This window comes from Periplaneta americana, chromosome 2 (assembly GCF_040183065.1).
Source record: "Periplaneta americana isolate PAMFEO1 chromosome 2, P.americana_PAMFEO1_priV1, whole genome shotgun sequence".
Classification (NCBI taxonomy): domain Eukaryota; kingdom Metazoa; phylum Arthropoda; class Insecta; order Blattodea; family Blattidae; genus Periplaneta; species Periplaneta americana.
The window spans coordinates 201,682,777-201,826,955 of NC_091118.1; the positions used below are offsets into that span (position 1 = coordinate 201,682,777).

General features: G+C 34.0%; 1 protein-coding gene across 3 annotated transcripts; it reads right to left on the minus strand.

The window, feature by feature from the left end:
* Positions 1 to 4,082: 4,082 nt before the first annotated feature.
* On the minus strand, positions 4,083 to 111,800 carry LOC138695047 (angiotensin-converting enzyme-like). Of its 3 annotated transcripts, none has more exons than XM_069819382.1 (13): positions 111,555 to 111,800; positions 45,744 to 45,905; positions 40,039 to 40,147; positions 31,568 to 31,711; positions 29,960 to 30,148; positions 25,726 to 25,823; positions 19,170 to 19,345; positions 17,944 to 18,068; positions 14,715 to 14,854; positions 12,793 to 12,896; positions 12,457 to 12,555; positions 9,733 to 9,873; positions 4,083 to 4,543 (listed from the first exon to the last, which is right to left on the minus strand). In XM_069819382.1, the coding sequence occupies exons 1-13, from the start codon at positions 111,762 to 111,764 to the stop codon at positions 4,228 to 4,230; spliced, it is 2,013 nt and encodes a 670-aa protein (XP_069675483.1). In that variant the 5' UTR covers positions 111,765 to 111,800; the 3' UTR covers positions 4,083 to 4,227. The 3 variants fall into 3 exon arrangements, with proteins under 3 accessions (XP_069675483.1, XP_069675481.1, XP_069675480.1); XM_069819380.1 differs by lacking the exon at positions 111,555 to 111,800 and adding an exon at positions 104,290 to 104,524; XM_069819379.1 differs by lacking the exon at positions 111,555 to 111,800 and adding an exon at positions 92,346 to 92,591.
* Between the last annotated feature and the right edge of the window lie 32,379 nt (positions 111,801 to 144,179).

Below are 144,179 nucleotides of genomic sequence, written 5' to 3' on the forward strand. Positions count from 1 at the left end.
GTTCACTGAAAAAAAAAACTCATTTAAATTATGTCGGACGTTCACTTTGAATGTTCAAGAATATCTTGAATTAAATTATGCAGCACGAGGTTCCAAAAGACCCAATTTCTTCCGTCTGTTTATTAAAATGAACAAGCACAGAATTCTGTATAGAAAACTTGTACATATAATACATCGTGCATGGCTGGTGGAATGGAATGAAGTTTCAGAAACTATTAACAAACAACTAAAATTAAAAATAATTTTATTATAATAATATGCACATTTGGTACGTTCTTAATATTATTTCGTATTGCTGTAATGAACATTCAACCTGTAAGAATGTGTAAAAATAAATAACTATCGATAGTCGACACTGATACTCAAAATTAAAGCATCGATCATGAAAATTTTACACTATTTAAAATGTTGTCACTATGAAAACAAATAAAACCCTTAATACAATATAGAAACATGCTCTAGTGCGGGTTCGATTCTCGCTAACGTTTAGAACGTTTCAGAATGAATAATAGATATCGTTTCAGTTCATTCTATGTCATGGATTTGCATATTTATCATCATTTATCTTTACATTAAAATAATTATGTTTATTGTGTAATTTTTAAATAATCATCATTCAAGTTATAGCCTATATTTCATGTCTGGACCTTTAATGTGAGTATCAGTGGTCTACATGTGAATAACAATCATAAAATTATGCATTCGTTTAAACCCATTTTTCAGCAAAATTGTCGACATTTTAGTAATACGCTTTTTTAAAGCAGGAAGAAGTTTTGTTTCCTACTAATTATTGTACACTATCTAGACCTACATATATCACAAAAGCCTTCATTTGTTTAGAAAACAATATTACTGAACTATTCATGATAATTTGTTCATTTTACCACTTGGAGCGCTTCTGATACTCTGTGTTCAATTTTAAATGGGAACTACCGTCACTTGTTTCTATATATCTATGAGGTCATCATCAAGGAGCAAATTTTACCCTCGAAGCATAGATAAACAATGTAGGCCATGTCATTGAATATTTTTCTTTTGTTTTTTGTCAACAAATGAATGCAGCCGTCTATAAAAACAAGAAATAAAATATGTTATCCATGTTATTATTACAAACAAACTTCATTTATTTTTTAAAATATTTCTTAAAAATGAAGTCGTTACAACAGAACATTGCAGATTTTTTCTTGAAACTTACTTCCGCACAGGAATTTTAGTTCAAGAGGAGTTTCGTTGTGATGTTAATCACGATATTAATTCATTTCTGATCAATTGACCACAATTCCAGCAATTTCCTCGATGGAAACTTTTCAGAATTATTAACAGCTAAATTCAATATTTTTCTCGTAAATAATACCTGTTTTAAAAACGGATACAACTAAAATAAACTCATACGTTCGAAAGTATCACAAATTATTAAATAAATAAAATCATCTGTCTTTGGCTAGGCTCGACAAGTAAACAAATGACGTAGTGTACGTAAAAACAAGTGCAGGAAACTCCCACTCGAAACTAGTAGCGCCAAACGGGAATTGTATCAATTACTGAGGCGAATATTGTTTTCGAAACAATAAATTTGTTACATTTTCGCCCTCATGTTATATAGGTCTAGATTTTTACATAATTATATTTAAAATACGTAAGCTAGAAAATGTTACAGCTTGACTGCATATTTACAACAGGTTTATCACAAAAAGAATGAACATATAATAAAAACGTTTCCAACTAGATTGAACTCAAACCGTACTTCCGCAGAAAGAAAAATGTTGCAACATAGCAACTTTCAATTTACAAAATGACGGAAAATGACGCCACAACTTGTTCTCCCACAGTATAAAATTACATTAAATTTATTCTCACTTAATAATTAATACTTTTAATGAGGATATAATCTTGATGAAATGTGAAAAAGCAGAGGGTACACGTCACAGGGTTGCCGAATTGTCGCAATTGTTAAGCCATTCAGTTCAATTTCCTTTACACTGTACAAGGAAACTAACAAAATGTGTCAGTTGATTCAGAGGATCTTTCTATGTTCTCAGTTGGCTGTTATTGTGATATTATGATTTTTTAATGAATTTGTTCTTTTATAAGGACTGTGAATATGATTGAAAGTGAAAAAAAAAATAACGTATTTCTTATATTAGAGTATTAATGATTATTTTCCCTTTATTTCTTAATTGAACATAAGCTTACAGCATGTACAACTAGCCTATTTACAATTGAATTACTGTGCTAAAGTCCGTGTCACCGTTTTTGGCGTGTGAAATAAGTAATGGGAACGTTACGCGCGAGTGTTTTACAATTGCCGCAGTCATTCTGACAACTGTGTTTGGCAAATGGCTAATGTGACGTGTATAGGGAGCGGTACCATTCTTAGCTGCACTAGCAACATGCTCACAAACTGGGCACTATATATCTAGGACACACGCCAAAAACGCTGGCGCCAGCTGTACATCTGAATTATTAGTTGCTAAGCAAGTGACGTCAGTGTTGTATAACTAACTCCTTGCCGTTGTTAAGCAACTCAAATCAGATGTTCAAATTTTCATAACAATTCGACGCTTTTACTCTCGAACAAAAACGTTTTATGTTAAAAAAGGCGCTATAGCTTCCCTAACGATAAACACATCGGAAGAAGACAATGAGAAAGAAGTGAGACATGAAATTAAGAAAACTGATGACGAGAAGATAAAGATAACCATTACGTAGGAGATAAAAAGGATAAAGAAATGCAGATGAGAAAAATGAAGATTTGCGAGAAGATGATGCGATATAATGAGGAGACGATGAAGTCGATACAACATGAGGAGGACAGAGATGGGGAGAATGTAGCCACAGAAGATGAAGATGAGAACTAAGACGAAGTGTTAGTATCAGTAGTAGTAGTAGTAGTAGTAGTAGCAGCAATAGCAACTGTAGTAGCAGTAGTAGTAGTAACAGTAGCAGCTGTAGTAGTAGTAGTAGTAGCAGTGGTAGTAGTAGTAGCAGCAGTGGTATTAATAGTAGCAGTAATAGTAGCAGTAGTAGTAGTAGCAGTGGTAGTAGTAGTAGCAGCAGTGGTATTAATAGTAGCAGTAATATTAGCAGTAGTAGTAGTAGTAGTAGTAGTAGCAGCAGTGGTATTAATAGTAGCAGTAATATTAGCAGCAGTAGTAGTAGTAGTAGTAGTAGTAGTAGTAGCAGCAATAGCAACTGTAGTAGCAGTAGTAGTAGTAACAGTAGCAGCTGTAATAGTAGTAGTAGTAGTAGTAGTAGCAGTGGTAGTAGTAATAGTAGCAGCAGTGGTACTAATAGTAGCAGTAATAGTAGCAGTAGTAGTAGTAGTAGCAGTAGTAGTAGCAGCAGTGGTATTAATAGTAGCAGTAGTAGTAGTAGTAGCAGCAGTGGTATTAATAGTAGTAGTAGTAGCAGTAGTAGTAGTAGTAGCAGTGGTAGTAGTAGCAGCAGTGGTATTAATAGTAGTAGTAGTAGCAGTAGTAGTAGTAGCAGTGGTAGTAGTAGTAGCAGCAGTGGTATTAATAGTAGCAGTAATATTAGCAGTAGTAGTAGTAGTAGTAGTAGTAGCAGTGGTAGTAGTAGTAGCATCAGTGGTATTAATAGTAGCAGTAATATTAGCAGTAGTAGCAGTAGTAGTAGTAGCAGTGGTAGTAGTAGTAGCAGCAGTGGTATTAATAGTAGCAGTAATATTAGCAGTAGTAGTAGTAGTAGTAGTAGTAGTAGCAGTGGTAGTAGTAGTAGCACCAGTGGTATTAATACTAGCAGTAATAGTAGTAGCAGTAGTAGTAGTAGCAGTGGTAGTAGTAGCAGCAGTGGTATTAATAGTAGCAGTAATAGTAGCAGCAGTAGTAGTAGTAGTAGATGTAGTAGTATCAGTGGTAGTAGTAGTAGCACCAGTGGTATTAATAGTAGCAGTAATAGTAGCAGCAGTAGTAGTAGCAGTAGTAGTAGCAGTAGTAGTAGTAGTAGCAGTAGTAGTAGTAGTAGATTTTATTTAATGTCACTTGTAATAAAATTACATAGTTTATTCAGCGTTCCATTTTAACGCGGCTGATCCTAACAGAGTGTACCTACCCTAATTCACACGTTTTGGTTTGAGTCCCTGCTAGTCGGAAACCTCTGTAAGAGATGATCTACACAGACTACAGTAGAAGAACGTTGTAGTCGAGACCTACCTCCCGAGGTCGCTGGCTCAGGGGGTGAGTCTCGATAACAAGTGGGGGTTGTGTTTTAGGTGGCCGCGTTCCTCTTCATGGCACGCCTCCTGAAGACGAGGTAGCCCACGATGACGACGACCACGATGGCCAGCACCACGCCTCCCACCACGATGGGCACGGTCTGGTCCTGCACTTCCGCGCTGCCGTCGTTCGTCACGGCGCTGCCGTCGCTACGTGGCGCGGCAGCGTTCTGACTGTTCTCGGCCTGGAGGAACTCGTACAGGGGCTGGAAGTACTCCAGCAGCGCCGACCCGTTCATCTCGCGCTCGCCCGTCATTATGTACAGCGTTTCACTCCAGTGCCGGGACCCTCCCAGTTTTAATCCGTCACTGCAATATAAATTTTATTACATATCAAATTAAATAAAACATATAGAAAATTATATACATTTTTTTTCTGATGTAGTTCGGAAATTCAGCAATGAAACATTTCCATAGAGGTGGATCGGAACGGATTGATATTAACCATGGCCACCACGGTCTCCGGACATCTCTCCTCTGGACTTTTCATTTACGGGGTTGTCAAGTAATGGCGTAGTGCAGACCCTACGGTTTACCTATTAACGACATTAATCATTAAAAAGAGCCAATCAGAGGAGGTATACCGATTGGAAGATAGAAAAGATCGAGAAATAATATAAACTACAATAAATCATGAACAATATTAGCTTTAGGGGCGAGGTACACGTCTGGCTAGTAGAATTTGGTATAGGATATTTCAACATTTTTTTCCTCTAAATCTTTATGTAGTTTGGAAATTAAAATTCGTAATATACGTTATCTGTGTATCACAAACCAGTTGTAACATTTTTGAAAACATAATAGTTATACTAATAGTAATACTCATAGAAATGTATATATAATTTTTTTCTGATGTAGATCGGAAATTCAACAATGAAACATTTCGATAGAGGTGGGTCGGAAGTGATTGATGGAAACCATGGCCGCTACGGTCTCCGGACATCATTCATCTGAGATTTTATTTACAGGGTTATATCAAGTAATGGTATAGGCCCTCAGTTTACCCATTAACGATATTAACCATTTTAAAGAGCCAATCAGAGAAGCTATTACAGAGGATAGAAGAGAGAAAAGATCAGAAAAAAATATAAACTACCGTAAATCATGACACAAAATATATTATTTACATGTATTAGCTTAATGGGGAACTACACTTCTCGCTAGTATAACTTCACTATATTTCAACATTTTTTGCTCTGAATCTTTAGGTCTTTCGTAAATTAAAATGGGCAATTCATCACTAAACAAATTTAATGTTCTTGAAAACCTAATAGTTTTACTAATAATAATACTTATAGAAATTTATATACAATTTTTTTCCGTGTAGTTTAGAAATTCAACACTGAAACATTTCCACATTTCCAGCTTTTATTTACGGGGTTATGTCAAGTAATGATATAGACCCTACAGTTTACTCATTAACGACATTAACCATTTGAAAGCGCCAATCAGAGAAACAATTATACCAGATGAAAGAGAGGAAAGCTGAAGAAATAATTATAAATCGCAGTAAATCATTACAGAATATTAGCTTAAGGGGGACGGTACACCTTCCGCTAATATATAATTTTACTGTATTTCAACATTTTTTTTTTCTCTTCTGAATCTTTATATCCTTTGGAAATTAAAATTGGCAATATACAGTATCTGCGTTTCACTAACCAATTTTAACGTTTTTAAAAACCTAGTAGTTTTTCTTTAATTACTAATAATTGTGGAGTATTTTATTCAGACGGATAGCGTTTACCTGGTAACTCGAAAACCACTTAAGATGTTTTAATTAAAAATTCCATGCTTATATGGACCTCCCATATGAACAATATACTCTAAAATCCTTTACATAGGATATAAAATAATAATAATAATAATAATAATAATAATAATAATAATAATAACAACAATCCGTGGCGCTACAACCCTTTAAGGTCCACACCGACCAGCCGTCTGCTGGCCTCACGTCCATATGCCGAAGAAGAGGTGGACGATCATCCAACCAGAATGGAGATATCGTGTGGCAAGCACGATAATATCCCTTCAGCCGTTATATCTGGCTTTCGTAATCGGATTTCGCTAATTATCGTAGCTTCTCAAGAGAATCACGTTGATGGGTGAGCACCGGTGCCATACACTGGCCGAAATTTCATGAGAAAATTTCTTCCCCCATGAGGACTCGAACCAGCGCACATGCCGAAACGCGAGTCATAACTAGGATGCCTTAGACCACTACGCCAAGGAGCAGGACTATAGAATATGTAGTTTATTAAAAAAATAATACTGATCAAATTATTTATGAAAAATTTATTGGGCTGTGTATTTAAAAAAACATTTTTGAACTGACACGTTATAGTAATATGCGTTACAAGAGCGGTATGTTGAAGTTTTCATCTCCGAGGAAAAGATTGAAAAAGCGACACGTAGTTGAGCTTTTTTAATTTCCGAGAACATGAAAACAAACATACCGCTCGTGTTTCGTACATTATTTTGTGCGAAGATCGTTTATTACATACCTGAAAGACGAATTTTGTAATTAGTTGCAATGAAATCTCCATCTTGGTTTCTGTTTAATGACGGCAACTTCGGAACACCAAAATATCTTTCTTCAACATTGTTGCTATAAAATGTTTTCTGTGTTTACTATACTCCAGCAGGCCGTGATATACGTCTGTCTTTTTTTTCCCCCCAGTCTATAAATGCGAACTTAAAACAAACGGTAAGATTATGTAATGATTTATTTTCCATTTTAATATTTTAACAATATTATTTATATAACATATTGCAGTAATAACATCGACATCTGGAATCTTGTTGATTTTTTCACGGCTTCCTTAATGTTACTTGTATCAGGAATGCAATAAGTTTCGTGGAGTAGTAGACTTTACTTAATGTTTGCAAATATTTAAAAACAATAATTAACATTGCAATTTAGGTGAAATTGCAGTGGTAAGTTTCCAATTTATAATTATTACTATGTTAAACGTCTCTAAAAATAATATGTTAAAAGCCTAAAGCAGTAAAATGAATGTCGCGCTTAAGCGGTAAGAAGAGGGAAATTGTTATGTGTGTTACGTTGGGAATACTGAATGTGGTATTTCACACTTACCGCGTATTGGTTCTGTGCGGAAAACATGCAAATACGCACGATCTCGCACAAAAGATTTTATGTATGTTTCAGATATGTTTATTAAAAATTGCTCAAAATTAGAATTACATCACAATTCAATTCTTTTTTCAACTAATGGCAAGTACTTGACTTACGTCATTCAACCATATGAAGCTAATTTTGTAGACCAATTTACCGATAGAATCGTTTCCTAGGGTGCGCCATTTGAGGCTGGTCTACGGTACACCCACGATGGGGCCATGATAATGGAGATTTTTTGGGATGGGATGCCACAGGGGAACCGGAACTCCCGGAGAGAACCCTTATGTTACCTGGACCACGGACTTGCTGAACACAAGTTATAAATGGGAGAGTACACCGGGAATCGAACCCGAGTCTACAGGATAATGAGTCTAGCGGTGTACCCATTGTGGCGGCCTACAATTCAAATATTTGAGTAATGTTTAATGTAAATGCTACCCAGTTGAATAAAATACTGCACAAATTTTCATAACTAAAAAAATAACAATTAGGTTTTAAAGAAAAACATTAAAACTGCTTACAAGTGAGATACAGATAGTGTATAGTAAGCATGCCAACTTTTATTTTCAAAAGACCTATAGATTCTGAACAAAAAAGTTGTTGTTGTTTTCTAATGCCAGGTGTTTGACAATAAAGTCATTTGACCTCTTGCACTCCAATATTTTTCAATGATATTATCATGGTCAGCCACTGAAGCACAGATTTTGAGGTGTTCCGAATCCATTTCTTGGTTTGAGTTGCACAATGGGCAGTTAGGGGACTGATATATTCCAATTCTATGCAGGTGTTTGGCCAAACAATCATGGCCTGTTGCCAATCTAAATGCAGCTACAGACGATTTTCGTGGTAAATCGGGAATCAACTGTGGATTATGATGCAGAGAGTTCCTTACATTTTTTCCCTTGAGATTGTGTTATCAAATTTTGTTTGTTGAAGTCTAAGTATGTAGATTTAATAAATCTCTTCACAGAGTAATACGTAGATTTAGTAACAGGTCTGTAAGTAGCAGTGCTGCCCTTCTTTGCTAAAGCATCCGCATTCTCGTTTCCCAGGAATCCAGAATGGGATGGTATCCATTGGAATACAATTCTTTTATTGAGTGATATTAATTGAGAGAACATTTTAGTTATTTCTGCTGTTTGAGATGAAGGTGTGTGTTTAGAGACTATTGATAGAATAGCTGCTTTGGAGTCTGACAATATAACTGCATTCTTAAATTTATTGATGTGGCATAGAAGATTCCTGAGACTTTCACTTATTGCAATGATTTCTCCGAAAAAAAAAAGTTGAAATATAATAAAGTTATGCAGGGACATCATTTTATTTTTACTTGCATTTTTATTGTACCTGCATTTCTGAATGTACTTCACTCTCACCCCTTCACTAATGTCCTTGCTCCCGTCAGACACACAAACTTACGGCCGCTGTTGCATTCGAAGTCTTCAAGCAGTGAAGTAAACACTGCAGTGTATAGTGTGTTTCATAAATATGATTGCGTTTTATATAGAAGAAAGAACCTATATTAATAATATCGTACTAAAAATTATATTCAAGAAACGATAAATTCAATTTCAGAGAATATGCTTCAAAATGTTTTTAATAATATGCGTACTGAATTGAAGCCTGCATTGTAATGAACGGCAACCATTTTCAGCAACTTGTTTAAAAATTCAGATTAGCTTTTTTGAATTGAGGTGGCTAGAAGCAAAGGAATGCTAGTGATATTTGTGAGTTAAGTGCATCCAGTGTAAGCAAAAGTATCTAAAATTTTAGTGGCAAAGTGATATTTTAATCGCATCACACATTAAAATTTAAATAAAAAATTTCACCGATTTTACGAAAGCTTAGATATTTAAATCCCTTTTTCTCAAAAGAAACTTAAGTGCACTTACAGCCCTTTACTTATGACCCCCTCAATTTAACTGCACTCTCTATATTGTATGATAACATCAATAATTAATATGCTAAATAAAGTAGACATTACATAACGAACATAGCCGCCTGAAAAGTTGAGTTTTTGAAAAAAAATGTTGCTACTCTATTGTATTTTGATAAATTCCGTAAAAGTGATGATCAAACTGAAAATCGTAATATCGTATTTCCCTACAACATAAATGGATACACTACTTTTCTCTCCTCCTATACCTAGTAAAATGATTTGTTTACATATTGCACTAGTAACATCAAACTCCTGTAATGGAAGGGGGCAACAGTGTTTCCGAGTATAGCCAGGTTAATGTTAAAAATGCTGGTAAAAATAAAGTGATGTCCCTGTACTATCGGAAGTTGTACCTCCCAGCTTCAAAGACTGACTATTGACTAGAAATATCTCCGTATGTACTTCCTTGCATCTCACCTTAGAAGAGTTCCAGCTTTTTCAGATTTGAAGATGTCGCACTTGTGCAAAGGCCGGTTGGGGTCGTTGGGATCGTACTGGTCAGCGGCGACGCACAAAGCCTTCTGGAACTGGAACTGCAGGATATGCGCCACGAAGTATCTGCAAGACCACGTCATTTCCTATTAGCTATCAATTTAAACTACAGTGGATAATTTCAGTCACATAGCACAATGCTTTTCGTAGATTTCTTTCCAAAAACTACCAGTTATATCTTTTAAAATATATTGAAATATAAAAACTTACAATAAAAATTACAGTCCGTAAAATATTCCGCTACTCTGTAAGAGTTTCAATTTTCAACAACTCATGCAAGAGGATAAGAAATTAGTGATCCTCGAAAGGATTATAATTTAATACTTTCCGGGCACGACAGGTCCTTGCATATATCTTATGGCACCGTCCTGTAGGGGACTTTCGTACATATGTTATGATAAGAAAAAAATGTAAGCATAGTAAAACAGTTTCAAATACAGTCCGCAGAGGTTATCTACAATTGAAAAGAAGACTACAAAACATCGTCCGAGTTATCACAGAGGAATGGTATTATAGACGATTTCACGTTAAGAAATAGTAATATGCGGTACAAGAGCGGTATGTTGAAGTTTTCATGTTCGAGGAAAAGTTTGAAAAAGCGAAATGTAGTTGAGCTTTTTTAATTTCCGAGAATTGAAAGAAAACATACCGCTCGTGTATCGTACATTATTTTGTTCGAAGATCTAATTAGTTGCAATGAAATCTCCATCTTGGTTTCTGTTCAATGACGGCAAATTTGCAAAACAAAAATATCTATCTTCTACATTGTTGCTTTAAAATGTTTTCTGTATTTACTATACTCCAGCAGGCCGTGATATACGTTTGTCTTTTTTTTCCCCCAGTCTATGATGAGTTTGGAATCTTGTTGATTTTTTCACGGCTTCCTTAATGTTACTTGCATCACGAATGCAGTAACTTTAGTGGAGTTGTAGAGTTTACTTAATTTTTGCAAATATTTAAAAACAATAATTAAGAGTGCAATTTAGGTGAAATTGCAGTGGTAAGTTTCCAATTTATAACTAATACTATATTGAACGTCTCTAAAAATAATATGTTAAAAGCCTAAAGCAGTAAGATCAATATGTCACTTAAGCGGTAAGAAGAGGGGAAATTGTTATGTGTGTTAGGTTGGGAATACTGAATGTGGAATTTTATACTTACTGCGGATTGGTTTTGTGCGGAAACCAAGCAAATACGCACGATCTCGCACAAAATATATTGAAATATAAGAACTTAAAATAAAAATTACAGTCCGTAAAATATTCCGCTATTCTGAGAATAGTTTTAACTTTCAACGAATCAAGCACAAAGGATAATAAATTAGTGATCCTCGAAAGGATTATAATTTAATACTTTCCGGGCACGATAGGTCCTTCCGTATATCTTATGGCCCCGTCCTGTAGGGGACTTACGTACATATGATAAGAAAAATGTAGGCATAATAAAATAATTTCAAATACAGTTCGCAGAGATTATCTGCAATTGAAAACAAGACTACAAAACATCATCCAATCTATCACAGAGGAATGGTATTAAGAACCATTCAACGAGAATCGTGGTGGGATGGCTGAACAGTGTTGAAACAAGGGTTAGCATAGATAATTTATAATATTTTATTTAAAGCCTTTTTTTGCTAAAGAGATTGTTCAGGAACAAGAGAAGTGACGTGAGATTCATGGAATATCTATAATTACGTGAGAATTTTATGCTGTTCACGATTTTTTCTTATATTATTTTACAACGCTTTATCAACATCTTAGGTTATTTTGCGTCTGAATGAGATGAAGGTGATAATGCCAGTGAAATGAGTCCGGGGTCCACTCACCGAAAGTTACCCTGCATTTGCTCATATTGGGTTGAGGGAAAACCCCGGAAAAAACCTCAACCTCTGGTCCACGAAACCAGATGGCCTCGGTTCGATTCCCGGTCGGGGCAAGTTACCTGGTTGAGGTTTTTTCCGGGGTTTTCCCTCAACCCAAGATGAGCAAATGCTGGGTAACTCTAGGTGCTGGACCCCGGACTCATTTCACCGGCATTATCACCTTCATCTCATTCAGACCCTAAATAATTTAAGATGTTAATAAAGCGTCGTAAAATAACCTACTTAAAAGAATATAAACAAATAAATACTTTATACAGAATATGATATTTAAATTAGCTCTATGTGTTTTCCGTTTTTTGTTTTCGATCTAAAATTTTAGCGTTCAATCTTTTCTTCAGAGTTCTTACCCCAAAAATTGAACGTATATTCTCCTCTTTAATGTCTTAAATAAAATTGTTCAGGGTATTTTTTTTTTTTTTTTTTTTTACAATCTGTACCGTCAAAAAATTGACGGTGAAGACTGGTATAATCTCAATGCCATAATATTGCAGATATATTAATAATTTTGATAGAGTGAGTTTTAGTATCTATTAGCAGTAAGTGTGTAACATTTTAATTCAATGTGTATACACACATTACTAAAAATGAAATAGCTTTGACTACTTGAAGACAGGCTATTTTTACCATTATTTTGCATGCGATAAGTAGCAACTTCCCTTAATGAATATAAAATCCGGATAACTGTCCAGGAATAATATGAAAATGCGTTATATTTTTGGTAAGACAGAATAACATTTAAACGAATAATACAAGCTTTTCGTACTCACGAGATGTACTGGGAGTCGGCGGGCACGTGGTACTTCGCGCCGGGGTCGAAGTCCTGCTCCGACCTAGGTACTGGGGCCTTTACCTTCTGGATGCTCTCCCTGCAACAATTCACAGCTAAACTGAGCAAGTACCTTCGAAATATATCACTATATGAGAGACAGTTCAAGTGGTGAATTTATAAACATTAATTACTGCATGATAAACATCCCAAAAGGCGGATTGTGAAAGCTTGAAGTGTGGTGGGTGAAAGAACATCGTAAGGTACCAGAAATAAAAGTTAAGTTCCGGATCTTCGAAGTCTTGATCATCTGTATTGTTTTGTTCCGAGTACTGACCTGAGTTCCCACCAGTGTGCATTCCACTGGGACTCCGGGGTCTTCCCGCTGAACACGTCCCAACGCCACATGTCGATGAGCAGCCCGAATGGAAGGAATGCCACCTGCGTAAATAATATGTACAATCAACAAATGCTAGGGAGGCGATGAAAACAAATGCTAGGGAGGCGATAAAAACAAGTTCTATGGAGGTGATAAAAACAAATGCTAGGGAGGCGATAAAAACAAGTTCTATGGAGGTGATAAAAACAAATGCTAGGGAGGCGATAAAAACAAGTTCTATGGAGGTGATAAAAAACAAATGCTAGGGAGGCGATAAAAACAAGTTCTATGGAGGTGATAAAAAACAAATGCTAGAGAGGCGATAAAAACAAGTTCTATGGAGGTGATAAAAAATGCTAGGGAGGCGATAAAAACAAGTTCTATGGAGGTGATAAAAAACAAATGCTAGGGAGGCGATAAAACAAGTTCTATGGAGGTGATAAAAAACAAATGCTAGGGAGGCGATGAAAACAAATGCTAGGGAGCAATAAAAACAAGTTCTATGGAGGTAATAAAAAACAAATGCTAGGGAGGCGATAAAAACAAATGCTAGGGAGGCGATAAAAACAAGTCCTATGGAGGTGATAAAAACAAATGCTAGGGAGGCGATAAAAACAAGTTATATGGAGGTGATAAAAACAAATGCTAGGGAGGCGATAAAAAACAAATGCTAGAGAGATGATAAAAACTAATGCTAGCGAGGTGATAAAAAACAAAAGCTAGGGAGGGGATAAAAAACAAATGCTAGATAAGTGATAAAAACAAATTCTAGGGAGGTGATAAAACAAATGCCAGGGAGGTCAAAAAAGAACTGCTAGGGAGGTATAAAAACAAATGTTAGGGAGGTGATAAAAACAAATGCTAAGGAGGTGATAAAAACAAATGCTAGGGAGGCGATAAAAACAAATGCTAGGAGGTGATAAAAACAAATGCTAGGGAGGCGATAAAAACAAATTCTAGGGAGGTGATAAAAACAAATGCTAGGAGGTGATAAAACAAATGCTAGGGAGGTGATAAAAAACGAATGCTAGGAAGGCGATAAAAACAAATGCTAGAGAGATGATAAAAACAAATGTTACGGAGGCGATAAAAGCAAATGCTAGAGAGATGATAAAAACAAATGCTAGGGAGGCGATTAGAAGCAAATGCTAGAGAGGTGATAAAAACAACTGCTAGGGAGGTGATAAAACAAATGCTAGATAGATGATAAAAACAAATGCTAGGGAGGCGATAAAAAGCCAATGCTAGGGAGATGATAAAAACAAATGCCAGGGAGGAGATAAAAAACATGTGCTAGGGAGGTGAAAAAACAAATGCTAGGGAGGTGATAAAATAAATGCTAGTGAGGCGATAAAAACAAACGCTAGGAAGGCGATAAAAACAAATGCTTGTGAGGTGATAAAACAAATGCTAGGGAGGGGATAAAGAAACAAATGCTAGAAAGGTGATAAAAACAAATGCTAGGCAGGCGATAAAAAACCAATGCTAGGGAGATGATAAAAACAAAGCCAGGCGGTGATAAAAACAAATGCTAGGGAGGTGAAAAAATATTAGGGAGGTGATAAACAGAAATGCTAGGGAGACGATAAAAACAAATGCTACAGAGGTGATAAAAATGCTAGGGAGTTGATAAAAACAAATGCTAGGGAGGTGATAAAAACAAATGCTAGGGAGGTGATAAAACAAATTCTAGGGAGGTGATAAAAACAAGTGCTAGGTAGGTGATAAAAACAAATGCTAGGGAGGGGATAAAAATTATAGGATATGCAGCCGCGATTGATTGAAACACGATGTTCCGTGCCGTTTTATTGGTCAAAAATAATATGACGTAGTAAAAGTGTAATTGTCTAAGAAAATATCAAGTGAAGAACCTCCTTTACCTTCTGCAACGCAATCTGCATGAGAGAGTTGATGCTGTCGTTGTAGGTGTCCGTGTAGTTCTGGAGCAGCCCCACCTTCTCCAGGTGCTGCGGCGTGGACACGGACAGCGCTATCGTGTCACCCACCGCCTCGTGGAAACCTTCAACCCAAACGAAAACTCCATTACTAACTACACTCAGCGATGTGTCACTAGAATACGTCTCACGGGTCGGTAATTCTGTGTCTGCCATCCTCTGCCAGACCCGTGGAAATATTATTTTATGTATGATAAGGAGTAACGAAATAATAGTTAACGGTAGGAAGGAAACGAGTGGAAATACCAAAAAAAAATATACCTCAATTTATTTTCTGAAATCACGAATTCCAATTAGGTTTATACTACGTTGGAATCGAACCCTGCTCCCAGTATGGAGGACTACTCTCTACCCATACAGATACAGGAGTGACGGTAAATAAAGTTTGAATTCAGTTGAGCTACAATTTCTTCCCCTTAATAGTCAAAATAGTTAGTGAATCACTCCCTTAGGCAAGTGCTGGGACCCAGCTGCCCTTGGGAATTGCGCGCCTCCCGTCGCAACATATATTATTCAAGAAGCCGTGCAATAAAGTGACAAGAGTTTACAGCAGCGCTGGGAACAGCGGCGGTCTAGTGCAGTCAACACAATAATCTATCATCTCAACCACAGTCGGTACAATGCTCAGGAAAACTACATCCAGGTATACACGTATGCATGTTTATGGACGATCGCGTTTTTTTTTTATTTATAGCTAATGTTGTTATGCCTTGAAAGTTGAATTACAACACGGAAATTTGTTGCTAGGGAAACCTTTCTTCATAACATAAAACTATACTGAAACAGACCCATTACAGTGCACTTATTGTTACTTAGTTACCATTACAGTGCAGTTTTGCGAAGGCTTTGGAATAAGATTGCTTTAAATTTTCAATATGAAATATATTGTATTTGCAATTTTAAAAATACGATCATGCAAAAAATGGTGTACAAAACACGTTTGTGAAGTGCACTACAAAATCTCGAAAATTGAAAAACTCGCTCCCAACCTTGTATCGTAATATATTAAAGTATGTTGTGTGTGCGTGCATTATAAAATTGTCAAAAATATACCTTTGCAAATTTCTATGCGCCTTGCTACGGCAGCCATTTCACTGACATACTCGTTTCGCTGGTTGTCGCATCCTAAGGCGTTATATAATTTGTGTGATGCAGGAATGTTTAACTCTTTTGATGCAAGCTGTAATATCATCATGGACAATTGTTAGCTATGTTTTAAAGGGAATTGTGAGAAATACTGGTTATAAGTGTTGCCAATCTGACAATTTAAATATATATTATAAATACACATTAATTACACAATTTGCCAGTTCATAACATTGCTATTATTTTTATTGAGGTATAAAATCGTCTTTTTGTAAGCTTATAGCGGATTTACAATTTTAGTAGTAGGCAATGTAACTGTGTAAGTCACTTTTGCTCAGCTAGTCAGTGATTAGATGTTGGCGATTCTGTTATGTTTTAATAAACAGAAGTCATTGTTGTAAACAGATCGGGTAGGAGAAGGATTGTGTTGTCAATAATTTCGAGTTTAATATTCAACCATTATATATATATATATATATATATATATATATATATATATTAGTGGCTTGTGCAGCAAATGCTGCAAACTAAGTTCATTAGACGTTCAAATAAACATTTTTCAGATTTATTTTCAATGAAGAATACCAGACATTCTGAAAGTTATTTGCTTCCATAATAATGAAAGATACTCTCTCTCGAGCCAATACTGAAGAGAACCCCGCATATAAATATCTACACCACACCGCCATTAAATATATGAAAAAGACCCAACCCCACTTGATTAATAACTGTAAAAATATTTTATTTTTAATAATATTATTATCTTAGGTAAGTTTTATAGCTTTCAGTAATATATACTATATATACTATATAGCCGCCACTCAGTAAAATATAGAAATCAAAATCTAATTTAAGTTATTCTCTACATCTACTTATATAACCCCAAAACGTTTCACTTTCATATCATCAATGTAGCATTAATATGTATAATTAATGAAAAATAGTCACATCACGGCATTAACTACAATAATATTTCATTTCTAATGGTAATAATGTCATCAAACCACCTCAAGTTTTGTAGTTTTTAATATCCAATTCACAGCTGTACCCAGAAAATTACACACCACAGAATCGAACCTGTAAATTATTTTTAGTAAGTTAAGTTTTTAATAACCAATTTAATTTGAGCTCTAAATATGTCAGCATTCTTGCAGATCATGGCCTTCGTGTAATATTGTTTACTGTAGTATGTGTTTTATTTTATTCCGAAATGCAACACGGCCGACTTGATGCTCGCTTCGCTTCTCCTTTACAAAAAAGCGAAGGGAATATCAAGTCGGCCGTGAATGATATTAGCTCGTTCTCAAAACTGACGACAGATGGATTTTGGAAAATAGGGAAATTATGTTTAAAAATTGACATTTTACTGAAAACTATTATTTTTCCGAAAAACTTTGAGTTCCAAGCTTCAAAATGAGGGGTCATTCATTAAAATCCGTTCAGCCGTTTTCCCGTAATTTCCATTACCAGTTCAAATTATATATATATATATATATATGTTAAATCAAAAACACATATGGTATGCATATCGTGGTTAAATTTTTCATTTAAACAGGTGAATCATTTCGCTCTCCTTTGGGAAGTAGCTATTATGGAAAAGAAGTACTGATCATAATGATGATATAATAGATACCTGTAATACCGATCGAGGTGTGTAACATGAGATATAGTTCCGATTTCTTTCACCAGTGGTAATAACATTCGCTTAGAATTTCAATAGTTTCTCGATCGTATACATTGAGTTGGAGGTTTCCTAGTATATTTGTCTATGTATTTACGTTCCTGAGAGACCATTATTTCGACTAGTATATTATGTCGATTGAAATCATATCAGACATGGAAGATTTATAAAAATTTCTGGCTTTCCTTCTCTGAACTCAATGTTACACTCATGTGAAGTGATGGAAAAATTTAGAACAACTGAAATTTATATTAAAAATTAATATAAAATTCCAAAGCTGATTGTTTCTTTTAATATTTCTCATGTATCAAGTTCATGACTAAAGAAACTTTACTTTTTGATTTCAGTCAAGTACAAATGCCGTGAAATCCTGCAGTCTCAGAGTACCTGGGTTGGCTCCAGACCGCAGCGCGTAGGGCTGGTTCTTGTACTGGATGTAATACTGGATGTGGCCCATCTCATGGTGAATCGTCACGAAGTCCTCCATGTTTACTTTGGTGCACATTTTGATCCTGTGAAATAAGCACATAATCCTAATTAGAATCATTTATCCCTTTGCAAATTAAATAAGATCATCACGTATCGTTGTTCCTGCCATTTTGAAGTCTGGAAACTCTTCTATACTGACTAACGGACGGAATGTTACTAGCCAGACCTGAGTTTGTGTGTGCATTCGTAGGATATCAGATAATGCGCTGTTGCCAAACTATCTAGATTGTCAGTCTAATTTACTAATTAACTATTACTTAATTGCAAAACGCCAAATAAATTTATTTTTATTAATTTTATGCTCGACCATGCTGAAATGTAGTAATTATACACATGGTAGCAGTCCTTTAATGCATGTCATTAAAGTACACCTATTCATTAAAGTTCAGGTTTTCGATTATTCTTGGATATGCAATCGAAAGACAAGTATCGAAACGTCACGGAGGCTGGAAATCCAATACTGTCGCAGAAGGTTATGTTCTGTTACTATAATAATTAGCGTTAATTGTAAATAATATTCAAATAAATTCAATTTGTCATCTCGTTTTTCAATGTCGAATTCAATTTCAAGGTTATATCAAGACTAATGCTTATCTTACTCTCTAGATTATATCAAGGTCGTCGACATTCGTTTCCCGGAAAAAATCAATACTTTCGCGTCTGCGCAGATCTCACAATTTATGATGTAGGCTATTGCACTCACATAACAATAACATAAATACTTATGAATAATTTCAAATTAGAAATATGATCGAGCATAAAAAGTCGTATGAAACTTGCCTATAATGGTAATTAAGACGCTCGTATGAAAATGATGAAACTCGCTTGCGCTCGTTTCATAAACATACTCGCGTCTTAATTACTACCATTATAGGCTCGTTGCATAGTGTACTATTAATATATTCTATTGTTGCATCAATCTGAACAAACATATCACTTCCACCCTGTATAAGAAACAAAGGACACCAGGGAGTACAATTAGAAGAAGGATAAGGACGAGGGAAAGAAAAGGAGGAGGAAAAGAAAGAGGAGGTAATAGATGACAAAAAGACGATGAGAAAAAATACGAGTATAAGAAAGATGAGGATGATAAGTGGAAAAAGAAGGAGGAAGTGGCCGCTGACCTGAAGTCCTTCCTGTCGCAGAAGTCCCAGGCGGAGGCGTGGCACACCACGACGCGCCCGTCCGTGGGCTTCTCTATCATGGCCTCGCTGCGGTTGTACGACATGCTGTTCTCCGGCAGGCCCAGCGACTGGTAGAACGCGTCCGACGTCTCGAACATCCTCAGCGGGTCGTAGCCCTGCACAAACACGGCATTTCATGTTCACAGACTGGCCTAAAAAATAGTATCTGTCATAAAATAATACTACAACTATTATAAACATCGGTAAAAAATGTACAATTAGAATAATTATGGATGTCAGACAAGAATGTAGTATACCAACCATTCTTCTTGACATATTCGTAGATGATATTGTCAGAAAAATAAATAAATAAAATAGATATAAATACATAAAAATTAGCAGACAACAATAAATAAATAAATAAAATATGACTCAATAAATTAAAATAAGCAGAAGATAAATAATAAATAAACAAATAAATAAATAAATAAAATAGGTATAAATACATAAAAATTAGCAGACAACAATAAATAAATATATAAGATATGACTCAATAAATAAAAATTAGCAGATAACAATAAATAAATAAAATATGACTAAATAAATAAAAATAAGCAGAAAATAAATAAATAAATAGGCTACATAAAAATTAGCAGACAACAATAAATAAAATGCGAATAATAAATAAAAATAAGCAGAAAATAAATGATAAATAAATACATAAATAGGCTACATAAAAATTAGCAGACAACAATAAATAAATAAAATACGACTAATAAATAAAAATAAGCAGAAAATAAATAATAAATAAATAGGCTACATAAAATTAGCAGACAACAATAAATAAATAAATAAATAGGCTACATAAAATTAGCAGACAACAATAAATAAATAAATAAATAAATGAATGAATAAATAAATAAATAAATAAATAAATAAATAAATAAATAAATAAATAGGCTACATAAAAATTAGCAGACAACAATAAATAAATAACATACGACTAATAAATAAGCAGAAAATAAATAATAAATAAATAAATAAATAGGCTACATAAAAATTAGCAGCCAACAATAAATAAATAAAATACGACTAATAAATAAAAATAAGCAGAAAATAAATAATAAATAAATAAAATAGGTATAAATACATAAAAAAATTAGCAGACAACAATAAATAAATAAAAATAAGCAGAAAATAAATAATAAATAAATAAAATAAATGAAGATAAGCACAAAAAGTAATAAATAAATAATACAATAAATAATCCTAAATAAATAAAATAAGCAGAGAAGAAATAAATAAATAAAATAAGTGTAAATAAATAAAAAAGCACAAAATAAATAAATAAAATAAATAAAGATAAACAGAAAACAAATAATAAATAAGTAACTAAATAAAATGAATAAGTAGAAAACAAATAATAAACAAATAAATAGTTAAATAAAAAATACATAGGGCTATATAAATAAAAGTATGCAGTAAATAAACAATAAATAAATAGTAACATAAATAAGCCTAAACAAATAAAAATCAGCAATAAATAAATATGTAAATAACTGAAATGAATAAAGATAAGCAGAATTCAAATAATAAATAAATAAACAAAATAGAGACCTATACATATAAAGTAAGCAGAAAACAAATAATAAATAAATAAACAAAATAGAGACCTATACAAATAAAGTAAGCAGAAAACAAATAGTAAAGAAATAAAATAAAGATAAGCAGAAAACAAATAATAAATAAATAAAATAAAGATAAGCAGAAAACAAATAATAAATAAATAAAATAAAGATAAGCAGAAAACAAATAATAAATAAATAAACAAAATAGAGACCTATACAAATAAAGTAAGCAGAAAACAAATAGTAAAGAAATAAAATAAAGATAAGCAGAAAACAAATAATAAATAAATAAAATAAAGATAAGCAGAAAACAAATAATAAATAAATAAACAAAATAGAGATCTATATAAATAAAGTAAGCAGAAAACAAATAATAAATAAATAAACAAAATAGAGACCTATACAAATAAAGTAAGCAGAAAACAAATAATAAATAAATAAACAAAATAGAGACCTATACAAATAAAGTAAGCAGAAAACAAATAATAAATAAATAAACAAAATAGAGACCTATACAAATAAAGTAAGCAGAAAACAAATAATAAATAAATAAACAAAATAGAGACCTATACAAATAAAGTAAGCAGAAAACAAATAATAAATAAATAAACAAAATAGAGACCTATACAAATAAAGTAAGCAGAAAACAAATAATAAATAAATAAACAAAATAGAGACCTATACAAATAAAGTAAGCAGAAAACAAATAATAAATAAATAAACAAAATAGAGACCTATACAAATAAAGTAAAAAGAAAACAAATAATAAATAAATAAACAAAATAGAGACCTATACAAATAAAGTAAGCAGAAAACAAATAATAAATAAATAAACAAAATAGAGATCTATATAAATAAAGTAAGCAGAAAACAAATAATAAATAAATAAATACAAAAAAAGGTAAGTAGAAAACAAATAATAAATAAGCAGAAAACAAATAATAAATAAATAAACAAAATAGAGACCTATACAAATAAATAAGCAGAAAACAAATAATAAATAAATAAACAAAATAGAGATCTATACAAATAAAGTAAGCAGAAAACAAATAATAAATAAATAAACAAAATAGAGATCTATATAAATAAAGTAAGCAGAAAACAAATAATAAATAAATAAACAAAATAGAGACCTATACAAATAAATAAGCAGAAAACAAATAATAAATAAATAAACAAAATAGAGACCTATACAAATAAAGTAAGCAGAAAACAAATAATAAATAAATAAACAAAATAGAGATCTATATAAATAAAGTAAGCAGAAAACAAATAATAAATAAATAAATACAAAAAAAGGTAAGTAGAAAACAAATAATAAATAAGCAGAAAACAAATAATAAATAAATAAACAAAATAGAGACCTATACAAATAAATAAGCAGAAAACAAATAATAAATAAATAAACAAAATAGAGACCTATACAAATAAAGTAAGCAGAAAACAAATAATAAATAAATAAACAAAATAGAGATCTATATAAATAAAGTAAGCAGAAAACAAATAATAAATAAATAAATACAAAAAAGGTAAGTAGAAAACAAATAATAAATAAGCAGAAAACAAATAATAAATAAATAAACAAAATAGAGACCTATACAAATAAATAAGCAGAAAACAAATAATAAATAAATAAACAAAATAGAGACCTATACAAATAAATAAGCAGAAAACAAATAATAAATAAATAAACAAAATAGAGACCTATACAAATAAAGTAAGCAGAAAACAAATAATAAATAAATAAACAAAATAGAGACCTATACAAATAAAGTAAGCAGAAAACAAATAATAAATAAATAAACAAAATAGAGACCTATACAAATAAAGTAAGCAGAAAACAAATAGTAAAGAAATAAAATAAAGATAAGCAGAAAACAAATAATAAATAAATAAAATAAAGATAAGCAGAAAACAAATAATAAATAAATAAACAAAATAGAGACCTATACAAATAAAGTAAGCAGAAAACAAATAATAAATAAATAAACAAAATAGAGATCTATATAAATAAAGTAAGCAGAAAACAAATAATAAATAAATAAATACAAAAAAAGGTAAGTAGAAAACAAATAATAAATAAGCAGAAAACAAATAATAAATAAATAAACAAAATAGAGACCTATACAAATAAATAAGCAGAAAACAAATAATAAATAAATAAACAAAATAGAGACCTATACAAATAAAGTAAGCAGAAAACAAATAATAAATAAATAAACAAAATAGAGACCTATACAAATAAATAAGCAGAAAACAAATAATAAATAAATAAACAAAATAGAGACCTATACAAATAAATAAGCAGAAAACAAATAATAAATAAATAAACAAAATAGAGACCTATACAAATAAAGTAAGCAGAAAACAAATAATAAATAAATAAACAAAATAGAGACCTATACAAATAAATAAGCAGAAAACAAATAATAAATAAATAAACAAAATAGAGACCTATACAAATAAATAAGCAGAAAACAAATAATAAATAAATAAACAAAATAGAGACCTATACAAATAAATAAGCAGAAAACAAATAATAAATAAATAAACAAAATAGAGACCTATACAAATAAATAAGCAGAAAACAAATAATAAATAAATAAACAAAATAGAGACCTATACAAATAAAGTAAGCAGAAAACAAATAATAAATAAATAAACAAAATAGAGACCTATACAAATAAAGTAAGCAGAAAACAAATAATAAATAAATAAACAAAATAGAGACCTATACAAATAAAGTAAGCAGAAAACAAATAATAAATAAATAAACAAAATAGAGACCTATACAAATAAATAAGCAGAAAACAAATAATAAATAAATAAACAAAATAGAGACCTATACAAATAAAGTAAGCAGAAAACAAATAATAAATAAATAAACAAAATAGAGACCTATACAAATAAATAAGCAGAAAACAAATAATAAATAAATAAACAAAATAGAGACCTATACAAATAAATAAGCAGAAAACAAATAATAAATAAATAAACAAAATAGAGACCTATACAAATAAAGTAAGCAGAAAACAAATAATAAATAAATAAACAAAATAGAGACCTATACAAATAAAGTAAGCAGAAAACAAATAATAAATAAATAAACAAAATAGAGACCTATACAAATAAATAAGCAGAAAACAAATAATAAATAAATAAACAAAATAGAGATCTATATAAATAAAGTAAGCAGAAAACAAATAATAAATAAATAAACAAAATAGAGACCTATACAAATAAAGTAAGCAGAAAACAAATAATAAATAAATAAACAAAATAGAGACCTATACAAATAAATAAGCAGAAAACAAATAATAAATAAATAAACAAAATAGAGACCTATACAAATAAAGTAAGCAGAAAACAAATAATAAATAAATAAACAAAATAGAGACCTATACAAATAAATAAGCAGAAAACAAATAATAAATAAATAAACAAAATAGAGACCTATACAAATAAATAAGCAGAAAACAAATAATAAATAAATAAACAAAATAGAGACCTATACAAATAAAGTAAGCAGAAAACAAATAATAAATAAATAAACAAAATAGAGACCTATACAAATAAATAAGCAGAAAACAAATAATAAATAAATAAACAAAATAGAGATCTATATAAATAAAGTAAGCAGAAAACAAATAATAAATAAATAAACAAAATAGAGACCTATACAAATAAAGTAAGCAGAAAACAAATAATAAATAAATAAACAAAATAGAGACCTATACAAATAAATAAGCAGAAAACAAATAATAAATAAATAAACAAAATAGAGACCTATACAAATAAATAAGCAGAAAACAAATAATAAATAAATAAACAAAATAGAGACCTATACAAATAAAGTAAGCAGAAAACAAATAATAAATAAATAAACAAAATAGAGACCTATACAAATAAAGTAAGCAGAAAACAAATAATAAATAAATAAACAAAATAGAGATCTATATAAATAAAGTAAGCAGAAAACAAATAATAAATAAATAAACAAAATAGAGACCTATACAAATAAAGTAAGCAGAAAACAAATAATAAATAAATAAACAAAATAGAGACCTATACAAATAAATAAGCAGAAAACAAATAATAAATAAATAAACAAAATAGAGACCTATACAAATAAATAAGCAGAAAACAAATAATAAATAAATAAACAAAATAGAGACCTATACAAATAAATAAGCAGAAAACAAATAATAAATAAATAAACAAAATAGAGACCTATACAAATAAATAAGCAGAAAACAAATAATAAATAAATAAACAAAATAGAGACCTATACAAATAAATAAGCAGAAAACAAATAATAAATAAATAAACAAAATAGAGACCTATACAAATAAATAAGCAGAAAACAAATAATAAATAAATAAACAAAATAGAGATCTATATAAATAAAGTAAGCAGAAAACAAATAATAAATAAATAAATACAAAAAAAGGTAAGTAGAAAACAAATAATAAATAAGCAGAAAACAAATAATAAATAAGCAGAAAACAAATAATAAGTAAATAAATACAATAAAGATAAGTAGAAAACAAATAATAAATAAGCAGAAAACAAATAATAAGTAAATAAATACAATAAAGATAAGTAGAAAACAAATAATAAATAAGTAAATAATTAATGACAATATAACTAATTAAATAAGTTGGTAAATACATAAATATGATTAAATATATGTAAATATTTACAATTATATAAATAAATAATAAATAAATATATGGAAAGTGAATAAACAAAATCGCCTAGGAGGTTATCGATGTCTGCATGTTACCAATAAGACATTCTATTTCGTCTTACGTTGAGGTCTAGCATCGTGCCCAGCTGACGGTGGATTTCACCTCGGGCTGCCTCCAGCACGTTCACAGACCCTCGCGCGTTTAGAGAAGTGTTACCGGTACGTGGAAGCATCTCACCTGTTCGATGAGCGATGAAGTGACGTTGACCAAGGCGGCGTCTGGGTAGGGCTTCACGATGTCGTAAATATTCTCCCAACTCTGGGCCCACATGTTGCCTGCGCACAATAATAATAATAATAATAATAATAATAATAATAATAATAATAATAATAATAATAATAATAACAATCATCATCATCATCATCGTCATCGTCAGCGTCATTATCATAAGCAGTAGCATTACGATTCTCAGTCATTTTTAACTATATCTTGCATTCATTATCAATACCATTATCAACAGTCATTGTTACGATTGTCAGTCACTTTTAACTGTATATTGCCTTCATTGTCAATACTGTCATTGTCACGATTGTCAGTTATTTTTAACTATATCTTGCATTCATTATCAATACCATTATCAACAGTCATTGTTACGATTGTCAGTCACTTTTAACTGTATATTGCCTTCATTGTCAATACTGTCATTGTCACGATTGTCAATTATTTTTAACTATATCTTGCATTCATTATCAATACCATTATCAACAGTCATTGTTACGATTGTCAGTCACTTTTAACTGTATATTGCCTTCATTGTCAATACTGTCATTGTCACGATTGTCAATTATTTTTAACTATATCTTGCATTCATTATCAATACCATTATCAACAGTCATTGTTACGATTGTCAGTCACTTTTAACTGTATATTGCCTTCATTATCAATACTGTCATTGTCACGATTGTCAATTATTTTTAACTATATCTTGCATTCATTATCAATACCATTATCAACAGTCATTGTTACGATTGTCAGTCACTTTTAACTGTATATTGCCTTCATTGTCAATACTGTCATTGTCACGATTGTCAGTTATTTTAACTATATCTTGCATTCATTATCAATACCATTATCAACAGTCATTGTCACTATTGTCAGTCACTTTTAACTGTATATTGCCTTCATTATCAATACTGTCATTGTCACGATTGTCAATTATTTTTAACTATATCTTGCTTTCATTATCAATACCATTATCAACAGTCATTGTCACGATTGTCAGTCATTTTTAACTGTATATTGCCTTCATTATCAATACTGTCATTGTCACGATTGTCAATTATTTTTAACTATATCTTGCTTTCATTATCAATACCATTATCAACAGTCATTGTTACGATTGTCAGTCATTTTTAACTGTATATTGCCTTCATTATCAATACTGTCATTGTCACGATTGTGAGTTATTTTTAACTATATCCTGCTTTTATTATCAATACCATTATCAACAGTCATTGTTACGATTGTCAGTCATTTTTAACTGTATATTGCCTTCATTATCAATACTGTCATTGTCACGATTGTCAGTTATTTTTAACTATATCTTGTTTTATTATCAATACCATTATCAACAGTCATTGTTGCGATTGTCAGTCATTTTTAACTGTATATTGCCTTCATTATCAATACTGTCATTGTCACGATTGTCAGTTATTTTTAACTATATCTTACTTTTATTATCAATACCATTATCAACAGTCATTGTTACGATTGTCAGTCATTTTTAACTGTATATTGCCTTCATTATCAATACTGTCATTGTCACGATTGTCAATTATTTTTAACTATATCTTGCTTTCATTATCAATACCATTATCAACAGTCATTGTTACGATTGTCAGTCATTTTTAACTGTATATTGCCTTCATTATCAATACTGTCATTGTCACGATTGTCAATTATTTTTAACTATATCTTGCTTTCATTATCAATACCATTATCAACAGTCATTGTCACGATTGTCAGTCATTTTTAACTGTATATTGCCTTCATTATCAATACTGTCATTGTCACGATTGTCAATTATTTTTAACTATATCTTGCTTTCATTATCAATACCATTATCAACAGTCATTGTCACGATTGTCAGTCATTTTTAACTGTATATTGCCTTCATTATCAATACTGTCATTGTCACGATTGTCAATTATTTTTAACTATATCTTGCTTTCATTATCAATACCATTATCAACAGTCATTGTCACGATTGTCAGTCATTTTTAACTGTATATTGCCTTCATTATCAATACTGTCATTGTCACGATTGTCAGTTATTTTTAACTATATCTTGCTTTTATTATCAATACCATTATCAACAGTCATTGTTACGATTGTCAGTCATTTTTAACTGTATATTGCCTTCATTATCAATACTGTCATTGTCACGATTGTCAGTTATTTTTAACTATATCTTACTTTTATTATCAATACCATTATCAACAGTCATTGTTACGATTGTCAGTCATTTTTAACTGTATATTGCCTTCATTATCAATACTGTCATTGTCACGATTGTGAGTTATTTTTAACTATATCTTGCTTTTATTATCAATACCATTATCAACAGTCATTGTTACGATTGTCAGTCATTTTTAACTGTATATTGCCTTCATTATCAATACTGTCATTGTCACGATTGTCAATTATTTTTAACTATATCTTGCTTTCATTATCAATACCATTATCAACAGTCATTGTCACGATTGTCAGTCATTTTTAACTGTATATTGCCTTCATTATCAATACTGTCATTGTCACGATTGTCAATTATTTTTAACTATATCTTGCTTTCATTATCAATACCATTATCAACAGTCATTGTCACGATTGTCAGTCATTTTTAACTGTATATTGCCTTCATTGTCAATACTGTCATTGTCACGATTGTCAGTTATTTTTAACTATATCTTGCTTTTATTATCAATACCATTATCAACAGTCGTTGTTACGATTGTCAGTCATTTTTAACTGTATATTGCTTTCATTATCAATACTGTCATTGTCACGATTGTCAGTTATTTTTAACTATATCTTGTTTTATTATCAATACCATTATCAACAGTCATTGTTACGATTGTCAGTCATTTTTAACTGTATATTGCCTTCATTATCAATACTGTCATTGTCACGATTGTCAGTTATTTTTAACTATATCTTACTTTTATTATCAATACCATTATCAACAGTCATTGTTACGATTGTCAGTCATTTTTAACTGTATATTGCATTCATTATCAATACTGTCATTGTCACGATTGTGAGTTATTTTTAACTATATCTTGCTTTTATTATCAATACCATTATCAACAGTCATTGTTACGATTGTCAGTCATTTTTAACTGTATATTGCCTTCATTATCAATACTGTCATTGTCACGATTGTCAATTATTTTTAACTATATCTTGCTTTCATTATCAATACCATTATCAACAGTCATTGTCACGATTGTCAGTCATTTTTAACTGTATATTGCCTTCATTATCAATACTGTCATTGTCACGATTGTCAATTATTTTTAACTATATCTTGCTTTCATTATCAATACCATTATCAACAGTCATTGTCACGATTGTCAGTCATTTTTAACTGTATATTGCCTTCATTGTCAATACTGTCATTGTCACGATTGTCAGTTATTTTTAACTATATCTTGCTTTTATTATCAATACCATTATCAACAGTCGTTGTTACGATTGTCAGTCATTTTTAACTGTATATTGCTTTCATTATCAATACTGTCATTGTCACGATTGTCAGTTATTTTTAACTATATCTTGCTTTTATTATCAATACCATTATCAACAGTCATTGTTACGATTGTCAGTCATTTTTAACTGTATATTGCCTTCATTATCAATACTGTCATTGTCACGATTGTCAGTTATTTTTAACTATATCTTGCTTTTATTATCAATACCATTATCAACAGTCGTTGTTACGATTGTCAGTCATTTTTAACTGTATATTGCGTTCATTATCAATACTGTCATTGTCACGATTGTCAGTTATTTTTAACTATATCTTACTTTTATTATCAATACCATTATCAGCAGTCATTGTTACGATTGTCAGTCATTTTTAACTGTATATTGCCTTCATTATCAATACTGTCATTGTCACGATTGTCAGTTATTTTTAACTATATCTTGCTTTCATTATCAATACCATTATCAACAGTCATTGTCACGATTGTCAGTCATTTTAACTATATCTTGCCTTCATTATCAACACCATTATCTTCACTGTCATTGTTATGAATCTCGTCGGTGTCATCATCATTATAATTACTGTCATCATTAATCTTAGTCGCCACCACCATTATCACGTCACACTCATCGCTGTTTCCAGTATTATAATGATCAGTATGATAATATCTACAATATATTACTCCTCCCTGCCTGGTGGACGTACCTAGCACATGGGCCGGGATGAGGTCGTCGTCGCCCAGCAGGTCCCCGTAGACGCCCCGCAGCCGGCGTTTCACGAAGGTGTGCAGCTCTAGGTAGAGCGGCTCCACCTGCTGCCACAGCTTCATCATGTCGTCCACGAAGTTGTCCGTCTCGAACTCGTTGCGCCACATCTCGCCGTTGTCGCTGAACCCTGCAACAACCCCGTTAATAATCAAACGATATAGATCGCAATAATAATCCATGAATTCATAAACGAATAGAAGAATGGATTGATTAATTACTTTATACATGAAAAAAAAAAATGAACAAATTTATTAATTAGAACTAATAGACGCTCAATAAACAAAGAATTTATTAATTAATGGTGCTGTTAATGAGAAACGAATAAGACCTGTTGTACAATCGCGAAACAAATAGCTTAACTAGAGTACCGTGTTGTATGACGTTCTTTTATTACAAGGTTATCTATTCCATACTTCCATAATTGATAAATAAGTGAATGAATTGATGAATAAATGGATAAACTGATGAATAAATGGACGAATTGATGAATAATTGAATGAATTGATGAACAAATGGTTGAATTGATGAGCAAGTGGATGAATTAATTGAATAAATGGACAAATTTATGAATAAATGGATGATTTGATTAATAAATGGATGAACTGATGGATAAATGGATAAATTGATGAATAAGTGGATCATTTGATGAATAAATGAATGAACTGATGAATAAATGGATGAACTGATGGATAAATGGATAAATTGATGAATAAGTGGATCATTTGATGAATAAATGAATGAACTGATGAATAAATGGATGAACTGATGGATAAATGGATAAATTGATGAATAAGTGGATCATTTGATGAATAAATGAATGAACTGATGAATAAATGGATGAACTGATGAATACATTCATGAACTGATGAGCAAGTGGATGAATTAATTAATAAATTGAAAAATTGATGAATAAATGTATGATTTGTCTAATAAATAGATGAACTCATGGATAAATGGATAAACTGATGAATAAATAGATGAATTGATGAATAAATGAGTAATTTTATGAATAAATGGATAATTTGATGAATAAATGGATAATCTCATGAATAAATGAATGAACTGATGAATAAATGGATAAATTGACGAATAAATGGATGAAATGATGAATAAATGGATAAATTGAGGAATAAATGGATGAAATGATAAATAAATGAATAAATTCATGAATAAATGGATGAACTGATGAATAAATGGATAAATTGACGAATAAATGGACGAAATGATGAATAAATGGATAAATTGAGGAATAAATGGATGAAATGATAAATAAATGAATAAATTCATGAATAAATGGATGAACTGATGAATAAATCGATAAATTGATGAATAAATTGATAAATTGATGAATAAATGGATGAATTGATGAATAAGTGAATGAATTGATGAATAAATGGCTGAAGAATGAATGGATGAATGAATGTTTGAATGGGTGAACGGATGAATGAATGTTTGAATGGGTGAACGGATGAATGAATGAATTAATGATCGGATGAATGGCTGAATGAATGATTGTATGAATGAATGAATGAATGAATAAACTGACCGTTGATCTGGGCGGCCAGGTTGCTGAGCTCCACGTAAACCTTGTAGTCGTCCCTCATCTTGGCGCCAGACACATCCCGCCAAGCCTTCCACACATACGTCAGCTCATCGTAGTCCCGTGAGCTGGAGATCACCTTCTCCATGCCTGTACACAACAAGATAATGCACTATCAGTTTTAACTTTTCATCTATGGGGGGAAAAAAGAAATTAAATTAGGAATAAAGAACCAGAAATGGAGTTGGGTGGGACATATATTGAAGAAAGCCAGAGAATTTATCCGAAAGATGACCTCAATGGAATAAACTATAGAGGAAGTGAAAGGCAAAAACTAACATAGGACGAAGGGAAAACATGGAAGAAGAGTGTGCAGAATAGGATCCAATGGAGACACTTTGAGGATGCCTTATCCTCCTGCCAGAAAATAAAAAAGAAGAAGAAGAAGAAGAAAATGATGATGGTGATGGTGATGATGATGATGATGATGATGATTGTATGGTGATGATTCTTTCAACTTGCATAAGTTATTCAGCAACGAAATTCGACGCAGGCGACTAATGACCCACAAATTGTGCCTGGAACCCTCTATCAGGTGATACAGGTTTATTTCAAGTGCTGTAAATTTATGAAACTCACTACTCAAGCTTCCCAGCTTTACTTTTCTCCCAGAGGAATCTATTCTCAGGATGTTATCACCCTTTAAAATCCATTACCCTCGGTCAGGTTTGAACCAGTGAACGGCCAGCGTGGTAACCGCAAGGTCGCCGAGGAAGACGATATCTTCTTCTCAGAAGTAAAATGAATATACTATCAGACTGTGTACACGAGATGAAGGGGGAGGAAGAAGAAGAAGAAACCTCTATATGCGATGCGTTCCTTTCATAAAACAACCTAAAAGACCATTATGGTCTTTACCTAACTTGGGAGTCGTAATTGTTACACGTAGCGAGTAAAGTACTCATTCTCTAGATGGAGGCCCGTCGTGAGAACAGATAACCATTACAGGAAACGTTAGAGCACAGCAGATTGCCTTAATCAACGGCAAGTTGCTAACTTCTTATTACTTGCAGTATGAAGACCTACCAAACTTCTGGGCTTAATATTTGATTTTTACATATAGTTGAGTCGTTAAAAAAACTCTCTGGTCCCTCATTTTCTGCATGATGCAATACAGTAATTACTCTGGTGTACTTCGAAGAAATTTTTGATGTCTTAATAATGGTAATAAAATTAGTATAGGGGAGAGTTGGGTAGTATCGGACATCGGGTAATATCGGACAGTGCGTTTCCTTCATCTACTACCTGAATGACGTGGTTACCTAACTATATGCGACATCACAGAAACGTAACCATGTCATTCAGGAACTATCATCTGGTTGTAGATGAAAGAAACTCACTGTCCGATATTACCCGATGTCCGATACTACCCAACTCTCCCCTAATAATAATAATAATAATTTTTTTGTGATTTTATTACTTCATTCGTTGTCTGTAGTTCGATAGGTATAATTTAAAGTTAAAATCATATTCAGGGAGATATTTCCATTGTTACTTACTTACAGGCTTTTAAGGAACCCGGAGGTTCATTGCCGCCCTCACATAAGGCCGCCATTGGTCCCTATCCTGAGCAAGATTAATCCATTCTCTATCATCCTATCCCACCTCCCTCAAATCAATTTTAATATTATCTTCCCATCTACGTCTCGGCCTCCCCAAAGGTCTTTTTCCCTCCGGCCTCCCAATTAACACTCTATATGCATTTCTGGATTCGCCCATACGTGCTACATGCCCTGCCCATCTCAAACGTCTGGATTTAATGTTCCTAATTATGTCAGGTGAAGAATACAATGCGTGCAGTTCTGAGTTGTGTAACTTTCTCCATTCTCCTGTAACTTCATCCCTCTTAGCCCCAAATATTTTCCTAAGCACCTTATTCTCAAACACTCTTAACCTATGTTCCTCTCTCAAAGTGAGAGTCCAAGTTTCACAACCATAAAGAACAACCGGTAATATAACTGTTTTATAAATTCTACATTTCCATTGTTGTGATTTATTTATTTAATTTGGTTATTTGGTGGATCCCGGCCACTTAGTCGCTCATAACGAGTGCACCTCTGCACATGTGTGGACATTGTGCCACTGTCATACATCTATGACGCAGTGCATGAGGGTAGGCCACTAGAGGGAACCCAAGAGGTGGAACTTAAACTGAGAGGATTCGATCCGACATCGGGATGGGAATCCGGTGTGGCTTCGTGGATAGAGCGTGAGCACGTAGAGCTGAAAATCCGCGTTCAAATCCCGGTGCCGGCGAGAATCTTTCTCTGTTCCACTCATCTATCATTATATCTTCAGTACTCATCATATTAATTATTCAGATATTCATTAATAGTGTTCTTCACCGACTCTTTCCAACACAGCTTGTTTGCAGTTTTTCTTGGGAAAGGTAAATGCGGTAGCTTCCCATTGCTTTCCGCACACCGCTGTCTTTCGCATCTTAAAAGATCCCAGGGGGTCCCAGCATGAAGGTGAGTGTATTTGACTAATTAAGCTTTCCGGATTTCACAGAAATTCAGTGAAAGGCTTAATATCAGTTTCTATCAGGGTTTTTGATCCGATCAGAGCCCGGAAAATCCCAATTAGTTTTTGCCCCCCTAAAGATGCCTATCATATACAGGGACATCATTTTATTTTTACTTCAAATTTTATTCTACCTGAGTTTTTGAATGTACTTCACTCCCACCCCTTCTACTAATGCAGTTCAACCGTCCTCCAAACAGATCCAAGACCGCATAAGTATACAGTCATAGTAGCCTTACGGTCATAGTAAACAGTACGTTCCAAAAACATGTTCGCGTTTTCCAGTGACGAAAGAGCTTTCAATATTGCATTATTTTCCATTTGCCTGCGTCGCATCCCGGTTTCCCCCACCTGCTTCTGCTCACCCCTCTGTAAAGGCTAGTGGCTGGGCTGTCTTAACTCTTTTCTGAGAACATTAATTTCTGTTAGGAATTGGACGTCTACGTAATATTATACCCATACAATTGTTTAAAACAACTTAAATAAAAGGACCTCGTTAAGTAATTAACTGTCACGTGATTTCCTCCCTTTCTACGACCCTGCGACCTAAACACTTGGACGGACAGTAGACAGCATGTCTGAGTAATTTTATCTTTTCGGATCGGGCAGAAGAGAAGATTGAATTTACAGTACGTAAGGTACACTTTTATAGAGTAGGTACAGAATTATTTCAACATGAGTTACTAGTACGAAGGACAAAACTGGTAATTGGGATTAGGTACAATAGTCTACAGTGCGATAATATGCACATTAGAACTGAAGCCTGTATCGAAATGAACGGCCACCATTTTCAAAAATATGTTTAAATATCCATATTATGATTACTTTTCAATTTAACTTCATTCTCTATAGTGTACGCTAATGTGCTGTAGACAGTATAATATACACTACATAATGAATTCGTCCACATGGAAAGCTCAGTTCGTGAGTAAAAACACTCATTGTTAATACTGTACTGTATTTTGATTAAATAAAATCCCAATCAAAATTGTCAAACTCAAAATCGCGATATTTCCTAGTTTACGTAAATGGATGAACTACTTTTCTTCCCTCCTATACCTAGTAAAGTGATTTGTTTGTATATTGCGCCAGTATCATCGAACTCAGGTCGTGGAAGGGGGTAGCAAACGGTGTTTCTGGTTCTTAATCGTTGATCCAAAGGTATAGCAGGTTAATATTAGAAATGTCAGTAAAAATAAAATAATGTCCCTGTACAATAGGTCTATAATTAATATCAAATTAAAACGATCCGGGACGGACAATAGTAATTTCTTAACGAGACGGAAAGGAAAGATTCCTGATATTCACGAACCAGAACGCCGTTCCGGTCCATTTGTAGCCCTGCTCTATACCTTAGGTCACGTGGCTTCACTAAAGTAATGTGAGGAAAGGGGGCCTCATCGTCAGAAAAGTTGAGCGACACTTGTGTACGCTACATAAATCGCATTATGCTTGTTGGTACTCGGATATTAGGATAACTGTCTAGGTAATTTGTGTGGAATGATGCGTGCAGAGTTGTAGAGCAATGAAGCGTGTAGAATACGGGACATGTGATTTAAAAAATAGTCTACATATCTGCTTTTTTCTGTCCGAGGTAATGTCAGCATCTCGGGCCCCGACGTGTTGGGTGATCATTGTTTTAACCACGTCACATTCCATAAAAATGTGCCCAGGTCACCGACTCGGCGTAGCTCAGGTGGTAGCGTGTTTGTATGTTGATCCGGAGCTGCTCTTGTGAGTGGGTTCGATACCCGTTTGCACTACCTAGTTTGTATTTTCACAACTGTACGGCAAATGTTATGTAATCACATAGCGAATCCTCGGCCTCATCTCGCCAAACACCATCTCTCTATCACCAATTTCATTGACGCTAAATAACCCAGTAGTTGCTAAAGTCACGTTAAATGACAGAGTAAAAAACCTCATAGAGAAATTAACCGCCTAAATAAATTAATTAATACATACATAAAAAATCAATAAGTACATAAAAATTAATAAACAAATAAATAATTGAACTTATTAATGAATAAATAAATTAATTAATTAATAAATAACTAAAATAAATAAATAATAAATAAATAAATAGATAAGTCAGTAAATAAATAAATCAGTAAATAAACATACAGATAAATTATTAAATAACTAAAATAAATAAAATCAACTAGTAAATAATTAAAATATATAAAAAAATAAACAAACAAATAAATCAACAAGTAAATAAATCAGCAAATAAACATACAGATGAATAAATTATTAAGTAACTAGATTAATTAAAAAACTAATAAATAAGTAAAATAAATAAATAAACATAGAGATAAATAAATTTTTAAATAACTAAAATAAATCAAATAAACTAATAAATAACTAAAATAGATAGATAGATAGATAGATAGATAGATAGATAGATAGATAGATAGATAGATAGATAGATAGATAGATAGATAGATAGATAGATAGATAGACAGACAGACAGACAGACAGACAGACAGACAGACAGACAGACAGACAGACAGACAGACAGACAGACAGACAGACAGACAGATAGATAGATAGATAGATAGATAGATAGATAGATAGATAGATAGATAGATAGATAGATAAATAAATTAATAATAATAATAATAATAATAATAATAATAATAATAATAATAATAATGATTTATTTTAGCTGGCAGATTTAAGGCCGTAAGGCCTTCTCTTCCACTCAATATGCATGAACTTACAAAAAATTCAATGATTTGATTAAGTGAGAGTTACATATATACAAGAGTTATATACGAATTAAACAACAAAATACTATGAACTATTAATTAGACACTGAAATAAACTGTGTAACAGAATTAAGCTAAAATACATAGAATGTTAATATATTTCAAATAATATTAGATAATAGAAAGAGATTATTATGAGACAATTTTGAAAATACAGCACTATCAGGATGATGTCTAAAGAAAGAAGTAACAGTGTAGTCAGTGATAGTTTAAATCAGTAAGATTGGAGTGAAATGCTAATAAGGTTATCTTTTAAGCTGTTTTTAAAGGTGTTTATTGTCTTGCAGCCCCTAATACTTTGTGACAAGGAATTCCATTGACGCGAGGTGGATACTGTAAAAGATGATGAATAACAAGATGTTCTATGAAGAGGTATACTTAGCGTGTCACAGATAAGTGATCTGGTATTTACGTCGTGGTTAGAGTATAGATAGGAGAAACGAGACGAAAAGTAATAAATAAATAAGTCAGTAAATAAATAAATCAGTAAATAGACATACAGATAAATACATTATTAAATAACGATTATAAATAAAATAAACTAAGAAATAACTAAAATGAATAAATAAATAAATAAATTAATTAATAAGTTAATAAATAAATCAGTAAATAAACATACAGATAAATAAATGATTAAACAACTAAAATAAATAAAAATAAACTAATAAATAACTAAAATAGATAAATAAATAAATAAATAAATAAATAAATAAATATGAAATTAATAATAGTCTATGCACACCTGTCACTATCCTTGGATTTTTTTGTAACTAAAGGTCGTAGGTTCATATCCAGCTTTTGCAACTCTGAAGTGTGTCAGTTGTGAACGTGTTTTCTTATCTGAAGGCTGAGTGCACATCACAAAAGTTCCGTCATGCTTTAGCACCGTTCAAAAATTCCACTTAACATCAACATGGATTTGAACCCAGGACTTGTGCGTGAGCGGAAATTCTACCCTGTAGCCTTTGGCCTAACGGTGCGTCTTGTAATTTAAGGCAGGAAGTGTCTTCGTACAAAGCTTGCCAGTCTCTTCTTTTTACCTTTACTCGTGTATTGACATCAAAAGTTTCGGCACAGAGGGGCCATGAATTAATAAAGTGCAGGCAGGCCCTCCCCGTCACGTCTTCAGTTCTTGCTCTACTGTCGGGCGTGTGTTGAATTATTCTAGCCTTCGTCCCTAAAAGGAAGTCACCGGAGCAGCCACTTCCGGTGCATACCGACTACAACATTACCGGCGAAGTACGTGGAAACCACCTGCAGCTCCTACAAGACACTCTCGTAGCTTTTCCTTGCAAACGTCGGGACGATTTACAAGATTGGGATCAGAGTTCGATAGCTTTCACCATTTTCATCTCTCTTTAACGTACAAAATAAGATGTTAAGCTGTAGATTTGCACTATTCTGCTGGCATAAGTAGAGAATCCTCCCATTCCAAACACCTTTGTATCGGCCCTAAAATTCCCGTAACAGAAAAAAAGGCACGACCAACAAATCTTTAAGAAAAAATAATCGGAGAAAGAGAGACATACAGACAGAACAAGAGGAAGAGATAATGAATGAAACACGATAAAAGTAGGAAATAGAAAAGAGTATAACAAGACGGAGGACGAGAAGAAACGAAAAGTGGAAAATGAAGAACGAGGAAAAATAGGAAAGGAAGACGGAGGACAAGTAGAAATGATAAGACGAAGACGAGAATGAGGAGAAAAAAGGAAGACGGGAGATGAAAAGAAAAAGAGAAGAGGAAGAGCGAGGACACGGAAGTGGGAGACGGAGGACGAGCAGAACAGAGAAGAGGAAGGATACGAAGTAGTAAATGGCGATAAATGATAGAATTGAGAGACGAAAAAGACACACTTGAAGGAGATTCAGAAAACAGAAGTAGAGGAATATGGAAAGAAAAGATGCAAATGGGTGTATGAAGAAAGAAAGTAGAAAGTGGACAATTACTTACTTACTTACAAATGACTTTTAAGGAAACCGAAGGTTCATTGGCGCACTTACATAAGCCCGCCTTCGGTACCTATCCTGAGCAAGATTAATCCAATCTCTACCATCATATCCACCTCCCTCAAATCCATTTTAATATTATCCTCCCCTCTACGTCTGGGCCACCCCTAAGGTCTTTTTTCCTCCGGCCTCCCAAATAACACTCTATATGCATTTCTGGATTCATGGCCTACCCATCTCAAACGTCTGGATTTAATGTTCTTAATTATGTCAGGTGAAGAATACAATGCGTGCAGTTCTGCGTTGTGTAACTTTCTCCATTCTCCTGTAACTACATGGCTCTTACGACAAATATTTTCCTAAGCACCTTATCCTCAAACACTCTTAATCTCTGTTCCTCTCTCAAAGTGAGGGTCCAAGTTTCACAACCATAACGAACAACCGGTAATATAACTGTTTTTTAAATTCTAACTTTCACATTTTTGAGAGCAGACTGGATCATAAAAGCTTCTCAACCGAATAATAACACGCATTTCCCATATTTATTCTGCGTTTAATTTCCTCTCGAGTGTCATTTATATTTGCTACTGTAGCTCCAAGATATTTCATTTTTTCCACTTCTTCAAAGGATAAAATCCGAAATCCGTGGCGCTACAGCCCATTAAGAGCCAAGACAGACCAGTCGGCTGCTGGCCTCCCGTCCAGAGGTGGACGATCATCCAGCCAGAATAGAGGTATCGTGTGGTTAGCACGATGATTCCCCCAGCCGTTATAGCTGGTTTGCGAAACCAGATTTTCGCTACCTATCGTAGCTCCCCAAGTGCATCACGATTCTGGATGCGCACCGGTCCCATACACTGGCCGAAATTTCATGGGAAAATTTATTCCCTCACGAGGAATCGAACCAGCGCGCATTCCGTAACGCGAGTCCTAGGCAGGATGCCTTAGACCACGACGCCACGGCGCGGGACAAATGGATGAATTTCCGATTTTTATATTTCTATTTCGTTCTGGTCACGAGACATAATCATATAAAAATTAAGAGGTAGAGGCAGACCGAAAAGAAAAAACATGGAAGTGGAAGAGGAGTTGTAAATGTCGTAGGGCAAAATAGAAGAAGAAAATGCAGTGTAGTAATAAGGCCGAAGCGCAGATTAGGTGAAGGAAACTCACCAGGATCCAGCGACAGGCCGTCTGTGGCGAGGTCGCAGTTCTGGTTGTCGTAGGGGCAGATCTTGGCGGAGCTGTAGATGGTGGTCATGTTGGTCTGGTGGCTGTTGAGCTGCAACAAAGCACACACAAACCTAAGGACTGTCATCATGAGAATCTTGAGACAGGCTAGCCCCAAATCGAGGGAAATAGCATATCTAACGTTAGTGCGACCGTTAATGGAATACGGAACTACGTGTTGGGATCCCTATAGAATATGTCAGATAAATTCCTTAGAAAGAATCCAGTATAGAGCAGCTAAATTTGTTAAAGGTAAAAGAGAAGATGGGAACGATAGGATAAAAGAACTTAAATGGGAAACTTTGGAAAACAGACGTAGGAAAACTAGAATAACATCATTGTATAGAGCACATCTAGGTCAGAAAGCATGGGTAGACATAACGGCTCGGTTAGAAAAGCCAACGTACTATGGTAGGAACGATCATGATTTTAAAATCAAATGTAGGAAACAGAAAACGGATGTAGGTAAATTCTCATTTTTAAACAGAACTATAAATGATTGGAATGACCTACCTGCAGCGGTCTTTGAGGGCTGTCCTTCCTTAAGGAGATTCAAGAATAATTTAAAAAGTTGTGTATAAAGTGCAAATTAAAATTAAGGTGACATTCAACATTTAATTTTTTAAGGTGACATGTATTTATCTAGCCTGACGAGTTTACTTCCTTGGTTTGAATTGTAAATTATTTAAAAATAGCGTGTGAGAGGGCCTTAGACTAGAAATGTTTAGTTTAAATGTAGTTCTGTTCATAAGTATGCATAAGGATGTAATTATTTAACTTATTTGAACTGTTGTATCAGTGAAGCGAGGTGAGTCAGTGAAGTTATGGTTTTACAGTGCAGTGAACAGTTCCGATCAGTGATAATTTATAGCGTCAATGAAATGTGTTCTATAGTGTCAGTGAAATGTGTTACATAGTGTCAGTGAAGTGTGTGCTAAAGTGTCAGTGAAATGCGTCATAGTGCCACTACAGGGAATGAGATGAGAGTAAAGTGAAAGACTATTGAAACTTATGTAGGACCTATACATAATTATGTAGGTTGTGTTGTAAAATTAGGTGTTTTTATTTTATGTTTTATTATTATTGTGTTAAATTGTATTGTGTATTCTTATTGTATTGTGTATAAAATTGTATATGTGTTGTAAATTGTATTATGTATTGTAAATTTTATTGTGTATTGCTTATCATTTTAACTGTGTATTGTTAATATTGTATATACCACTGCCACCGGGTGCTTGCCCACTTGCAGTGTAAATAAATACATACATACATCATTCTTGGTTCCATCTCTGGAAGGCAGATTTGAAAGAAGCAGTTCTTCCTGATCATTTTCAATATCCCTCTCAAACACATTTTATTTTCATAGATATTCATTCCAGATATCGGCGACTATGATTAACGTTTTCGTAATCAATGATACACTAGCAAACTTCTTTAATGGGACACTCCACTGAAAATCACGAAAACTTTCCAAAAAAAATTATTGGCTATTTTACTTCTTTAGAACGTATATTATCATACTCAAAATGGGTTTACTTCAATTCTGATTACAAATATGTATTTATTAATTTTTTTAACTAAGTCTGGCGTTTAAAGAGCTGTCAATTATTTTTTCATCAAAGAACTCTTTTTTTTTTTTTTTTTAATTTCTGATTACAAATCTAGCAACTTTTTTCTAAAGTTGGCTCCCTGAAGTTACTAGATGAGTGTAGCGGAGGAGAATTTTAACAAGTATGTGTTACATAAATATTCAGTTGACATTCAAATCCATTTTTCCATAAGTTTATTTTTCTTGAATAATTTCCGGCCCCGGAACAATTTTTCCCTTGAAATTATTCAAATCTGCTTCACAGGGAGCTTTACCTGAAAGACTAGATTTGCATAATTTTATTTTTCTTGATTCAACACCAATTTTTTTTATCAATTTGGATGAAATTTTTACTGCAAGTATTTTGAGGTAACTGCATTTATTTTGTAAGAAATACTGCTAGTTTATTTTGTTAATATTTTTTCATGAATTATAAAAAAGAATAATATTTTCAAAATTTCAAAAAAAATATTTGAAAGTGAATAAATGAGATACTTCATAAAATGGATGCATTAATATTTCTTTATGTCTTGTGAATGTAACCAAAAAGGAATGAAGCTTAAAAATTGAGATCTTCTACTAAAAAACTTGGGTTTGAAAATATTTCTAAAACAAAAAAAGAAAAAATAAAAAAGCAAAAGCCAAAAAAATTTGGGAGTTCAAAATTTGGATTTTGTTCGTCCTTTACTTACTGTTTACTGTATATGGTTTATACATTTTTAATGTTTTACTACTAATTTATAAAAATCTGTCTGATTTTCATCAAAATTGTGATTTCCATACCTACGACACTCGTAACAAAAATAGTTTAACTATTCCAGTTCACCACCTTACAAACACTAGTAGAACATATATGGTCTTTGGTATTAAAATATACAACAGTTTGCCTGATGACATCAAATATACAAAAAATTCTCTGAAATTTAAGAATTATATAAAAACGAAATTAATAAAATTGTGTCCCTACAGTCTTGAGGATGCACGCATGGGCCGTGGAAATGAATAATGTTTTTTTTTTTTATATTTGACTTATTTTACATTGTAATTGTATATATTTGACCATGTCTATGCATACATTATGCCATCGACAATAAAGTTCTATCTATCTATCTGTCTGTCTGTCTGTCTGTCTGTCTGTCTGTCTGTCTGTCTGTCTGTCTGTCTGTCTGTCTATCTATCTATCTATCTATCTATCTATCTACCTACCTACCTACCTACCTACCTACCTACCTACCTATCTATCTATCTATCTATCTATCTATCTATCTATCTATCTATCTATCTATCTATCTATCTATCTATCTATCTATCTATCTATCTATCTATCTATCTATCTATCTATCTATCTATCTATCTATCTAAACATACTTTCAAAATTTGGTTGAAAAAAATGATTAGGAAAAAACTTGACATTTTTAATGGAGCGTCCCATTAATATGAATGAAAAATTGTGTATATACGTATTTTGTATGTAAAAATATTTAATATACGCATTGCTATTTGTATATGGACACTAGTATAGCGATTCAGAGCACTTAGTGGAGTGGTGAATGTTGAGAGTTGTTCTGTGAGGCATGAGTTTGACCAGCGTGGGAACTCAGCAGCCACGTCAGACTCTAACATCTCCAAGTAAAGAAGAGATCACGCTGCTTGCAAGCTGTTCCCAAATCATACGGTCTGCAGACGTGCGAAATGATTACGTGACGCGAATCAAGATCCTTGAAATGCAGCATCACTACTCTGCTAGCTGATGAACTGGGTACTATGAGGAGCGAGGAGAACAATGAGCATCATCAGGAAAGAGAGGAGCGTTAAGGAGAGAAGCAGGAGAAAAGGGAGGAGTGAGATTAGATGCGCCATAAGAGAGATTAGAAGCGCCATAGGGGAGATTAGAAGTGCCATAAGATTAGAAGCGCCATAGGAGAGATTAGAAGCACCGTAAGGAAAATGAGAAGCGCAATATGATGAGAAGCGCCATAAGGGAGACTAGAAGCACCATAAGGGAAATGAGAAGCGGCATAAGGGAGATTACAAGCGCCATAAGGGAGACTAGAAGCACCATAGGGAGATTAGAAGCGCTATACGGGAGATTAGAAGCGTCATAAGGGAGATTACAAGCGCCATAAGGGAGACTAGAAGCACCATAAGGGAGATTAGAAGCACCATAAGGAAGATTATGAACACCTTAAGGGAGATTATAAGCACCATAAGGGAGATTAGAAAACCCATAAGGTAAATTAGAAGCACCATAAGGAAGACTAGAAACACCATAAGGGAGATTAGAAGCACTATAAGGAAGATTATGAACACCTTAAGGGAGATTAGAAGCACCATAAGGGAGGTTAGAAGCACTATAATGGAGATTATGAACACCTTAAGGGAGATTAGAAGCACCATAGGGGAGGTTAGAAGCACTATAATGGAGATTATAAGCACCATAAGGGAGATTAGAAGCACCATAAGGGAGATTATAAACACCATAAGGGAGATTAGAAACACCATAAGGGAGATTAGAAGCGTCATAAGGGAGATTAGAAGCACTATAATGGAGATTAGAAGCACCATAAGGGAGATTATAAGCACCATAAGGGAGATTAGAAGCACCATAAGGGAGATTATAAGCACCATAAGGGAGATTGGAAACACCATAATGGAGATTAGAAGCGTCATAAGGGAGATTAGAAGCACTATAATGGAGATTAGAAGCACCATAAGGGAGATTATAAGCACCATAAGGGAGATTAGAAAACCCATAAGGTAAATTAGAAGCACCATAAGGAAGACTAGAAACACCATAAGGGAGATTAGAAGCACTATAAGGAAGATTATGAACACCTTAAGGGAGATTAGAAGCACCATAAGGGAGGTTAGAAGCACTATAATGGAGATTATAAGCACCATAAGGGAGATTAGAAGCACCATAAGGGAGATTATAAACACCATAAGGGAGATTAGAAGCGTCATAAGGGAGATTATAAGCACTATAATGGAGATTAGAAGCACCATAAGGGAGATTAGAAGCGCCATTGCTATCCTCCTTTTGACTTCCTGGCAGCAGCTCATGTTACTGCTTATAGTACACCCCAAGTATTTGAAGCTGTCCACTTGCTCTACTACCTCATTTAGAATCCGCAAGTTTATCTTCTCTACTTTTCCATTGTCTTCGTCTTGTTTGCATTTATCTTCATTCCATACTGCTCACAGCTGTCATTTAGCTCCACTAGTATGTCCCTTAGTATTACCTCCTCTTCTGCTAATAACTCCATATCATCAGCAAATCTTGTGCACTTTATTCTTCTTCCTCCTACTATCACTCCTCCCATGTTATGAAAACAGTTCTTCACTAAATCCTCCAAGTATATGTTGAACAGGGTAGATGATAATGGGCATCCTTGACGTACTCCTCTCCCTATTTGTATAGACTTTTGTTTTTAGATAAGCGATTCATATTCATAAATGAATTATTTTTATAATGGAAAGTGTGTGAAATTAGTATATTACGATACAAGGTTGGGAAATGCTTTTTACAAAAATGGAGCAAAAGTTTGAAAAACGAGCAGAGCAAGTTTTTCAATTTCCGAGATTTTGTAATGCACTTCACAAACGTGTATAGTACAACATTTTTTGCTCGATCTTAGTTTTAAAATTGCGAATAGAATATATTTTGCATTGAAAATTTAGAGCAATATTATTCCAAAGCCTTCGGAAAATAGCACTGTAATGGTAACTAAGTAACAATAAGTGCACTGTAATGGGTCTGTTTCAGTATAGTTTAATGTTATGAAGAATGGTTTCCATAGCAACAAGTTTCTATATGGGAATTCTAACTTTTAAGGCCTAACAACAATAGTTGTAAACATAACAAAAAAACACGATCGTGCAAAAAATAAATTACACTGGATGTTGCCATTCCCAGCCAGGCCGTGTTTAGCTGAAATTACCAAAAGTAAATATCGGAAGGCTCGCTAACTTTGTAAATTAGAACTCTTCCGTTTCAATGCTCGCTCGTGAATACAAACTCGCAGGTTTTGCGTAATGAGGCGATTAGTAGGGCTGTTACCTCGCTGAGGGCGGAATCGTTGAGCGCCGAGATCCCCAGCACGGACAGGGTCTTCAGCTGGCGCTTCACGGTCTCGTTCTGGAAGTTCTGCCAATCCACGCCGCGGAAGTGCTGCTCCCATTGCTCCTTCTCGAACTGCGCGAACGCCAGAGTCTGCGCCGTCTGTAACAATTGAATATTACTAGTACTAACCCACCAGGGGAACGGGCAGTGCTGCAGACACACGAGATTACACAGATATAAAGCATGAATACAATACAGGGTGTACACAAAGTCTCGATCCATTTTTGAGTAAACGTCAGAATTTTTTTTATTGTTTCAGACTAATCTATTAGTACGCTGAGTACTGAAGAACGGGTGACTATAGTCAGTGGTGGATTGCGCGTTGTAAGGGGAGTCTGTATTTTCATATCTCACAATGTTAAATCCCTCAATTTTGGGTACACTTTTCTCAGAAGTTATAAAACATACAAATGTAGAAAAAATATGGTATGTAACATATCTTTAAGTACACAAACGGCTAAATAAATTTAAAATTCCACACTGGGCGGTTGGCAAAAAAAAAATTCGTTGATAACATTTTTTTTGCATTAAGAACTACTACAAATTGTTTTTTTTTTTTTTTTTTTTTTTGCTGAAGCTGGAAATAATATTAATTTTTTAACCTACTGTGTAAAGTGCCATCATATTGATATTGTGTATTAATTTCAACCTTCTCAGTACAATACTTTCTGAGAAAAGTGCACACATGTCACAAAACCTGCAGAAAAGTATATTCTATTATCCATGTGCTAAAAAGGATAAATGTTCATCTCCCCTCTTGCTTAAAAAAGTCCCTTGTGCAGACACTTGTATTTCCCTATTTCGACTATGCGGACATTTTACTGACAGACCTCTCCAGCGACAACAAAATGAAACTTCAACGTACTCATAATTTGTGTGTACGTTTTGTAAGCAATGTTCGTAAATATGATCATATTACCCCATCCCTGGAAGCAATAGGTTGGCTTAAACTAGATAAGAAAAGAAATTTACATTCACTTCTCTTTCTCTTCGAAATCTTGAACTCTTCTATTCCTTCGTACCTGTCGTCTCGCTTCACTTACCTTTCTTCCCACCATAATCTGAACACACGCTCTCGTCATGAAACAATATTAACAATACCATCCCATCGCACCTCCTCATACTCATCTTCTTTCACAATAGCCCTGCCAAGACTCTGGAATTCGCTACCTGCTAGCATCAGGGACTGTCGAAATAAAATTGAATTCAAACGAAAACTTACTAGGCACTTGGTCAGTAATTGATTACTTGTAAATAGTTTCTTTAATCTATCACAAAATATTTCAATATTCAGTAAATTCATCACTATACAATTTTGTTATTCTAGATTTAATTTGTAATTCAGTAAATATAAAATATTCTTTGTTTCTCTATGATAAATTATCTTGCTTTAATTATTCAGGTAATCTTTTCGTACTTTGATTTTATTGTAATTGTAAATTTAATACTAATTGTAATATTATTTGTAATTGTAATTGTAAATTTAATACTAATTGTAATTTTATTGTTGATATTGTAGTTGGAATCTCCTGGTAGAGGGGCAGAGAAGGCCTGACGGCCTTATCTCTACCAGGTTAAATAAATAAATACTAAATAAATACTAAATACTAAAAATAAGAAAGTGCAGAAAAATTGATTCAAATTTTCCATATTATGAAAATCTAGCTTTCAGGTAAGGCTCCCTGTGAAGCAGACTTAAATAAATTTAAGGGAAAAATTGTTCCGAGACCGGGTATCGATCCCGGGACCTTTGGGTTAGCGCACCAACGCTCTACCGACTGAGCTACCCAGGAACTTCAACTGACACCGTCTCAATTTTTCCCTTATTTATTAAAGTTTCCTTATATTATAATGTTAAATTCCTCAATTTTGGGTGCACTTTTCTCAGAAGTTATAAAAGATACAAATATAGAAAAAAATAGGGCATATGTAACATACCTTTATGCATACAACCGGCTAAATAAATTTAAAATTTCATTGAGCGGTTGGAAAAAAAATAATTTGATAACATTTTTTGCAATACAAATTGCTACAAATTATTATTATTATTATTATTATTATTATTATTATTATTATTATTATTATTATTATTATTATTATTATTATTATTATGCTGAAGATAGAGCTAAAATTGATATGATTTATTTATTTCATCTAGCGGAGTTATAAATAAATATAAATAAATAAATAAATAAACTTACTTACTTACTTACAAATGGCTTTTAAGGAACCCGAAGGTTCATTGCCGCCCTCACATAAGCCCGCCAGCGGTCCCTATCCTGTGCAAGATTAATCCAGTCTCTATCATCATACCCCATCTCCCTCAGATCCATTTTAATATTATCCTCCCATCTACGTCTCGGCCTCCCTAAAGGTCTTTTTCCCTCCGGTCTCCCAACTAACACTCTATATGAATTTCTGGATTCGCCCATACGTGCTACATGCCCTGCCCATCTCAAACGTCTGGATTTAATGTTCCTAATTATGTTAGGTGAAGAATACAATGCGTGCAGTTCTGTGTTGTGTAACTTTCTCCATTCTCCTGTAACTTCATCCCTCTTAGCCCCAAATATTTTCCTTAGCACCTTATTCTCAAACACCCTGAACCTATGTTCCTCTCTCAGAGTGAGAGTCCAAGTTTCACAACCATACAGAAGAACCGGTAATATAACTGTTTTATAAATTCTAACTTTCAGATTTTTCGACAGCAGACTGGACGATAAGAGCTTCTCAACCGAATAATAACACGCATTTCCCATATTTATTCTGCGTTTAATTTCCTCCCGAGTGTCATTTATATTTGTTACTGTTGCTCCAAGATATTTGAATTTTTCCACCTTTTCGAAGGATAAATCTCCAATAACAAATAAATAAAAATAAATAAATAAGTAAATAAATAAAAAAATAAATAAGTAAATAAATAAGTAAATAAATAATTAAGTAAATAAATAAATACATAAATAAATAAATAAGTAAATAAATAAATAAGGCCATCAGGTCTCCTCTACCACACCACCACGATAAAAATAGGCACATACAAAAACAAATGTAGAGAGAATTGTTACATCAGAAAAAGAAATAAAATTACAAATACTAATACAAAAAACATAAATGCAGATTTGCACAAAGAGAGAAATAAAAAATATGAGTAGAAAGATGAGATCACAATGGGCACAAAAAGTATTAATGCAATATCTTGGCTGCCAAATATATTAGTGATTAAGGAAAATGACTAAATATCTAGAAATAAGTAACTGATCGTGCAAATATCAAGAGAAACGAAACACTAATAATTTATTTCGAAACATTTGCAATAAGAATACTCAGTTTACTGCATTGCACTCTACGCAGTAAGAAAATTCTTATCTTAGATAGTTTTTGAACGCTACTAAATTCCGACAGTCTCTGATGTCACTGGGTAGGGTATTCCACAAGCATGATTTTGTAACATACTAAGCTAGGAAAGTCTTTGATGCAGGAATAATTATTATTAGAAATACATTGCATAACCATCTTGAGTGATTTTCACTTCTTTCTTTGGTTCGAGACTTTATACGTGCCATATCACTAATGCTGGAACAGTTTGCTTAGATGTATTCTAGAGTTTAGCGAAATAATAACTTGATTCTTGCACGATAGTAGATAAATATTATCCGCTTTTATTTACTGTATACTAGTGACTTGCTGCTGCAAACTTAGTTCGTTAGACGTTCAAATAAAAATTTTTCAGATTTATTTTTAATGAACAATACTTGTCTTTTTAATAGTTATTTCCTTCCATAATAATGAAACATGCTCCCTCTGAATGGATTTTCTAGGCCAAATACTTTCTCTTGAACCTATCCAACTTCAGTTTTTGAGTTTCAACGCGAAAACGCAAGTATCAATGTCAGGACGATAGCAGTAGCTATTTCAGGTCATTGTGGATTGTAGGCGAAAGTTAAAAAAAAAAATGTCAGGTTTGCTAAGCTTTCGAACAATAGCATTTTCGTATAGCTGCTGCATGTAGAACTTGAAATGTAGAGCGTAAAATCATTTTATCCTACTAAGAGATCTTGCTGAAATGATCTGGAGACTACAAAATTTTCTAGGCCTCTTATTTTATCAGTAAGTAATACCTTTTGATCTTTCCTTAGGAACTGTAATTTTTGCGCTCTCTCGAGCCAATACTGAAGACAATGACTCATATAAATATCTACACTACACCGTCATTAAGTATATGAAAAAGACCCAACCCCACTGGGCTAATAAGTATAAAAATATTTGATTTTTAATAACAATATTATCTTACTTAAGTTTTGTAGTTATATCTAGCAGCCACTCAGTAAATTATAGAAATGAAGATCTAAATTAAGATATTCTCTACATTTACTTACATAACCTCAAAACGTTTCACTTTCATGTCATCAATATAGTATTAATATTATGTACAATTAATGAAAAATAGATGTATCATGATATTAACTATAATAATAATTAATTTCTAATGATGATAGTAATGTCATCAAACCACCTCAAGTTTCGTAGATTTGAATATCCAATACACAGCTGTACTCAGAAAATTATACACTGCAGAATCAGTTTTTAATAACAAATTGAATTGAGCTCTAAATATGTCGGCAATCCTGCAGGTCATGGCCTTCGTGTAATAGCCTATTGTTTATTGTAGTGTGTGTTTTGTTCTGAAATTCAATCAAGTCGGCCGTGATTCGATAAAATTAGTTCTCAAAACTGACAACAGATGGATTTTCGAAAATAGGAAAATTATGTAGGAAAATTGACATTTCACTAAAAACTACTACTTTTCCGAAAAACTTTGAGTTCCAAGCTTCAAAATGAGGGGCCATTTATTAAAATCCGTTCAGCCGTTTTCCCGTAATTTCCATTACTTACTTACTTACTTACTTACTTACAAATGGCTTTTAAGGAACCCGAAGGTTCATTGCCGCCCTCACATAAGCCCGCCATCGGTCCCTATCCTGTGCAAGATTAAGCCAGTCTCTATCATCATACCCCACCTCCCTCAAATCCATTTTAATATTATCCTCCCATCTACGTCTCGGCCTCCCTAAAGGTCTTTTTCCCTCCGGTCTCCCAACTAACACTCTATATGCATTTCTGGATTCGCCCATACGTGCTACATGCCCTGCCCATCTCAAACGTCTGGATTTCAAGTTCCTAATTATATCAGGTGAAGAATACAATGCGTGCAGTTCTGTGTTGTGTAACTTTCTCCATTCTCCTGTAACTTCATCCCGCTTAGCCCCAAATATTTTCCTAAGCACCTTATTCTCAAACACCCTTAACCTATGTTCCTCTCTCAGAGTGAGAGTCCAAGTTTCACAGCCATATAGAAGAACCGGTAATATAACTGTTTTATAAATTCTAACTTTCAGATTTTTGGACAGCAGACTGGATGATAAGAGCTTCTCAACCGAATAATAACACGCATTTCCCATATTTATTCTGCGTTTAATTTCCTCCCGAGTGTCATTTATATTTGTTACTGTTGCTCCAAGATATTTGAATTTTTCCACCTCTTCGAAGGATAAATCTCCAATATTTATATTTCCATTTCGTACAATATTCCCGTCACGAGACATAATCATCTACTTTGTCTTTTCGGGATTTACTTCCAAACCGATCGCTTTACTTGCTTCAAGTAAAATTTCCGTGTTTCCCCTAATCGTTTGTGGATTTTCTCCTAACATATTCACGTCATCTGCATAGACAAGAAGCTGATGTAGCCCGTTCAATTCCAAACCCTGCCTGTTATCCTGAACTTTCCTAATGGCATATTCTAAAGCGAAGTTAAAAAGTAAAGGTGATAGTGCATCTCCCTGCTTTAGCCCGCAGTGAATTGGAAAAGGATCAGATAGAAACTGACCTATACGGACTCTGCTGTATGTTTCACTGAGACACATTTTAATTAATCGAACTAGTTTCTTGGGAATACCAAATTCAATAAGAATATCATATAATACTTCCCTCTTAACCGAGTCATATGCCTTTTTGAAATCTATGAATAACTGATGTACTGTACCCTTATACTCCCATTTTTTCTCCATTATCTGCCGAATACAAAAAATCTGATCAATAGTCGATCTATTACGCCGAAAACCGCACTGATGATCCCCAATAATTTCATCTACGTACGGAGTTAATCTCCTCAAAAGAATATTGGACAAAATTTTGTACGACGTCAACAAAAGTGATATTCCTCGAAAGTTACCACAGTTGGTTTTGTCCCCCTTTTTAAAAATAGGTACAATTATGGACTCCTTCCATTGTTCTGGTACAATTTCCTTTTCCCAAATAGCAAGTACAAGTTTATAAATTTCGCTATATAATGCACTTCCACCCTCTTGTATTAATTCTGCTGGAATTTGATCGATACCTGGAGACTTGTACTTTTTCAGATTTTCTATCGCAATTTCGACTTCTGAAAGCGTGGGCTCGGGTATAAATGGCTCAGCAGTTTGTATTTCAATATCGTCCCGATCATTTCTATTTGGCCTATGTACATTTAGTAGTTGCGCAAAATAGTTTTTCCATCTGTTTAGGATTGATGGAGAGTCTGCAAGCAAGTCACCATTCTCATCCTTGATCACGTTTACCCTTGGCTGATATCCGTTCTTAAATTCCTTTATACCCTTATATAAATCTCTAATGTTTTTATTCTTACTATTTGTTTCTACCTCATTCAGTTTTTCCTTCAAGTAACCTCTCTTTTTATTCCTAAGTGTACGACTTGCTTCCCGTCTTTCATTGAAATAATTATCTCTCTTCTCCTCAACTGGATCCTGTAAGAATTTCAATTTCGCCTGTTTCCTTCTTTCTACTACCATGCAACAATCTTCATCAAACCACGGTTTCTTTTTCTTAGTTTCATAATAACCTATGCTCTGCTCAGCTGCAATTTTGATACTATCTCTGATATTTTCCCACACGCTATTAACATCTAATTCTTTCTCAACTTCGTCGGAACTTTCTAAAGTGGCAAACCTATTCGAAATTTCGACCTGATAATTTTGCTTAGCTTCCTCGTCCTTTAATTTCAAAATATTGAATTTAGTAATATTAACTTGTTGCTCTACTCGCTTGGCTACTGATAATCTTTCTCTTAATTCTCCAATCACCAAATAATGGTCAGAATTACAGTCTGCACCCCTGAAAGTTCGAATATCTACTATACTAGTATGTCTCCGTTTATCTATCAAGATGTGATCTATTTGGTTGTGTGTAAATCCATCTGGAGAAGTCCAAGTATATTTATGTAATTTCCATTACCAGTTCAAATTATATATATAGATACTGGCTTTAATAATTCAATTGCTAGTTTGTTTTTATGCGCAGTTAACATTTTATAGGCTAACTTTGTGAGAACTCTTATGAAAGCAACCTATATGGAAAGTAAATTTCCAACTGTTCCCCGTGAAGGCAGAGGAACGCTTCGTTGTTGTTTCAGACTGTATAATCTCATAAGAAATTTAAGCCGGCAACACAAATGCTGGAACATAGTAAATTAGGATGTCATCGGGCTCGCCGTTACCCTGGAAACGCAAACGTTAAAATCTGCATGCTTTGCATACCGCGAGGTCTGTGCGGTCACATGCTGCATGTGGCTATCTCTGTCGTAACGTGAACGGTATAATGACCCGCTACAGAGATCCTTGCGGAATGAGTTGGTTAACGCCGGTTGCTATGGCCACAGAATAAGGGATATAATGCAATGCGGAACCTGATTTGGAAACTGAAATATGAAACTAACCACTCATTCTGTATAATTATATATTAGTTGAAGTGTTTATGAATTTAATACTTGGAATTTATATCTTTATGTGTCTATTTTTTGTTACTTCATAATCTTATTTATTTACTTATTTATTTATTAGTTATTTGTTTATTTCCTTAGTACATATTTATTTATTTATTTACTTTCTTAGTTACTTGTTTGTCTATTTATTTGTTATTTATTTATTATTTATTTTTTACTTTTTGCATATTTATTTACTTAATTACTTACTTATTTGTTTGCTTGTTTATTTTTATACTTATTTATGTATTTACTTATTTATCTATTTGTTTCTTTGCTTATTTATTTATTTATTATTTAGATACTTATCAGTTTGTTTCTTTGTTTGTTCATTTATTTATTCATATACTTATTTAAATATTTATTTACTTATTTACTTACTTAATTACTTATTTGATTGTTTATTTATGTACTTATTTATTTGTTCTTTCGTTTGTTTATTTATTTACTTAATTATTTATTAGTTTGTTTATTTGTTTAATTATTTACTAATTTGTTTCTTTCGTTGTTTATTTATTTAGTTATTTATTTACTTATTTACGTAATTATTTATTTATGTCTTTGGTTGTTGATTAATTTATTTATCTACTTATTTACCTAATAATAATTTATTTATTTATTTACTTATCTATTTACTTATTTATTTATCAATTATTTATTTACTTGTTTATTTATTTATTTTTTTATTTACTCACCTATTTATTTATTTATTTATTCATCCACTTACAGTATTTATTCACTTCTTTACTCATCCATTTATTTATTTAATTATTTGTTCATCAATTTATTTATTTACTTGTTTATTTATTTATTTTTCTTATTTACTTATCCATATATTTATTTACTTATTTATTCATCCATTTAATTACTTGTTTATTTGTTTATTCTTCTTATTTATCCATCAATTTATTTATTTACCTACTTACTCATTTATTTATTTACTTGCTTATTTGTTTTTTCTTCTTATTTATTCATCAATTTATTTACTTATTTACTTATCCCTTTATTTATTTACTTGTTTATTTGTTTATTTTTCTTATTTACTCACATATTTATTTATTTATTTATTCATCCACTTATTTATTTACTTATTTACTCATCCATTTATTTATTTACTTATTTATTCATCCATTTATTTATTTACTTGTTTATTTATTTATTTTTATTACTTACTCAGCCATTTATTTATCTACTTATTTACTCATCCATTTATTTATTTACTTATTTATTCATCCATTTATTTATTTACTTGTTTATTTATTTATTTTATTTACTTATTTACTCATCCATTTATTTATTTACTTATTTACTCATCCATTTATTTATTTACTTATTTATTCATCCATTTATTTACTTGTTTATTTATTTATTTTTCTTACTTACTCAGCCATTTATTTATTTACTTATTTATTCATCCATTTATTTATTTACTTGTTTATTTATTTATTTTTCTTACTTACTCAGCCATTTATTTATTTACTTATTTATTCATCCATTTATTTATTTACTTATTTATTCATCCATTTATTTATTTACTTATTTATTCATCCATTTATTTATTTACTTATTTATTCATCCATTTATTTATTTACTTGTTTATTTATTTATTTTTCTTACTTACTCAGCCATTTATTTATTTACTTATTTATTCATCCATTTATTTATTTACTTGTTTATTTATTTATTTTTCTTACTTACTCAGCCATTTATTTATTTACTTATTTATTCATCCATTTATTTATTTACTTATTTATTCATCCATTTATTTATTTACTTATTTATTCATCCATTTATTTATTTACTTATTTATTCATCCATTTATTTATTTACTTGTTTATTTATTTATTTTTCTTACTTACTCAGCCATTTATTTATTTACTTATTTATTCATCCATTTATTTATTTACTTGTTTATTTATTTATTTTTCTCACTTACTCAGCCATTTATTTATTTACTTATTTATTCATCCATTTATTTATTTACTTGTTTATTTATTTTTCTTACTTACTCAGCCATTTATTTATTTACTTATTTATTCATCCATTTATTTATTTACTTGTTTATTTATTTATTTTTCTTACTTACTCATCCATTTATTTATTTACTTATTTATTCATCCATTTATTTATTTACTTGTTTATTTATTTATTTTTCTTACTTACTCAGCCATTTATTTATTTACTTATTTATTCATCCATTTATTTATTTACTTGTTTATTTATTTATTTTTCTTACTTACTCAGCTATTTATTTATATACTTATTTATTCATCCATTTATTTATTTACTTGTTTATTTATTTATTTTTCTTACTTACTCAGCCATTTATTTATTTACTTATTTATTCATCCATTTATGTATTTATTTGCTTTTCTCAATCACAAAGGCAAATGCCGGATTGTAAATTTACATACCATGATTCATCACCGCCTCAATCACCAATATCATAAACATTAATAAAAAAAATCTAAATTCAGTAACATGAACACAAGCCATCTACAACACACAACAGAAACAGGAACTCAACAATAGTAACAACGACCTACTGATGTACCCACAGATCCTATACACGGGGTATGACCACAGATATGAAATAAACTTAAAAAAATACAGGTAGATTTAGATTCAGAATGTCCTTTCTTAGTATGAGTACGTGAATGACCTTTCAACTACTTTATTTAATATTTTATGTTGAAGATGATATTATGATGATGGTTGTCAATAACATTATTCCAAGCCTCTGCACTGGGATGTTGAAATGTAACTGTTCGGTAGCGGTCCATGAACACGATGTTGAATTGTTAAAAAGCATGATAATTTTTTCTACGTTAAAACGTGATATAACACACGGCTGTAGAACTAAATTAAACGATTTCTTGCTTGACCATGCATAGCTTTGCTAAGCAATGCTTTTTGTTAGAACTCGTCGCTCTAAAGTGGAGTTCAGTGACATCTATCATGAGCGTGTTGGTTCGTACCACTATCTTCTATTCCACAGGTAGACACAGAAACTCAGTTATTCCAGCTCTTCATATATCCTACGAGGTGACACTAATACAGGACTGGGCACTAATACCTGAATCGAGTCTCTGCCGACTACCCCTTAACTCCCCTCTCCACCTTCCCCGGCTGATACAGTAATGTTTTGGTCTGATATGAGTACACAGGAAATAAGCATTGTTCAGTGACGGATTATATAAGGTAGGGATCATAATTTTTCGAACTTTCGAGCCTCGCTGGTCACATGAAATCCACCACTGATGCACAGTGTCTTATTGTGCGTTTCTTTGCAAGTCAGAGTAAGCGAAAAATACATGGGCGATGGTTTCTACTTTTCCTTTCACTTCCCGTTTATGCCCAGGGCTGTACTAATATATTCGTTGATATTTTAACAAACTTTGACCCTTTAATCCATATCAAATTATTGTAGGGATATACAGGATAAAAGTGAAATAACCCTAGAGATTTTCAGAGCTAATAGTAACAAAAAGTGCAATACCATATTGATGGAAAGTTTATATTCTTCTCTGAAAAAAATATTTCCCCCCACCAAATGTTTAACACCCTTTTATTTGGTAACTATCGGGAGTAGGATCATGACTTTTGTCCATATCGACCATTTATTCATTCATTCATTCACTTAGTGTTCTGCCAAAGGCAGGTCTTTCACTGCAAACCCAGCTTTCTCCAATATTTCCTATTTTCTGCCTTTCTCTTCGTTTCCTCATATGATCCATATATCTTAATGTCGTCTATGATCTGATATCTTCTTCTACCCCGAACTCTTCTCCCGTTCACCATTCACCACACCGACCATACTTACTTACTTACTGGCTTTTAAGGAACCCGGAGGTTCATTGCCGCCCTCACATAAGCCCGCCATTGGTCCCTATCCTGAGGAAGATTAATCCATTCTCTACCATCATATCCCACCTCCCTCAAATCCATTTTAATATTATCTTCCCACCTACGTCTCGGCCTCCCCGAAGGTCTTTCTCTTCTGTAGGAGCGTGAGCATTTATAACTACGATATCGCACCATCTACCCTTAAGTACTAAATACGATAACCTGTCACTGATAAATTCGACCTTTTTCACTGCTGATTTTATTCTTTTATGTACAAAGAATCCTGTTCCTAATTGGTGAGTATCGTTTCCTTCCCCATAATACAGTAAGTAATGCCTATTTGTGATATATCATTTCCATCTAACCTAACCTCTTGTACTCCCACGATGTCTATGCTATATCTAGCGAGTTCTTTTGCTACAAATGTTACCCCACCTGTTCTATAAAGACTAGTTACGTTCCATGTACCAAATCTTATAACCTTTTTCCTTTGCTGTGGTCGTGCCGGAGAATCAGTCCCATTCCACACCGACCATATCGATAGAAAATCTAATACAAAATAATTTATCCCTCTGGCGTATTTCAATAGCTTTGACAGTTTTCATGTACCTACTGTAAATTTAATTTAAAAACCACTAATTTCAAGCCACTGAACGTTGCGAACAGATTGCAACGTCGTAGCAAGAAAGGAAGGCTCGCGTACAGAAATAGATCTGAGTTCGTTGACCTCTTATATCTTTATTACTAGAAGAAAGATTACTGTGTTAGCGGCGATGTTGCCGGACTGTTGAAACTTCCAACTCAGTTTTCTAATTAACCGCGCATTTAGTTACAAAACGTAAAATAGGTTTTCTATTCATTTAAGTGTACCCTATCGCCCCTTTCAATCTGCAGGATTATTTCACTTCGACTATGTATTCCTCTGTTTACTACAGCTTTACAACAGTCTTCATGTTAAGTCCTCATTTGGAAACCTCCGAGACCTCAAACGTCTTAAACTGGCACAAAGCGGTACTCCATTCATAGTAGTATTCAATATTACGCTGGTTCCTACGTCAGACAAAACAGGGCAGCATGTGTGTATGTATATGTGCGTGTCTGCATCTGTTACAGGAGAGAATCAAACCCACGGCATTGACTTGACTTGCACAAAGAGTCAAACCTATACCCTCATGTATAGGTCTCTCCTAGCGGACAGGCAAGTTAATTTCTTAATAAATTGTATTAGTGCTTATTGCTTTCATCGAACTTAAAACATACTGCACATAATAAATTACACTAATGAGGAAAGGTAAAACGACTGAAAGGAAAAGGAGATGAGAAGAAAGTATCAGACGAAGAAATGGAAGAATAAGGTACAGAAGTTTTTTTTTATTGGGTTATTTTACGACGCTGTATCAACATCTAGGTTATTTAGCGTCTGAATGAAATGAAGGTGATAATGCCGGTGAAATGAGTCCGGGGTCCAGCACCGAAAGTTACCCAGCATTTGATGGTATTGGGTTGAGGGAAACCCCGGAAAAAATCTCAACCAGGTAACTTGCCCCGACCGGGAATCGAACCCGGGCCACCTGGTTTCGCAGCCAGACGCGCTGACCGTGTACAGAAGTAGAGAATGAGGAGAATAAGCTACAGAAGTGGTAGAAGAAGCAGAAGTAGAGAAAGAAGAAGTTGAAGAAGTAGAGGAAGGAGGTGCAAAAATAAAGAAATAAGGCGAAGAAATGGAGAAAGAAGCAGAAGTAGAGGAAAAGTGTAGGAAGAAGACGCAGAAGTAGAAGAAGGTACAGAAATAGAAGAACATATGCAGAAATATAGGAAGAATGCGAAAAAGTAGAAAAAGCAGATGTAGAAGTAGACAAAGACGAAGAGGAAGAACAAACAGAAATAGATGAAGAAGATAAGGAATAGAAGAAGGTATGCGGAAACAGAGGAAGAATGTGAAGAAGCAGAGGAAGAAGTGGATGAAGAATAAACAGAGGTAGAGGAAGAAGGTACAGAAAGAGAAGAAGATATGCAGAAACAGAGGAAGAATGTGAAGATGTAGAGGAAGAAATGGATGAAGAACAAGCAGAGGTAGAGGAAGAAGGTACAGAAATAGAAGAAGGTATGCAGAAACAGAGGAAGAATGAAAAGATATTGAGAAAGAAGATGCAGAAATAGAGAAAGAAGTGAATGAAGAACAAGCAGAAGTAGAGGAAGAAGGTACAGAAATAGAAGAAGGTATGCAGAAACAGAGGAAAAATGTGAAGATGTAGAGGAAGAAGATGCAGAAATAGAGGAAGAAGTGGATGAAGAACAAGCAGAAGTAGAGGAAGAAGGTACAGAAACAGAAGAAGTTATGCAGAAACAGAGGAAGAATGTGAAGATGTAGAGGAAGAAGATGTAGAAATAGAGAAAGAAGTGGATGAACAACAAGCAGAAGTAGAGGAAGAAGGTACAGAAATAGAAGAAGGTATGCAGAAACAGAGGAAGAATGTGAAGTTGTAGAGAAACAAGTGAAGGAAGAACAAGATGAAGTAGAGAAAGAAGATACAAAAATTGAAGAATATGAAGATATAGAGGAAGAAGGTATATACGTAGAGGAAGAAGATACAGAAGAATAAGACGGTGCAAAAGTAGAGATGACAGAAGTAGGAAAGGAATATGTACGGTAAAAATGATCTCAAGTGGGAGAAGGGGTAGAAGGAACAAAAGAAGGAAAAAAAGAAGAACTAAAAGAGATACGGAGAGAGAAGGAGATAAATAAAAGAAGGAGCAAGGGAGAAGGCAAGGGAAGAAATAGAAGGAGCAGAAGTGAAGAATGAAAAGAATGATCAGAAGCAAGAGGAAGATCCGAAAATGACGATGGGGGAAAGAAGAATTATGAGCAATAAAAAGAGAAAAGGTGTACTCAGCAACTGACATGTGGTAAATCATATACAGGAAGCTGTACAACGTGAGGGGCATTAATCATATGGTCAATGTACCGGAAACGACTGACAAAACAGTCTAAGTCGACGAGGAATGCGATGGTCCGCCACTGTGTAGTATCTCGCTCACGCCCAACAACGCAACTGGTGCGCACTTGTACTGTACGTGTTAGTGATGAACGAGACGAACGACATCGGTATTTGCCTGATGTTCGCAGAATTATCATCCATTCTTTTTCTGAACGACTTTTTCTTCTTCATCTTACTAGGCTGACCTCTTCCTTCATCTCTCAAAACTTGAGACTCCCCGACAGTGTGGTCAGCACGATTCAGGTCCACCGCGGAGACGTCACAGTACAAGACAAGAGATAAGCACCGAATCCTCTGGAATGGAAATAAATCTCCGGCCAAGTAATAATAATAATAATAATAATAATAATAATAATAATGTTTTATTTTCGCTGGCAGAGTTAAGGCCATAAGGCCTTCTCTTTCACTCAACCAGCCTTAATCAATACAATACATAAATTTAAATTACAAATATTTTCACTACACTTAAAAGGTTCTCCAGCAATATTCTTCACTACACATTTATTTAAATTTAGATAAACCTATAAGGTAAAGTAGTAACTTAATTTATGAGCTAATTTAATTCAATCAATTATAATTAATTTGAGATTTGAGATAGCTAGTAAAATGATGAAAATTAATTTAATATAAGCTTACTAGGACTATGTTACAGGGAGAATATATATATTTCTATTTCTATAATGAGAATATTAATGTAATTGCCATTAGAGGTTTTGTAAATCTATTTAGAGAAATTAAAGATAATAATAATAAGAATGGACAGATGTTAGTTTCATTATAAGTAACAAATATTAATCAGCAATTCATCTGTTAAGTAAGAATTTATGTAATTTTGACCTAAATGAAGCTATTGTCCAACAACCCCTTATATCACTCGGAAGCGAGTTCCAATTTCTAGCAACTGAAACTGTATAGGATGAAGAATATAAAGATGTCTTGTGGTAGGGTATAATGAGTAAATTGGTATAATGAGATCTTGTACTTAGCTGATGATATGCGGATAAATTTTGAAAACGAGAAGCCAAATATATTGGGGCAGCGGTGCGCAGAATTTGAAATAAGAGAACAAGAGAATGCAGGGCTCGTCGATCGCTTAGCCTTAGCCAAGACAGAGTTTGGAAAGACGGGGAAACATGATCATACTTACGAATATTACAAATATAACGGACGCACGCATTATGCACACGTTGTAACCTGTTGCTCAAATTTGCATTTAGGTTACTTAATATAATATCGCAGTAGTCAAAGTGTGGCATCACGAGTGTTTGCACAAGGTAGGGAATCGAACCACGCACGAACCGTTTAGTTAGACGCGGACGTACTTTTCATTAAATCATAGATACAAACTTTCTGGACGACATTCAAATAATAATAATAATAATAATAATAATAATAATAATAATAATAATAATAATAATAATAATAATAATAATAAATACCTGACAAGTGTATTTTATCGGCTGAGAAATTATTTGACATTGTCTTTGAAACCAATATAAACATTTCCGTGTAAGGATATTTAGCCAGAGTCAAAGAGATGTCCTGAGCTGTATTAATTGGAGACCCGATGTCATGGCAACGCCACGTTATGAGACATCCACTATGTCTAGATTCTACCAAGGAGACAAAACAAGAACAAGATTCTACAAGGAAAAGGAACAATGTTAAAGACAAAAATGTTGTGGAATAACTGTTAGTATGTCTGACCATGAAACGAGCAGGCCCGGGTTGAAATCCTGGTTGGGACAAGTTATCTGCTTGAGATTTTTCCAGGTTGAAATACATTAAGTTAACAACTTAAGCATCTTATTTAATAGTAATACTGTATAACAATGTTATCGTCTTTTTATTAATTATGTTTTACTTACTTATTATTTACTTAGTTATTTATTTACTTATTTATTCATTTACTTATTTACTTAGTTATTTACTTCTTTATTTATTTACTTACTTATTTACTTATTTATTATTAACTTATTTATTTCTTTACTTATTTATTCATTTACTTATTTATTAACATATTTATTAATTTACTCATTTATTTATTTATTTACTTTGTTACTTATTTATACTTATTAACTTATTTATTTATTTACTTACTTAGTTATTCATTTACTCATTTATTTATTTACTTAGTTATTTACTTCTTTATTTATTTACTTACTTATTTACTTATTTATTATTAACTTATTTATTTCTTTACTTATTTATTCATTTACTTATTTATTAACATATTTATTAATTTACTCATTTATTTATTTACTTACTTTGTTACTTATTTATACTTATTAACTTATTTATTTATTTACTTAGTTATTCATTTACTCATTTATTTATTTACTTAGTTACTTATTTATTTATTAACTTATTTACTTATTTATTTACTCAGTTATTCATTTACTTACTTATTAATTACTTACTTATTAACTTATTTACGTATCTTTATTTTTTATTAATTTATTTACTTATTTACTTAATTACTTATTTATTTACTTACTTATTTATTTAATTATTTATTTACTTTGTTATTCATTTACTTACTTATTGACTTATTTACTTAGTTATTTACTTCTTTATTTATTTACTTACTTATTTACTTATTTATTTACTTATTTATTATTAACTTATTTATTTCTTTACTTAGTTATTCATTTACTTATTTATTAACATATTTATTAATTTACTCATTTATTTATTTATTAACTTATTTGCTTACTTATTTATTTACTTTGTTACTTATTTATACTTATTAACTTATTTATTAATTACTTACTTAGTTATTCATTTATTTATTTACTTAGTTACTTATTTATTTATTAACTTATTTACTTATTTACTTACTTAGTTATTCATTTACTTTCTTATTAATTACTTACTTATTAACTTATTTACGTATCTTTATTTTTATTTATTTATTTACTTATTTACTTATTTACTTATTTATTAACTTATTTATTTACTTACTTATTTATTTATTTAATTATTTATTTACTTTGTTTTTCATTTACTTACTTATTGACTTATTTACTTATTTATTAATTACTTACTTATTAACTTATTTTTTTATTTATTTATTTATTTATTAACTTATTTACTTATTAAATTATTTACTTAGTTACTCATTTATTTACTTATTAATTACTTACTTATTAACTTATTTACTTATTTATTTAGTTATTTTTTATTTTTATTCATTTATTTAGTTACTTACTTAATATCATATTTATTTATTTACTTATTTAGTCATTCATTAATTTCTTGCATAAAATGCCTAATACAAATATCACAAGAGTTCACACACTTTTGGATAATTCACTCACGTATGATAAAATTTAACTGCAATGAAAATCTAGGAAAATTATGATATTGACGATGGGGGTGGCGGTGGCGATAGCAAAGGGGAAAAATTGTTCACGGAGACTGACGATAATACTGGAATGATGTACATGTTGTAGATACAGAATAATGAAGTGAGGAAGCGATGGTGAACGGTATGCGAGTTGCAGAGCAGCCCTGAATTCCACAGCGCGGTACAGCCCTGCCGATGAACTGAAATCGAGAGTGGCTGTGCGGAGGGGAGGGGAGAAAGTCTGTGAAAGTGCTGAAGGCCAGCGCACCTGTGCGAGCTACGGGGACGCCGGCTGATTTGTAAACAGATGAACGACGACCTGGTAACTGCACCAGATACCTGGGCAGGCAATCCTCTCCTGATGGTACTGGTGATTCCTGCGCTTTTCGTATCGATGATTGTCGCCTCTGATCGAGGTTCTGTCTGATATGTACATCTATTATCAGGCAGTACATCTCACTTGATGATCTGTATCAGAGGAAGAACAATTGTTTATACAGGGACATCATTTTATTTTTACTTAAATTTTTATTGTACCTGAGTTACTGAATGTACTTCATTCTCACCCCGTGTACTACTAAACTTCCAACCGTTCTCCACACAGAACCGAGGCTGCGTATGCAGTACTGAGTTAATGAGTATAGTACGTTCCAGAAATATGTTCGCTTTTTCCAGTGACGAAAGAGCTTTCAATATTGAATCATATTTTCGCACAGGTACTGTCGTCCGTTTGCCTACGTCGCATCCCGGTTTCCCCCAACTGCTTCTGCTCGCCCCTCTGTAAAGGCTAGTGGCTGGGCTGTCTTAGCTCTTCTCTGTTAGGAATTGGACGTCTACGTAATATTATACAACTATACAAATAACTTAAATAAAAGGACCTCGTTAAGTAATTAACTGTCACGTGATCCCCCCCTTTCTACGACCCTGCGACAAAACCACTTGGACGGACAGTAGATAGCATTTCTGAGTAATTTTATCTTTTCGGATCGGGCAGAAGTGAAGATTAAATTTACAGTACGTAAGGTACTCTTTTATAGAGTAGGTACAGAATTATTTCAACATGAGTTACTCGTACGAAGGACGAAACTGGTAATTGGAATTAGGCACAATAGTCTATAGTGCGATAATATACACAAAAGAACTGAAGCCTGTATCGAAATGAACGGCCACCATTTTCAAAAATGTGTTTAAATATCCATATTATGATTATTTTTCAATTTAATCTTCATTCTCTATATTGCACGCTAATGTGCTGTAGACAGTATAATATACACTGCATAATTAATACGTCCGAATGGATAGCTCAATTTGTGAGTAAAAACACTAAGTGTTAATACAGTACTGTATTTTGATTAAACAAAAACCTAATGAAAATTATCAAACTCAAAATTGAGATATTTCCTAGTTTACATAAATGGATGAACTACTTTTCTTCCCTCCTATACCTAGTAAAGTGATTTGTATTTTACGCCAGTATCATCGAACTCCAGTCTTGGAAAGGGGAGCAAGCGGTGTTTCCGGTTCTAGACCTTTAATCCAAAGATATAGACAGGTTAATATTAAAAATGTTAGTAAAAATAACATGATATCCCTGTATATATCTGAAGTCTGATTAGTGGAATATGTTGCTAGTCAGCGATGTATGTAGTGGAGAGGGAAATGAACTGGCCACCATACTCCATTAACTCGTGGCCTAGTTACCTCATAAGTGGTGCCTTCTTGGTATCACTTGTGAGGTTAAAACCTGCCTTCGGACAGTTGACTAAACGATGATTATCATTGTTAATTTGTAGGGCCCGGAAGTTCATCCCCTAAAAGCTTCAAGATATGCATGCAAATATGCCATTAAAAAGTAAATTAATCCTACAATGTTCGAACAAGAGAAAGGCAACCAAGGCATTACAAACTTCGTCTTATTTCATATGAAAAACTAATCGCAAGATCTGTGCTAAAAATCTTAAGTGGTTACAACATTAATTGGTGGGAGTGGAGGACAGCGAATGTTTTTGTAACAAGCTGGAACAAACACGACAGGCCTTCTGCAGTGCGAACGTCGGCGAATATCGAACTTCGCCATACTTGACGAACTTGAACCGAACATAGTGCCTGTAATGGAGGACGCTGGTATGAGTGGTAATGAGTATGAATTAGCATTATTCCTTGGAGGCAGAAGCTGAGGTGGTTCCGTTGTCTAAAATCAGCAAAGAACATTGCATTTCATGACTGTGTACTTGCTGGTCACGGGTATTACACAGAGCTTGCCTTCTTCAGAGCGACAGCATCAGGACTTCCAAACTACTACCACTACTACTACTGCTACTACTACTACTACTACTGCTGCTACTACTACTACTACTGCTACTACTATTACTGCTACTGCTACTTCAACTACTACTATTGTTACTGCTACTACTACTACTGCTACTACTACTGCTGCTACTACTATTACTACTACTGCTACTACTATTACTGCTACTGCTACTTCAACTACTACTACTATTACTATTATTGCTACTGCCACTACTACTATTATTAATGCTACTACTATTACTGCTACTACTACTACTGCTACTGCTACTACTGCTACTATTACTGCTACTGCTACTTCAACTACTACTACTACTATTATTGCTACTGCTACTACTAGTATTATTACTGCTACTGCTGCTACTACTACTGCTACTACTATACTGCTACTGCTGCTACTATTACTGCTACTGCTACTACTACTTCAACTACTACTACTACTACTATTATTGCTACTGCTACTACTACTACTATTACTGCTACTACTATTGCTACTACTACTACTGCTACTGCTGCTACTATTACTGCTACTGCTACTACTACTTCAACTATTACTACTACTATTATTGCTACTGTTACTACTACTACTATTACTACTACTGCTACTACTATTACTACTACTGCTACTACTATTACTAATACTGCTACTACTACTGCTACTACTATTACTAATACTGCTACTACTACTACTGCTACTACTATTACTAATACTGCTACTACTACTGCTACTACTATTACTAATACTGCTACTACTACTGCTACTACTATTACTAATACTGCTACTACTACTGCTACTACTATTACTACTGCTGCTACTACTATTACTAATACTACTACTACTGCTACTACTATTCCTACTGCTGCTACTACTATTACTAATACTGCTACTACTACTGCTACTACTATTACTACTGCTGCTACTACTATTACTAATACTGCTACTACTATTCCTACTGCTGCTACTACTATTACTAATACTGCTACTACTACTGCTACTACTATTACTACTACTGCTACTACTATTTCTACTACTGCTACTACTATTCCTACTGCTGCTACTACTATTACTAATACTGCTACTACTACTGCTACTACTATTACTAATACTGCTACTACTACTGCTACTACTATTACTAATACTGCTACTACTATTGCTACTACTATTACTACTGCTACTACTACTGCTACTACTATTACTACTGCTGCTACTACTATTACTAATACTGCTACTACTACTGCTACTACTATTACTAATACTGCTACTACTACTGCTACTACTATTACTACTGCTGCTACTACTATTACTAATACTGCTACTACTACTGCTACTACTATTACTAATACTGCTACTACTACTGCTACTACTATTACTAATACTGCTACTACTATTACTAATACTGCTACTACTATTACTAATACTGCTACTACTGCTGCTCCCGGGTTCGATTCTCGGTCGGGGCAAGTTACCTGGTTGAGGTTTTTTCCGGGGTTTTCCCTCAACCCAATTTGAGCAAATGCTGGGTAACTTTCGGTGTTGGACCCCGGACTCATTTCACCGGCATTATCACCTTCACCTCATTCAGACGCTAAATAACCTTAGATGTTGATAAAGCGTCGTAAAATAACCTACTAAAATTAAAAAAAAACTACTGCTGCTACTACTATTACTAATACTGCTACTACTGCTACAGCTACTACTACTACTACTACTACTACTACTACTACCACTGCTAGGGAAAAGAGAGAAAAGGAAGAGGAAGCGTGAAAAATATGAATAAAAGGGGAAGGAAAGAAAAACTCAGGAGAAGAGAAAAGAAGAATAAAAGAAAGGACTGAAAAGAAACAAATGAATAGAAGAGAAAAAGGGGGGAAGTAAACAGGACTATGAAAAGAGAAAATGAGGGAGAGAAAGACAAGAGGAAAAATAAAATAATAAAAAATAAATGTAGAAAGAAGAGATGGTGGTAACCAATAGCAGTAATGAAAATCAGATCTACAAGAAGTAGCCTTCAGTTGTTATTAAATTACTGCACACAATATAATATGTTCAAGCAATTAAAATACACATTTCTCAATCCAGTAACCATAGCAACTTCTTAAGTTTATGATTTAGAAACTTTCAGCTGGATATTACAACTACAGGATTTACTAACTGTGAACATGCCTGAATTTCTTCCGCATTGTTGGAAGTTTTTAATGAATTTCATGAGAACTATCGAAGCGGAAAGCACTATAACAATAATATAGAATCCGTCAATTTATTACACTAGGAAATTGGAGTGGAAAGGAAAGGAAATAGGGAATTTCTGAGACACGCGTCAGAAAGAACCAATTTATTTCTCTCGACATCCTATCAATATTATTACAGCAAGGAGTTAACTACCGTACGAATTGTAACAACACGACTGAAGTCAAACGTAGGCTACAGCATTTAAATCGTAAACAACACCTTCGGATATTGTTTACTACAAATTGTGTTATCAGTCAACAGAAATAAGTGCATAACGAGTTATTCATCCTTGGAAGTTTAGAACAAAGGTAGGCAGTCCTTCACATTTCGCGACACACATCACAAAATGACACCGTTCTCGCTATACAGGGTGGAAGTGAAATAATCTTACAGATTGAAAGGGATGGTAGGGTACATTGAAATGAATAGAAAACCTAAATGATAAAAAAATTAACACAAATTCGATAAGAATTAAGAATACTCGGTTTCAACGATAAAATGAAACAACAAAGAGATAACTGCGCAGCATATGTAATCGTCAAGGCTACAATACTACAATATACAGGGACATCATTTTATTTTTACTTCAATTTTTATTGTACCTGAGTTTTTGAATGTACTTCACTCCCACCCCTTCTACTAATGAAGTTCCAACTGTCCTCCACACAGAATCAAGGCCGCATATAGTAAACAATATTGAGTTAGTGAGTATAGTAAGTTCCAGAAATATGTTCGCGTTTTCCAGTGACGAAAGAGCTTTCAATATTAAATAATATTTTCGCACAGGTACTGTCGTCCGTTTGCCTACGTCGCATCCCGATTTCCCCACCTGCTTCTGCTCCCTCCTCTGTAAAGGCTAGTGGCTGGGCTGTCTTAGCTCTTTTCTGAAAACATTAATTTCTGTTAGGAATTGGACGTCTACGTAATATTATACAACTGTTTAAAATAACTTAAATAAAAGGGCCTCGTTAAGTAATTAACTGTCACGTGATTTTCCCCCCTTTCTACAACCCTGCGACATAACTACTTGAACGGACAGTAGATAGCATGTCTGAGTAATTTTATCTGTGCGGGTCGGGCAGAAGTGAAGATTGAATTTACAATACATAAGGTACTCTTTTATATAGTAGGTACAGAATTATTTCAACATGAGTTACTAGTACGAAGGACAAAATTGATAATTGGAATTAGATGCAATAGTCTATAGTGCGATAATATTCACAAAAGAACTGAAGCCTGTATCGAAATGAACGGCCACCATTTTAAAAAATGTGTTGAAATATCCATATTAAGATTATTTTTCAATTTAACTTCATTCTCTATATTGTACGCTAATGTCCTGTAGACAGTATAATATACACTGCATAATGAATACGTTCGTGAGTAAAAACACTCATTGTTAATACTGTACTGTATTTTGATTAAACAAAAACCTAATGAAAATCATCGAACTCAGAATCGCGATATTTCCTAGTTTACGTAAATGGATGAACTACTTTTCTTCCCTCCTATACCTAGTAAAGTGATTTGTTTGTATTTTACGCCAGTATCATCGAATTCCAGTCGTGGAAGGAGGTAGCAAATGGTGTTTCCGGTTCTCAACCATTAATCCAAAGGTATAGCCGGGTTAATATTAAAAATGTTAGTAAAAATAAGATGAAACAATAAACCAATTAGTAAAAACTAGAAAGTCCGAAGAGAAATATATACCAGGCAACATGCCTACATGCATGATGAAGGTAAAGAAGACATAGTGTATTGAGCTGTAACATGTTAAAGAAAATTCCTTAGACAGAGAGAGGAGGGGGAAGAAATCGGAGAGACAGAGATCTAAGTGTACTGTAACCTGAAACTATCGGTTCATTGAATTTCCGCTAATTGCTTATCCATTACTGGAGCTACTGAATCGGAAAAACATTATTTAACTTGCCAGTGACCTCGTACGTCAGAAGAGTTTCAAAATTAGAAATCAACCTCTAACTTAAAACACGATTCAATTTCTATACATCAAATGGACGAATTTCTCCTTAAAAGGATATGTACGGGGATATCCCTTCACTTCGTGTTCATAGTCACATGACTGTAACACATGTTCCGTGTTATATCACCACAGGTTGTTTACACAAGGTGTTTCATAACACTGGTCAACAGCCAAAATGTATCGGAGATGAAATTATTAATTTCTTACTAATTTTGGGGTGCTAAAAACGAAAATGACCTTAATTTGGTGGAATAGTTCTCATTTCGATTTTGCGTAGCGTTTTTGCTCGAATTTCACGATTTTTCTCGAGATATTTATTTATATTTTATATATTATTTATATTTATATGTATGTCGATAAATACATAGTGCAATGACACAGTAAGAGATACGTACACATTTATAAATCAGTTATCAGAACAATTACAAAATTTACTAATAGAGCCTATGCCATATTTAGCAGCCAACGAGAGATGCTTAACTGCTTACTGGCTTCTAAGGAACCCGGAGGTTCATTGCCGCCCTCACATAAGCCCGCCATTGGTCCCTATCATAAGCAAGATTAATCCACTCTCTATCATCATATCCCACCTCCCTCAAATCCATTTTAATATTATCTTTCCATCTACGTCTCGGCCTCCCCAAAGGTCTTTTTTCCTTCGGCCTCCCAACTAACACTCTATATGTATTTCTGGATTCGCCCATACGTGCTACATGCCCTGCCCATCTCAAACGTCTGGATTTAATGTTCCTAATTATGTCAGGTGAAGAATACAATGCGTGAAGTTCTGCATTGTGTAACTTTCTCCATTTTCCTGTAACTTCATCCCGCTTAGCCCCAAATATTTTCCTAAGCACCTTATTCTCAAACACCCTTAACCTATGTTCCTCTCTCAGAGTGAGAGTGCAAGTTTCACAACCATACAGAAGAACCGGTAATATAACTGTTTTATAAATTCTAACTTTCAGATTTTTGGACAGCAGACTGGATGATAAGAGCTTCTCAACCGAATAATAACACGCATTTCCCATATTTATTCTGCGTTTAATTTCCTCCCGAGTGTCATTTATATTTGTTACTGTTGCTCCAAGGTATTTGAATTTTTCCACCTTTACAAAAGATAAACTTTCAATTTTTGTATTTCCATTTCGTACTAGGTATGTTCAGGTTACGAGAAATAATCACCTACTTTGTTTTTTGCGGGATTTATTTTCAAACCCATGTCATTATTGGCTTGAAGTAAAATTTCCGTGTTTTCCATATTAGTTTATGGATTTTCTTTTGTTTATGCGGATGACGTGAAGAATGATTATTATTATTATTATTATTATTATTATTATTATTATTATTATTATTACTACTACTACTACTACTACTACTACTACTACTATTACTACTATTATGTATGTTATGACAAGTGTTGTATTGCATGTTTCCACGTATTCACATTTTTTTATGTTCTAGTGATATTTAACTTATTTTATATTTTTGTTTTCATATTTTCCGATAATGGTATATCTATAATGTGATAAGTTGAGCTATATATAACCATAATTTTCTTTACTGTGTGTATTTAAAAATATTGTATTCATTGTATGCTTTGTACTGCACTATTTTATTATTATTATTATTATTATTATTATTATTATTATTATCATTAGTATTATTATTACTATTCTTATATTGTATCATTATTATTATTGTCTTATTTTTTTATACTTTACTCGTATACTTTGTAATGTCTCATTTATTTTGACCTGCTGTTCACATTTTATTGTATTTTTTTTTCTTTCTTTCTGTATGTTATATATTATGTCTGATTTCTACTTACTTGTTGTTTACATTTTATTATTATTATCTTATCCAGTTTTGTGTGTAAAATTGTAGTGTACTTTGTAAATTTGTAGTGTTTTTTGTAACACAGTTTTTTCCTGGTTGAGTGTTAGAGAAGGCCGTATGGCCTTAACTCTGCCAGGTTAAATAAATCATTATTATTATTATTATTACTACTACTACTACTACTACTACTACTACTACTACTACTACTACTGCTACTACTACTACTACTACTACTGCTACTTCGTATGATGAAACATCCTCCAAGTCTTTTCCCAGAACTTAACTAGATTCGTCCAGTTCGTAGCTGTAAAAGCTGCCGTAAGAAACAGTAAGAAGTCACACATAATAAGACTTTAGTTACAAACACTGACAAACATAAAACAAGAGCGGGGCGGCAAGCCTGATGTGTCCCAGATGAATGAAGCATTACTACTTAGTTTATCGTCTCAAAGGTCACGGATTTATTTTAATCCCAGCTTTTATCGCTGGGAAGCCTTGGGCCCCAGTCAATCAAACTCAGAATTAAACAGAACAAAGTTCACACGCTAAAGGCGAACACACTGGCAAGCTGACGACACAGCTTCGTTTTCGGGAGGTCTGTAGTTCGATCGCTGGAAATACTGATTTATTGTCGATAGTAACACGCCCTTGGATGACGTGAATATGCTAGGAGAAGATCCACAAACTATTAGGGAAAACACGGGAATTTTACTTGAAGCAAGTAAAGAGATAGGTTTGGAAGTAAATTCCGAAAAGACAAAGTATATGATTATGTCTTGTGACCAGAATATTGTACGAAATGGAATTACAAAAATTGGAAATTTATCCTTTGAAAAGGTGAAAAACTTAAAGTATTTTGGAGCAACAGTGACAAATATGAATGACACTCGGGAGGAAATTAAACGCAGAATGAACATGGGAAATGCCTGTTATTATTCGGTTGAGAAGCTTTTGTCATCCAGTCTGCTGTCAAAAAATCTGAAAGTTAGAATTTATAAAACAGTTATATTACTGGTTGTTCTGTATGGTTGTGAAACTTGAACTCTCGCTTTGCGAGAGGAACAGAGATTAAGGGTTTTGAAAATAAGGTTCTTAAGAGGGGTAAGAGGGATAAAGTTACAGGATAATGGAGAAAGTTACACAACGCAGAATTGCACGCACTGTATTCTTCACCTGACATAATCAGGAACATTAAATCCAGACGTTTGAGATGGGCAGGGCATGTAGCACGTATGGGCGAATCCAGAAATACATATAGCGTGTTAGTTAGGAGACCGGAGGGAAAAAGACCTTTGGGGAGGCCAAGACGTAGATGGGAAGATAATATTAAAATGGATTTGAGGGAGGTGGGATATGATGGTAGAGACTAGATGAATCTTGCTCAGGATAGGGACCAATGGCGGGCTTATGTGAGGGCGGCAATGAACCTCCGGGTTCCTTAAAAGCCAGTAAGTAAGTAAGTAAGTAAGTAAGTATTATTACGAAAAATCAGACGATGTTACTTTCTGTGAAATATATACATTTTTTTTTTAGAAACAGGAATTAAAGTTTTCTTGGACTTTTGTGAAGAGTCCATCCCCTCCCCCCTGACAATATTTCATGAGATCCTTTTGCCTCACAAATTTACATGAACACAAATTCCGAAGTACTCAGCCACCCCGAATACCTCTCCCAGTATTTTAACTAAAATGGGGGCGGATGGCAGTTTTCGCTGCCAATAACATAGCAACTTTTTAAGAGATGTAGAATTGGGTTTTGCTACACTAAGTTTTACGTAATTAATTTCCATCGCAAACATTATCAAGGATCTACAATCCGAAAAGCATACAGTAGATCCCTCCTTGGAGATGTTGGTTGATTCTCACTAGGCCTACCTACAGCCTTCGTTCGTGTAGACAAATAAAAAGTTATACGTGCTAACGAGTTCCGAGAAGAAATCGCGGACTTTCTATGCAGCAACTTCTTATTAATGGAGTCCAGTAATTTGCGGAGATTACATAAAACGATGACGTACGTTAACGACTTCTGCATTTAAGGACTCCACCGTGTTCCAATCCTTTGCCGTCATCGTCAAAGAGTTCGTCATCACCACCAACCAAACTAGGCCCATGCGAACAAAAAAATACGAGATATCTGAAGACGGAAGGATTCTCCTCAGTTTTTCATTCAGTTCTTCGCTTTTCACTCGCTCTTTAATTTTTCATTCGCCCTTTCGTTTTTAATTTGTCCTCTCGTTTTTCATTTGCCCCTTCGTTTTACATTCGCCCTTTTGTTTTTCATCCAATCCTTCATTTTTGCTTCGCCCCTTCGTTTTTCATTCGTCCCTTCGTTTTACATTCGCTCCTTCGTTTTTCATTCGCTCTTTCGTTTTTCATTCGTCCCTCCGTTTTTCATTCGCTCCTTCGTTTTACATTCGCCCTTTTGTTTTCCATCCACTCCTTCGTTTTTCCTTCGCCACTTCGTTTTTCATTCGTCCCTTCGTTTTACATTCGTTCCTTCATTTCTCATTCGCTCTTTCGTTTTTCATTCGTCCCTCCGTTTTTCATTCGCCATTTCGTTCTTCATTCGCTCCTTCGTTTTACATTCGCTCTTTCGTTTTTCATTCGCTCTTTCGTTTTTCATTCGTCCCTCCGTTTTTCATTCGCTCTTTCGTTTTTCATTCGTCCCTCCGTTTTTCATTCACTCCTTCGTTTTTCATTCGCTCTTTCGTTTTTCATTCGTCCCTCCGTTTTCATTCGCTCTTTAGTTTTTCATTCGCTCCTTCGTTTTTCATTCGCCTCTACGTTTTTCATTCGCCACTTCGTTTTTCATTCGCCCCTTTGTTTTTCATTCACACATTCTTTTTGATTCGCCGCTTCGTTTCTCATTCGCTCTTTCGTTTTTCATTCGCTCCTTCGTTTTGCATTCGCCCCTCGGTCTTTCATTCGCTTCATCGTTTTTCATTCATCTCTGCCCCTTCGTTATTCATTCGAACCTTGGTTTTTCATTCACTCCTTCATTTTTCATCCACTCCTTCGTTTTCCATCCACTCCTTCATTTTGTATTCACCCCTTAGGTTTTATTCGCCCCTTCGTTTTTCATTGGCCCCTTCATTTTTAATTCGCCCCTTCGTTCCCTATTCATTCCTTAATTTTCCATCCACGTCTTCGCTTTCCATTCACTCCTTCGTTTTCCATTCACTTCTTCGCTTTTTTCATTCACGCCTTCGTTTTGCATTCACTTCTTCGTTTTCTATTCACTCCTATGTTTTCCATTCATTCCTTCGTTTTTCATTCACTTCTTCATTTTTCATTCACTTCTTCGTTTTTCATTCACTTCTTCGTTTTTCATTCATGCCTTCGATTTTCATTTATTCCTTAATTTGTCATGCACTGAATTAGTTCTTCATTAGCTAAACAATAACTAGTTTCTATTCATTCTGTAATTTCCCTCATTTTCAAGAAATTTGTTTTTCGTTTGTCATTTATTAACTTATTCTACATTTTTAAGTATAGGCTACACCTACTAATCACTGACTTGAATTATAACCTATATTCTTAAAACAGAATCAACAAACTCTTTCTAAAAACAGAAGCTAACAACATACATATGGGACGCTGGTGTGGATTTCAAACCCTCCCTCTTCAATGATCACCAATATCACTCACTTTTACATCACAATCGTAAGAGACACAGCTTGGTTCACTTCACAATTCTACTCATTCATCAGGAAGAAAAGCGGAACAAAAGAGCTACAGCTTCAGCATTTACATTGTCAGCTGAGATTAATACAGAGTTTAGTAGACCGTGTGCGTATCTTCACGAAAGGATCGTACATGTAGACCGTGGAGAACAGCTTTATTCCCTGTTCGACACCTTCTTAATAAGATTACTTTCCGTTCACTGGAAGCAAAAAAGAGGATTTTAAGATCTCTGTGCCATTAATTACGTCTGAACTGTCTGTCAGTTGATGGCTTCTTACCAGTGACTTCTAACAGAAAATTTCCCAAAATAATATTTCCTATTCGTACAACTTCTCTCTGTTTAAATCACCATTTAATGTGGAGTTCGTCATTTACTTCAAGGGGTTATACACACCTCGTCACAACCAACTAGAACATAGATTTCAGACTGCTGCATTGGAGTTAAATCGCTCGCTTGAACTCGGTCGAGTGTCGCACCCTCGAGTGAGATACTATCGGTCGTGATACGCTCGTAATAAATAGAAGCTCAGTACAAGGTCATCTCACCGACATGTCTTATCTTGTATGGAAGGCGACAGATAAGATACACATATGTTTTGCTCACACGGTGAAAATAAGGCTTTATTTTCTGCATTTATGACAAACGTTTAATGGAACAGTCAATGGAACGTCCAAAACAGGAACATGAAGTTATAAATAAAAAGGTAAAGGTAAAGGTATCCCCGTAACATGCCATGAAGGCACTTGGGGGGCATGGAGGTAGAGCCCCATGCTTTCCATGACTTCGGCACTAGAATGAGGTGGTGTGGTCGGCACCACGCTCTGACCGCCTTTTACCCCCGGGAAAGACCCGGTACTCAATTTTATAGGCGGCTGAGTGAACCTCGGGGCCGTTCTGAAAGTTTGGCAACGAGAAAAAATCCTGTCATCACCTGGGATCGAACCCCGGACCTTTCGGTCCGTAGCCAGCTGCTCTACCAACTGAGCTACCCGGCCGCCCACTTATAAATAAAATAATATGAAAAACTTCGATATACAGTTATTATTGCTAATTAATAATTATTCAGTATCTGATTTACCACATATATAATATGATAGGTCCATACATAGTGTTCCGCCTATATACTGCGACAATGTAGAAACGTTTTACAAAATATTATTGATATAGCAGTAATTAATAACAATATTAGTACAGAGATAACTTCACAGAAAATATAATAAAACGAATAATCATGCTGCACAACTGTTACAGACGCAAAGATTGATACACTAATTATTAGAGATTATTATTATTATTATTATTATTATTATTATTATTATTATTATTATTATTATTACTATTATTATTATCATTATTATTACTACTACTAGAAAACTTGATACAGTTCTTGCATTATCGTAATTGTGTTCTCCGTTTATAATAATTACCTTTACATCCAATAACATCTATCAGATGTGGCAAAAACAAAATCACTCCTGTGTGGGGAAAAAAAAAAAAAAACATTCACCTACAACATTTATATTACATTTTAAAGCAAGTTTTGTAGTTGTATTCGTACTATGGAGAGGTTAGTTAAACACTGCAAAGTTTTGAAATGATAAGCATCTATGATGTTACTACACAGTTCAGCACTGTAACAAGAACGAATGTCTAACGCTCAGCTTATATCGTTCGAGGATTTATCGCTCGTGACAATTTTACCCGTCATGCATGTGCGCTACCTATCGGATTATGCTATGAACTACTTGGCGCTCGAGCGAAAACGTCCGATGCAGACCTCTGATTAGATTCTATCTGGCCTTGGCTTATGCTATGTTCGCTGCCCAATAAAACTGTACTGCTGGCTACATTCCATTGTTCATTATGCCATTATTATATCTAAAATCATAGCGATGATCGATGAAGAATTCAGACAGATAAATTTCATAATCTTTCTGTTTTTAACGTTTGTCACTGTGGACCGATGAACGATATTGGGACTCCTAGGATGAGATTCGATTTGCATCCGGGATTGATTTTTCAATCTGATCACTTCTTGTGAACTGCCTGGTCTATGTCTGGGTTGTCTCCGTGGATAAAAATCCAGCTGTAGAAGTTTATTCGCCTCATCCCTCTTTCCCAAGGTTGTCAATAAGGACAATAGAAGCAGTGCAGAAAGACCTTTGACCGTTCCGAGAATAAAAAAGAAGCCTAGAAAGGCATTAATTTTTGGAGCCATAATTCGAAAAAGACAATGTCACCAAAAGTCCAAAATTGGTTGTGATGACAATACTAAGAGGCAATAACAGCAGTTGCAGTAACAGCAACTTTCCTGGACTAGAAATACAATGCAAGACGAGCAGAAATTTAAAAAAAAAATGACGAAAATAGTAGTTTTTTATATGAGTACTTACCCTAGATCAAAAACGCAATGCAAGATGAGCAGAAATTGAAAAAAAAAAACAAATTACGAAAACAGTAGTCTTTTTTATACGAGTATTTACCCTAGACCAGAAATACAATGCAAGACGAGCAGAAATTGAAAAAAAAGTTTTACGAAAACAGTAGTCTTTTTTATATATGAGTATTTACCCTAGACCAAAATTACAATGCAAGAGTAGCAGAAATGAAAAAAGTTTTACGAAATCAGTAGTCTTTTTACACGAGTATTTACCCTATACTAAAAATACAATGCAAGAGTAGCAGAAATGAAAAAAATACGAAAACAGTAGTTTTTTTCTACACGACTATTTACCCTAGACCAGGAATATAATGCAAGACGAGCAGAAATTGAAAAAAGTTTTACGAAAAAGTACTCTTTTTTACACGAGTATTTACCGTAGACCAGAAATATATTGCAAGACGAGGAGAAATTGAAAAAATGTTTACGAAAACAGTAGTCTTTTTATATGAGTATTTACCCTAGACCAAAAATACAATGCAAGACGAGCAGAAAATGAAAAAAAAATTACGAAAACAGTAGTTTTTTCTACACGACTATTTACCCTAGACCAGGAATATAATGCAAGACGAGCAGAAATTGAAAAAAGTTTTACGAAAACAGTAGTCTTTTTATATGAGTATTTACCCTAGACCAAAAATACAATGCGAGACGAGCAGAAAATTTAAAAAAAAATTACGAAAACAGTAGTCCTTTTGTATGAGTATTTACCCTAGATCAAAAATACCAATGCAAGACCAACAGAAAATGAAAAAGTTTCACGGAAAAGTAGTTTCTTTTACACGAGTATTTACCCTAGACCAGAAATACTCGTAAATGCAAGACGAACAGAAATTGGAAACCGTTTTACGAAAACAGTAGTCCTTTTATATGAGTATTTACCCTAGACTAGAAATATAATGCAAGACGAGCAGAACTGAAAAAAGTTTTACGAAAACACTAGTCCTTTTATATGAGTATTTACCCTAGACTAGAAATATAATGCAAGACGAGCAGAAATGAAAAAAGTTTTACGAAAACAGTAGTCTTTTTACATGAGTATTTACCCTAGGCCAGAAATATAATGCAAGACGAGCAGAACTGAAAAAAGTTTTACGAAAACAGTAGTCTTTTTATATGAGTATTTACCCTAGGCCAGAAATATAATGCAAGACGAGCAGAACTGAAAAAAGTTTTACGAAAACAGTAGTCTTTTTATATGAGTATTTACCCTAGGCCAGAAATATAATGCAAGACGAGCAGAACTGAAAAAAGTTTTACGAAAACAGTAGTCCTTTTATATGAGTATTTACCCTAGGCCAGAAATATAATGCAAGACGAGCAGAACTGAAAAAAGTTTTACGAAAACAGTAGTCTTTTTATATGAGTATTTACCCTAGGCCAGAAATATAATGCAAGACGAGCAGAACTGAAAAAAGTTTTACGAAAACAGTAGTCTTTTTATATGAGTATTTACCCTAGGCCAGAAATATAATGCAAGACGAGCAGAACTGAAAAAAGTTTTACGAAAACAGTAGTCTTTTTATATGAGTATTTACCCTAGACCAAAAATGCAATGCAAGACAAGCAGAAATTGAAAAAAAAAATTACGAAAACAGTAGTTTTTTCTACACGACTATTTACCCTAGACCAGGAATATAATGCAAGACGAGCAGAAGTTGAAAAAAGTTTTACGAAAACAGTAGTCCTTTTATATGAGTATTTACCCTAGACCAAAAATACAATGCAAGACGAGCAGAAAATGAAAAAAAAAAAAAATTACGAAAACAGTAGTCCTTTTGTATGAGTATTTACCCTAGATTAAAAATACAATGCAAGACCAACAGAAAATGAAAAAGTTTCACGAAAAAGTAGTCTCTTTTACACGAGTATTTACCCTAGACCAGAAATACTCGTAAATGCAAGACGAACAGAAATTGGAAAACGTTTTACGAAAACAGTAGTCCTTTTATATGAGTATTTACCCTAGATCAAAAATACAATGCAAGACGAACAGAAAATGAAAAACGTTTTACGAAAAAGTAGTCTCTTTTACACGAGTATTTACTCTAGACCAGAAATACTCGTAAAATGCAAGACGAGCAGAAATTGAAAAAAGTTTTACCAAAACAGTAGTCTTTTTTACACGAGTATTTACCCTAGGCCAGAAATATAATGTAAGACGAGCAGAAATTGAAAAAAAAAAAAAAATACGAAAACAGTAGTCTTTTTTATATGAGTATTTACCCTAGACTAGAAATATAATGCAAGACGAGCAGAAATTGAAAAAAGTTTTACGAAAACAGTAGTCTTTTTTATATGAGTATTTACCCTAGGCCAGAAATATAATGTAAGACGAGCAGAAATGGAAAAAAACGTTTAGCAAAAGCAGTAGTTTTTTTTACACGAGTATTTATCCTAGACCATAAATATAATGCAACGAGGAAGATGGCATTCAAAAGTGATTTTATTTCCAAATTCCAGTATAAGGAACATATAAAATTTGGAGTGGTCGGATGAGTTTATAGCTACCATAAATCATAAATCACAGCGATCATAAATCTGGAGCAGAAAATATCACCAAGAGCTGCTGAAACTATACTTATGTCACTACTTAAGGTTTTAGAACGTATGTAACCCAGGTGTTTTGATTGAAGAATGATCACTAATTCTATTGGAATATGGTTCAGAAAGCCTAAAGAGTTTTTTTAGTCAATTTCAATTCTAATTCTAACAACAACCTTCAAGTGGGCAGTCAGTAATTCCTGACCTCTGGAAAAATCACATGTAAAACATTCTATTTATAATCGCACGTTATCTGTCACTTCTGCGAAAAAAAAAATGATTTGTGGCATGTTTTGCTTCTAGGAGCAACTTTTATGCAAATTTCTTCTTGAAGCATGCTTCTCCTTGTGATGTCATCTTGATTTTCTGGATCAGCAGTAATTCCAGTATTGGTGTGTTTAATGTACGCCTGAATTGTCGGATTTTTTCTCACAACCTGAAAACTCTTTCCCTCTAAGAGTCACCGGGAGCCACACTTAGTAATGCAAACATAACTCCATTGAATGTTTTGAATGAAATTCACTTTCATTTCTGAAATCTGTAATTTCACCCTATCTAGATGAGTTATACAATTTCTTGGTGAGAGGAGGTAAGGCCGAGGATTCGCCATAGATTACCTGACGTTTGCCTTACGGTTTGGGAAAACCTCGGTAAAAATCCAACAAGGTAATGAAAGGGCCCTTTCAAAAACGACTGTTTATATTTTTGTATCAGTCAAGCAATAAGACATGATCTGTTGCCCAGTTCTCTCTTCTTTAGGGTCCGTCTGCCCATGTTGGAGGTCAGTTACTGTACTTGGTTGTCATAGAACAATCCAAATTACATTTCGCAACTTACAGACGGAGCTATGAATGAGGTGACAATACTTATCTTTAAATTGTCAACCATTATGATACTATAAAACGCTCGTCTTTGTATAGCACTGCCAGCAGCATCTGGGAGTGTGTATAGAGGCGCTGGAAGTCTTTGTGCTATGCAGTTGGTTTTTATTGCTATACAACAGTGGTGTACAAAATGTGGTCCGCGAGAAAGGGACTGTAATATGTAACAGGGGTACTTTGCAACATGTGCTTCATTCATTCATTCATTCATTCATTCATTCATTCATTCATTCATTCATTCATTCATTCATTCATTCATTCATTCATTCATTCATTCATTCATTCATTCATTCATTCATTCATTCATTCAGTGTTCTGCCCAAGGGCAGGTCTCTCACTGCAAATCCAGCATTCTCTAGTCTTTCCTATTTTCTGCCTTCCTCTTAGTCTCCGCATATGATTAATATATCTTAATGTCATCTATCATCACAATTGAAGAGTCCCCTGCAAGAATGATGGATGTCATTTGGAATACATTTTGCAGGAGAAGCAATTGAAAGTTTGAAATGCTTAGCGCTCAAAGCTTAACTGTGATTTTCCGATCATTACTGGGCAATGATTATCAGTGTTAATGCCATATAACTCTCTATGTACATTCTATATGTCTTAAGCTATGCATTGACAGTCTCGGTTCATTTTCGACAAGAAAGTGACATCCATCATTCTTGCAGTGGACTCTTCAATTCCTTTCAGTGCAGCCTTCAGTAGGCAGTTTCTTCTCAGTCAGTGACGCAACCAATTCCTTTTCCTTTTCCTGATCAGTTTATATATATATATATATATATATATTGTTGTTGCTGTTACATTTTACTAGTCTCTGTGTTAACGAAGCAGTTTTATTGATGAAATCTAAATAAAACAAGATATCGTCGTTGTTCCTGCAATAACTCCTATGTGCAAAATATGAAATTTTTCAATAGGAAGAAAAAACACATTTCGACCCTCCCAAATACTAACATTGTAACTCAATTTTTTTTATGGTTTTGAGTTATGCTAGTTAATATGGTCTTAAATTGTTTCTTTTTCTTCCCGTACTATCATTATAGCTCTAAACATTTCCAATCGTATGTAAAATCTTATTGTTGCTACATGTATACACTGATTTACATGATCATTTTAAAACTTCATTTGCTTCTCCTGAAAAATGGAAGAAAGTGAGTTACAATGTTAATACTTGTGAGGGTCGATTTATTCCTCTATGGCAGTAGTGCATAAGAGATTGTGAATTCTTACATTTTCGAAAGAAAGAAATATAATTACATGTAGGAGATTTTATTATTTGCTCTATCACTATTTAAGTTATTTAATTGAGCAAAAATCTGAAAATCGATAAGTATGTCACATAGGACATATTGCCGGAACAACGACGATATTCTTAACAGAAAATGATTTTTTATGTCTGACATGTCCATGTTCTCTAAATTTCGCTTCTCTTTTATTCACAATCGACTGTGAAATAGTGACCGATTTGGATGAGTTTCGTTAAAAAGTGTGCATACTCTTCTTGTGAATGACTTGTCACCAAATCCTATTATCATCACCATTAGAATTTCTATTCTCTCATTTTCTGTTAAGAACATCTTGTTTTATTGATTTCATCAGTATAACTGAACTTTTGTCCAAAATCATCGCATTCAATTTTAATCGTTAGTTTTCGAAAGCCCTGTATATTAGAATTTTAGTTTTCAATTTTTTAATAATAATAATAATTATAATAATAATAATAATAATAATAATAATAATAATAATAATAATAATAATAATAATAATGGTTTATTTTAACTGGCAGAGTTAAGGCCATTCGTCCTTCTCTTCCACTCAACCAGTATGACAGAAAATTACTACATTGCTATGAATATAACATAATTAATACATTACAATTCAAAGCAATACAATACTGCAATACAATACAATATAATACATAATTAATATAATACAATGACAATTCTTTTCATCTTCACAACACCAATAAAATAATTATGTAATAATAATAATAATAATAATAATAATAATAACAGTAATAGTAATGATAGTCATACCTAAATTAAATTAAATTATTAAGCTCAATCACAATTATAACTTCAATTTGACTGCGCCCGTAAGAAATCGTTTAGCCTTTTCTTGAAAGTGATTATTGTCTAGCAGCCCCTTATCTTCTGAGGTAGAGAATTCCATTCACGGAGGACTGAGACAGTAAAAGAGGATGAATAGTGGGATGTTCTGTGGGCAGGAATTGCTAGGATTTGGCTCTCCTGTGACCTGGTGTTTATAGATTGTGATTGGAGGATAAGTAGTTAAACCGGGGACGAAGATAATTTGGAGTAGAAGTGTGGAGAACTCGAAACAGAAGAGAGAGCGAATGAAGTGTTATACGGTTATTAAGCTGCAGCCAGGATAAAGATTTGAACGAGGGTGTATCTCGTAGTTAAAAGTACATCCTTCTTGTAACCCCATTGAACACTTTATGAAAATTACAAACTATGATAACAACAATTCTGATCTGATATTTGTTGCAACTAGCCTCTTCTTTTGCTATGATGGATGTAGCCTTACGGACTACCTCTAGAAGACGGAGTTAAAATGAAGAAAATACACTCCAATTACAAGAAGTGGATATCCTCGGCTTATGAATTATATCTCTATGCAATTCCAACAAATTCAAAAGAGGAAATGGTCCCGAGGACAACAAAAGTTTGCGTGACGTTTTGAGGCTCCCAAAAAAGTCATCGCTAACTTTCAAAAGCAGTTTCGCCTTCTTAGAAAGTGTTGGTAATCGTCTTTACGTGGAAACTTGGGGACAAGCCAGTGACAGCTAGACTGGAAAGCTCGCAACTCTGTACGTCAAATTGTCAGCGCTTGATCATGCAGCAAGAATCTGGATTTTAAATGAACATTTCTCGCAATTTACATAGCGGAGTCAAAGACGGTCCGTTACTCCTACACTTCCTGTTGTATGTCCCTGCTTTGACCCCTGAAGCAGGTGGTCCCAACAGAGTTTCAATTCATTATGTTCTCTAGAGGTATTTAGAAGCCGTGCGTTGTGTACTACTATACGTCACAGTTAAGAGCAGACTTGGCGTTGGTTGAAGGTCAAGGTCTTGGGTTCAAATCGTGCCTCAGGTATGAATGTTTGTCAGTGGTGAATGTGACGTTATAAGCAAAGCTCGGAACTTGGGGACTTGTGTGTCGTGTGCATGTGTAAGGTAAAGGTACGATGTACACAAAGCTCACGCTGCAAGTGCTCAGGGACAGTCGTGTGTACTAAGAAAGTGGTCACATCGAATAACAGGAAGACGGATGGGGAAACTGTGTCATTTCGAAGCCAATGACATTCAGAGAATTACAGGAAAACGGTATGTTTGAAGAATTAGAAAATACGTGTTATTCGAATGGGTATTATAGAAGTTTAAAAATACATTTTTTTAAACTTTAGGTACAGAATTCGTCGAGGAATTCGGAGGAGATACTTTATTTGTTTTCGAATGGAGAGTCTATATTTTGTAAGTTGTGGCACACATAAATTAGAGGCATTCATTGAAAGACATTGCAGTCCCTTAAATTAGTGGAAAATCTGTTCATAGCCATGGATCAAGTCGTAGAGGAGCCTGCCCTAATAGTGACACACAAATTGAAAATTATTTTCGAGAAAAATTGAGGATATAGGCCTACTTATTTTTGTCAGATACGAGATCAGCTAGCAAGTGCTGAAAATCGACCAGAAAACAGTGACAGTGAAAACATTCAGTGTTTTAAGTTTGCTCTCGTCACTTCATATGATGTGGAAATAAATTTTTCTCGTTTTATATCATATTATGAAGAAGTTATGGGTTCGGAAATCTTCGAATACACTGTAATAAAATGTACAGAGGAGAACAGTAAAGTTGATATATTTCTCATGTTTTGTTTTTATTATATAATATATGCTATGAAATTACGTGTTTCAACCTACCGTAATACTATCAATATGTTGTTCCATCAGACCTGACAGTAACTCCGTGCTGGAAGCGGGAGTTTGTTGATATTGGAGTCCGGTCGCTTAACTACGTGTAAAGACACAAGTCCCCAAGTTCCGAGCTTTGGTTATAAGCAGAGCTCGGAACTTGGGGACTTGTGTGCCATGAGCATGGGTAACAGGTACAGACGTGGACAAATTATTAGCAAAGCTGAAGATTTTTATTATATGCTTTTACAAAATATGATTCTTCAATTCTGACTACAGTTGACATTTTTGCGTATTTCCAAATTATTAGCAAAATTGAAGATTTGTATTGTATATTTTTAGAAAATTTGACTCTTCAATTTGGACTACATTTGATATTTTTGCATATTTACAAATTATTAGCAAAACTGAAGATTTTTATTGTATATTTTTACCAAATTCAACTCTTCAATTTGGACTACAGTTCACATTTTGGATATTTACAAATTATTAGCAAAACTGAAGATTTTTATTTTATATTTTGACAAAATTTGACTCTTCAATTTTGACTGAAGTTGACATTTTTGCATATTTATAAATTTTTAGCAAAATTAAAGATTTTTTATTATGTATTTTTACAAAATGTGGCTCTTCAATTTAAACTACAGTTACATTTTTGCATATTTCTGTCTACTATAATGATGGAAATATGAAAATTGTCAACTGTAGTCTAAATTGAAAAGTCAAATTTTGTAAACAGAATTATCATAAAAATCGTCAATTTTGATAATAATTTGTCCACGTCTGTACAACGTACACAAAGCTAACGCTGCAAGTGCTCAGGGACAGTCGTGTGTACTAAGAAAGTGGCCACAACTAATGACAGGAAGACGGACGACGAATTGCGTCATGTCGAATCCAATGACATTCAGAGAATTACAATTAAACGTTTTATTTAAGAAATTAGAAAATACTTGTTATTCGAATGGGTATTATAGAAGTATGAAAATACATTTTTTAAATTTTAGGTACAGAATTACGTGGAGGAATTCGGAGGAGATACATTATTTTCTTGGAATGAATAATTTATATTTAGTAAGTTGTGCCACACACAAACCAGAGGCTGGAAACAGGCATTCATTGAAAGACATTGCAGTCCTTTAAATTGATGGAAAATATGTCATAGCCATGGATGAAGTCGTAGAGGGACCTGCCCTAGTAGTGACACAAATTGAAAACTATTTTCGAGAAAAATTCAGGATATACTTATCTTTCTCAGATACGAGATTAGCTAGCAATTGCTGAAAATCGAACGGAAAACAGTGACAGTTAAAATATTCAGTATTTTAAGTTTGCTGCCGTCACTTCATGTGTCGTGGAAATAAGTTTTTCTCGTTTCAAATCATGTTTAACTAACAGGTAAAGAAGTTATGGGTTCGAAAATCTTCGAATGTAAGTAGTCATACACTGTAATAAAATGTACAGAGTAGGATAGCAAATTTGATATATTGCTCATGTTTATTTTATTATATATATCCTATAAAATTACGTGTTTCAACTTACATGTTATTCCAGCCAAAACCACTTTTATAGCAGACCTGACAGTGCCTCCGTCCTAGAAGCGGGGGTTTGTTGACATTGAAGTCCGGTCGCTTAGCCACGTGTAAAGACACAAGTCCCCGAGTTCCGAGCTTTGGTTATAAGCTATCATAAAAATTAAAATCAGATGTTGTGCTGACTCTGACACAGAAATCTCACCGTGTTCTCGTCCTTTGTCAGGACAAAATCGCCTAAATATGGTACCAAGGCAAAAAAAAAAACTTCTAAATCATTCAAATGTAACCGCGGTGGTGATTACGTTATTATTATTATTATTATTATTATTATTATTATTATTATTATGCTCTATTTTTCTAAATGGTATTGTATTATAATCTTCATACATTATTAAGGAAAGAGAATATTACATAATTAATGTTATTTTGCAACAAAATATTCGTTTTAATGCTTGATTTTACGTCAGTTAGATGGAGATAAGAATAAGCATGTGTAGCTAGAATAGGTCATTCGTTATCTCGTGAAATGAAATGCATGCGAGCGCCATAGGAACCTTATGGTGGAGGTAAGTGAGCTAGCTAGGTGCAAGTGGAAGCAGAGCGAGGGAGGGAAGCCTCTCAGTACACTTTCTGCTTCCCCTCAGAGCTTTAAAGAAACGTCTTCATCTGACTCCTTATAAACTTCAATTGTTACATGCATTTTATCCAGATGGTTATAACAAAAGTTATGAGTTTGTTGTGAATATTTTTAATGAGTCACAGATTCAAATTTTGTCAGCCACATAATACATTGCAATTTTCTTTCGAAATCTATCTTGTATAATTAATTGTAACAATGAAAATTATTGTATTTGTTTGATTTTTACCCTCTTTTGTTTCCTTCAGTGCCTCAAAATTACAGACGGAAAACTTTGAGAGATTTATTTTCACCTGGCAGCAATATTAGCTACATTTCTACCTCTATTCATTAAAAAAATAATATAATTCTCTGAAACCCCATCATGACTTTTGGGACACAATGTATAATTATATAAATATTGGAGTGGTTAATTCCCGATTTACCACGAAAATCGTCTGTAGCTGCATTTAGATTGGCAACAGGCCATGACTGTTTGGCCAAACACCTGCACAGAATTGGAATATATCAGTCCCCTAACTGCCCATTGTGCAACTCAAACCAAGACATGGATACGGAACACCTCAAAATCTGTGCTTCAGTGGCTGACCATGATAATATCTTTGAAAAATATTGGAATGCAAGAGGTCAAATGACTTTATTGTCAAACGCCTGGCATTAGAAAACAACAACATAAATATAATTAAGCTTATATATCATTTATATACGTATTATACAGAAATTCCAAAGCTATGTAAGCAAACACAACTTGTGCAGAAATGAATTCTATCAAAGTTACCGGCATGACGTTTGTAAGCACTGTTAACCGAACGACTATCTTCGATTCTCCACGGTGGTAATCCGAATTGGAATCCCAGCGGGCCCAAATGGAATTCGTAATGGGCAAAGACGGTATTAGGTGGTAGATTACCGCAGGATCCCCGTTTCCTCTACCGACATTCCACCATTGCTCTAATAATCATCGTACTGGTGTGCTCAAGACCACTACGGTTCACCACTGTCTACGCTCTGCGACAGAAAAATCTACAATTGTGGCTTTGTCCTCCTAGCGGAGAACATCTGCCAATAGGAAAAAACGCTGTAAACTCCTGCGTTTCCAAGCAGTATACACATTGCATGCATTAGCTGGAACAGGCAGGCTCGAAGAAGGACGATTCGAACAAGGCGTTCATTCATTAATTAGTATTATTTACATTAAATGTTGCTCTGAACTGTGTTTCATCTTCTGTAATTGTTTTCCTTACGCGATTTGTTTATTTTGTAACAAGTCTTTGGAGACTCCAGAAGAACTGGTTCATGTTACCATTTGCCAGCCTCATTCTTTCTTTCTCTGCTTAACCTCTCTTTTTATCCGACTTACAAAAAATGTGACATCTGTACATTTAGGCTAACATTATTATATTGCACTTTTATAAAAGCTTAAGAAATAAAAGATGAGGTAGTTTATCGCTTTACTTAAACGAAACGAAGACGTTATCCTTTGCTACATTAGTGGTTGTTACATATTATAAATAATCGTATACTAGTGGCTTGTGCAGCAAATGCTGCAAACTAAGTTCATTAGACGTTCAAATAAACATTTTTCAGATTTATTTTCAATGAAGAATACCAGACATTCGGAAAGTTATTTGCTTCCATAATAATGAAAGATACTCTCTCTCTCGAGCCAATACTGAAGAGAACCACGCATATAAATATCTACACCACACCGCCATTAAATATATGAAAAAGACCCAACCCCACTTGAATAATAACTATAAAAATATTTGATTTTTAATAATATTATTATCTTACGTAAGTTTTATAGCTTTCAGTAACATATACTATATAGCCGCCACTCAGTAAAATATAGAAATCAAAATCTAATTTAAGTTATTCTCTACATCTACTTATATAACCCCAAAACGTTTCACTCTCATATCATCAATATAGCATTAATATGTGTAATTAATGAAAAATAGTCACATCACGGCATTAACTACAATAATATTTCATTTCTAATAGTAATAATGTCATCAAACCACCTCAAGTTTTGTAGTTTTTAATATCCAATATACAGCTGTACCCAGAAAATTACACATCGCAGAATCGAACCTGTAAATTATTTTTAGTAAGTTACGTTTTTAATAACCAATTTAATTTGAGCTCTAAATATGTCAGGATTCTTGCAGATCATGGCCTTCGTGTAATATTGTTTACTGTAGTATGTGTTTTGTTTTATTCTGAAATGCAACACGGCCGACTTGATGCTCGATTCGCTTCTCCTGAATGCAATTAGCTAGTTCTCAAAACTGACGACAGATGGATTTTGGAAAATAGGAAAATTATGTAGGAAAATCGACATTTCACTGAAAACTACTATTTTTTCGAAAAACGTCGGGTTCCAAGCTTCAAAATGAGGGGCCACTTATTAAAATCCGTTTAGCCGTTTTCCCGTAATTTCCATTACCAGTTCAAATTATATATATATATATATATATAGATTTATCTCCGTTAACTAAAACTAAGATTTCTTTATCAATATCGGTGTGTCTTCATTTGTTCGCACTTACGTCATATTAACAGCAAGAGCATGTAAATTACGTAGGCTATCTTATAAGCAGGATAAGAAGTTAAAACTACTACTACTACTACTACTACTACTACTACCACTACTACTACTAATAATAATAATAATAATAATAATAATAATAATAATAACAGTTTTATTTAACTTGGCAGATTTAAGGCCATAAGGCCTTCTCTTACACTGAACCACGATTAAAACTTGCTTACATAAAACTAGGCCTATGTGTGTAAACTGGAATTGTATTGTGAAAGGGGTAAGACAGACCATAAAAGAAACAAAATAACAACGCTGAAAGTTTTTTTAACGAAAAAAGTGAGAAAACCGTCTAATTTTCAGGGTGAAGGTAGTTTGGAATCTGAAGAATTCATGTAGGACGTCACGCAACATAACTTACCTTATTTTTACTATTATTATTATTATTATTATTATTATTATTACTTAGGCTGCTTACTTACTTTCTGGCTTTTAAGGAACCCGGAGGTTCATTGCCGCCCTCATATAAGCCCGCCGTCGGTTCCTATCCTACGCAAGATTAATCCAATCTCTATCATCATATCCCACCTCCCACAAATCCATTTTAATATTATCCTCCCATCTATGTCTTGGCATTCACAAAGGTCTTTTTCCCTCCGGCCTCCCAACTAATACTCTACACACATTTCTGGATTCGCCCATACGTGCTACATGTCCTGCCCATCTCAAACGTCTGGATTTAATGTTCCTAATTATGTCAGGTGAAGAATACAATGCGTGCAGTTCTGTGTTGTGCAACTTTCTCCATTCTCCTGTACCTTCATCCCTCTCAGTCCCAAATATTTTCCTAAGAACCTTATTCTCAAACACCCTTAACCTCTGTTCCTCTCTCAAAGTTTTTTTATTTTTATTTTAATAGGTTATTTTACGACGTTTTTCAACATCTTAGGTTATTTAGCGTCTGAATGAGATGAAAGTTATAATGACGGAGAAATGAGACCGGGGTCCAACACCGAAAGTTACCCAGTATATATATATATATATATATATATATATATATATATATATATATATACCCAGAATTTGCTCATATTGGGTTGAGGGAAAACCTCGGAAAAACTTCAACCAGATAATTTGCCATAACCGAGAATCGAACCTGGGCCACCTGGTTTCGCGGCCAGACGCGCTAATCGTAACTCCACAGGTATGGACTCTCTCAAAGTAAGAGTCCAAATTTCACAACCATAAAGAACAACCAGTAATATAACTGTTTTATAAATTCTAACTTTCAGATTTTTTTGAGAGCAGACTGGATGACAAAAGCTTCTCAACCGAATAATAAAAGACATTTCGCAAAATTATTTTGCGTTTTATTTCCTCCCGATTGTCATTTGAATTTGATTATCATTATTATTGGTATTATTATTATTGTTATTATTATTATTATTATTATTATTATTATTATTATTATTATTATTATGAACTGCTTTATTTCGTTATGATCGTTACGAATACAATGTCGTGTATAAAGATGTTGCCAATTAAGATAATATTATGAGTGTGCAGACATAAATCATAGGATAAAAATAATCAGGAAATAGTCACGAAAGTATTGTCACATTTTTAACCATATATCTGCAGTGCTCGGGAAAAGTGACATAAGTCATTTTCCACAAACCTTTTTTGATAATTTATTGACAACTTACACTGGTTTATGTCGATATTATTTTTTTTTCTGTATGAATTATTGTAATGGGAGAAATACTTATGTATTTTTTTTTCCAAGCGAGCAGATGTTCCGTAATTTGTCAATAAATTATCAAGAAAGGTTTGTGGAAACTGACTTGTGTCACTTTTCCCGAGCACTGCAGAATATGTGATATTGCATTTATTTTTCACGAAAAATTTGACAAATTTTCACCGAAAAAACCTTGCCTGGTTATAAGATACTCTTCCAAAGTTTACTTACAAGTTCGTGAACTTTCGTAGCGTTCTCGACATCAGTCTGGTAGCTCCAAGAGGCGATGCTGTACTTTTTGCAAGCCACGGACGCAAGTTTCTCGTAGTCGGTGGCCAAGTACGCGGCCAGGCGGTCCTCCTCCGCTTTGATCTCCGCGCTGTGCCGCTGAGGCACGCTGACCACGGCCGCCACTAGCAAGACGCTGAGCACACTTGTTGCCGTGAACATTGCGCTAGGCCCGGCAGCGCAGAACTGAAACAAGTGAACCTCGTGCGCTCGCAGCCACACGCTACTCGTGTCTCCCAGGTAACGACGTTCAGAAGCCGACTGGCGGAAAGAGAAAACCCTGAAGGGAAATCGATAGAGTCAAGAGTTAGTTTACCGTTGGGATAAAGAAAATATTGAGACAGACGCAACGTGGTCAAGGGGAAAACACGGCCGAGATGAAAACGAGGTGATAACGCAATCACAGCTTTCAAGACCACTCTCGGCAAGTGGACCGCTGATCGAATCTCACACGGGGAGGAGAAAAGTGTCACGTTGGTGACACGTATTTTCTTGTTATAAGTTTTATCATCCTTCACGAATTAGGCCTCTGTAGACCTGTTTCGGCCCCATCTAGCAGTCTTCTTAAAGGTCTTCCTGGTCGACGATGTCCTCTAGGTTTATACTGCATCATAATTTTTTGGGATTCTTGAATTTTCCATTCTTCTTACATGATCTAGCCAATTGAATTAGTATCTGATGATTTTTTCTTCTACTTACTCTACTTCTAATTGTTCTAAAATTTCTTCATTCCTTTTTCGGTCTTTGAGTATATCCTGCTGTCCTGAAAAATTTCATTTCCGTTGCTTTGATTCTGTTCATGTCTTTTTTCTTTAATGTCCAAATCTCGCTTCCGTATAAAAGGGAGGGTAATGCTAGTGTATTATATATTTTTATTCTTGTAGATTTTTGTACTAATTTAGCTTTTAATGTATTGTTTATTATTCCTAGAATTTGTGTAAATTTGGTAATTTTCTTGTTCACAACTTTTTCATTTTGATAAGATATTTCACAACCTAGATAATTGAAATTTTGTACTTGTTCGAGGCATTGGTTATTGTGTATTATCTTACTTCTGACTGGGTCTTGTCCTAAAAATGCCATTACTTTTGATTTTTGTGCTGAAATTTCCATCCCAAAATCTTTCAATATTTTATTTAATGTATACAATCCTCTTTGTAAATTATCCTCTGAATTGGAAATTATGACTTGATCATCGGCATAGAGTAAGGTATTTAATGTTAGAGCACTGGTTATTTTGATTCCTGATGTGTAGATTTGGTTCCATTTTAAAATAATTTCATTTATATAGATATTAAATAAAAATAGATATTATAAGTTTCATGTGTTTCAAAACAATTCACATTCTGTCATGTTCCGATTGAAATTATTTTTTAAAGTTCTTTTTTTTTTAACTATTATTCTGAAGATAAACAGACAATTAAGATTTATAGAAAAACAAACAGTTATATTGTCGGTTGTTCTGTATGGTTCTGAAACTTGGGCTCTCACTTCGAGAGAGGAACAAAAGTTAAGGGTATTCGAGAATAAGATGCTTAGGAAAATATCTGTGTCTAACGGCCGATTTCACAAACATATTTAACTTTAATTGTCATTTAAAATCATTTTAATTGACACTTAAATGCACATTGCATTTCACCAACACAAACTACATTTAAGTTAATTGGTCAATATTTGGCCATTTAAATAATTAATCCTGCATTAACGACAATGATTTTCATCATGGCGTGGAGAATGATGGATTTAATATTTGAAAAGGGTGATTTCTTACCAAGACGGGCGAGGATAATTTCCGAAACAGAAGATTATTTTAATACAACGGAGGAAAAAAATTTTCAAATGCAGTTTAGGCTAAGAAAAAACATACGAATTGTACTTACTTGCTTACTGGCTTTTAAGGAACCCGGAGGTTCATTGCCGCCCTCACATAAGCCCGCCAGTGATCCCCTTCACATAAAAATTGTATGTTTTGAATAATACAGAAGGTGATTTAGAATTTCAAATTGATAGTTAAGTACTTCATAATATTATTTAAATGATACATTTATTGAAGAAACGTTTAATCAATCTTCGGTTCCCTAAAATACGGCAACAAAAGAAATATGAATAACGAATTTATTATGTACAGTAAGCCTAATATTACATTTGAAGGAACTGGAATAGAGCAAATCCATGAAGTCTTTCTATTTTGCTTGTTACATGATATTTCCTTTTGCCTACTTTCATATTATTTCGTTTTGTCTTTATTTTTGCTGAAGACATTTGGATGAGGTTTCTTTTTTTTTGCATTGGTATCTATTTGTACTTATTTCCAACCTTTCTTCTAAATTTTTCCCATCCTTCTTTTTTGTTTTCGATGACCTTTAATATGTTTTGAGGTTAGCTTTGTTTATGGCGTCATTTTATTGTCATAATATAACAAATGAACTCAGTATAAAGGTAACTGCTTATATTAACAAGGCTCATGGCCTTCGGAATTGCTATTTTACTATGATTCCGAAGGCCGTGATGACTTAATTTGGAATTAAATTAATAGACTTTATTTTAAATACGTATAGTTTGATGAAATGCAAACGAATTAAATATGATTTAACTTCCGTATTTAAGTTAAATTACAATAATTAGTTAATTTAAACTAAGATAAGAAGTCAAGATTCTGCAAGAAGTGGAAGGGATGAAGTAACATTAACGATACCGAATAGAGGTACGTCAGTAGGAAGAAGTAAGAGACAGAAAGTCATAACTTAAGATATCACATCATAATTAGTTAATTGTGGATTAATAACATGCTGGTGAAATCAACACTAAGAAGGATGAAGTTCAGGAGAATGGAGAAAGTTACACAACGCAAAACTGCACGTATTGTATTCTTCACCTGATGGTAGGAACTGGATTAATCTTGTACAGGATAGGGATCGATGGCGGGCTTATGTGAGGGCGGCAATGAACCTCCGGGTTCCTTAAAAGCCATAAGTAAGTTTTTTTCTCCTTCCGTTGCTTACGTTTCTTCCATGGGGTTACTTCTGCACCTAAAGATGACTCCATAGCTAACTAATACAACAATCCACGTGCCAAAATATTTTTCTCTGAGGTGGTTTTTGCCGCGTAAGTAAGAAGCAGTACTGCCAATCTACTACAGTTTAAAATTGTATGGAAAAATGTTTCAAGATGATATGAATGGGATATTTGTAAATGCTACCATCGTCCTGTCTGGACAATGACTGTTTTCACAAAAAAACTTTTTGGATTACGATAATTTTATGAAAACCACTGAAAATTTCCACTAATACAGTAGATGGACGCTACAACACTCTTACCATATGCTTAATATCTCAAATTTGCATTCTTTTGACTATGGTTCTTTTTTTTTTTTTTTAAACATTCAATTGTTCTTCCTCTGACACATATCGTCATTTCAGCCAGAGCTAATCATCTAAATCAGTGGTCGTCAGCACTCGCTAAAATGGGTAAAGGGTAAACGGAGCAACATGTTGTGCCCCGTCGTGCAGCAGGAAGAGGTAGAGCGCATACCCGCCAGCAGCTGCGAATGCACCACAGTGCAGTGTGTTCTCCGCGGGTAAAAGACGCTAACCCTAGGGTGCTCTGTGCTGATGACCGCTGGTCTAAATTGTTGTTGTTGCTTAGGCAACTGTCCGAAGACAAATCTGAATCTCATAAGTGATACTAACAAGCCACCACTTTTGAGGCAACTCGGCCAGGAGATTAGTATTTAGTATTAGTAGTATTTATTTATTTAACCTGGTAGAGATAAGGCCGTCAGGTCTTCTCTGCCCCTCTACCATGGGATTACAACTATAATATGAAAAATAAAATTACAATTAGTATTAAATTTACAATTACAATAAAAATCAAAGTACGAAAAGATTACCTGACTAATTAAAGCTAGATATTTTATCATAGAAAAACAAAGAATATTTTATATTTACTGAATTACAAATTAAATCTAGAATAACAAAATTGTATAGTGATGAAATTACTGGATATTTAAATATTTTGTGACAGATTAAGGAAACTATTTACAAGAAACCAATTACTGACCAAGTGCGTAGATAATGGAGTAGAGTGGCTAGTTCCTTTTCCCCTCCATTGATTACATCGCTGACTACAAGTAGTAACGTATTACATTAACCAGACTTCAGATGTATACAAACAACTGTTCTTCCTCTGACACATATCGTCAAGTGAGATGTAGGTACTGACTGATAAATAATGGATGTACATATCAGCCAGAACCTGTCAGAGGCAATCCTAAATAAAATAAAATTAAAAAAAAAACACTTATGACTTAGAACCTCAGGAGTCCACACCTGTGGAGTAACGGTTAGCGCGTCTGGCCGCGAAACCAGGTGGCCCGGGTTCGATTCCCGGTCGGGGCAAGTTACCTGGTTGAGGTTTTTTCCGGGGTTTTCCCTCAACTCAATATGAGCAAATGCTGGGTAACTTTCGGTGTTGGACCCCGGACTCATTTCACCGGCATTATCACCTTCATCTCGTTCAGACGCTAAATAACCTAAGCTGTTGATAAAGCGTCGTAAAATAACCTACTAAAAAAAAAGAACCTCAGGGTTTCGCAGAACACATTTCAAAAAACCGGTAGCCTAGGCTTTAACCCAGGCTCTTTGAGTTCGTAGTCTGTCACTCTACTGAAAGAACCACTTTGAATCTCCCATAGTCGCTTCATCCAACATAAGTCACCGAATAGGGTTCACAATAAACTAGAGACGAGAATCGGAACGAAAACGAAAACGGTAAAATTGTTCAAATGTGTACATTTAAATGTGAGCATTCACAATTAACGAAAAGCTTGCCGGAGCCCGGGATCGGAAACGGAGAGTTGGCCAATTTCAACTTTGGCGTTCACGTTTCCGATCACAGCCCACTAGATTCATTCTATTGCCATCTAAAAGCTATTTTGTCGTCATATATTTTGTAGCAAGAAGACCGTGACATAACCTATGCATTATTTTGTTCTGTGCTGTGCATCATGGAGCAAGTTTTATTTGATGAGATTCTAATATTGAGTGTTGAGGAAAATCCTCACGTTTACGATAAGCGGCGCGCCTCGTATAAAGATGAGAAAATGAAGGAGGATACGTGGCTTTCAATAGCTGCATCTTGGAACACCGATCGTAAGTGAATCATATTTTATTACTGTATTGGTTGTATTACACACTACATATTCATGCTTCAATTCAAGAACTACTGTTGTGTTCATTTTTGTTCTATTATAAATGTTTCTTCTCTAATTATTTTACGTCATGGTAGACTTAAAATAGGTTGTGATAGTAAAAATGCATGGGCATATTTATAGTACCTTACGCAATGAAATGTTTCAGTTGAAGTTTCGAAGTTGGTTAAACTGTGTTTATGTTGGCTGCCTTGTACTCATGAGAGAACGCCATTGGTCAATTATACACAAATAACATCAGAATGCGTAATATCGACTTTACATATCGTTATTGACATACATATCGATATGCATAGTCGTCCACGTTCTCGGATTATTGTGAATCAAAAATTTTCATATTCACGTCCTCTGCTTCTCGTTTTCATTCTGGTTCTCGTTCCCGGTTTATTGTGAACCAGCCTTTACAGTTCATTGCGTGTCCAACTAGTGTTACGTAACAAGATTTCGGAAATGAAGTTGAAGGTGAAGTTCACAGCCGATAACGGAAAACCTGTACACAACTTCCGAACGACACTCACATCCTTTCCTTCTTCCTGCTGAGAACTTCCCTCTTTAAAAACTGGAGGCGTGTATTTCCCCTCCTCTGACTAAAATTAATGGGCCGTTTCAGCAAGTAGGACAACTCCAACGGACTCCCACGTAACAAATCAGTGTGAATGCAGATGTTCTTGGTCAATTGAATCAAGTGGATAAACATGCACCCAACACAAGCGACACCACAGGGTCTTCCAACAAATATAAAACAAAGGAAATGCACACCACGGATTGCGCCTACGTTTCACATAATCACGGCATTTGAGCCGTTCTTCAAGTGTCCGCAATCATGGGTTCTTCCTGTTTGTCACATTGACACCGTATCTGTGCTGTCACCCAATATTATTATTATTATTATTATTATTATTATTATTATTATTATTATTACTTACTTACCTACTTACTTACTTACTGGCTTTTAAGGAACCCGGAGGTTCATTGCCGCCCTCACAAAAGCCCGTCATTGGTCCCTATCCTGAGCAAGAATAATCCAGTCTCGTCCATCATATCCCACCTCCCTCAAGTCCATTTTAATATTATCTTCCCATCTACGTCTCGGCCTCCCTAAAGGTCTTTTTCTCTCCGGCCTCCCAACTAACACTCTATATGCATTTCTGGATTCGCCCATACGTGCTACATGTCCTGCCCATCTCAAACGTCTGGATTTTAAGTTCCTAATTATGTCAGGTGAAGAATACAATGCGTGCAGTTCTGCGTTGTGTAACTTTCTCCATTCTCCTGTAACTTCATCCCTCTTAGCCCCAAATATTTTCCTAAGAACCTTATTCTCAAACACCCTTAATCTCTGTTCCTCTCTCAAAGTGAGAGTCCAAGTTTCACAACCATACAGAACAACCGGTAATATAACTGTTTTATAAATTCTAACTTTCAGATTTTTTGACAGAAGACTAGATGACAAAAGCTTCTCAACCGAATAATAACAGGCATTTCCCATATTTATTCTGCGTTTAATTTCCTCCCGAGTGTCATTTATATTTGTTACTGTTGCTCCAAGATATTTTAATTTTTCCACCTCTTGGAAGGATAAATCTCCAATTTTTATAGTTCCATTTCGTACAATATTCTGGTCACGAGACATAATCATATACTTAATCTTTTCGGGATTTACTTATTATTATTATTATTATTATTATTATTATTATTATTATTATTATTATTATTATTATTATATTATATTATATTTTACTTAAATATTTCTATGGATCCAGAGAAAATCTTAACCCTTAAATTGGCAATGTATTCTATAGGATGCAACAGGTTTAATAGGCTATATGCCATAATTTTAATAAAACAATAGAAAAAAAAATTGGTAGTAAAATTAAAATTTCACAATACTATACTATTGCACAACATATACTATATGGTCATTGCGATAGTTGTTTTCTTTACGGTCCGACACGGTTTAATAAACTAGTGTGAGAAATGAAGTCTTGCCAATTTAAGGGTTAAGGATACTGATTACGCTTACATACTTTTATAGCATTAGTGTTCACGTAATCTATCTTTTTATTAAGGGTAGAAGATGATGCTAAGAAATATGCAACAGGAATTAAATGAGAGCTGTGATAAATATGAGCTGAAAATAAATATAAACAAGACGAAGACCATGGTTATCGGAAGAAAAATAATGTAGGTAAACGGGCGAATTCGAAATGAAGCATTAGAGCAAGTGGACAGGTTCAGATACTTGAGGCGTACTATAAGCAGTAACATGAGCTGGTGCTAGGAAGTCAAAAGGAGGATAGCAATGGCAAAGGAAGCTTTTAATAGAAAAAGGAGCATCTTCTACTGATCCTGGAAAAAGAAGTAAGGAAGAGGCTAGTGAAGTGCTTTGTGTGGAGTGTGGCATTGTATGAGGCAGAATCATTGACATTACGACGAAGTGAAGAGAAACAATTGGATATGGAGGAAAATGGAGATTATGAAATGGACCGACAGAATAAGAAATGAAGCTGTGTTGGATAGAGTAGGCGAAGAAAGAATAATGCTAAAACTGATCAGGAAGAGGGAAAGGAATTGACTGGGTCACTGGCTGAGAAAAAACTGCATACTGAAGAATGCACTGGAAGGAATGGTGAATGCGAGAAAAATTCGAGACAAAAGAAGATACTCGTATCAGATGATAGACAATATTAGGATACTTGGATCACATGCTGAAACTAAGAGGAAGGCAAAAAATAGGAAAGATTGGAGAATGCTGGGTTTGTAGTGAAAGACTTATATTGGGGAGAAAACTATGAAGGAATTATTATTATTATTATTATTATTATTATTATTATTATTATTATTATTATTATTATTGTCATTTCCTTCTCAAGGAAAACTACTTCCCTAAAATTTAATTATTCTCTTAGTAATATCATAATTACTAAGAAAAATAGGATCAGAGATCTTGGTGTCATACTTGATTCCAAGTTATATTTCCATGATCATGTGCAATATATTTACACCCATTCATTAAGAATGCTTGGTCTAATTAGATCTATAACTTATTCTTTTTCTATTCCGATGTGTTTATTAATTTTATACTATACGTTGGTTAGATCCAAGCTTGAATATGCATCTGTTGTATGGAACTCCATTACTTCCACTGACTCAACTAAATTGCAGAATATTCAAAGAAAATTTATTTCTTTGTGTTCTTATAGATTTTTACCAAATTCCGATGACTATAAATATGAGATTAACTGTAAATATTTTAACTGCTGCAGTTTATTTACCAGACATCAAGATCTTGATTATTTATTTTTTTGTAAAGTCATTAAGGGTGATATTGACTGTGAATCATTCATAAGCAATATCAGTCTTCGTATTCCTGCTAAAGGTTTAAGATTTCATAACATTTTTTATAATAGAAATACAAAATCTCTCTCTCCGGTCTGCAGATGTATAAAATATGCTAATTTGCATGGATCATACTTGGATCCATTTAATGTGTAGTATATACTTTTTGAGTTTATCATGATATATCCTTACTTATTATTGTCAGACACTGCCATTTATTTTGTTGCATTCGGTCAAAGATTATTGATGACTATTATATTGATTGTATTCCATCTCACTGCCATTTCTATCATTCATTCTCACCATAATTTCTTCTGTTTTGTTTAGTTTTGTTTTGTATCTTGTGATAAACTGTAATTGGTCTTGCGCTGTTGTTTTTCCGTTAATATTCTAAATAAATAAATAAAAATGAAATAAAATTATTACTGTTATTATTATTATTATTATTATTATTATTATTATTATTATTATTACATGTAGGTGATTTCGATCCATTAAATGCAATGTATAGAAGTATTAGAACATGGAAATGACACTTCCTTTTGTATTATTTGCATAATTGTTCTACAGAAACTGGTAAACCCTCGCCCACGTTCTTGGATCTTGCCCGCATGGTGAGACATTACGCAATGCCAGGCATCACAAAATGAGGTCAGCAATGGCTCAAGTTCTTCGCGACAAGGGATATACCACCTGTGAAGAAATCCGTGATCTATCGGAAACAGGAAGCTGTCGGCGGGTTGATATATTAGCCTTTAACAACACACCAGGCTATATAATAGATCCTACTATCCGCTTCGAACTGAATACAACCCAACCGGAAGATGTCAACAATGAGAAGAATCAAAGTTATGGTCCAACCGTTCCTTATTACTTACATAATGTATAAGTTACAATCTATTGAAATTATTGGATTATTGGATTCTAGAGGAACGATTACAAAACATTTATTAATTTCTGCAAAGAGTTCAATCTTGAATATTCTTCGGCAGCTCAAAAATATTAAATTTATCTTCTGAGAAATCACATTATATATAAAGTAAATTAATAGCACAACAATATTGTATTTCTCACGGAAAGATTTTCATAAAATTGTACGCATTTATTAATACTTGTATATTTGATATACTTTGCAAATCAAGATTTCAGGTATAACTCCCTGTAAAGTTGATTTGAATAATTTCGAGGGAACCAAAGGTCCCGGGTTCGATACCCGGCTCCGGAACGATTTTTCCCTCGAAATTATTCAAATCAACTTTACAGGGAGTTATACCTGAAATCTTGATTTGCATAATACACGTCACTGTTCGTTAACAGAAAACCACAATTTAAGTCACACGGAGTTAGTGTGCACTCGAAGTTTGTTGCTTGCCGGTTGTCAGCCCACTTTGAGGTCTGTGGATATAGAGGGAAAAATTGGATCGGTGTCGGTTAGAGTTCCCGAGTAGCTCAGTGGTAGAGCGTTGGTACGTTAAACCAAAGGTCCTGGGTTCGATACCCGGCTCCGGAACGATTTTTCGCTCGAAATTATTGATATACTTTGTCCTTCAGGGAAACCCCTATTTTAAGGGAAGTTTGTTTAAATAAATACTTAACTCCTTTCTATAAAATTTAATAGTATTTATTGTTGTAAATTAACCATTGCAGTACATGTTCTTCATTTTGTTGTTATTGTCAATTTGTATCATTGTTGTTCTGTTGTAATTTAACCATTATTGTAATCCATGTTCTTCATTTTGTTGTTATTGTCACAATTATGGAGTTAATTTTCATTATTGTTGTTCATTTTATTGTATTAATAATTATATCACTTTACTGGACTTTTATTGGCCTATGGATGTTATCCAGCACATGAATATCAATAAATAAATTATTGTTATTATTATTGTTGTTATTATTACAAATGATAGACAACATTAAGACAAGTGGAACAAATGCGGGGACTAAGAGGAACGCAGAAAATAGGAAAGATTGGAGAATGTTGTGTTTGCAGTGAAAGACCTGCCCTTAGGCAGAACATTTGTATGTATGTATTTATGTATGTGTTATTATTATTATTAGGCCTATTATTATTATTATTATTATTATTATTATTATTATTATTATTATTATTAGCGTGAAATTATGAAAAAGAGAATGTGAATTCTAGAGTAAAGAATGTAGCCTATTAAGAACATTACAGAAAATACATCAAGCATCTGTCTTCAGATAGTTGACTAAACAACAACAGAAAACACAACTGGAATAACATAGCCATGTGTAACGTACGTAATTATGAGTAATGGCAAATAAACAAAGCAAACATTTGATATACTGTAGGTGACACTTGATACAAGAAACAAGAACAAACCGAGAAAGGCCCTGGTAGAAAAACGTTGTAGTAGAATCCATGCAACGTCTAGTAGACTACTGGACGAAAACGCGAACAATAAACTTCGAGAATCGAAAGACGGAATCTATAGTTATAAACCGAAAAACGAAAGTTACTTTCATAACTCCAAGTATACATCGTGGGACGAATAACTCGCAATATGACCACGAAAATTATCATATTGTTCAGTTTTAACCCCTTCAGATCTGAATTTATATTTTTAAAAAATTGAAAGAAAAACTGGTCACATAATCATTCTGGGGACCCAAAATTCCCAAATCAAGTCTTCACAGAAAATAAAAATTTGGGAACAATTTTGACCCCCTGGGGCCCCAAAATTTTAAATTTTATTTTTAATTCAGGTATAGAAATGTTTCAAAAATAATATTCTCCATTTCTATCACATTGAATTTTTCAAAATATTTAAAAGTATCGAAGATATTCAAAAAAAAAAAAAAAAAAAAAAGAGAGAGAGAGAGAGAGAGAAAGAAAGAATGTACACTATAATGTACAGTAGTGGCCAAAAAAACCGGAACGACCCTTGTAGCTGATTTCAGAGTCTTGTTCACTTCAAAGCACGACAGACTGGTAACTAAGACTTTCGTGGTTCGAATCCTGCCTGTGAAGGAAACTTTCTTTTTGTTCCTTATTCAAATTTATTCCCAATACTTTTCGATTGCTGGTAAAATTAATGTTCTGGGAATAATAAGTTAATTAAGTAGTAAAATATCGCTTCAATCGAAAAGTATTGGGAATAAATTTTAATAAGGAAAAAAAAAAAAAAAAAACGTTTCCTTCCCAGGCAGGATTCGAACCACGAAAGTCTTAGTTACCAGTCTATCGTGCTCTGGAGTGAATAAGGCTCTGAAATCAGCTACAAGAGTCGGTACGGTTTTTTTTTTTTTGCCACTACTGTATATCAGGCCCGAAGGGGTTAATACGAGTTAAAATAAGGGAGCTCAACTTACAAGTTCTTCAACTGCAGTTGCATTCTCCACGTCGGTATTATAGTTCCAGGAGGCGACGTTATAGAGCCTGCATGCCTCGGAGGCTAGCCTCTCGAAGTCCCCTGCCAGGTATGCCGCCAGCTCGTCTTCCTCGGACCTGGTGCTCTGCCGCGGAGCAGCCACCACGAGGTCCGTCACCAGCAGCACGCACAGAAGGCTCGCCGCGCGAAACATCCTTCACCACAACTCAACTGATTGTGAGCCAGCGCTCCGTCGGCGTGTGCGTATATATGACAGCAGCCGAGATAAGGCTTGTGACGTCCTTAATCAACAGCCGCCCATTCAGATTCGAGCGCAAAAAAGTGTCCTTTCTGCCCAATAAGTTGAATTGTCATCACGAGAATATGTTGCCATGACAATAATAATGGTAATGGCACCTACTAATGGTAACAAAAATGATAAGACGGAAATTCTTTCATAAAATTTTTTAAATAATAATAATATTAATAATAATTTTTCTATTTCCATTTCGTACAATATTCTGGTTACGAGACATAATCATATACTTTGTCTTTTCGGGATTTACTTCCAAACCTATCGCTTTACTTGCTTTTTTATTTTATTTTTTTTATTGCTTTTGCAATTCTGCATCGATTCATTCATTGAAATACTAGATGCTCAGCATTGAAACATTTTCCCACAACCTCCTAGCTTCTACAGCCTAAATTGAAAGTTCTGCTTTCATTTTGTACCAACAGAGTTCAATATAATATGAAGAGTAGGCTATGTGCAACGTGATAATATCAGAACATTGCAAGAGGAAATAAAATTTAGTTTGCAATGTTTTCCGCTCAGCCATTCATATATTAAAATTGATACACGTATATACGCTAATTACAACCTTAAAGTAATTATAACAATATATTATACTAGTGGCTTGTGCAGCAAATGCTGCTGCAAACTAAGTTCGTTAGACGTTCAAATAAAAATGTTTCAGTTTTATTTTCAATGAAGAATACTTGTCTTTTGATAGTTATTTGCTTCCATAATAATGAAACATACTCCCTCTGAATGGAGTTTTTAGGCCAAATACTTTTTCTTGTACCTATCCAATTTCTGTTTTTGAGTTTCAACGCGAAAACGCAAGTATCAATGTCAGGACGATAGCAGTAGCTATTTCAGGTCATTGTGGATTGTAGGCAGAAGTTAAAAAAATGTCAGGTTTGCTAAGCTTTCGAACAATAGCATTTTCGTATAGCTGCTGCATGTAGAACTTGAAATGTAGAGCGTAAAATCATCTTATCCTACTAAGAGATCTTGCTGAAATGATCTGGAGACTACAAAATTTTCTAGGCCTCTTATTTTATCAGTAAGTAATACCTTTTGATCTTTCCTTAGGAACTGTAATTTTTGCGCTCTCTCGAGCCAATACTGAAGACAATGACACATATCAATATCTACACTACACCGCCATTAAGTATATGAAAAAGACCCAACCCCACTGGTTTAATAAGTATAAAAATATTTGATTTTTAATAACAATATTATTATCTTACTTAAGTTTTGTAGTTATATATAGCAGCCACTCAGTAAATTATAGAAATGAAGATCTAAATTAAGATATTCTCTACATTTACTTACATAACCTCAAAACGTTTCACTTTCATGTCATCAATATAGCATCAATATTATGTACAATTAATGAAGAATAGATGCATCATGATATTAACTATAATAATATTTAATTTCTAATGGTAATAATGTCATCAAACCACCTCAAGTTTCGTAGATTTGAATATCCAATACACAGCTGTACTCAGAAAATTATACACAGCAGAATCAGTTTTTAATAAAAAAATTGAATTTATTGAGCTCTAAATATGTCGGCAATCCTGCAGGTCATGGCCTTCGTGTAATAGCCTATTGTTTATTGTAATGTGTGTTTTGTTCTGAAATTCAATCAAGTCGGCCGTGATTCAATAAAATTAGTTCTCAAAACTGACAACAGATGGTTTTTGGAAAATAGGAAAATTATGTAGGAAAATTGAAATTTTACTGAAAACTACTACTTTTCCGAAAAACTTTGGGTTCCAAGCTTCAAAATGAGAAGCCATTTATTAAAATCCGTTCAGCCGTTTTCTCGTAATTTCCATTACCAGTTCAAATTATATATATATATATATATATATATATATATATATATATATATATATATATAGATTTTATCTGTTATTCAGATGATTTACGTAATAATTTTCAATTTTTTAATTGGACAGTGACACAAAAAAGCTTTTGGGATGAATAATAATTTCATACAAGTGTAAATATGAACCTTATACAGGCAATGGAACTAATACCTTTTTGCAAGTGTTAATTAATCTAAGCCCAACACCTGTTGTTACATATGTGTTTTTCTTCCCATTTCTAACTTCAAGTAGAATTTCCGTGTTTTCCCTAATCGTTTGTGGATTTTCTCCTAACATATTCACGTCATCCGCATAGACAAGCAGCTGATGTAACCCGTTCAATTCCAAATCCTGTCTGTTATATCCTGGAGCAACAGTAACAAATATAAATGACACTCGGGAGAAAATTAAACGCAGAATAAATATGGGAAATGCCTGTTATTATTCGGCTGGGAAGCTTTTGTCATCTAGTCTGCTGTCAAAAAATCTGAAAGTTAGAATGTATAAAACAGTTATATTACCGGTTGTTCTGTATGGCTGTGAAACTTGGACTCTCATTCTGAGAGAGGAACAGAGATTTAAGGGTGTTTGAAAATAAGGTTCTTAGGAAAATATTCGGGGCTAAGAGGGATGAAGTCCACATCTGTGGAGTAACGGTCAGCGCGTCTGGCCGCGAAACCAGGTGGCCCGGGTTCGAATCCCGATCGGGGCTAGTTACCTGGTTGAGGTTTTTTCCGGGGTTTTCCCCTCAACCCAATACGAGCAAATGCTGGGTAACGTTCGGTGAATGGCCCCCGGATTCATTTCACCGGCATTATCACCTCCATTTCAATCAGACGCTAAATAACCTAGATGTTGATACAGCGTCGTAAAATAACCCAATGAAATAAATAAAAAGAGGGATGAAGTTACAGGAGAATGGAGAAAGTTACACAACACAGAACTGCACGCATTGTATTCTTCACCTGACATAATTAGGAACATTAAATCCAGACGTTTGAGATGGGCGAATCCAGAAATGCATATAGATTATTAGTTGGGAGACCGGAGGAAAAAATACCTTTGGGAAGGCCGAGACATAGATGGGAGGATTATATTAAAATGGATTTGAGGGAGATGGAATATGATGATAGAGACTGGATTAATCTTGCACAGGATAGGGACCGATGGCGGGCTTATGTGAGGGCGGCAATGAACCTTCGGGTTCCTTAAAGCCATTTTTAAGTAAAAATAATAATAATAATAATAATAATAATAATAATAATAATACTAATAATAATAATAATGACAATTTAAGAATGATTCGAAAGGTAACGCACTGATAATGATATATAGAATGATTCACGAGGATTTACCATCCCTTACGGAACTTATTTCCGAAGACATTCTGAGCAAAAAATGTCATATGAAAATGGTGTCCTAGTCTCAATATATTCAGAGTTACACTAATTTGAAGCTGGTAGTAATATACTTTTTCTCTTTAGTTTTAAGGGTAAAAAAAATAATACAAATAAAGAATGAACTATTCAGAAGTGTGATTTATTTAATTGGCTAATGTTCTGAAGCTAACCTAGGAGTATTTCTCGATCGCTTCTGATCGCATTCACAAACAAAGGTATATGGGTTTTAAGTTGCTTGTGACAGCACAGAATATAAAACATTGATTCTGTCGACAACAAAATGTATTTTTCCAATATCGGGAAACAAACTAGAAACTGCCGAAATTGCTGCTCCATGACGTGGCAACACTCCACAGCTATGAACTACTTATCTCATTATCAGATAATGAGAAGTGTCTGGAGTCTTATGCAACGTGTTTATTTACTTCTTTCTTAGTTATCTAATCTTCAGTTAGAAATAGCTTTCAAATCACAAGCAGATTGTTAGGAATCTTAGGAGTTTCTGGGTCATTATTGTCACTCATTTCCTTCCCCCCCCCCTTTCCCCCTCCTCTTTAGCACTATCATTACCAACATCATCATCATTATCATCATCGTCGTCGTCGTTTCATCCACTATTATCAGTCCGTAAAGTGAGCCCTTAAAGTACTAGTTCGTGAGAAAGTAAGTACTCACTTAACGCACTGCTATTCATTTTACGCACTTCCAAAGAAAATACAATATTCAATGTACAAATTTCATTCAATAAGAAATTAAGGAGGCTGATACAATAGCGGTGCTGCTGATTGTAAACCTTTCACAAAATTTTAAATATCTCAGAGATAATTCAATGGATCTTTCTCATTTTTTGTACACAAATAAGTGGTATTTGGGCCTCTGATTTGGCATCAACAACGTGGAAAATAATAGGAGAGGTAAATGAGAAGAGAATAATATGAAATGTTCATTGCAGAAAGTTATGAAAGAGAGAATCAGTATCAGAGAGACAACTGCTCATATCTCTGTTCATGAAAGTATCTTAGGAGACATAGTTAAGGAAGTAAAATCAGAGAATTCAATTACTACAGTGCAAATCTGGCAAAGTAAATGCATTCATAAAAGAGAACTATCGACTGTAACATAAGATGAAACAGAATGCATAAACTGTTTGGAAGTAAGTGATGAATCCTGGGTACGGTGAACTTTATGTGCAAGTTGGGCGCATTTGGACTGTACCGATTCAGATAATATTGATTCTTTTGTATGTGACCATTGTCAGTAAAACCAATAACACAATCTGTGTCTTCAAGTAGGATTGTTTTGGTATCAAAAATGCCCACTTTCGATTCAAAATGCTTTCGTGCTAATGGTTCCTTCTTTTTAATTGCTTGAATTTCTTTTAAATTGTATGACAAATGGTGTTTATTGTATGTCCGATACAGGGATCCACTTTTATCTGTACCGTAATATCAAGGTTGTTTAACTTTGTCTATGTAATTTGTCTTAACTGTAGGTCATTAAATTCATGGAGATTGTGAGAGTAAAAGTCAATTGATCATATTTGCTGTACTATTATTGCAACCAGTTTCTTAAATTTTCCACAATTGTTGAAAAATACAGGGACATCATTTTATTTTTACTAACATTTTTAATATTAACCTGGCTATACCTTTAGAGAACCGGAAACACCATTCGCTACCCTCTTCCACGACTGGAGTTCGATGATACTGGCGTAACACACAAACAAATCACTTTACTAGGTTTAGGAGGGAAGAAAAGTAGTTCATCCATTTACGTAAACTAGGAAATATCGCGATTTTGAGTTCGATAATTTTCATTAGTTTTTTGTTTAATCTTAATGCAGTACAGTATTAACAATAAGTGTTTTTACTCACGAACTGAGTTAGCCAAGCGAACGTATTCATTATGCAGTGTATATTATACTGTCTACAGCACATTAGCGTACACTATGGAGAATGAAATTAAATTGAAAAATAATCATAATATGGATATTTAAAAACATTTTTGAAAATGGTGGTCGTTCATTTCGATACAGGCTTCAGTTCTTTTGTGTATATTATCGCACTATAGACTATTGCATCTAATCCAATTGCCAGTTTCGTCCTTGTACTAGTAACTCATGTTGAAATAATTCTGTACCTACTCTATAAAAGAGTACCTTACGTACTGTAAATTCAATCTTCACTTCTGCCCGACTGCATAGATAAAATTACTCAGACATGCTATCTATTGTCCGTCCAAGTGGTTATGTCACAGGATCGTAGAAAGGGTGAAAATCACGTGACAGTGAATTACTTAACGAGGCCCTTTTATTTAAGTTATTTTAAACAGTTGTATAATATTACGTAGACGTCCAATTCCTAACAGAAATTAATGTTTTCAGAAAAGAGCTACAGTAAGACAGCCCTGCTTTTACAGAGGGGCGAACAGAAGCAGGTGGAGGAAATAGGGATGCGACTTAGGCAAACGGACAGCACCTGTGCGAAAATATTAAAGCTCTTTCGTCACTGGAAGACGCGAACATATTTCTGGAACGTATTATACTCACTAACTCAGTGCTATTTACTATATGCGGTCTTGGATCTGTGTGTAGAGGACAGTTGGAACTTCATTAGTAGAAGGGGTGGGAGTGAAGTACATTCAAAAACTCAGGTACAATAAAAATTGAAGTAAAAATAAAATGATGTCCCTGTATAAGTCTCTGGTACTGGGAGACTTTCCCCTACTGCGCATGCGTGTTTTAACCAATATCAACTTTTCCTATAGTAGCTGTGGGTAAATAGCTCCCATTTAAGTGAATGTGAAACCCGCATTGTTGAAGTCACTCTTACCTCAAACTACTAACGAATACATTGTGGCTGAGAATTGCCAATCCAGCTACCATGGAGATCGTTGTGACAGACCATTGAGGAAAAATGGAGGAGGAAATTGAACACTTTCAACAGAAAAACTAACTAAGAGAAAGCATTAAAAAGAATCTTTACGTGGCCTCAAACTTTCCTTTTGCCCTAATCAATATTCTCTTCTTTCCTTGTAAGAATAATAATATACTGAAATGAAATCACGAAATTCAATTAAAGTAAAGTAGCCAATGCGTATCGCCTTTAACAAAACGATTACAACGTCGGTCTTTTATGTCGGAGACCCGAGTTCATTTCCCGACAAATCTAAGTGAAATTTGTGGTTCACAAAGGCAATATTGACTTAAGTTTTTCTGCACAACTGCCATTTCTCTTGCAGTAAAAAATTAGAGTAGGAAAAACGATTATGGATAAAAAAAATATTCAAATCTAAATATGCGATTTAAAAAAACTGCAAGGAGGTTCAAATCCGGTAACATTCCCTTGCGTACACTTTTGTGCGTATTAGTAGAGGTTTCAATTGTAATATTTGTAGTAACTTTAGAAGCTCGTGTGTTTCTGTGGAGGTCACGTGACATTAGAAATAGTAGTAATTTCTGCGAACGTAATAACAGTACTGGAAGCAGCAGCAGGTGTAGCAGTATTTCAACTCTGGTCTTTAAAATGAAAAGCCGACATTCCAGCTTCTCGGCCAACTCTTCGTTTCTCTCAAATACTTTTCCATCTCCGTTCTCCGAGAACAACAGATAATATTTCACAGCCATATAACCCCAACATAAAGTAATCTCCATTGTATACCCCCACCTTCACTTTTCTCAAGTGCTACAATATTAACTTACGAGTTCCTCAAGGTTGGCCACATTGTTTACATCCGTCTCGTAATGCCATTCCGCTAAATTTAATTTCCTGCATGCTTCTGACACCAGGGCTTCAAATTCCTTGTCCAAGTACGATCCTAATTTATCTTCCTCAGATTCAGCTTCTGCGAAGTTCTGCGGAGAATCGTAAAACACCAGCAACGCGTAGAAAACACTTCTTGCCAGCCACATCTTGTTCACAGTGTGTGTTAAGAACAACACGCTAAATGATCGGCACAAATTGCAGGATACTGGACACATGATGATGCGTCACGTACCAGAGAGTGCCCATGGGACTAGATAGTCATGATTGCATAATTCAGAGAAAAAACCTTGAATTCAAAGCTATATATAAAATATACTGATCTAGCACATGTAGTTTCAATAAAACTAATAATAATAATAGTAATAATAATAATAATAATAATTACAAATGGCTTTCAAGGAACCCGAAGGTTCATTGCCGCCCTCACATAAGCCCGTCATCGTTCCCTATCCTGTGCAAGATCAATCCAGTCTCTATCGTCAGATCTCACCTCCCTCAAATCCATTTTAATATTATCCTCCCATTTACGTCTCGGCATCCCCAAAGGTATTTTTCCCTCCGGTCTCCCAACTAACACTCTATGCCTTAATAAACCAATTGACTACTCATCCGAGCTTTTGTTTACTGATTTTAATGTTTTGAAAATTAAACAGATTTATTATATTGCCTTATTAATCTTCATACATAAAAACCGTAATAAATTCAAATTGTATCATCATAAATATGGAACTAAAAGATCCGATTTTATACGACTAGAGGAATCAAAGTGTTTCACAAGCACAGCTCTGAGCCATGGTACCTACTGTGGTCCAAGGTTATACAATAAAATAATTGATAAATACCCAGATTTGGAAAATTTCAGTATCAGAAATTTAAAAAATAGCGTTAGGAATTTAATTTTTAAAGAATATATATTCATTTAATGTGTATATGTATTTGTATGAATTAAATTGTTAAAATTGAAATTGTATTTTTAAATTTAATTTATTCCTGTAATTTTTTTTCTTGACCCAGTTTGTGTCAAATAATCATCTTTTTTTTGTGTTTATCTTTGTGTTTAGATATCTCCCTGATCACGAGTTTTTACTCCTTCAGGGAAGAACTAAGATTGTATTTTTGTACATGTTAGTTCACTAATAATAAAAAACAATTAAACAATATGCATTTCTGGATTCGCCCATACGTGCTACATGCCCTGCCCATCTCAAACGTCTGGATTTAATGTTTCTAATTATGTCAGGTGAAGAACACAATGCGTGCAGTTCTGCATTGTGTAACTTCCTCCATTCTCCTGTAACTTCATCCCTCTTAGCCCCAAATATTTTCCTAAGCACCTTATTCTCAAACACCCTTAATCTCTGTTCCTCTCTCAAAGTGAGAGTCTAAGTTTCACAGCCATACAGAACAACCCGTAACATAACTGTTTTATAAATTCTAACTTTCAGATTCTTTGACAGCAGACTGGATGACAAAAGCTTCTCAAGCGAATAATAACAGGCATTTTCCATATTTATTCTGTGTTTAATTTCTTCCCGAGTGTCATTTATATTTATTACTGTTGCTCCAAGATATTTGAATTTTTCCACCTCTTCGAAAGATAAATCTCCAATTTTTATGTTTCCATTTTGTACAATATTCTGGTCAAGAGACATAATCATATACTCTAACTTTACGGGATTTACTTCCAAACCTATAGCTTCACTTGTTTCAAGTAAAATTTCTGTGTTTTCCCTAATCGTTTGTGGATTTTCTCCTAACATATTCACGTCATCCGCATAGACAAGAAGCTGATGTAACCCGTTCAATTCCAAACCCTCTGTGTTATCCTGAACTTTCCTAATGGCATATTCTAGAGCGAAGTTAAAAAGTAAAGGTGATAGTGCATCTCCTTGCTTTAGCCCGCAGTGAATTGGAAAAGCATCAGATAGAAACTGACCTATACGGACTCTGCTGAAAGTTTCACTGAAACACATTTTAATTAATTGAACTAGTTTCTTGGGAATACCAAATCCAATAAGAATATTAATGTATATAAAACTTCTCTCTTAACGAGTCATATGCCTTTTTGAAATCTATGAATAACTGATGTACTGTATACTTATACTCCCATTTTTAATAATAATAATAATAATAATAATAATAATAATAATAATAATAATAATAATAATTTTTGCTAATGGCGGGTACTGACTGTTTGCCTTTCACCCATTAACAATAGAGGCCTGCGATGAAAAAACTTGTTTAAAAAATTTTAGCTCTGCTTTACGTATTTTTGTATATTGATGCCAGAAATGAATTAAAAAATGGCACATAACGCAATATTTTTATACAGAATAATATTGTATGTTTTATAGTATTAATATACTGGTGATTTTGCTTCATCCATAATCCAGTGCTCTAATGTAAAATGTTGTACTAACTGGTTCATGAGCATCAGAAACATAATCTAGAAGGCTGTGTGATGTAGAAAGTGGAAGTCCTGAGGAGTTTGAACTTAATGATTTAAAAAGAGATTTTGGATTACCCAAGGAAAAAGCTGAGCTCTTATGCTCCAGATTGAAAGAAATTAATTTTCTCACACCAGGAATATTTGAGGAGCTTGGTATCAAAGTTGGACAACTCCACTTTTGCTTTTTTTTTTTTTTTTTTTTGTTACAAAAGAGGCGAAAACTCAAACATTACAAAACAAAAATTCCCTTACTTGTAACTTCACCATGTTTTTACCCGTCAATCTGATATTGGTGTAAAAAGTTCGTTTAACAGACATGATCTATGTCATCATAAATGACGTTGGAGTGTCAAATCCTGAAAACTCTAATTTCCAAAAAAATAAATTAATTAATAATAGAAAAACATCACAAGATTTTAATAATTTAATAAAAATTTTATTCGAAAAAAGACCAGACAATTTGTGATTACATTGGGCCCTATAAATAAAATGTCTCCACTTTTATTCATTCATTCATTCATTTATTTTATTCCATAGATCTTACATGACCAATGAAGCTTTAAGATGTGGAACAAGTCAAAATTTTACAATATTACAATTACAATTTTTACAAATTTTTATAGTTTTACAATTTAGTAATTTTCTACAATTTTTACAATTTTGTGCAATTTTTTACAATATTTTGGCTAGATGTAGTGAGATGGGGTGAGGTCCGAGGATTCGCCAAAATATTACCCGGCATTTGCCTTTTGGTTTGGGGAAAACCTCGGAAAAACCCAACCAGGTAATCAAATCAAGGGGGGTAATCTAATCAAAGGGGTTGATGCCAAGGACTCCCCATAGACCATCCGGCTTCAGTCCCACTTACAATCATCTATCAAATAAACAGGATTTAGATTTCTCGTTATCGTACAATATGTACAAGAAAAATTTATATACAGCAATAGTTTCATGATATGTTAAATTCTAGTTACATGTTAGTCATAGTTATAATCAGATATCCTACTAATTGGAACACGTGTTCTGTAGTAGTGAAATTCTTAAATAAATAAATTAAGTCTATTAGTCCTACTATATAATACTGCATACTGAATTTATTAACATAGTGTTATATTTACTCTGTAATTTGCCAATTATAGCTACATTTTACATTTTTGGCTATGATACCTATACTTAACTCTTTTTAATTTATTTTTATTTGGTATTTTTCATTTATATCTATATCTGTGTCTTTTATTTAGGTAGTATCTATTTGTTTTATTTTTTTTTAATTTTTAATTTTTAATTTGTAATTACATTTGTATCTTGCATTTGTTTCTGTTTTATCTCTTTTTTCATGTTATATGCAATTCTATGTTTTTTTAAACAAATCTGTACTGTCTATTGTAATTGGGGCTTTGCCCTGTTATAGACATAAATAAATAAATAAATAAATAAATAAATAAATAAATAAATAAATAAATAAATAAATAAATAAATAAATAAATAAATAATAAATAAACAAATAAATAAATAATAAATAAATATTATTGGAATATATTATACTTCGAATGCAATCCATATACTTAAGATTATTCTGCGTTTCAACTACAAGCAATGCAAATGTACATGCTTGCATTTAATTACGCTTAGGTACAGGTAAACGTTTTCCTCAAACGACACACCTAAACTACTTTCTATTCCACGCATGCTAGCTGATTGACAGGTTAACAGGGCTGAAAATTGAACTAAAGTAGAGCAAGTGACGCAAAGTAAAGCAACAACACCGTGGTCCGCGCTTCAATGCTGCGTGAGAAGCACGATCGCTAGTTTGAACCCCGTCGGGGTCATGGGTATCCATCATTTGTAGAGGTTACGAACAAAACCGGTCATTTCCACCGAAAACAAAAAATGAGTTTTTTTACGGTTTCGCATGTTTAGAGACACGTCTTTCTGAATATGTTACTGTTATTATTCTAACTCGGTCATTTCCATGAGAAACAGTATGGTAGAATCAGTATTTTCAATCAAACCGGGTAATTCCATATCATATTTTAATTGTCTTTTTGTATCAAAAACGGATATTTGTATGTGTTGCAATTAACAATTCATTCAAAATCGGTCATTTCCACTTCTATGTGCAAGAGTAATAATATCTTATTACTTACTTATGGCTTTTAAGGAACCCGAAGGTTCATTGCCGCCCTCACATAAGCCCGCCATCGGGCCCTATCCTCAGCAAGATTAATCCAGTCACTGCCATCATATACCATCTCCCTCAAAAACAGTTTAATATTATCATCCCATCTACGCCTCTACCTCTCCAAAGGTCTTTCTCCCTCCGGCCTCCCAACTAACACTCTATATGCATTTCTGGATTCACCCATGCGTGCTGCATGCCCTGCCCATCTCAAAAGTCTGGATTTAATGTTCCTAATTATGTTAGATGAAGAATACAATGTGTGCAGTTCTGTGTTGTGTAACTTTCTCCATTCTCCTGTAACTTCATCCCTCTTAGCCCCAAATATTTTCCTAAGCATCATATTCCCGAACACGCTTAACCTCTGTTCCTCTCTCAAAGTGGGAGTCCAAGTTTCACAACCATACAGAACAACAGATAATGTAACAGTTTTAAAAATTCCAACTTTCAAGCAGATTAGACGACAAAAACTGCTCAACTGAATAATAGTAGGCATATCCCATATATATTATGAGTATAATTTCCTCTCGAATGTCATTTATATTTCATATTATGTATTGTAAGAACTTCCCGTGCACTTTGTTGATGAAAATATTCTTACCTATTTCTAACACACATCGCCTCCGGTGAGGTTTGAAGCACAAACTTCGGATTATATCTAGGTAAGCTTGGTAGCCACTGGGTATATCAGAATAGCTTGTAAGAGTATCAAGCGCTGAATTTCGAAATACATTCCAGACCGTTGCTATGGCAGCATGTTCATAAGATTCAGATATCCAAATATTTGTTCAAGATGACCGGTTTATGAGAAAGTCTACGTTCCAAAATGACAGTATTTCTCAGAAATAGCATTACCTACGTCCTGCTGTTATTATCTAAGAGACAAACAAGATGTTTCTCCACATTATACATTTTCAAAGAAGGGATCAATGCGACAGGATTGACAGTTCAACATTACAAGCCAAGTTTTACTTTCTATGGAATTACTGGAATCTTAACCACAAAGCGTATTTTTTACTTCTATTCTGTGAGGTTGAATGTGGGATGTCCAAGGTAGCTTGGAGCGCGAGGACATCTCCAGCACACGTGGACAATTGAATGATTTAGTGAAACAGTGAGCTATGTAACTCAATAAATAAGAACTTATTGATAAATGACATTGTAACTTACGTAGATATTTATGTATGTAATTAATTATTTATTCACCTATCGTCTACACACCTAACTGATATTACCTTGTCACCTGTCCATTTAACAATTTGTCCGTTCATTTCATCCAGATGTTCATCTGTCTACCCATTCGATCGACCATCCATCCATCTATACAGTGTGCTAATAACTCTTTATATATTCGTTTATTTTCTGTTACATTATCAAAGTATTTGAAAGAACCATAACATTTACAAGAGAGTATCCATCATTTATGCTGACAAGTAAACGTTCTGATGGGGGTAGATAAAAAAGTTTTTTTTTTTTCCTTCCACCATGTTCGTAATGTTAAAAGAAGTGCTTATACAAATTTTGGCCACTCGACCGCAATTATGAGGGCCATAAAAATAAGTTCGCCAGGGGTCGTTAACAGAAGAAAAAAAAAACTATTTCATTGGACAAATTTATTGAAAGAGACACAGCAATTGTTGAGCTATTTTTGAACATATTTTCCATCGGAATTGAGACATTTCTCATATCATGGGAACGACAGAGAGAGGTGCAGACACAGTCAAATGCTGGTTCCGATCTGAAGCGGCCGACTTCTACGACACAATAATTGATCCCATGGTTTCAGAAAGGCTCAGTTCCAGTGGGGGATATGTTGACAAATAGCGCAACAATTGCTGTATCTGTTTCAATAAATATTTCTATGCAATTGTGCTTTTTTTCTATAAACGGGCCCAGGGAAAATCACTTTCTGGACGGCCTAGTAATTGCGGTCGAGTGGCCAAAATTTGTATAAGCACTTCTTTTGACATTATTAACATGGTGGAAGAAAAAAAAATAACTTTTTTATCTGCCCCCATCAGAACGTTTACTTGTGAGTCAAACTTCTGTTTGTGTGTTAAATTCAATGGAGATTTCAAATATGTAAAATTTAATATAGGGTTCCATTTAAAAAAGTATTATTTTTTGCCACACTCTATACATGAATCAATACTTTTGTGAGTCTACAGTCATAAGTTTTAGTTAGATATTTCCATCCATACGTCCCTCCGTCCGTCCGTCCATCCATCCATCCATCCACCCACCAATCCATCCATCCATCCATCCGTCCGTCCACCCATCCATCCATCCATCCACCCATCCATCCATCCATCCATCCATCCACCCATCCATCCATCCACCCATCCACCCACCCACCCATCCATCCACCCACCCATCCATCCACCCACCCATCCATCCACCCATCCATCCACCCACCCATCCATCCACCCACCCATCCATCCATCCATCCATCCACCCATTCATCCATCCACCCACCCACCCATCCATCCACCCACCCTTCCATCCATTCTTCCACCCACCGATCCATCCATCCGTCCACCCACCCATCCATCCGTCCACCCACCCATCCATCCATCCACCCACCCATCCATCCGTCCATCCACCCACCCATCCATCCATCCACCTATCCATCCATCCACCCACCCATCCATCCACCCACCCACCCATCCATCCATCCACCCAAACATCCACCCACCCATCCATCCATCCACCCACCCACCCATCCATCCACCCATCCATCCGCCCATCCATCCATCCATCCATCCACCCACCCATCCATCCATCCATCCACCCATCCATCCATCCATCCGCCCATTCATCCATCCACCCATCCATCCACCCACCCACCCATCCATCCATCCTTCCACCCACCCATCCATCCATCCGTCCACCCACCCATCCATCCATCCACCCACCCATCCATCCATCCATCCATCCACCCACCCACCCATCCACCCACCCATCCATCCGTCCACCCACCCATCCATCCACCCATCCATCCATCCTTCCACCCACCCATCCATCCATCCGTCCACCCACCCACCCATCCATCCATCCTTCCACCCACCCATCCATCCATCCACCCATTCATCCATCCACCCACCCATCCATCCATCCACCCACCCACCCATCCATCCTTCCACCGACCCATCCATCCGTCCACCCACCCACCCATCCATCCACCCATCCATCCATCCATCCGTCCACTGATCCATCCATTAATTCACCAATCTGTCAATAATTCATTCCTCTACTCTCTATCTATTCATTTCTTCCATCTATACATGTATGTATTCAAATATCCAGCCATCAACTTAACTATTCATCAACTTAATTGTCACTATGCCACACCTGAAAATTCGGAAGTCGTGGCCAGCTGCACGTAGCCTATCCCCTAGCCCAGACCTGCAGAACTGTAGCTCTTGAGAGCTACTGCTTTCCTCCCGTTTCTTACCCCACCCACCTTTTCTACTGTGCGGTCACGGAGTTCTAGTTACGCTCGGCTGCATCAACATTCATTCTCGCGGCGGAAGTCGATCATCCCCAATAGAAGTGGAGTGAGGCTGACGTCATATTTCCCCTACTTGCGAGTTTTGCAGGCCTGCCCTAGCCATTAGCTCAGTAAAACGCTAGCCACAGGAAGAACATGTGGCTAATCGTCTAGGACAGCCGTAGCGAAAATGCGACTCACGAGCACATTGTGGCTCGCAATGCATTTCTCTTGCTTCCTACCTACAACCCCACCCTCTCACTCACTGGAGTCAAACTCCGTTCCACTTGTATTTGTCTCTGATCTGCGAGTGGCGTATCGTCGCAATGAGCGTATTCCGAATCTCACCGGTGAGCAATCCGATGGCATCACGGTGTTCCGAATTCCACCGAAGACGTCATTGATGCTCCACCGGTGTCGCACCGGTGCCATCAACTTGCAGAGGTGGTGGCAGTCTCCATCAGCCGCCATCAGTGAATCTGATTGGTTCTTGTATAGGGCGGGAATTAGCAGACGAATGACATCGTGCACTGTTGTGTCATGGCGGTGTGTTCTGCTGTATTGTTTGTAATGAGCACAACGTAAAAACAATATGTTAATGGCTTATGAGCGAACATGTCAACGGACCAGTTATTACTACCGGTTCAAGAAATAAGTTGTTTATGATCTCTTTTCTTTGAACGAGATGGCAGTACGGAAATTTCGCAAAATTTTGCTAGCGTAGTACAGATAACCACTTAACACAGTCGCCATGACAGCATCGATCCTTCCAGCAGTTTTGTTCCTTATTTCGTTGCAACATGACGTCATTGATGCCACCGGACCGGTGAGATTCGGAATACGCTGAATGTCTCTCTCGAAACCATGTACCTCTATAAAAACGAAAGTTTCAAGTAGGATGAGAGGACGAATTTTTTGCTGCCAATGAGATGAGAATATTAAATGCATGATTTGTTCACAAGTATTACGAGGAAAACGGTTGTATAAAATAAAAAGGCATTATAAGTTACTACATGTTACTGATGAAACATTAAAAGGTTAAGTGTTATTATTATTATTATTATTATTATTATTATTATTATTATTATTATTATTATTATTACCTCTGTACGTCGATCCTTTTTCAGCAGATGTACGAATAATGCGGTTAGATCTTCAATTTCAACTCACAGATTTACAATGTGATGTTAAATGAAAGCTAGATGTAAAGACTTGACAAATGTGTTGAACTTTTCAAATCTTTGGCAAAAAATAAATATTTGAAGCTTCGTTCTTTCGCTTCCTCTGTTGAAGCCATGTTCGCTACAACTTACGTTTGTGAAAAATTATTTTCAACAATGAAAATAATAAAAATGAACTTTAGATCACGACTTCGTGATCAACTACAACTGGCAGTAAGTGACATAATTCCTGATTTTGAAACTCTGTCGCAGAGACATTCTGAAGACAGTTAATTTTAGGTTGTGATAATGTGTCCTATGTTTTCTTGTTAATTTCTTTCTTCGTTACACGTACTAAACATTAGTTTGTAACCTTGTACTGTATAAAATTATATTTAAGTGCTTGACGTAAGGAAAATGAAAATCCGTTAATAAGTCAGACAGTTGCTTCACTTCCCCTTCGGGTGTCCGCCTCCCTCCATAGGTGCTATGCACGTTGCAGCTTACACAGTGGCTCGGCGCACGATGGCATTTTCGCCACGGCTGGTCTAGGAATATGAAGCGATGAAATAATTCGCCGACATTTTTTCGCTTCAGTGAGAAGAATTATTGTGAATTATAGAACAAATGGCCGAATAATGACTGAGAAACGGAAGTATCCTCACGAAACCTATCGTTATTACTTCGTCCACTGCAAAATTTACTCCAACGAGACGAAATTTCAACTCGGATCTCCAGCATGGAAAACTAATTCTCTAGCCATCAGACACAAAATAAAGTAATATCTTTATATATGGTTTAAGTCACTCTCCGCCTGAACCACTCAATTTATTGAGAATATCTGCCGTTATATGATAAGATTGTACTGATTAATCATGTGAGACGGCTGCAGCCATTGAAAATTGCCACCTTCTTCACTATCTTATCATATATTTCGGTCACACAAAGAAATATTGTTATTATTACACAAGATCTAAGGACAAGTGGAGCGATAAAATTATAAATGATAGGCCTAACAATAGAGTGCCACTGGAACCCAGGAGCATGTATGACCCAGAGAATTGATTCCAAATCGTATTCGTACTATGTATATTGGTAGGCGTTTAGTATTAAAAAAATCTCTACTAGATACAGAGTGTTTCATAATTATGGGTACGAACTGCAGGGTTGAGTAGAGGACAATGAAACAAGGCAAACAGTCCTAATAAACATTGGTCCAGCAGTTTCCGAAATCTATCGAATTTTACTATTTCTCGTCAGTACAGCCATAGTTCTACAGCATAACATAACATCCGTTACGCAATGGAGCAAGAGAGTGTTACATCTGCTTAATATACACGGACATCATTTTATTTTTACTAACATTTCTAATATTAACCTGGCTATACCATTGGATTAATGATTGAGAACCCTTCCACGTGTCGACTTGGTTGGCGAGTTGGTATAGCGCTGGCCTTCTATGCCCAAGGTTGCAGGTTCGATCCCGGGCCAGGTCGATGGCATTTAAGTGTGCTTAAATGCGACAGGCTCATGTCAGTAGATTTACTGGCATGTAAAAGAACTCCTGCGGGACAAAATTCCGGCACATCCGGCCACGCTGATATAACCTCTGCAGTTGTGAGCGTCGTTAAATAAAACATAACATTTAACCCTTCCACGATTGGAGTTCGATGATACTGGCGTAAAATACAAACAAATCACTTTACTAGGTATAGGAGGGAAGAAAAGTAGTTTATTCATTTACATAAACTAGGAAATATCGCGATTTTGAGTTTTATAACTTTCATTAGGTTTTTGTTTAATCAAAATACAGCACTGTATTAATAATAAGTGTTTTTACTCACGAACTGAGCTATCCATTCGGACGTATTCATTATGCAGTGTATATTATACTGTCTACAGCATTAGCGTACAATTTAGAGAATGAAGTTAAACTGAAAAATAATCATAATATGGATATTTAAACATATTTTTGAAAATGGTGGCCGTTCATTTCAATACAGGCTTCAGTTCTTTTGTGCATATTATCGCACTATAGATTATTGTACTTAATTTCAATTATCAGTTTCGTCCTTCGTACTAGTAACGCATGTTGAGATAATTCTGTACCTACTCTATAAAGGAGTACCTTAAGTAGTATAAATTCAATCTTCAATTCTCCCCGATCCGAAAAGATAGAATTATTCAGACATGCTATCTACTGTCCGTCCAAGTGGTTTTGTCGCAAGGTCGTAGAAAGGAGGGAAATCACGTGATAGTTAATTACTTAACGAGGCCCTTTTATTTAAGTTATTTTAAACAATTGTATAATATTACGTAGAAATTAATGTTTTCAAAAAAGAGCTAAGACGCCCAGTCACTAGTCTTTACAGAGGGGCGAGCAGAAGCGGGTGGGGGAAACCGAGATGCGACTTAGGCAAACGGACGACAGTACCTGTGCGAAAATATGATTCAATATTGAAAGCTCTTTCGTCACTGGAAAACGCGAACATATTTCTGGAACATACTATACTCATCACCTCAGTAGTGTGTATTATGACCGTAAGGCGACTTTGACTGCATACGCCTTGGTTCTGTGTGGAGGACGATTGTAAGTTTACTAGTAGAGGGGGTGGGAGTGAAGTACATTCAAAAACTCAGGTACAATAAAAATTGAATCTATACAAATAATAAATCTGTAGCCGAAATTTTTCTAGTAATTTTCGATTTTCCAAAAATAATAGGTCCTAACATATATAATTAACCACCCTGAAACCGAAAATCGCTTTTTTGAAATTTTTGTTTATATGTCTGTCTGTATGTTTGTTACCTTTTCACGCGATAATGGCTGAACGGATTTCGATGAAAATTGGAATATAAATTAAGTTCGTTGTAACTTAGATTTTAGGCTTTATGACATTCAAAATACATTATTTAAAAGGGGGGTTATAAGGTGGCCTGAATTAAATAAATCGAAATATCTCGCTTATTATTGATTTTTGTGAAAAATGTTACATAACAAAAGTTTCTTTAAAAATAATTTGCGATAAGTTTTACTCCTTGAAAAATTTTGATAGGACTGATATTTAATGAGATAAATGAGTTTTAAAATTAAAATAACTGCCATCTAAGGCCGTGTAATGAATTAAAAAAAAATTACTTCGTCTATAAGGGCCCTTGGACAGCAACAATCGAAAGCTATGAAAGATAGCCTACAGAGAATGTTTCTGTGTTTGTATGAAGTAATATCGGAAGCAAAATTAACCGATTTGTATAATTAATTATTATTTCACCATTGGAAAGTGTAGTTTCTCTAGATGGACATAATGATATAATGTTATTACAGTAACTTCTGATATAATGTAATATAATATAATATAATATAATATAATATAATATAATATAATATAATATAATATTATATTATATGTAATATTATATAATATAATTTAAGTTATTTGAAGGGTTCAGAACCATAGTGGGCCAAGCGCCATTTGCTGAATACGTAGAAAACAAGGGTTAAAATTAAGTTATTACCATAATTCAATGGAAACCTATAACAAGTAAAATAAAATATACACACTAAATCTAAATGATGTCAATCTTCACTAAACTATGGTTGCATGTAATAAAAATTAAGAAACAGGTTAAAGGAATTGTCATTGCACCAAATGAGTGTCTCTGGACCAAAATGATTGCATTTTAATTATTTGGATGCAATTTAAATTAAGTAACATATTAAACGATTTATCCTTCTATCAAACACGAATGTTCCCTGGATCAAACGTCCTATTTTAATTATGTAATTACTTTATATTTATTTCTAACAGGTGCAGCGGAGCGCACGGGTATGGCTAGTTCAAAATAAAATGATGTCCCTATGGCTTCCGTTCATGATAAGGCAAGATCAGCAATCGCCATATTTTAATATGTTAACAACAATAAATTGATAGTGATAATATTAGTGGTTATGGAGAACTGGTGACCATTATAACAGCGAGATCAAGCTGCAGTTGTGTTGGTGAAGTGTAGTGCAGTCAGCAGTACTCGATGCATAAGCGATCCGAACGCGCATTGCAGTTGAGATGGAAAGTAAGTTAACATTTGGAACGAGTTTTGTTCTGATCGCACAGGATTTCATCAGAGGTCGCCGCGCACACATCAGTAGGTCAATAACAGCATGCAGTGACCGATTTGGCAGGCAGCGCCAACCTGTTCCCAGAACCTTGGAACGCGATGGTATTGTAACCGAGAGCTTCGTATTCTGCACGCATTGCCAAGGGAAACAGACGCTGCATTTGTTCAAATAAGGTCATATCGCAAACAATAGACATTCGACTTCCTTTCAGGCTTCCAAGATTCCCATTGATTTGCTGGCTGCATATTACCGAAGCAAGCACCGGCGTGATACGAGACTGAGAAGAAGCGTGGGTTCGAACTCAACTTCGGTTGATTATTTCGCTGGGATTTTTTATGCGAGTCCTATTATACAGTAGTTTCAAAACGTGTTTTATCAACAGTAATCTCACTAGACGTTTTGATTTTAACGATCAATCTGCGAGTGGAACACGAGCAGATTTATCTAGAGAAAATCAAAACTCGAGTGGGATTTAATTGACTATTACACGATTAGAAGAAAGTATATAAAGATTAGAAGTAACGAAGTACTCCAATACAATAAAATATTAATTGGCTTACGAAAACGCAACTGTCTTCAAATGTCTTATTTGTACCATCTCAACATTACGCTAGATGGAAGTAGTGTTTTATGATTATGTTTTCTTGTTGTCAGTTGTGTCAACTATGGAATCTTCATTGAACTCTGTGGACTGTTACTAGTCAAGAAGGCTTTGTTGATTCAGTTTCATTCTTATTAAAACATTTGCATTCCACTTCAATCATCCGGATCCCAGTAATCAACGTCACTTGACAGATGATTTTCAATAAATCTTAGTATTAAACAATCTCTGATACGTGACTATCCATAATATCATATAGCAGAAGCTATAACAAACATAACCTAAATAATATAAACAAGTGATAGAAAAGTTTTAATTAGGGATGATGAAATAAACAAGAAACGTTTTAATTAACGATGATGAAATAAAAAATAAACATGAATAATTAAAAAAAACAATTATTGAAAGTACAATTTTCAAATTTGAATGTTTTAGTGGTTGATGGTTCAGTTGATGTTATATTGGACGTGTGCGTAAAAGAAGTGAATTCGTTGATGTACATGGTGTATCCCTCAACTTATTCAGAATTTCCGAATGGTGCTCTTCATACATGACCAGTGATCTTTATTAATTCTTGTTCTTGAATGCCAATGCGAGTCATATTTGAAAGTGCAGTACATCGACTGGAGTGGTTTGTAATTTTCTGTTTTTTGATGTCGAGACCAGTGCAGTTTGAAATGATGGCAAGCAAAGAAACAAATGCTAGGGTAGTGATAAAAATAAACAAATGCTAGGGACACGATAAAATTAAACAAATGCTAGGGACGCGATAAAATTGTGCGATAAGCAGCCGTGATTGGTTGAAAGACGTCCTTTCGTACCGTTTTATTGGTCAAAAGTAGTGTGACGTAGTAAAAGTGTAATAGTTACGAAAAATAAAAAAAATCAGATAAGTACACTACTACACTCTATGATCCATACAAAATATAGGCCTGTCACAAAATGATGTTCCGAAAAAAACTCTTCTCCCACTCAATTTAATATGATTGATGTTCCAAAATGTGTCTTATACTCCAAAAGTGTGTTTCATAGCTTGCCTACTCCATACTCCATAGAAGTTTTGTCAAAAAAGGACACATTTTTTTATATTGAGCCTCAAGTTATTCGCAAAGGGAAAATCATTAAAGAAGCGAAATTAAATTATGTTACCAACCTTCCAACAAAACATTTCGGCGATGGATGGAAAAATCAGGCCGTATTATCTTTCTACATGAACCTCCTGAATGCAAATTTTACTATTTTATGAAATTTAGTGTTCCATTTCGATTCATATTGTACAAGATGATGCTAATACTTCTGCCATAATGACATTCCATTCTCGTTCTAATCTTTTCTTTATCGCGTTGTCATCTTATCTTATCTAAAGAGTCTCTGTAATTTAGAATAGAGTTAAATAAAGAATTATAAATAAAGACGAAAAATAAGATTTACAATGATTGCTGACAGCCTACTTCCAAGCTACACCTTTGAAGTCTGAAAATATATTCTCAGTTCAGAGGTCTTGCGTCTGAGTCACCACAACAGGACTGCCAACTGTATGAATTTATCCGTAAATTTACATACTAGATATCACATAAATTTGTCGACAGATTTAAGGACATTAGTTACTGCTTAGGAAATTGCCTTAAAATCCATTACTCGTCCTTGGTAACAAACGGATATCTCACATTCTTCACCGCAAAGAGCTACAATCTGTTGAAAATCAAAGCATACAAAATTAATATTTCGTTTCATGCATTTGATGCATAAGTTCGTAGCGTTTATGTTTGTCATCACAACACTACGTTGTTAAGAGATTGTTTATCGTTTGTCATTTGTTATTTGAAGCGTTTGTTTATCGTTTGTCATTTGTTATTTGAACTGTTGTGCTTGTAAATACGCCATGAATTTTGCGAATTTGAACAAAGATGGTGCTGTTTGTGGCTGAAGAAGATTGAATATCAACTGAAAAAAAAACTCGAACACTTCTGACATATTCTTGTGTTTGAGTTTAATAGAGAAGCAGGCCACCGGCGTAGCTCAGTCGGCTAAGGCGCTTGTCTGTCGATCCAGAGATGCGCTCGGGCGTAGGTTTGATTCCCGCTTGAGCCGATTACCTCGTTGGGTTTTCTCGAGGTTTTCCCAACGTAAGGTGAATGTCAGGTAATCTATGGCGAATTTTCGGTCTCATATCACCAAATAACATCTCTATATCACCAATCTCATCGACGAAAAATGACCGAGTAACTGATACAGCGTCGTTACATGATTAAGAAAATAGAGAAACAAAGGCAGCGGAGACTCTTCGAAACATTTGTACCATGTTTGGGGAGAATACCATCGGAGGAAGCACTGCAAGAAAATAGTATTGTTGTTTCGACACACAACACCCAGTACGAAAGTTAGTGTCTATCCAAAGAAGATGATATTATGCGCCTGATGAAATAAAGAAGGCGTCGTGTACTGAAAAGTGCTTCCCAGGAATATAACCATAACTGCTGACATTCATTCCTAACAATTCAGAAGCCTTACGGCTGCAATTGAAGAAAAACGACCGGGAAGACTGCATCAAGTGTAGCTGTAACACGATAATGCACGCCTGTACTTCTCTAATATGCCGAAAGCAGCTATCCAGAAATTTGGTTGGGAAATGATTCCACATCCTCCATATTCTCCTGTTCTTGCGCCCTTAGATTTCTACCTTTTCCGTTCTCTATCCAACAATCTTCAAGGAAACTCATTTGATAACGAAGATGCTTTACAAACTTGGCTTGACGACTTCCTTAACTCCAAACTAGCAGATTTCTTCCGACATTGAATCGAAAAACTATCCCAGCGTGGTCAGATAGTTAAAGATAATGTAGCAGAATACCGTATAGTTTTTAATAATTTCTGTTTTCTATTCGTATAAAATGAAAACGTTTATCATAGCGAAAAAACGCTACTAAATTTTCCGTCAACCCAATATAATTGATTTAAATACTAAATATGTGAACAAAGAAATATTTTAATTAATTTTAATTAATTTAGAAACTAATACAAGTCAAATTCTTGAACTTTGGATCAGTGAAAATCTGCAACCACCATAGCAAGACATATAGTCTAGAAAGGTCGACTTCTAGAAGTCGAAGACTGTTGCCTCTGACCTCATTTTCTGAGTACAAGTTGTTCGAGCTGAGATTTCACTAGGCGTCCCACTATCTTATCGCAAATTAAAATATTCAAAGCTTTTCCAGCAGCGGTGAATATATCGGCGAAAAAAATTTAGCCGTTAACATCGAAGCTGTAGGAGTCAACATGGATTGACACTAGGGTATTTAACTTACATCAGAAATGTGGTTAAGTCTGTCGTAGGCGGGGCAACCGATGCTATTCTTGTTGCTAATGCCAGGACAGGATTGAGAAATGAATTACTGGCAGGAGCAAGTTGAGTAAACAGAACAATTGAAAAACCAACCGCAAAGTAATACAGTGTTACATAAACGGATTAACCGCTCCAGCGTGGAAAATCAAATTAGATTAAGTCCTTGATCTGGCCGATTAGCGCTCTGAACAGGTAATTGCATTGTGCAAGAAATCAAATTAAAGAACACAAGCAAATGATGTTAAAAATGTTCAATCTTATGATTTGTCAATTTAATATTAACATTTGTCAACACATGTTAAATATAAATAATGTATATATATTTTTGTTTTATAAATGTAATTTGTACTCACTAGCTAGATAGTTAAATATATAAATAAATAAATAAATAAATAAATAAATAAATAAATAAATAAATAAATAAGTAAATAAATAAATAAGTAAATAAATAAATAAATACGTAAATAAATAAATAAGTAAATAAATAAATAATTAAATAAGTAAATAAATAAATAAAGTAAATAAATAAATAAGTCAATAAATAAATAAGTAAATAAATATATAAATAAGTAAATAAATAAGTAAATAAATAAATACGTAAATAAATAAATAAGTAAATAAACAAGTAAATAAATAAATAATTAAATACGTAAATAAATAAATAAGGATATAAATAAATAAATAAAGTAAATAAATAAATAAGTCAATAAATAAATATATAAATAAGTCAATAAATAATTAAATAAGTATATAAATAAATAAGTAAATAAATAAATAAGTAAATAAATAAATAAGTAAATAAATAAGTAAATAAATAAATAAGTAAATAAACAAGTAAATAAATAAATAAGTAAATAAATAAATAGATAAATAAATAAATAAATAAATAAATAAGTGAGTAAGTAAGTAAGCAAATAAATAAATAAATAAATAAAACTTTTCGCCTTTTACGGTATCATCAGATACAATTTGCTTCTACGATATCTAAATTACATGGTGGAATGTTTGTTTTCTCTTATAGAAAACCATCAAATTGGTGTTATAATGATAAGTAACAATGACTCACGAGTTTTATGTATTTTACTTGTTGGAAAAAATGTTAGGTTATAAATAGGTTTACATTTTATAACTAATTATGTTCTATCTAGTATTGAAATACATAAAACTTATGTTACAATGGTTTCAGTTACATGTGTATTTTAGATTGTCACAATTTTAAATTCAAATATTTTTTAAAACCATTTGTATTTAAATATATGATATTGTGTTTGTAATATATAGCTGGATTTATTCATTAACGTAATATTACGAATTAATTTATGAATTATGACAAATATAAAATGAAGATATAAATTACATCAACAAAGCTTTACATAAATTGAGAATATTTATTTTAATGTTTATCTTCATTTGAATGTAAATGTTACCTATAAAATTCCCGCAAGATTACACAGATAGGAGTCTATTGTTTCTGAAGGAGTTCAGGCATGAGATAACAATACTGGAAAATCCTGTATGAGGAAGCAACATCACGTGACACTAGCGTCAGAGGTCAAGAGTTTGTAATTATACACTTATAAATTTTCATGTTGATCAATAGATGTTAGCTTTGACTCTTAATTGTTACAATGGTTATTTCGGTACATTAGATTATATTCGTTTAGTTTTTTACCTCTACTTTCAGTAGTAAATTTAAGTAGTAACTCCGGTAGAATTACTATACATTTCACAACTCTAAAATAAAGATAAGATACCTACTAACTAACTTTCGATTTTTGCTCTATTCCCTACTATAAATAATTCTGCAAAGAAATTCGTACATGTATGTTTCAGTAAGTTATTTTACGACGCTTTATCAACTTCTGTGTTATCTGAATGATATGAAGATGGTAATGCCGACGAAATGAGTCCGAGATCCAGCGCCCTAAGTTACCCAGCATTTGCTTTTAATGGGTTGAGAGAAAACCCAGAAAAAACCTCAACCAGATAACTTGTTATTACCATTTAATACGAGAAAAATTCGTACCGGCACCGGGAATCGAACCCAGGACCTCTCAGCTCTGCGCGCTGAGCGCTCTTTCCAACTGAGCTATGCCGGGACACGATCCACAGCGCCGGCCGAACCTCTCAGGTTAGGCCGGCGCTGTGGATCGTGTCCCGGCATAGCTCAGTTGGAAAGAGCGCTCAGCGCGCAGAGCTGAGAGGTCCTGAGTTCGATTCCCGGTGCCGGTACGAATTTTTCTCGTATTAAATGGTAATAATACACATTGGCTACTTCATAGTAGACGTGTAATATTCAATGAGGTGGGCGAGACCACATACTTAATGAATACAGATAACTTGTCCCAACCAGGATTTGAATCCGGGCCCGCTCGTTCCACGATCAGGCTTGCTAACCATTACTTGACAGCAGTGGACTTGTATGTATGTATGTATGTATGTATGTATGTATGTATGTATGTATGTATGTATGTATGTATGTATGTATGTATGTATGTATACTTGTACTTATGGATATATGCACGAATGCATGTAGAGTAAAGGTTGGTAATACTGTAATATGAGTAATATTGTGACAGTTATTTTTGAGAATGTATTACAATTTTACTGAGTAAGAGGAAGATCGGTTTTTTTTGCGACAACATACAGTATTAAGGGAATGTTCGTGGACAAGTTGCTGCACAGAACCAGTCCTTCTCTCGCTCAGTAAAATTGTAATAAACTATCAAAAAGAACTATCACAATATTACTCATAACTTGACAGTGGATGCGGGATAACGTAAGGAAAAGCGAAGTTGTTTCGTATCGGAGTATATGGCACGTGCCGCGCCGTCCGTCTTTTGTGTACCTGGCGAGTACAGCAGCGTACAGAACGAAGGAACCCCGGTCCGTTCATAGTAACATTGCAACGCAGTGTGTGCAGTTGTGTTATCCTGCTCAAGTATTTAGTACGCGTTGAATATGTTGTGCTGATCCATTCATAATGGCAAAACGTTAAATTCGCTCAGAGATACGAAATGCAATTAAGAAGTATGAGAATGACATTTTATGTATTAACGAAGACAATATCGTGTGTAATGTATGTAAAATTGAAAAAAACCAGAACAACTCAAGCTATAGAGAAACATTGCAACAGTACATCGCACAGGAAATGCGTTGAAATGAAATCTGAGGAACCATCTACATCATCATCATCATCATTTAGTTGTGCGGGCCTAACGACACGTGCAACATGATGCTGAGTACAAATATTCCTCTAAAGAAATTGAGTGATCCCCATTTTAGAGGTTTTCTTCAGAAATTCTCTCGATACAAAAACTGTTTAAGCGATAGACAACTACGAGAATATATCGTCGTTTAATGCAACGCTGGTAATTGCATCAATGATGACGAGGACTGAACCTTGCAAGATATGTACTACAGTACGTTATTTTTCTTTTCCTTCTGACTGTACGGAGATACAGTAGCATGTTGACGTCGTCTGTTTACGTTTAAAATCTGTTCAGCCGATGGTCTGAATTAAAAAAATGTAACATATAATAAATGTGCATCTACATTCACCGATAAGTCATCCCGCATCCACTGTCTACTCATAACACAGTATTACCAACCTTTACCCTATATACAGTACTGTACTATGTCCTCTGACGATAGAACTACTTCATCTCCTCACTAAGTATTTTGTAGGGGAATCTTGGAAACTGTCCGTCACATAAAACTGTAACCTTCACTCGTTCTTTTTCTCCATGTGCAGTATTCCCCCTATTCCACCTCTTTTCCTTGTTTCTCCTTGTTTTCTTCGTCTTCCTTTTATTCTCCTTGTAGTCCCTTTGTTATCCTTGTATTCTCTTTGTTCTCACTTTGTTCCCCTTTCCTTCTTGTATTCCTTTCGTTCTCATATTCCCCTTTTTCATATTTGTATTCTCCTTGTTCTCCTTGCCTTCTCCCTATTTTTCTTGTCTTCACCTTGTTCTTCTTGTCTTCTCCTTGTATTCCCTTGTTCTTCATGCTTTCCGCCTGGTCTTCTTGTATTCCCTTTGTTCTCTTTGTATTTCCGTTTTTTACTTATCTTCCCATTTTTTTGCTTGTCTTCCCCTTGTTCTCCTTCTATTCCACTTGTTCTCTTCGTATTTTCCCTGTTCCCCTTGTATTCCCGTTTTTCTGCTTGTATTCCTATTTTTCTGCTTGTTTCTGTTTCTTGGTCGACCCAAACCTCTTCGTCTTACAGGCTGAAATAAGAGCTTATTCTACTATGTGGCTTTTTCAGTTTTGTTTTGTCGTTTAGTAACATCTCCTAACTAATAGCCATCATCCCCTGCTCGTGGTCCACCATTCTGTCACAAACGAGGCTTTGATGACCTAGTCGCATCCAAGGGAGTTTAACTCGATGCAAGACGTATCCTCATACAAGCTCCTTGCTTGCCGTATTGAGGCTGGAGTGTTGCTAGCTTTATTCCCTTTTCAGTTTGTCTTCCCACTTCTCTGCTTGTATTCCCTTGTTCTCCTTGTTTCATTTCTCGTACCAGCCACACGTAAAGATGTACAGCATAGTAAAGCTATACATCTGTTTCATATGTACTGGGTGTTCAGTTCAAAGTGTGTCATGGCTCGCTATATGCCGTCATGTGGCTAGCCGATGAGCCTAGAGAATTCAATCTTCCTACACTTCCGAAAAGGCGTATTACCTATGTGCCAGAGAAGTTGCCTGGCAAGTACGGCGTTCATTCTGAAGGGTACTTACCGATACGTACGGTAACGCCGATAGTGGCAGGAATGTGAACTGTTTGGAAACACCTACTGAGGTGAGTTTTTTTTTTCTTTATGGGGAGAGGGTTAAGACGATTACTTACGTATTTGTTGACATTAACTTCGACAGTGAACATGGACACGGAGCATTTGATTTGCGTTGTGGAATGTTGCCGTTACCGATGATAACAAATACCCTGCGTACGATTTTCCCGCGCAAAACACAGTTCGAAAGAGGTTATGGTAGCACACAGACCGTACAGATCGCCATCTATAGCTACGACGTTCAAGTTATACCGTACACGTTCTTAAGTTCAGATTGAACGCCTTGAATAATAGGCAACTTCTCTGACATAAAAGCTGAAACTCGCTTCAAATCGCTGACTCACAACAGTGACGTCGTGACACACTTTGAAATGAACACCCAGTACATTTTTTTAGTGGCTGACTAATTGTGTAGGTATCTCCTTTCCGTGGCAGTGAATCTTTACAGCATTGCTTTTTCTGTTCGCCACTTCCCATTGTCAGTCTCCCGGTACCAAGTATTTCCCAAAGCATATTCTTGATTACATCACCTCCATCTAGCACCGAGGTCAAGAATCATGGGAATTCTGTCTACCGTTTCCTGTACGTATCAAAGATGTGTGCATGACCACTTTGTCTCGAGATCAGTTGCAAAGCTTGCAGTATAATAGAGCGTATTCCGAATCTCAGCGGTGAGCAATCCGATGGCATCACGGTGTTCCGAATTTCACCGATGGCTTCACTGATGCTCCACCGGTGTCGCACCGGTGCCATCAGCTAGCAGAGGTGGTGGCAGTCTCCATCAGCCGCCATCAGTGAATCTGATTGGTTCTTGTATAGGGCGGGAATTAGCAGACGAATGACATCGTGCAATGTTGTGCCATGGCGGTGTGTTCTGCTGTATTGTTTGTAATGAGCACAACGTAAAAACAATATGTTAATGGCTTATGAGCGAACATGTCAACGGACCAGTTATTACTACCGGTTCAAGAAATGAATTGTTCATGCTCTCTTTTCTTTGAACGAGATGACAGTACGGAAATTTCACAAAAGTTTGCTAGCGTAGCACAGACAACAACTTATAAAGTCGCTATGACAGCCATCGACCCTTCCAGCAGTTTTGTTCCTATTTCGCTACGGCGTGACGTCATTGTTGTCCACCGGTCCGGTGAGATTCGGAATACGCTGATATATTTGAACACCATCATTGTTGAACGATTCCGGAGTAGATTCTCTAGATCCTTCCCACTACTTCTCTTGGATATTCCACCTATTTCTTAGTCGCCCCAAATCTCTTCGTCTTACTGGCTGAAATAAGAGCTTATTCTACTGATGTGGCTTTTCCAGTTTTGTTGTGTCGTTTAGTAACATCTCCTAACTAATAGCCATCATCCCCTGCTCGTGGTCCACCATTCTGTCACAAACGAGGCTTTGATGACCTAGTCGCATCCAAGGGAGTTTAACTCGATGCAAGATGTATCCTCATACAAGCTCCTTGCTTGCCGTATTGAGGCTGGAATGTTGCTAGCTTTATTCCGATGGGAAAAACTATTTAGAAGTGTTGCCAATGGATCACATACGGAGACTAAGAGGAAGGCAGAAAATAGGAAAGACTGGAGAATTCTGGGTTTGCAGTGAAAGACCTACTCTTGGGGAGAACACTATGAATGAATTAAGTGTTGCCAATGTGACGATTTTAAACAAATATTGTGAATACCATTATTTATAGGATTTACCAGTTTTGTAAGATTTATATATATATTTATTATTATTATTATTATTATTATTATTATTATTATTATTATTATTATTATTATTATTCAGCTATAAAATTGTCTTCTTGTATAGCGGATTTAGAATACAAGTAGCAATATTAGTCACTTTTCAGCTGGTCAGTGATTAGACGTTGGCGATCATATTGCGTTTGAATGTAATAAATACACGAGCCGTTGTTGTGAACAGATCGAGTAGCATAGGATGTTTTATCAATGGTTTTCACTTTAATGTATAACATTATATTCTTATGTACCTATATGTTAAACTAAGAAAACATATCGTCAGTTTACAAGCAAAACATATTAAGTAAAAAATATTAGTTCTGAGAAAAAAAAAACATATAATATACGTAATGTAACCTACGATATATGTATAAATTTTGAATTGGAAAATTAAATACACACAAAGAAAAACAACTTACTAAAAATAATATTTTGAGGATTCTGTTTTGTTAAAAGCTTTCAAAACGCCTTTTTCTAAGAGGTAATATTTTTTATTTAATGTGTTTTTCTTACAAGCCGACGATATATGCTTTGCATTTTATGCTTAAACATTTCATATAAGCTGATAAATCATTCCTCCTTTGAGGAATAATATGGTAAATAATAATAATAATAATAATAATAATAATAATAATAATAATAATAATCGTTTGTACCTGTGATACTGATGGTGCTGTGCAACATGAGATGTAGTTCAAATTTTTGCCACAATTGGCGTTAACATTCGCTTATAAATTTCAATCATGGATAAATATATAATAGGATGCACCATCTAACGACAGAGGGCTCAACTAAGATGATCAGCACCCGACGTCGTAGGTGGTGAACATTAGAACTACGTGTTGGGTAGATTACCCAGAGTTCTCTATTTATCCGTTCGTTCGAGACGTTGCTAGAGAAGACAAGATGGCAGCCAGAAACTTGCTAATAAGTGGACATAAAGTGATATTATGTGTGTATAAGCAGTGAATGTTAAACAGTGATGTTTATGGACGTTGTAAAAATAGTTTTGTTGAATGTATTGTGAAGTAATAGTAGTATAATAAATTGAATTATCTAAGTAGTTTTTGCAGACTTTTCCATTGTGCTGTACACGAAATATCCAAAGAATACAATCCCACAAACCTAACCTGGTTATATTTGAATTGGGTAGTGTAAAATAGATAGTGTCTTTTATCTTCCTGTTGGCTCCGGTAAGAATTTTCAGTAGAAGATGCTGTGAGGAATAAAAATGTAAATGTTTTATTTTAGTTTGGGTTAGTTTGAGAATAGTAACGAGGGAGGGAGGGAGGGAGGGAATACTTTCTGCATAGTTTAACATTTTAGTCGCCAGGTGCGCTGATAAATGCATGGAGTAGTTAGTTTTTATTTTGGATACTAGGTGCGCTGCTAGTTGTAATACGTTCTCCACCGCCCAACAGGTGACAGCAAGATCAATTTCTACATTAGCGCCTCTAGCATGTGTTACGGGAAACTCAGTAAGGTTCGCATCCTATTATATATTTATCCATGTTTCAATCGTCTCTGGAACGTTTACATTGAGTTGGAGGTCTTCCTGTTATTTGTCTGTGCTCAAAGCGGTATACTGTAGCTACCTTTTACATCATGCACAGAGAAAGTACTTTACCAGAAGTACTGTAGGTTAAGATGCATAAAAGTGGCACCAGACTGTTAGAATTATCATACGAATGGCTGGTATACAATCCTTTCTCGAAAGCTCATGAAAGGAGTTAATCAATGGGACACTATTGCTGACATTGAAGATAAGAAACTGTATTTTAGAAATTGTTGTATAAATACGATCCTAGCGATAGTTTTTCGAATAATTTTGAACACTCTTTGTCACTGGAATCTCCATTTCCTCGCTTTGGGTAAGTAAATAATTATCAGTTACGGCTGGCGATCATCATACAAGTAACTTTCACAGACTTGCGGACAGATGGCGTAATATCTACTTTAATTCCTGTGCTGCCAATAGATACCGCCAGTCGTAGGAACTGATTAGTTAGGTCTGGAAATGTTCGCTAGATGTCTCGGATTCCACTTTCAGAAAATTGCGAATATACGTAGTTAATTAGCGACAGAAATGAAAAACAACAAAACATTTTATAAGGATACAAGCTTGATAAGTATCTCAATAGAATTTAAAAAGTTTTTTCTTTATTCTGAAGGCATTATTGTGATTATCCTTTGTTTCTTAAAAAAACACTATCTCCAGTACAGTCGAACGGATGTGAAAGTTATTTCCTTTTTCATATCACTGTGATAAATGCATATAATAATTATGTTCAAATAACTATTTAATAGTAGAAACATAATTTAAGGACTTTTTTGTATCTCTGAAAATTTTCATGATAAAGTAAATATTATCCATGTACTATATTTTCTCTGCTTTCATTTACACGGCTGTTACGAATGAGCAGGATTCGCACCTCTCATTTTGCATTGATTAGTATTTTGGCTATACTCTGTTTAATATTTTGAACTAAATAATACTTCATATTTTCTACAAAACAAGTTAAATAATTAACGTACTTTTGCTTTTGAATAAACTCACTAGTCAAAATATTCTGTATTTTCTGAAACGGATGTGAGAATTAAGAAAAGCAATATCATTTTACAGTACATTATTAAGTAATATAATAATAATTTTTTACAAAAAAAAAAAGTCGCCCTAAATAAGGATTCGAATAGATCGGCCTACTAATCAATTCATAAAGAATAATCATTAAAACCAATTGTGTGACAATTTGAAAGGAAAAAGAAAACATTAAGATAAATGATACCGAAAAACAATAGTGGTGTAATAATTATTTAATTTCCAATTTTACATTTCACATTTTAAAGTCACATCGCTACACTTATAATGTTGTAAAAACATTATTATTGTTATTATTATTATTATTATTATTATTATTATTAAAGTTCATAAAATAAGATAATGGAGACGATTACAAAGTGCAACTTATTCTTGTTCATAAGCTCGCAAATAATGTTGTCAAAGCTTTATTATTATTATTATTATTATTATTATTATTATTATTATTATTATTAAAGTTCATAAAATAAGATAATGGAGACGATTACAAAGTGCAACTTATTCTTGTTCATAAGCTCGCAAATAATGTTGTCAAAGCTTTATTATTATTATTATTATTATTATTATTATTATTATTATTATTATTATTATTATTATTAAAGTTCATAAAATAAGATAATGGAGACGATTACAAAGTGCAACTTATTCTTGTTCATAAGCTCGCAAATAATATTGTCAAAGCTTTATTATTATTATTATTATTATTATTATTATTATTATTATTATTATTATTATTATTAAAGTTCATAAAATAAGATAATGGAGACGATTACAAAGTGCAACTTATTCTTGTTCATAAGCTCGCAAATAATGTTGTCAAAGCTTTATTATTATTATTATTATTATTATTATTATTATTATTATAACAGAAATTCTAAATCACTTTCTCCAGTCTGTAGATGCATAAAATATGCCAATTTGCATGGGCGCAATTTAGATCCTTTTAAGGTATAGTTTCGTTTTGATTATTAGTATTTACTGTTCTTGTTATCTATTTTATTTATGTATGTTTTTGTTTATTTAAGATATTATTTATTTGTTTTTGCACCTTTGTATCTTCTGTTTTGTGTATTGTGCTGAACTATAATTGGCCTCTGGCTGTTGTTCAGCACACAAATATTAATAATAAATAATAAAATAAATAATTAAACTTCATAAAATAAGATAATGGAGACGATTACAAAGTGCAACTTATTCTTGTTCATAAGCTCGCAAATAATGTTGTCAAAGCTTTATTATTATTATTATTATTATTATTATTATTATTATTATTATTATTGTGAAATTTTAATTTTTCTACCAATTTTTTTTCTATTGTTCTATTAAAATTATAGCATAATTATAGCATATTAACCTGTTAGGCCTATATCCTATAGGATGTATTGCCAATTTAAGGAGTAATTCTACAAACCACCAATAGATACTCTTTCTCTAAAGCACATCAGTTTCCCTCCAAACAGTTTTATTTTTCTTAAAATGTTGTTATATGGAATATTTTCCTTTCGCATCTAAACGATTGAACGATATTCATTATCATTATCCATAATCCTTCAAGGGTCCCGACGTGAAGTTGAGGTAGTCCTACCTAAAGGCCATATCCATTGAAGAATTTTCTCACGATACTCAAGGTGCTTCGCATTACACGATATTATGTGCCCAATCTCTCATTTTCAGAAGCTTCAAGGCTATAGGAAGAAATTGGACTATCTACGGTTATTAACTAGGGTTATCAACTCTGGTAAATAAGATTACCGGCCATTTTACACAAGCAAATTTGGATGGATATAATATATAATACACTGAATAATACCTCTTATTGTGGTTCTGTTCAAGTACTATTCTTGTTTGTAGAGATTTCTCTAAGGCACACTTATCCTGAAAATATTTACACTATTTTCCAACACTTGTCAGATGTTAATCTTTTACAAAGGAAGAAGCCACTTCATTTATTAAGCACAGCTCATCATAGAGTGTAATATTCATCTAGTTGAATCCCTAGTTTTTGTCCAACACTTCAAATTTCTTCCACTTTTGTAATAAAACCATCAAGTTTTAAGGCTGAAAAATACTTTAAAAAATACCATATTTTTAGCTGCTCTGAGTTAATGGTTAAAATGACCTACGAAATACAGAAAAATCCCTTTTACCTTATTTCATAAAAGCTAGGTACTTGAAAATCCCTTTTACCTTATTTCATAAAAGCTAGGTACTTGTTGTATGAACATATCATACTCGTGGGTTTTAGTTCGAACTTAGAGGGTTAAGATACAAATAAGATTTACTTTAAATATTATTTTAAGTCAGCGTGATTTACTTAATTTAGGATGCTCGCTATTATTATTATTATTATTATTATTATTATTATTATTATTATTATTATTATTATTAATTGTTATTATTAATTTATTATTAATTGTATTTTTTATTAATTGTGTTCATTATTAATTGTCATTATTGAGTTTAATTAGTTACCATTGCCACCGGGTATTTATCCATTTGCAGTGTGAATAAATACATGCATACACATACATAATTTAAAGAAAAAGAAGATTAAAGGAGAGGTAAACTTCAGCCACAACAGAGTATTTTTTTTTCTTAAAACCACCACTGTACACAGTTACCTACATTTACACATGTATTTCTATGAGACAATTTAAGTTATAAATGTATTTCAGTTTTCCCAAGTTTCCACAACGCCTTAAGAAATGAAATGATGAATTTCAACAACACATATGCCAGATAGTCTTTTGTTTCTCCTGAAAATTTATGCATTTGGACTATGGTTGTTTTTCCAAAAAACCCTTCAATTGAATAGATTTGCGTAATCAGTAATCTGTTTACTATGTATTGTATTTTTTGTTTAGCATAACTGATGAATTGTATGTACTGTATACGTCAACTGATGAATTGTTTAAGCTTATAAATTGAATTAATCTACTTCATATGAATTGTATAGCTTAACGAAAATAAGTTTGTAAATTGAACTAATTTGATTGTATACGTTTGTATAGTTTGGCTGATATATGTTCTTAAAATGATTACTAGTCAGTGTAGCTCTACTGATGAATTGTATACAGACCTACTATAAATTTAATGGTAATATGTATAGCTCAACTGATGAATTGTTTATGATTATAAATTGAATTAATCTACTTGATATTAATTGCACAAATTTGTATAGCTTAATGAAAGTATGCTACTTTGTATTGTATATATTTGTATAGTTTTGGCCGATGAATTGTATATGCTTTAAATTGAATAGTAATCTATATAGCTCTACTGATAAATTGTTTGTGTTTGTAATTTGAAGTAGTTTGCATGATATGTATTATCAATTTCTGTATATCACAACTGGTTGAATTGTTTATACCTTAAATTTAATTAAATTGTTTTGTATTATAATATAGCTCAACTTATGAATGATCGTTTGCGTTTGTAAATTTAATAATCTGATTGGCTATGTATTGTATACTTTTAGTAGAGCCATCGATGTAGCTCAGTCGGCAGACTCGCTGGGCTGCTGTTCCGGAGCTGCGTTCGGGCTTGGGTTGGATCCCCCTTTGGACTTTGGTTTCTTCCGAGGTTTTCCACAGCCGTGGGACTGAAGCCGGATGGTCTATGGCGAGTCCTTGGCATCAACACCTTTGATTTGATTACCCCCTTTGATTTGATTACCTGGTTGGGTTTTTCCGAGGTTTCCCCCACCGAAAAGGCAAATGCCGGGTAATATTTTGGCGAATCCTCGGACCTCATTTCATCTCACTACATCTCGCCAAAATGTAAAAAAATTGTACAACATTGTAAAAATTGTATAAAATTACTAAATTGTAAAACTATAAAAATTTGTAAAAATTGTAATTGTAATATTGTAAAATGTTGACATGTTCCACATCTTCAAGCTTCATTGCTCATGTAAGATCTATGGAATAAAATAAATGAATGAATGAATGAACAGCGTACAGGACTATCTATCGCTAGTTTAGACAATTATCTTTGTACTGCATTACAATTAAACAGATTTTGTGAGTTTAGAGCTTGGTTCTTAATTTACTGAAAAGCGTACTTCCGCCAAACTCTCGAAGTCTACTTTCCAGTGTCACAATATTCTCTCTATTCTTGATATGAGGCAACTAGAAATTATTCGAAACAATGAAAGTTTAAGATCAGTACTGAAGTTGAAATCTTAGATATCTGCGGAGGTCATATTATCAAGGAATTACACGCTAAATTTATTCAGAGCTGTGCGATCTCTGTACTTTGGAAACTAACCTTCGTTATCTCTGAAGCATGAACACATGTTACGCTATGACTGAGCTTTGAAGTTGCATAGTACCCAACGGGTATTAGTCAAGCTGTAGCCACAGTCCATTGACTATTGCCCAAACGATTCCTGTCAGGCGTGGAACTCGAGCGTGTCTCGCATTGCGACACAATCGCTGACTCATTCTCAGCCAATGTCGGGATATTAACGAATGTCAAGGTTCCGTCAGCGAGCAACTCACATAGCGCAGGATTCCTCTCCAGTTGACAATGCGTAGACACTTCTCTGACATACTTCTAATGACAGGAATACGGCTATAAATTCTGTGGAACCGGGTAAGATTCCCGGCGGCAATTAAGGTTGGTTCACAATAAACCGGGAACGGAAACGACAATGAGAACGAGAACGGAAATATTGTTAAAATAAATGTATTTAAATGTGAGCATTCACAATAGTTAATTTATTTTAACAATATTTCCGTTCTCGCTCTCATTGTTTCCGTTCCCGGTTTATTGTGAACTAGCCTTTAATGGAGACAGTACTCGTGTCCATTGATTTGTTTATGTTCTGCCGTTCTATGAGTATCTGGTGATCTTGTGTGATGCTCAACACACGACGAGGGGCCTAATTCATAAAAGTAAATTACAATTTTACAGGCATTTTTCTTAAAAATTTGTAGAAATATATTTTGTGCGAGATCGTGCGTATTTGCTTGGTTTCCGCACAAAACCAATCCGCGGAAAGTTTAAAATTCCACATTCAGTATTCCCAACCTAACACGCATAACAATTTCCCTCTTCTTACCGCTTAAGTGACATATTGATTTTACTGCTTTAGGCTTTTAACATATTATTTTTAGAGACGTTCAATATAGTAATAATTATAAATTGGAAACTTACCACTGCAATTTCACCTAAATTGCACTGTTAATTATTGTTTTTAAATATTTGCAAAAATTAAGCAAACTCTACAACTCCACTAAAGTTACTGCATTCGTGATGCAAGTAACATTAAGGAAGCCGTGAAAAAATCAACAAGATTCCAGACTCATCATAGACTGGAGGAAAACAAAGACAAACGTATATCACGGCCTGCTGGAGTATAGTAAACACAGAAAACATTTTAAAGCAACAATGTTGAAGATAGATATTTTTGTTTTGCAAATTTGCCGTCATTGAACAGAAACCAAGATGGAGATTTCATAGCAACTAATTAGAAAGTCCTCTTTCAGGTATGCAATAAACGATCTTCGCACAAAATAATGTACGATACACGAGCGGTATGTTTTCTTTCAATTCTCGGAAATTAAAAAAGCTCAACTACGTTTCGCTTTTCCAAACTTTTCCTCGAACATGAAAACTTCAACATACCGCTCTTGCAACGCATATTACTATTACAGGTGCTTCATAAATAGGCTATGTTAAGTGCTGATGAATTTTGACAATTTAACAGGAAAATAATACTTACAAATTTACAGGTATTTCTGAAACATTTTATAAATTACAAACATATAACTGCAAAATGATATACAAGTATACATAATATATATTTGTAATTTATGTATTTATATTTATGAAATTTTTGTTAAAATTTTAAAAAGGAACAGGCAAGAGATTATTCTCGAATTTTTATCAAAAACATCTTTTCTTGTATTTTAATATGAAATATGACCTGTCCACTGATTAATTTTGAAGAGCCGCGGTATTTGGACAGTGCAAAAGTAGCATTAAATATATATTTACTGTTGCTCATATCGTCACTGGAATTCTCTGCCGCCTGAAGTCAAGGGCTGCCGAACTTTAATTTCCTTTAAA

What these genes read in the sequence shown, in the direction of transcription:
- LOC138695047 (XM_069819379.1), bottom strand. Translation starts at nt 92,564, where the DNA reads ATGTTCACGGCAACAAGTGTGCTCAGCGTCTTGCTAGTGGCGGCCGTG. An exon ending in ACGATTCCGCCCTCAGCGAG is followed by an intron (nt 40,148 to 45,743) that starts GTAACAGCCCTA and finishes GCTTTGTTGCAG; the next exon opens with CTCAACAGCCACCAGACCAA. An exon ending in CATCCCGGCCCATGTGCTAG is followed by an intron (nt 25,824 to 29,959) that starts GTACGTCCACCA and finishes TATTGTGCGCAG; the next exon opens with GCAACATGTGGGCCCAGAGT.